We start from the raw sequence: 121,896 nt of genomic DNA, 5'->3' as shown, positions 1-121,896 counted from the left end.
GAATGCAACAACTGTAATTGGCTTGCAGGAGAAGACCAAACAGGCTCCAGGAAGAAGTTACTCAGCCTATTAGGCTGGTAGGATCATAAATACAACAACTGATTGGCCTGGAGGAAAAGACCAATCAGGCTCCGGAGGAAAGCAGAACCAGCCAATCAGATGGGACTCATTGTGTAAATAATGTATATAAAAGCCTGAGGTTTGGGGGGCATTTCATTCACTGTTTTACAAGCCGCAATAAAGAGCATGCAGTCACTACAGGACTCCGAGTATATTTCAGAAAGATTTGGGAGTGGCTATGTCACTTAGAAATTGATATATTTTGGCACATTGCCAAGGGACTTTTGTGCTCTAACGCATTAGAAGCATGAGAAAAGAACTGGAATGCTCATGGCATTGAAAGCGAACATGAATCCTTGATTGTTGTTGTTTTTGTTTGTCTTTATTGTATTTTTGTTATTTGTATTTTTGCCAGTGCGCATTTTTGATATTGTGTTTAATTTTTGAAAACGAATAAAAAGTATTTAAAAAGAAAGAAAGAAAGCGAACACGAATCCTTGCATAACCCCCTATCTCTGTGCTCACACTTTTTTCAACTCATGGTAATAACTTAAAGTTTTACAACCAAAATCATGATTACGGCAAAATATTTACACAGTGACTCAAAACAATAGTAAAAATTTCTCTGACTAAGCAAGTTTGATTCAAAATTTAAGCTATTTGGAAGATGACTGTCTGGGACTTAACTTCCAGAATCTTGTGAGTCATCTGGCTGGAGTAAGAGTTGTTTTAAAATACAAGGGGGGTTGTTGGCTTTTTTATTTAAAAAAATCGGCCTTGCATGTTCTTGTTTTTTTTTAAAGAGGAGGAGTCAAGCTGAAAGATAATAAGGAGGTGCTTGAAGTCATCATATCACAGTATTTAAACTTAGTTTCTCAGAGTGGAACAGCTGTTTCTACAGGATAAATCAAAGGGTAGCTTTTTTTTATAAAAATAAAGATGCTATTTAAGGTGCAGATTTTTGCAATGTTTTGGGGAGTTTATGGCTATCAGCTCATTCCCAGGATTGAAGATTGTGGACTGACATGTTCTCAGGTATGTTACAATTTGCTCTATATCTGTTGTCTCTGAATAAGTAAATTAAATGCTGATAACTAGAAGCACCTGATATACTCATGAAAAAACTTCTTACATGTACCAGTTTTCAGGTGGGGGCTGTGGATTTCAACAAAAAGAAATATATATTCCATTGACCTTTCCCTAAAAATGTAAAATGAAAACATAGGGCAATAGCCAATGTTAATTATACTCTGAGCAGACCCATTTGAATTAATAGTCTGTTCTGGATATGACCAGCATTCAGAGAGAAACCCATACAGTGTGCCAAAAATTCATAGATACATTTTTGTGGCTGCAAAAGAAAAATAACTGTATTTTGAAGTTAGTAATGCTGAACTCTTTCTGGTTATGTTTGATACTAAACACTTAGTAACACAAGCTTTCAGGAATTGTTATTTCCAAATAGTAAAAATATAAAAGAGGAAATGAGAGAGAAAAATCAGACAGATATAATTCAGTCCGTATTAGGATAGTGTGGTCATATTTGACACTTTGATGCTGGTCATATTTGACACTGATGAAATTAACAAAACACTTGTGCCTAAACAGAGCACATAATTGTTTTATATCCTCACCGACTATCTGCTTTCATATCAAGTGCTCGTGGATTTATATATGATCAATAAACTAATTTAGGTCAAAACTTTAAACGCATTTATTCATGTGGGCTTGTGCTGTGTATTGGATATAAATGAGATGTAAATAAACGGCACCACTACAACCCTGTCATTTTCAGATTGAATGACTGTTTTAAGAATACTGACTTTTAAAGGTATCTCCACTTGGGGGCAGTCCTGCAGATATGCTGAAATAGAATACAATTCGAGTAGTGAAACAAGGCTGAGCGGTTTATGAAAGCAAAGTTTTCAGCTGAGAGCCAGACAGTGTTAAGAAGGGCAGAGTTTGCTAACAGCAGGTAGCTGCAACAAAATGTTGCCATGCATCCTTTCTCATAACAGGATAGGGTTTCTGCTAACCAATTCTTCCAATAACTCCCTCCCCTTTTAAATGATTGATCCTCAGCACTGTAAGGCTATTCAGCATGGACAAAGGACTGGAACTCAGTTACAGATTTCCATGTCAAAGATGCCAAGTTCAGTACCTGTCATTTCTAGGACTGGGGAAGTCTGAAATCTTGAAGTGTTCAGGTAGATGGTGGGATTTGTGTCATCACATTTACAGGGGGAAAAGGCTAAACTCACTGGGTAGTTTTAAAAGTTTGGAACAAACTGATTTCCTTCTGGAAAACTGTCACGAATCTATTACGATTACTCTTGTTGGATAACAGGAGTCATTTCTCGAAGGGCTGATTCATCCTTCGTTTTGGGTGTCTTGCGGCATGTTGACTCCCTGCTGCTGAATGTGACTTGCTCTCATTGAAAGTTATTGCGAGGTGATGACATCTGGCGATATGTCGAAATCTCATTGCTATTAAGCTATATATAACGGCTCCTTCACACGTGCAATTCATCAAGTGACGCACACAGTTGTTAATTTCTTATACAATAACTAGGGTTTTTTTAAAAATAAAATAAAATAGAAAATGAAATGAAACATTTTCCAAAACTCAAACAGAGCGCACTGAGTTGAGTTCCAGCAAATATGTCATGTCGTAGTCAGATATTGTATACCTAAAGACTGCAGTGCCCAAATTCACCCTTAAAGATACCTTTCTTGAGCAACTTGTGTCATGTGGGAGTTTTGTTCATATGGGATAGAACATGGAAGAGAAATCAAAATTACATTGTAGCCAGTGAAGATTTTATACCTGTGTTAAAACAGAGGTAGCAAACATCAGGGCTTTTTAAAGTTTGGGAGGGCAGTGGTATACTGTGTGTTGGGACAGAGGAGCAATGGCCCCGGGTGCAAAAAAAGGCACCCCCACAACAGTCTCCTTTATGTGACTGAGTTCCTGCTGCCTTCTGGAGCAATGGAGAGGCAAGTCATGCCTGCACTGGTCCTTTGGGTCTGGGGTGGTGCCTCCTTTTCCTTGTGGTCAGCGAGAGGACACCCCAGGGCTGGTCAAGCCGGGAGAGCTGCCAAGCTGTGTGGCCACCACCACCAAGGGGGCACAACACTTGCCCCACCCCGGGCACTAGCAACCCATGCTATGCCACTGGCAGGGAGCAAACTATTTGGACTAGAAAGCAACCCCGCTCCATCATAAGCAAGCAATTCATTCATTCAGGAAGTGTCTACTGATGAGAATGCCCTTGGATACATGTTTGAAATGCAGAACAAGTCCAAATTGACAGAGGAGTATTGGAGGATAATCATCTTAGGTTTAAGCACCCAGCAGTAAGACATTGCACTCATTAAATCAGTGGTTAAATTATCCCCTCTGCCATAATTTCAAATGTTTTAAAAATACATTAATAGAAGGGCTCTTCCCCCCCCCCAAGCTGGAGATAACCTCCCAGGAGGGGGCCATCTGGCACCTCTTTCCCTAGAAAAATAGCACTGGTTTAAAGTATAGTCCGACCCAGGTGGCGCTGTGGTTAAACCACTGAGCCTAGGGCTTGCCGATCAGAAGGTCGGTGGTTCGAATCCCTGTGATGGGGTGAGCTCCCGTTGCTTGGTCCCAGCTCCTGCCAACCTAGCAGTTCGAAAGCATGTCAAAATGCAAGTAGATAAATAGGAACCGCTACAGCGGGAAGGTAAACGGTGTTTCCGTGCGCTGCTCTGGTTCGCCAGAAACGGCTTTGTCATGCTGGCCACATGACCTGGAAGCTATACGCCGGCTCCCTCGGCCAATAAAGCGAGATGAGCGCACAACCCCAGAGTCGGTCATGACTGGACCTAATGGTCAGGGGTCCCTTTACCTTTACCTTTAAAGTATAGTCCACTGATTTGGTTCTTCAGTTTCTGCAGAACAGGCATGAAATTCTGAAACTCCAAGGTGAATTGCTAAGAGATTTTTAAGTGGACTGCGTTTTCATTCAGTTTATTCTATGCGCTCAGTCTGCATATCAATTATTACAGGGTACCCCCACCCCACCCCACCAGGAAGACTGATCTTTTCCTGCTTTTTGCTTGTGTAGCTTTTGTTGTTTCTAAAAGCAATGCATGTGACTAATAATGAAACTACTGCAAAAACTGGCGGCAAGCCTATTTTAAAGGTGTTGTAGGTTAACTAACCAGGTCAGTTCTTTTGGACCCCTGATAATTTGGCAGAAAATGATACACTTAGTAGTGAGTAACACCTCTCTCCCCCCCCCAACACAATGGGACTTGCTTCTGATTAAACATATAGAGTATTATCTAGCGGAGTATTACAGGGAAAGTCCATGGTTTTAATTGTATCTTTATGTTGCTTACTCTTTTTTCGCAAGAATAAAAGTCCTAAAACGTGGACCTCTCTCTCTCTCTCTCTGAAAGAATATGTAGAGGAGGAAATAATCAAGGTAAGCTGGGATTTCCCTGTCAGAGGAAAGTTGGTTTAAAAAAGCAGCCAGTGAATCATGAGGGAGTTCCCTCCCTGTTGTGGCTTTGGCCTCTTAACCTTTGATAAGGCTCACCTAAGTAGCCTGCAACCTGTGTGTGTTGAAACCTGCTCAACATTAACACCCGGGGAAAGCTGTGTGATCATGATAATTTATGGGCAAATACTTTGCAGTGGTTCGGGCTTGCGGCTTACGGCTTTAGGGTATTATTTAGTTATTAAATTTCCATACCGCCCTTCCTCCGAGGCGGTTCACAGCATAAAAATACAAAATGAAAAAAACCAACCCAAAATAATGAAACAAGAACAAAAACAAGCGATAAACCCTCCCCGCCAAGCATTTAAAAAACCATAGGATGTTAATCAGCCAAAGGCCTGGTTACAGAGAAGCATATTCTCCCAGCACCTCAAGATATGCAGGGAAGGTGCCAGGTGAGCTTACCTGGGGACAGCATTCCACAGAAAGGGAGCCACCACAAAAAGGCCTGTTCTTATGCTGCCACTCTCCAGATCTTTCATGGAAGAGTCACACGATGAAGAACCTCAGGTGATGATTTCAGGGTCCAGGTCGGTTTACATGGGGAAGAGATGGTCGCTGAGGTACTGCGGTCCTGAGCTTTATAAGTCAAAACCGGCACTTTGAACTGTGCCAGGAAGCATAATGATTTCTCCAGCATCCTACCTGAAAAATTTGTTCTTCTTTCCTTTCCTGTGTTCTAAAAAGGTAAAGGGACCCCTGACCATTAGGTCCAGTCGTGACCGACTCTGGGGTTGCGCGCTCATCTCGCATTATTGGCCGAGGGAGCTTCCAGGTCATGTGGCCAGCATGACAAAGCCGCTTCTGGCAAACCAGAGCAGCACATGGAAACGCCGTTTACCTTCCCGCTGTAGCGGTTCCTATTTATCTACTTGCATTTTGATGTGCTTTCGAACTGCTAGGTTGGCAGGAGCTGGGACCAAGCAACGGGAGCTCACCCCGTCCCAGGGATTCGAACCGCCGACATTCTGATCAGCAAGCCCTAGGCTCAGTGGTTTAACCACACAGCACCACCTGGGTCCCTTCCTGTGCTCTAGAGGGCACCTAATCAGATCAAAGCTCTGCCTTGGTCATGCTTGACCTTTCAGACCAAGATATGCAGACCTACAGGGAGTGGGAGATGAGCGCAAGTTCCCATTGATCACTTGCGTTGGCAAAGAATCCCTTGAGGCTCCTTACGCATCTTTAGTTCCAGCATTCTTTGCTGATGACCTACAAGTGTCTAACAAACACGTTTGCTTTGTTTGTTCTGTGCTCTATTAAAAGACACAACTAGTCCTGGGAAAGAAAAGAGGACTACTTGGACTTGCCCACATACTTCCATGCTATTTGAATCAGCAGTGGAATTTTTAAGAGCGCGGGATTTTGTAGGTTAAGTCACATCAACACCATTCATTTAAAGCACTCGTACCGTTTTGAGGCTGAATAATGATAATAATAAATTTATTTGCTGCCCATCTGGCTGATCTACCCCAGCCACTCTAGGAGGCTCCCAACAAATTAAAACACAAAACACCAGACATTAAAAACTTCCCTATGCAGGGCTGCCTTCAGGTGTCTTCTAAAAGTCAGATAGCTGTTTCTTTCCTTGAAATCTGATGGGAGGGCGTCCCACAGGGCAGGCGCCACTACCGAGAAGGCCCTCTGCTTGCATGCACACCATACATTTAAAAGCACCGAGCTGGAATCCTGGAAACTGTAGTGTATAGAGCTCCAATTCCCAGCACGCTTAACAAACTACAGTTCCCAGCGAACTGTAGTTTGATAAGGTTGTAAGGAACCGTAGCTCTGCGAAGGGGATTCCAACAATTCTCAGCACTGCTAACACTGTAGAGATCCCAGGTTTCTCTGGTGCAAGCCAAGTGGGCATAAGAGTGTGGGTGACAATAGCGAGAGGCTATAGCACAGTGGTTACAGCAACCGCTTTACATGCAGAAGGTCTCGGGTTCAATCCCCAGCATCTCCACAGAGGGCTGGGAGAGTTTCCCTGCCTGAAATCCTGGGCAGCCACTGCGAGTTAGTGCAGGCAATGTAAGCTAGATGAGCCAACAGTCTGACTAAGTCTAAAGCACCTTCCTATAACATTCCTATAATTTCTGTTGCTCTGAACTGTGTCGAGGGACTGTGCTTGACATCCACTCAGGGCTTGAATTTCATCCCCTCTTTCGGACTTACCGTATCACCAAAGGTTCACCCGACCCCAGGCTTCCTCCTCGTTCTGGAATGGGCCTCCCCCCTAGCCAAACTATTTATAGACCACAAAAGAGAGATTTTCTTCCTCATGTGATTAAGTTAACTGCTGCAAATGGTTTGCAGGAGAAACGACATTGTTCTGCCACAGTTGCTGAAACAGAAACCGGGATCCTCTTTCTGCAGATAGAATTCCCCGGACTGCCCAATTAGCTACACTAGCGGCCCAAATGGTGGAAACCTTTTTGGGAAAAGCGTATTTCCGAGGTTTGATGGCTCAAAACACCCGATTGGCTCTCTAAATACTCGTGCTCATTGGCTACATTCAAATGAAGGGAAGCTACTGCATATCAACCTAAGCAAGTTGTGCTTCCTTTTTCTGGTTATTTAGCTATAACTTTGAATAGAATACAGATAATTGAACAAACCTTGTTGTATTAGATTCTTGATTAAATTATCTTTCCATTGATATATAATTTTATGGTATTGCTCCACAAAGAAAGTGGTGTTATAAGCTATCAAACCTCAGAAATACACTTTCCCCAAAAGGTTTCCACAGTTTTGGCCACTAGTGTAAAGCGCTTGCTTGCTGGCAGCAAGAGGATGATATTTGATTTTTGCTGTAGCGAGTCTGCTTCTCTTCTAGAAGCCCATGAGGAATGTCTGATTTGGCTGTACAGTATATGTTTTGATGGTTACCGTATTAGCTTCTGTTGAAGGTGACAGGGACAGATTTTTTATGACTTCTGGTCAAGACATTGAATTCCTCCAGTTACATACCACTCTGGCTACGTAACTTTCAAGTTATGAACGCGTGCGGAGAAGCGCTCTGCGCGCTGTGCACGTGCACAGAAGCAGTGCCTCTAGTTACATTTTTCCCGGGGTGTGCACAGACCCCCCGGAATGAATGACATTTGTATCTGGAGGGCCTACTGTATATCAGAACAGAGGTCAGTCCAAGGAGACTAAATCACTTCCCCAAAACATTTCCACAAAAGAGGAGGGTTCAGCATTGTCGCAACAAGCCGCATTGAGCACAGCCGACCAGTTTAGGTCCTAAACGTGATCCAAAAGCAAGACCAGGAAACAGTCCAGGGCCAATATTACAGGGAGGTCAGGAAACCTATAGACACAGGCCCAAGGAGTTGGAGATTCATATTGTTTCCATCTTCAGCTCTCAAAGATGGGTGGGTTGGTGGGTGTAGGCAGATTCACCTCCTCTGACAGTTCTAGGGGGTTCTTCGTCAGGTATCAACCCATTTGGTCCCTCCTTGGAAATGATTTTTATTTGATTTTACAAATTCATTCACATTCAAAATCACAAGTTATAAAAATTGCACAAGATTCCTCCGAATCTCAAGACTTCCCCCCTCCCCTCCATGGGTTCTTTAGTTAACTTTTTCAACTGCATTCTATAAATCCTCGTTTTCAATACTCCATTGTATCCAAAGTTGATGTAACATGACAAGAGTTATTCAAGTAACGGCCAAAGTGTTCAAGTGTTTACAGTGGTCTATCAAATATAGCCGCTGGAACAGATTATGGTGGTGAGTAGGGGTTTCACTGTATAGATTTCTCCCATTCTTTGTCGAAGCTTTGATCCTCCTGGTTTCTGATTTTCCCAGTCATTTTTGCCATCTCTGCATAATCCAATATTTTAGTCTGCCAGTCCACTCTGGCAGGGACCATGCCGTCTTTCCAAACTCGGGCAAGCAGCATCCTTGCAACTGTTGTAGCGTACATAAACAGTCTTTTCAGTTCTTTTGGTATCTCTGCACCTACAATTCCTAACAAAAAGGCTTCTGTTTTTTTTTAACAAACATTATTTTAAACATCCCCCCCCCCCAATTCATTGTATATCATTTCCCAGTATTTCAAGGGAATCCTCATCATTAGATTCAGGCTGCTTTTCAAGGTCTGTGATCTGTTAGAGTTGGAAGAGACCACAAGGGCCATCCAGTCCAACCCCCTCCCAAGCAGGAAACACCATCGAAGCATTCTTGACAGATGGCTGTCAAGCCTCTGCTTAAAGACCTCCAAAGAAGGAGACTCCACCACACTCCTTGGTAGCAAATTCCACTGCCGAACAGCTCTTACTGTCAGGAAGTTCTTCCTAATGTTTAGGTGGAATCTTCTTTCTTGAAGTTTGAATCCATTGCTCCGTGTCCGCTTCTCTGGAGCAGCAGAAAACAACCTTTCTCCCTCCTCCATATGACATCCTTTCATATATTTGAACATGGCTATCATATCACCCCTTAACCTTCTCTTCTCCAGGCTAAACATACCCAGCTCCCTAAGCCGTTCCTCATAAGGCATCGTTTCCAGGCCTCTGACCATTTTGGTTGCCCTCCTCTGGACACGTTCCAGCTTGTCAGTATCCTTCTTGAACTGTGGTGCCCAGAACTAGACACAGTACTCCAGGTGAGGTCTGACCAGAGCAGACTACAGTGGTACTATTACTTCCCTAGAAGGATCTGGCTTGTCCTTGTAGGACTCCATACTTGGCTCCAGGTCAGGGCTATGTATCACAACAATCGCTGCACAGTCATGCTCTTAAGACAGTTTGTGTACCCTTTCGGAAATGGGGAAGCTGTAATCAACATGTTTGTTTGAGATCATTTAAGCAATACAGTATTCCCTTTCCCTCGGAATGCTTTTATAGGTCTATTTTTTTTTTAAGAATTACTGTTAGCATTTTATTCATTACTTCCTTGTATAATTCCAGTACGGGCACTAAAGAACACTTGTCTTTTATTCTGTTTCCCTTTTAAACTTCTTCCTGGTTTTTGGATTGCTGTTTGCACCAAGCTTCTTTAATATGGCTTCCTCTTAGCTATATATATCTTGGCTAGTAGGGTGAGCCTAAGGGACAGTCCCTGGTAAAGGTGAAATTTGAGAAATCAAATCTTGCCCATGACCTTTGCAAAGGCTACAGTTCCTAAGTGATATTTCCTTGAAAAAGTTGTCTCAGTGGCATCGGTGTGTGTGCGTGTGTGTGTGTGCACGCGCGCACACACACACACACACATTCTGGTGTTGGGCAGAGCAGAAAATGCTTATTTTATTTTTGTACAGGGGGCAAGTCTCTAAGAACACTCACATGTCCCTCTCTGTCTCTATCCAGGCAAGCAGGAAGCATTTTCAGAGATCAAGGGCACCTGCTAGCCAGGTAAAAATATCCAGCGAGGGTGAAAACAGAACTGGTGAATCAGTGGTGTAGCGTGGGAAGGAGGGAGGGAGACAAGGGTGGTTGCCCCAGATGCAAAGGTATTAGGGGGCGCAACATTTCAATACCTGGTGCAGCTGTGCACTTCCGTAAGTGGGCTCTGTTGAAAACAGCTTCTCCATTCAAACCAGGAAATGACCTCTCCAGACAAAGGAACGACTCTTCTTATCTCTGCAGCTCCGCCCCCCCTGGGTGATGCAGATGCCGTTAAGCAGTTGAATGTGCATGTGTACTCCGTCTGTTTCTTTCCCTCTCATCCCCTCTGCCTTGCCCCGGGCACTGGCAACCCACGTTACGCCACTGCGGTGAATAGTCTGGTCTGGAGAGATGTGGCCTAGGAGGGTGTGCAGTCTGATTTTAACCAACAGGTGGGGCTGTTCCTTAGCTCAACCTATAGCTCTCACTTTGACTTACGGTAATACAATCCACAAGCCAGGAAGAAGCTTAAAACAAAACAAAGAACTTTATTGCTGATAACCGACTGAAAACAGTAAAGAAAAACGAGAACAGAAAGACAAGTCCCATACTCATCGCATTATAGCATTATAAGTTTGTGGGTGCCTTGACCTGCCTTCTAATTCCTGGACCACACTTCTAATTCCCGGGTGCTGGACACTGGATTTAGCATGTTAAAACCAAGCCAGGCATGTTCAGGGGATCACTTAGGATGGGCCATTAAGGAAGGCAAAAGGAAAGTGATAAGCCGTTAGGGATCTCGTGAGAGAGAGGGGTCTTTCCTTGAGTTGGGTAGAAGAACAAAGACCCTTAGTAGAGTTTCAGGTTTGCAATTTGCCCTGGTGTGTTCTAAAGGCAAATTGTGAGGCAATGGAAAAGCCATCTAGGGAGCTGCCTAGTGCAAAATTAGGAGTTATGGAAGGGGGAGAGCAAGGCAAGCTGCAGAGCAACGGGAGGGAGGCTGATGGCTGCTTGAAACCAGGACTGTGCCTATGAGACCCTCCTGAATGTAATGCTGTATACCCCTCTATCTGGGATTCAGGTTCTATATATGAAAATAATCCATATATGATAAAGACACCACATTCTTTGCTGTGCCTCATTTCCAAAGGAAACGCAAACCCCAGGCAAGCACCTAGAATCCCTGGAATCTCGCACGCCTGTGGCGATTGGGTTAGTGTGTAACAATAGCAATTTATCTTCGTACATTTATTTGCCTTGCCTTCCTCAAGATGCCACTAACCAAACAGCAAAAAAAAATGCTCAAGCAAATCCACACCCGAGAAGTGAGAGTTTGAGACTTCTGGTCCTGGCTCATTTTATGTGTGATGAGGAACACACTTTTAATATGCATGCAAATTATATTGTGCCCAGCTTTACTGATAAGCAGAGATTTCAGGTCCCTCTTTAATGTGTATAGAGAAGAATGACTCAGCAGTTTCCCTTGTACAAGGAAATGGAATCTGACTTTGCAAATCAGGCAGTACCGGTAAATATAACAGAGATCCAATTTCTTATCTTTTTGACACTGTTAGCAATCATGACCATATTCATGCGTGTGTGTGCACGCTTATATCCCTCAATTCCACCCCCCCCCAACAAATTCCATTGATGCAAATAGACAAAGAGCAAGAGAAATAAAAAAAAATGTGTTTGTTTTGTGTAAATCCTGTTTCTTCAGTCCAAAAGATCTCCCTGCGTTGAGTAGCTGGCCATTCATTGCATCCAATCAGTGGCATGCGGTCAGTGGACTAGGGGAACTTGTCTAGTTCCCTAAATGTTCCCGGTAAATTAGAGTATTAAAGTATCAAAGCCTGGTGCCACCTTCCCCAAGTGCAGGAAGCTTCTGTCTGGCTTAGGAAGGGAGGCAGGATGCACTGATGGGGTCTAAGAGCCCTCCCACCCAAAAATGGAAATCACTGGGTTAAAGCTGGCTGAAAGTCCAGAGGTAGCATTATCAATTTATGATGGGGTGGAAGCTTTGCAGGCTACGAAGGATTTGCTCACAAATTTATTGACAGCTGCACAGATTATGATAGCTAGGAAGTGGAAGGGGCTAGCAGAATATAAAATGGGAGAATGGTATAAAGAGGTGTGGCATATAGCCATTATTGATAAATTAACATGTGCCAGGAGGAATGATTTTGAGGAGACATGGAAGGTGTTTGTAGAATGTGTACTGTGAAAATGGAAAGGGGTTAGACCATCGCGAGAGGTGTTGAAATCTTGGGAGGTTGGATAGTTACAATGGAATGGTCTCGGGGGTGGGGCGCACATTTTCATTCTTATTTATTTATGTTTATTACTTTGTCAAGGACGCTGTGGCGCTGAACCACAGAGCCTAGGGCTTGCTGATCAGAAGGTCGGCGGTTCGAATCCCCGTGATGGAGTGAGCTCCCGTTGCTCAGTCCCAGCTCCTGCCCACCTAGCAGTTTGAAAGCATGTCAAGTGCAAGTAGATAAATAGGTACCGCTCGGCAGGAAGGTAAATGGCGTTTCCGTGCGCTGCTCTGGTTCACCAGAAGCCAGTGGTGGAGCTTCATGCTCCGGCATGGGGGTGGGCGGGCGGAGAGCAGGCAGGGGCAGGGCTGGAGTGTGTCCTGGGGGCATGGCATGGCGGGGGGCAGCTGCGATGGCACCCCGCCGGGATCGCGCTGCCGGGGGCGGTTCGCTCCCCCTGCACTCCTCTTCCTCTGCCAGTAGCAGAAGCGGCTTAGTCATGCTGGCCACATGACCTGGAAGCTGTACGCCGGCTCCCTCGGCCAGTAAAGCAAGATGAGCGCTGCAACCACAGAGTCGTCCGCGACTGGACCTAATGGTCAGGGGTACCTTTACTTTTACCTATTACTTTGTAAAAATAAAAGTAATAATATTTTTTTAAAATAATAATAAAAAAGAATGCTCCCACCACATTCCCAAAGTCCACCCAGCTTTGGGAAGGATGCAGCAGGGCTCCAGCATCCTGTGAGAGATCCGGCACTTCTTTCCCAAAGCCCAGGAAGCTTCTGCCTGGCTTCGGGTGGGAGGCGCAATGCTCACATGCACGATGTCTGGACATTGCCCCCCCCCGCATCATCCTCGCAAGCTGCTGCCTCTGTCCCTAACTGTTCCCCAATGAAAAGAAAATCACTGCGCCTCACTGATTCTCACCCCTGGTGGCCTGTTTGAACAGTGCCCCCCCTTTCTTCTTTTCCACGACACCCTTAAATATTACAACATGTGTGTACACAGTGCGATTGAGCAAATTCTACAGATGGGGGGGGAGTACTTCTTGGCTAATTTATGAGTCATGTTTTGCTGAATTCTTCTGCTGAATGTAGGTTAGTGGGTCACCACAAAGAATTCTCAGAAATGAATTTCCCCAAATATCCAGAGTTCTTAAACAAACAAACAAACAAACAAAAACAAACAAACAAACAAACAAAACAAAACAAAAGGAGTCAGCCATACCACCCTTGTCCTGCTTTGGACTGGAACAGTTTCACTGCTTGTACAGCTGCCATTGTTTTGCTTGCTTTTATAACTGAATAGTGTAATGTTGTAAGCTGACCTCTGGTGAAGGGCGGGTAGGAAAATTTAAAAATGAATGCATCATTTAATACTAACAGAAAATATACACATACAAATATATATAGTCAGAAACTAATACAGTGGTACCTCGGTTTAAGTACATAATTGGTTCTGGAAGTCCGTACTTAACCTGAAGCGTACTTAACCTGAAGCGTACTTAACCTGAAGCGAACTTTCCCACGGAAAGAAATGGAAAGTGGATTAATCCGTTCCAAACGGTCCATGGAGTACTTAAACTGAAGCGTACTTAACCTGAAGAGAACTTTCCCGTTGAAAGTAATGGAAAGTGAATTAATCCGTTCCAGACGGGTCCGCGGAGTACTCAACCTGAAGCGTACTTAACCTGAAGTATGAGTGTAATTGGTTCTGGAAGTCCGTACTTAACCTGAAGCGTACTTAACCGGAAGCGAACTTTCCCATTGAAAGTAATGGAAAGTGGATTAATCCATTCCAGATGGGTCTGCGGAGTACTTAAACTGAAAGTACTCAAACCGAAGCATACTTAAGCCGAGGTATGACTATATATATATATATACATACATACATACACATACCCTAAACATTTTGTAACTCTAAGTTTGGCCTCATTGAGGGCCGTATTTCAATATGAGTAGGAAAATGAGAGTACCCCTAAACATTTTTTTAAAAGAAAAAAAGCACTGTGTATATATATATATTTGTTTGTGAAATCGTATTCTGCCAGGGAGTTTCGGAATTTTCAGTCTGCCTATGTTTTTGCATAATTGAATGCAAATTTGTGTAAAATTTTATTTATGCTAACTGACGTTAACCTTGATACAGATCTGATTTCCCCCTTTGCTTGCCAAGCTTTTGCTCTGTGATGGTTGGATGCATAGATGCAAATAAACACATCTGAATCTTGTGGAGGAACTGAGGCAGAGCCCATCGTTTGGCCAGTTAAGGCAGCTGTTTTTTTTGGGTTGTATTTTTTATTTTGCAATGGGGGGTTGGTCATGAAAGGGCATCAAACAGTCAAGATCCGAAAAAGTACTGACTGTTCATTGTCCACCTCTCTCAAGAGAAAGGCTGTGCTCTTATTCCCACGAAGCGTAGTAGCTTTAAGCAGGTTTGCAGCCAAAAATCTTAACCTTCTGAGAGAAGGCAAGAGAGAACAGATCAGATCAAAGGAACTGCTCTAGTTGTTCCCGTCGGATCAAAGAACAATTCTGGATGTAGAATAGAAGTGGGAGATGTCTGGCACAGGTCCCAGTTTGACTTGCACAGCTGTATTATTCAGGGGACCCAAAGAGACCAGCCCACCCCCACCTCGAGTTGGTGCCCTTGTGCATTAAGAACTTTGACAGGTGAGCAGGGCAATGCAGCTGTCAATCATCTGATGTCATAAGGACAGAAAAGGTTCTGGACCAACATTTTCTCCCCACTGTCTTTAACCCAACGGAACCAGTAGTTTTCTGGACATCGAACTATATTTTGAACCCTGGTTCCAGGTTGTTTTGGTTGTAGCTCTGCAATGCAACTTAATTGCACTGAAACTGAATGGAAAACCTAAGCCAGGATGCAGAGACAGTCAACTTCATTGCTTCTATTATTTAAATAGCTCTAGTTTTGGTGTTGTGAAACATGTCTGTAGTTTTTTTAAAATATGGTCTTATATAAAATCACGTTGATGTGTCTGTCTTGCCAACAACTCTCTGGAGTTATCTGTGTTTTCTTAATGCTCTTTTGTTTTTACTACACATTTCTTAAGTAAAAGTTTGTAACCTGTTAAAATGATAGGCATCTTAAATTTCTGTTTAACAGGCAAATTTCTGTCTTAATTGCAAATTGATGAACAGTGTTATCTTACGTTTTTTTTAAAAAAGTATCTTAATCAATTGTTTTATTTTTGGTGTTAGCCGCCCTGAGCCTGGTCTTGGCTGGGGAGGGAGGGGTATAAATAAAATTTATTATTATTTATTATTATAAAGGGGTGGGAAAACTGTGGTTCTATAATGTTTGCCGGACTTCTCACCCACATCACCCCTGACCAATGGATATGCTGATAGGGGCTGATGGAAGCTGGGATAACAACATTTGGAAGGTCAAAGGTTTCCCATGATTATCCCAGAAGAAATAATTCCACCTTTTTTTTTTAAGGATTGGACTTTCAGAGTGCCCTTCTCTGCCGCTGGAAATGTGTGAACATACGCTTGTCATTGTCATACATAATAACTTGGTAAGAAGAGTGTCTTTTATTCCTTAGACAAACAGTTTAAATTAACGGCTTTTTTTTTTCATTTTTCTTCCTTCAGGGATTTCTTTGCAGAACACAAACTTCTAGTAAGTATAACCTTTTCATTGTTCTAGAAATTAAAGTATCCAAATTCCTAAGCGGGCTTCAAAGCTACTTCGGAGCTTGCCCCCTGAAATCGCCTGCTCAGCCGTAGACATCACCAGTGATTCTCAACGGCTGTCTTGCCGAAATATATGACAACACATGAAAGACTTTGAAAATCAGCCTTACTTCTAATATAAAAATGGGGCCTGGTTTTTAACACAGAGACACTATTAAGCAAAGGAACGCCAGCATGTGGAAACTAAGGCTTCTGCATAAAATCTTAGTTCAGCTCTTAGTGACTGATACATAGAAATTATCATTCCATCACCACTGAATATTTGTGCTTCCTACTTTCTTAATAGGGACGCGGGTGGTGCTGTGTAACAGCCAGGGGTCCTAGCAGCTTGGAGTGGCTTGGAGGGTAGCAGCAAGGCTTGTTACAAAGTAACAGCCAGCTGCTAACAGCCAGATGTAGCAGCAAAGGGTATAGCACCGAGGCTTATTACAAGTGGTGGGCTCTCGTGAAGGAAGACAGACAACTGATAGAATCAACCAACCGTGGGACGAGAGCCCCGAGTTCTCTCGTGACCACATATTTATTAGGTATAGTAAATGCATATGCAATAGCCATAAACCAATCATTACAATACACCTATATAGCAATAGCCAATAATATCAGCAGAACACTCTTATGCCCATATATGCTCAGACCCTATTGTTCTCCATAGTATGCATGTTTCCCATGGGAAGTTTGAGCTCCTGGGGAATGAATAATTAAAGATGGATGAAGACGTTCCCAGGACTGGCATGACCTCAGGAATGGATAACTTGTGATGTATGTGAGATGTTCCTCATGGCTGGCTTGGCTTCCTAGGACCATCTATCTTGTGGTATGGGGAGAAGTACAGACTCTACATCCGGCTCGTTATGCCTAGCCGATCTTGCCATGGTGCCTGCATACCACTTGGAGAGTGGAGCGCAGAAGCACCATTTCATGGCTTTAGGATGTGGCTGCATTATTCCCACATGTCCACTGTTTTTGTTTTTTCAAGGCTAAGAGATCTGGTCTGAGAGGTACCTTCCCATGGATTGAGAGCCAGAAGGTCCTCCACTGGGGAGGGAGGTGGAGCAATGGGGGTAATGTGTTGCTGGGCAAGGAGAAGCATAACTTGGGCAGCTGCTTTGCGTTCTGCAATTACTGACAGGCCATTGGTAATGGTTCTCATTAGAATAGGTAACACACAGGGAAGCAAAATACATCCAATGGCTATAAAACCAATGAGGGCCACAATGGCCTGTAACCCTGGGAGCTTTGGGAACCAGGATCCAAAAACATCATGCAAACTAAACCCTTTCCAAACTTGGTCTGGGTTGTGTGTCAATTGGCAAAGCTCTGTAGTGAGTGTCTGTACCACCTTACCAACCGGATTGATTTGGAGACAACAGTTGGTAAGATTGAATTTTCCAGAGGATGGAGGCAGAGGAATTTAGGAAGGGGAGAAGGGACACATTGTAATGGGGAGGGGCACTCAAATTACCGGGGGAGGTCCATGAGGTATAAGTATTGTCCCATAGGCCCAAACAAATGAGGTCACCAACAGGAGTTGAGCCATTGCGGGTGAAGCAATTATGACCGACCAGATTTGTGGTGAGGGACCAAATCAAGTCCTGATTGGATGTGTGGGCCGTAATGTTACCCGCTATGGACATATTGTTGAAGGTTTCAGGGGAGGCTTCAAGAGCCTCCCACGGCCACTGCTCACCCATGTTGGTCCCTCCACATACAAAACAATTTTTAATGCTGAGTTCTTTTGCAATGTCCTCTGCCATTTCCAAAAACAAATTAGTAGCCTTTTGGCTAAGTTGCAATGGGTTGGAGGACAATTGTTCTAGAGAGTCATAAACGGACCAATGAAATGAGCGCTGGGAGCCTTCAAACAGTTCGGAGACCGTGACAGTGATGTATGTGATGGGGTCGGAGCCGGGGCCATCGATATCGAACCCATAGCTGGCAACTGCTGGATGGTTGCGACTGAAAGTCAGGGAGACAATATTGGCGCGGTCCCGGTAAAAGGAAGTAACATAGGGGCAGCCAGTGTAGCCACCCCCCGTATAATCACAGACACACTGCCAGCCGCTGCAGCGGGTGGAGCCAGCACAAGGGAGCCAGGCCTCGGGGGAGCCATATTGCCACTGTGAATTAGCGGCACACAGGTACTTATGGTGGAATTATGCAGACAGGTGCGATGTAGGGGGCGACAGGCGCGGGGTTGCTGAGTATGGTAGACCAGCGTTGAGGTGACTGCTCCCCCTTTCCGTGCCTTAGTGATGCACTGATGACAATCATCGGCACCTGCAGAGGAATCAAGAGGGGGGAGGGGTAGAAGGAGGAGGAGGAGAAGGGGAAGGTGGGGGATGATAGGGCCGGACGGCCCGAGCAGGAACCCAGATGACTTCATCTTGGAACTGGACGGCGGCATAACCTCTGGCGTGTGTGATGAGTTCCCCAGGACCTTTCCACGTTGGATCCGGTAGATGACGGAAGAGAACCAACGGTTTGACAGGGCGGGCTGCTGGGGAAGTAGAGAAATGACGGGTGGCCGCAGAGGTCGGTGGCGAACCCGTGAGATTCAAAAAATTCAAAGTGAACAGACACAGGTTGAGGCGATTTTGGAATTCTGGCAGGGTAGGGGCACCCTTATGGGGCTCAAGGCGATCGAGGGCCGTTTTAAGGGTGCAATTTGCACGTTGCACAACGGCCTGGCCTTGAGAATTGTATGGAATGCCAAATTTATGGATTATGTTCCATTGATGACAAAATTGTGCAAAGGCCGAGCTAGCATAAGCAGGGCCATTATTGGTAAGATTGATGGGTTGCTTTGGGAACCGCTGGATGGCAAGGAGTTGGAACCCAGTTGGTGGGGAACTCTTTTAAACTGTCAAAACTGCCTTTTAGAGGAGGAAGGTTAATTGTGTCTGAGAGTGCACCAAGAAAAGGAGGGGGGCTAAAGGAGGAGACAGGTTCTGAGCGATAATAAAGTTACCTCAGGAAGGAGGCTAGCTTTACAGTAAGGGAGTATCTAGTGAAGTGAAACCCTTATCTGAGTACACATAGGAACAGTCTTATTTATAGCTCCAAGTCTATATAGGTACCTGGCCACGTTTAGGCTGGAAGAGGACTCTCTTTTATTTTTGAAAACCCACAAGTGCTAGAGGGTTTAAAAAAAGGCTAGAGGGATAAGTGGGAGGTTTGATTTACCTCAGAAATCCCTGTTAGTGCTTTTAATAATTGAGAGGTCAGAGTTATAAGACTGAAAGTGAGAGGACTTTCGTCTCAGGAACATTGCGTAGAAGTTGGAACCGGGGATCAGAGGGAGGATGGCAACTCACCCTGCCAGGCCAATCGGCAAGAGCGGCCTGCAGGGCCTCACAATTAATCAGAGAGCAAGGCACAAAAAGGGTTTCAGGTTCGCAACCAATGAGAGCTTTTGCACGGAGGCGGCCTCTGGCGCAAAGCTGGGCAAATTGAGAGGGTTTGGGATTGATGGTAGCGCGGGGGGTATGGGGGAGGTGCAACCATTCCAGGATCCGCACTGAATCAGAGGGGGGAGATTGAATAAGGGCGGCCGTGGGCAAGGAGGGGGTATTCAAGAGCACCAGAGAGATGGAAATGTTAGAAACGGCCCAGTCCACCCACCTGGTCTGCAGGGCCTCTTCGATCAGGTGAATAACCTGCCATTGGGCCGAGGTGAGCGTGATTGGATCAGAGGGTTTAAGGCCGCCACGCAAAGCCTTGAAAAGGGGAGTTAAGGCTGATGTGGACAATCCGAGGAAAGGACGAACCCAATTAACAGAGCCCAGATACTGTTGGAGGCGAACAAGGGTGATGGTGGGTCCGAAAGAGAAGCGGGGAAAAAAGAAGGGATAGCCGCTGATGCAAGGACTTTATGTCCCAGGTAAGAAATATTGAGTGGGTGTGAGGCACATACGTGCCAGATCTTTCCAGTCTTGCGGGATGAGGAAATAGGAGTGGGCCAGGGTATTAAAAAGTCCCTGCGTATACGGGCTTGTGACGCCATACTTCGTGCAGGTGGACTTAGCTTCCTTAACAAGGTCTAGGGGTATGGCTATCCAACTGGCAGTAGCGTCTCCGGTAGCTGGATCAGTGGCATATGCGAGGGGGAACGCGGCAAGTTGGGAGAGGTCTTCAGGGGTTAGGGCGTCGCTCTGGGCACCCTGGAGAAGAGCGCGGCGGATGTGACCGATTTGCTGCGGTCCCTCAGCCCGTGTGGTACATGTAGTACCGGCCGGAGTGGCCAGGGCTGAATCCTGCACGGAGACCGGTTCCGGGGTCAGGGGCATCGGCAGTGGGACCTGTGAGGGGGCACTAGGCGTTGGGGATTGATTGGGGGTAAGGGGGACCTGCAGCGGAGCAGAGGGGGGTGGAGAAACAATATCTAAAGCAAAAGTATCAGAGGGAGAAACCACCCAGACAGAAGAATTGTACGGTGGGGGATCTAAGAGGGGTTTCATGAGGGACTGGTCATGGGCTAAAAGGCATTCAAAGACCAGTTTCCATGCACTAAGAATCTTGGGCGGCGTGCGTGGGGAGGTATGAAGAAAGTTACCAACCTTCTGCCACGTTTCAAGTTTTAAAGAGCCACCCTCTGGGTACGCGGGGCAATTATCCCACACGTATTTTAGCAATGAGGCAAGTTCAGATTTAGAGATGGAGTTATGAAGAAACTTGCCATTAGAATGAAATAAATAGAGGTTGTGCTTGGTTAATTCACACAGCTCATATAAATGGCGCTGTTGGAGCTGTGAGAAACCACCCCCCATACTCACGAGAAGATCACGGCTGCCAGCAGCGAGATCGGGTGCACCGAGCCTGTTCCAGGCGATGAGCAGGGGAGGCCCAAGGACGTATCCGAAGATCCCGTCGGGGGTCACCAGATGTAACAGCCAGGGGTCCTAGCAGCTTGGAGTGGCTTGGACGGTAGCAGCAAGGCTTGTTACAAAGTAACAGCCAGCTGCTAACAGCCAGATGTAGCAGCAAAGGGTATAGCACCGAGGCTTATTACAAGTGGTGGGCTCTCGTGAAGGAAGACAGACAACTGATAGAATCAACCAACCGTGGGACGAGAGCCCCGAGCTCTCTCGTGACCACATATTTATTAGGTATAGTAAATGCATATGCAATAGCCATAAACCAATCATTACAATACACCTATATAGCAATAGCCAATAATATCAGCAGAACACTCTTATGCCCATATATGCTCAGACCCTATTGTTCTCCATAGTATGCATGTTTCCCATGGGAAGTTTGAGCTCCTGGGGAATGAATAATTAAAGATGGATGAAGACGTTCCCAGGACTGGCATGACCTCAGGAATGGATAACTTGTGATGTATGTGAGATGTTCCTCATGGCTGGCTTGGCTTCCTAGGACCATCTATCTTGTGTTATGGGGAGAAGTACAGACTCTACATCCGGCTCGTTATGCCTAGCCGATCTTGCCATGGTGCCTGCATACCACTTGGAGAGTGGAGCGCAGAAGCACCATTTCATGGCTTTAGGATGTGGCTGCATTATTCCCACAGTGCTGTGGGTTAAACCACAGAGCCTTGCTGATCAGAAGGTCGGGCTTGCTGATCAGAAGGTCGGTGGTTCGAATCCTGGCAACGGGGTGAGATCCCGTTGCTCCGTCCCAGCTCCTGCCAACCTAGCAGTTCGAAAGCACACCAAAGTGCAAGTAGATAAATAGGTACCGCTCCAAAAGGGAAGGTAAACGGTGTTTCCGTGTGCTGCTCTGGTTCGCCAGAAGCGGCTTTGTCATGCTGGCCACATGACCTGGAAGCTGTACGCCAGCTCCCTCGGCCAAAGCACGAGATGAGTGCCGCAACCCCAGAGTCAGTCACAACTGGACCTAATGGCCAGGGGTCCCTTTACCTTTTACCTTACTTTCTTAATGCCCAATGTCAGCAGCTTTCACAACTTTCTACCTTCATGGGCTGCTATCCACTTCTGCTTTTTTCTTCCTGTCTACCCCAGGGATCACAGAATCATAGAATTGTTGAGTTGGATGGGACCACAGGGATCATGCATTCCAACTTCCTGCAATCCAGGAATCTTTTGCCCAATGTGGGACATGACCTTGGAATTAAGAGGGATGGGTGGCCCAACCTATTTCCAGTCTATGACCGTTTCACAAGTGCTGAATCACAGGGCCATTCAAGTCCCAGTTTGGGGTGTGTGAATAAAACAAACATGCAAAATTTGCATGTAAACTGTATGCACTTTGTACATAGGGCAAACACATTCTTCCTCTAAAATACACATTTCTGTTTGTTTTTCAATGCCTCTCCCAGTAAAATATGTATATATATTTTTTTTAAAAAAACTGCAAAATTTTGAGAAGTGTGTACTCTGATGGATAGCTGTGTTCTGATTTGCATACATAAATCAGAAACCAGTAAATTAGATCAATTTGATTTAAAATGCACACCAAGTGATTTTATCCTCCACCCCTAGCCTATATCACGGAATCTTCTGTGCCACAGAGGACTCTTGAAAGAGGCGTATGTTCTAGGAAACCCACTCAATTTCATATAGAGAGTTGGTCAGACATGTTGGGTCTAATCATCTCAGGGATCGTATTGCACACTCTGGAACATACCAAACCCTTCTGTGCCACTGAGCTTGTCGTATTATTTATTTCATTTAGGAATCGCTTGCCCTAAACAACCCGAAGTGATTAAACCATAAAAAACATCAGCAATCAGAACATCTCTAAAACAATTTCAAGTCCAATATAGATACAGATCAAGTCAGAATATCAGGGACAGATTCCCGCTTGTTCATCTCTCAAGAAAGTTGTGATTGGCAAACTGCCTTTGGGAGAAAGGTGTCAGTCATTGCTGATCTTCCTTCTGAAGAATCCCTGATAAGCTTCCATATATCCTCAGGATTCCCCAGAACATGCTTCTATGAAAATTCCCATAATGCACTTGGAAAAGCCCTAAGAATGGCACATTGTGGCATTCCTCCACAGTGAGTAGCACGCATTTGCAAGAATATCCATTCAGTAGTTCTTGTACTGATCTGATGGTGGTGATGATTGTATTTCAACTTACTGGTTGCTTAGTACGAAAAGTTTCCAAGCAACTTTCATAAAGGTTAAAAGCCCAAAGATGCCCCAAACCTAGAAATAACCCATCAATTAACCCATCAGAAAAAACTCCAGCACCAAAAACATTTAATCCAATAGGCCCTCCATGAGATTGCCATACAGTCGTGTGAAATAAGATCAGTAGATGAGAAATCTTTGTGTCCGCGATAACAAAAATATTCAGACCAAATAGTTTGGAAGGCTATGGTGCCCTCTTGTGTAAAACTGCCATTTAGCCACAGCTTTGCAGGAGTCCTTCCACTTTGGAATTCGAATCCTGAATCCAATAATAATTCCCCAGAAATATTTAATGGGCTTGACACCACTAAGTGTGCTATTAATTTAGTTTCCCCACAAGATAATCAGAGCAGCTCAGGTCCTGTGGGCCAACGGCAAGGAAACTTTGGTTCGTCTGATATTGGACTCCAATTCCCACCATCCCTGAATTTGGCCAACTCTGCTGATGACAGTTGTAGTTCAGCAAGCTTCTGACGAGCCACAGCTTCACCACTCTAGGCCCACATGGAGCCAGTTCTGATATAATGCAGCAGAAAGGGCAAAAACAGAGTTGGCTTACAGAAGAGGCCAATGGGTATGTCAATACAGTACAAGAAGTGTATGAACATCCCTATTCTCTTGAATGCTTCCTAAATGCTTTGCAATCCAACCTGGCTATTGCACTTGCTTTTAAAAACATCTTCCTTCCTTCCTTCCTTCCTTCCTTCCTTCCTTCCTTCCTTCCTTCCTTCCTTCCTTCCTTTCATAATTTTTATTACTCTTCATGTAAATACAAGAACAACATATAACTTCTGTAACTAGTCCAGTGGTACATTCATATAAATTTTCATATGCAGCACACAGTACACAAGGAATCATAGCTGCCAAGTACCCCGTATTCCCTGGGAAACCCCCTTTTCCTCACTATTTCCCGGTGGGCTCCCGTTTGAGCTCATCTCCCGTAAATCTCTGGCACCAGAAATAGCTTCTACGCATGCCCGGCGGCCATCTTAAGGGTGGCCAAATGGCGGTGGCCATTTTGGAAGTGGCCGCATGGTCACCCCTAAGATGGCCGCCGGACAACTTCTGGTGCACCTTCTGGTGCCGCTGCTGCTGCTGATCCCGTATTTTTCTGCGGGAGACTTGGCAGGTATGCAAGGAATATGTTTATTTATGCATTATCAATTCCATAGTCTCCAACAGTTCTATGATGAAAATAGGTTCGTCCCATTCCATAAGGATAATTTACTATTTATACCCCACACATCTTACTGGGTTGCTCCAGCCACTCTGGGCAGCTTCCAACATATATAAAAACATAATTAAAACATTAAACATTTTTAAAACAACACACTTTTGTATACAGGATTGCCTTCAGATGGCTCAGTGGTTGGATAACTCCATACCCTCCAACATTTCTCCAATGAAAAAGGGACATCCTAAGGAAAGTGGGACTTTCCGGGATCAAGTCAGAAACTGGGACAGGGATGTCCCTGGAAAATAGGGACACTTGAAGGGTTTGCAATTCAAGTATCCTCTCCACAGAGATTCTTGTGTTGAGGGTGGAATAAAAGTACCTCCTGCCTCATTTATACAAGGAAAAGAATGGAAGCCAAGTTTCGCCAAAAGTGTGTATCTTTGAAGTGCCTTTAATTACCCTTCTGTGGCAAGGAAGGCATTCCAACAGAGCCACATTCCAAATATTATTTATCCAGATTTCAATGGGATTTCTATAGGTTGTTTCCAGTATTGGGCTATTGACAATCGGGCTGCTGATAATAGAAAAACAACCACAACTAAGTCTCTGCATTTAAATTTATTGTTTAAATTTGAGTCTAATGATAACAAGGCAAGGGCTGAATTGGGCGGAAGGCATTTCTGCGGAATTTTGGAAATTATGTGAAATACCTTTTTCCTAAAGGAGTATACCATCGTGCAACTCCACCATGTACAGCCTTTCCAGAATAAGGGAGAAAAGGTAGTGTTTATTTGGGCTAGACATGATGGAGTCCAGTGGCAGAGAATGAGCACTCACACTTTACATTGCGGGTGCCCTTTGCGAGATCTCGTACGGTGCTACAGTTCCCAGGGAACTTAATGGCAAATAGGGGCTGGCCTGTTATTATTTGGAGGTTCATGCCCAACCTCAATAGTAAAGTTTCATTGCTGGGAGGTGGAGCCAGCCGCATTCATATATAGGGGGTGGCGCCGACAGTAGCCAGGCAGTCAACTCAGGAGATTCACCCTCCCTACTCTCCCTTAGTTTAATGTTTTCTTGTTTGCAGGTTAACTTTTTCTTCCTGTTTAGCGGGCACTGCTACAGTCTTTGACTGGTTGCTGTTGAAGGGCCGGGAAGAAATTGTCCTGCATAGGCAGATTTTGTTTTCCCCATAGCAATTCGTCACAACTTTGGTGGTTTATGGCCTTGGGTGGAATCCTTTAGTCTTTTCTTGCCTATAATGGGGGGGGGCATGAAGTGGTGATTCACCCCCCTCCGAAGCAGCAATTCCAGGGTCCCCTCTTTAAAGGGGTTATATAATGGGTGTCACTGGCCATACACTGAAAAGTTGTCAGTGAGCTACCCTGCATGTGGGGATATGGGCTGGGCTGCCTGTGTACACTTACGTCTTGCAGTGCACCCCATTATCCCATTTACCCTGATGTGCCCCAATTCCCCCCGGCTGGGGGGCTGGCAGGGATACACGGCCAAGGCCTAAGCCAAGGTCTTCCTACATTTGGAAGTTTAATAAAGTTGTGGCCTAATTTTAATTCCATAACACGTTGTCAGAGTCTTTATTCCTTTCTTATGATCCCTGGGGACTGGGGCTGTCGCCGCCTGGTCACGCAAAGATAATTTTAAGAGAAGCCTCCTGCCAACCAGCAGCAATTGTTCATAGGGACAACACTTTTCAAACCATTTTCATGCACCTTTTAAATATATAGGTCTATTCACAGGTGGTATTCTTAGCAGCTTCTGCCATCCTGCTCCTGCCTCTCTCTCTCCTACCACCCTGAGAAGCATGAAGCTGTGGACTGCAATGAAGTGTGCAGGACAAAGGCAATGCTCTCTTCTCCTAAGTGTTAAGGGAACACTACATCTCGAGGGTAAGTAGGATTCAATGTGGAATCTCAGCAACAAACAGGGTGGGCGCCGTTGCAGGATGGCGACAATGCCTACTCTGGATCTGGCAGTTGTGCTGGAGGCAATGGGTTTTCTTGGACTTCGGTAAACCCTTTTGTCAGGGACCGTGCTGAGGAAGGCTGCACTGAGGAAGAATGGTGGGAGCCACCCCCTCCCCCTGACCCTGAATCTTCCCAGGAGCAGGAGGACAGTATAGATTTGGAACAGTGGTTCACAGAGGGGCAGAGTTCGGAAGTAGGAGCTGGGAAATACTGGATGGGGAACAGCTAGCAGAAGAAACACTAGAAGAGAGTTACGTAAATCTGCCACTGCGCAGAAAGCACAGAGGGTACAAGCTCAGATTACAAGACGTAGGAGTGATGTAGATTAATAGGGATGGAAGCGGGTGTGATCCTTAATTGGGAGCCCCGCCATTCTAGTACGATGCTTGCTGGTAAGATGTGTTTATTAAAGAAACTAACTGGTAAGAATTTCATATCGTTTGATCTGCTCATTTACGGCCATGGGGGAGGAAGCGGATTCCCCAAAGCCTGACACCTTTTTGGCTTCACCCAGGCTCAGAAAGTGGATCGCAGCCTGCCTATTTGGCCAATGACAGGTGGGCTGTGGTGCCAGCCCTGCCCCTTGGAGGATTGGATTGATCCAGCAGGCTCCACTCTGGTCTGCCCCATGGGTCTTTAATCCCAGGGCCTAGTCCACCTCCTTGTCCAGTTTTGAAAAACTGTGCATGTTTCACCTACGCTCCAACATTTCTGTGATGAAAATAGGGACGTCCTATTCAATGATAGGAGGGATGTGGGTGGCATTGTGGTTTAAATCACAGAGCCTAGGGCTTGCTGATTGGAAGGTTGGCGGTTCAAATCCCCGTGACGGGGTGAGCTCCCGTTGCTCAGTCCCTGCTCCTGCCCACCTAGCAGTTCGAAAGCACGTCAAAGTGCAAGTAGATAAATAGGTACCACTCCGGTGAGAAGGTAAACGGCGTTTCCGTGTGCTGCTTGCTCTGCTTCGCCAGAAGCGGCTTAGTCATGCTGGCCACATGACCCGGAAGCTGTCTGCCTATAGAGCAAGATCAGCATGCAACCCCAGAGTCGTCGGCGACTGGACCTAATGATCAGGGGTACCTTTACCTTTTTATTCAATAATAATAATCTCCTTGGCTCAGGGGCCACATAATGAGGCTTACTGATAAAACATAGAGTTAAAGCTGTAGTGATTGCTTTATTTTCCAAATAAACACACAAAATACAAGTTATAATTGATCAGTGGTCAAGTCCATCAACACTGCATCTTTCTGTTTGTTTGCTTAAAGAAGATAGATTTCCTGAGTAATATTTTTTTGGCCTATTTGGCAGGCCAAATAGGTTTGAGAAGAGAGCATGACTTACAAGTATTTCTAAATTTATTTTTAGAAAATATCCGTGGCATGGAAATTTGTTATCTCTCAATGGAAACGCAGAACTCTCAGTGTGTGAGAGTGAAGATCTCGAAGGACATAAATGTAAAATCTGCTGTAAGGAAGGTAAATGCTTCATTACACTATTGTCAAAACTTTGCTGTTTTGAGATGTTGAGAACAAGCTATTAAATGCAAGGCTGTGTATATATATCATGTATTTAAAGTACATTACTTCCCCCAAAGAATCCTCTGGAACCACAGTTTACCCCTCGCCATTCTAAAGTTCCCAGCACCCTTAACAGAGTACCGTTGTACCTTGGAAGTCAAACAGAATCCGTTCTGGAAGTCCTTTCAACTTCCGAAACGTTCAGAAAACAAAGCACAGCTTCCGGTTGGCTGCAGGAGCATTCTGCAGCCAATCAGAAGCTGCGAAAGCCATGCTGGACATTTGGCTTCCCAAAATCATTTGAAAACCGGAACACTCACTTCCGGGTTTCAATCGTTCGGGAGCTGATTTTTTTTCAGGAGCCAAGGCATTCAGGATCCAAGGTACGACTGTACAGTTCCCAGAATTATTTTGCAAACGTGATGTGCTTTGAATCACCTCCTGGCAAATAGAAGGGGAAGAAATGGAGGCAGTGAGAGATTTTACTTTCTTGGGTTCCATGATCACTGCAGATGTTGACAGCAGTCACGAAATTAAAAGACGCCTGTTTCTTGGGAGAAAAGCAATGACAAACCTAGACAGCATCTTAAAAAGCAGAGACATCACCTTGCCAACAAAGGTCTGTATAGTTAAAGCTATGGTTTTTCCAGTAGTGATTTTTGGAAGTGAGAGCTGGACCGTAAAGAAGGCTGATCGACAGAGAATTGATGCTTTTGAATTATGGTGCTGGAGGAGACTCTTGAGAGTCCCATGGACTGCAAGAAGATCAAACCTATCCATTCTGAAGGAAATCAGCCCCGAGTGCTCACTGGAAGGACAGATTGTGAAGCTGAGGCTCCAATACTTTGGCCACCTCATGAGAAGAGAAGACTCCCTGGAAAAGACCCTGATGTTGGGAAAGATTGAGGGCACTAGGAGACGGGGACGACAGAGGATGAGATGGTTGGACAGTGTTCTCGAAGCTACAAACATGAGTTTGATGAAGCTGCGGGAGGCAGTGGAAGACAGGAGTGCCTGGCGTGCTCTGGTCCATGGGGTCACGAAGAGTCGGACACGACGAAATGACTAAACAACAACAACAACACAGCTGAGACAGCAGTAGCCTATGCTTAGCAATGCCCCCCTGCCCCCATTAATATAAACCAGAAAACAAGTGGTTTTTGGAAGGTAGGATGTTGAGGAGAACTGGGAATGAACATCTGCCCAGGAACTTATTTCTGACCTACAGTGCTATTGGGCCACCCCAGGCCATTCCCACTTCTTGGCTCCTTGCCTTAGTAATAATTGAACCAGGGAAGAGCTGCAGGCACAGAGTGTGACTGAAGCTATTTGAACAGGATCTGCAGCTCTCATAAAAGAGGAGCAAGCGTTTGATTGTAATTGCTACCACATTTGCAGACTGGTTCGTGTCTGTCTGAAGAAGACATTGTGGTTTATGTTTGCATTGATATTATGAAAGCACCATAATGGCCGTATGTGTGTTGTGTGGGCTTAGGGTATTTCGGGCCATTGTTCCCAGATGTCATATATATATATATATATATATATATATATATATATATATATATATACATACTCCACAGTTCATGAAAAATAAATGGTGCCCCATGCTGTTAGCTTCACATGTCTGCCGGTCATCACGAAAACCCTTTGCAGCGGTACCTCGAGTTACAAACGTCTCAGGTTACAAACGCTTCAGGTTACAAACTCCGCTAACCTGGAAGAGCTTCCTCGAGTTGAGAACTTTGCCCCAGGATGAGAACGGAAATTGTGTTCCGGCGGCACAGCGGCAGCAGCAAAAGGCCCCATTAGCGAAAGCACACCTCAAGTTAAGAACAGTTTCAGGTTAAGAACGGACCTCCAGAATGAATTTAGTTCATAACTAGAGGTACTAATGTATTTCAAAACCATCAGTTCCAACACGCCCCCTCACTTTCTTGAGTCATTTCCAGACTGCCTGCTTTTTTGGGGGTGCGGCTGTGGGGTGATTCAATGGGCAAAACTCAAATAAAAGTGGATTTGACTTTTTGCACAGCAAACCTGCTTCCAACCTACCCTTTTACTTTTGGGGGTACGGAAAGTGATGGGGAAATGCACCTAAGAAACATTTAAGATCAATCACAGTTGCTAATTTCAAGGTTGCCATGACTAGTATCTATCAACTTGGGTATTTAAATTCCCAGAGTATTCTGGGCAAACGAATTCTCAACCACATCAAGAGGCGGGTTTGACACATATGAGAATGTGCATTCATAGTCAGAAGAGCTGCTGCTAACCACAGCGTCTTCCCTGCAAGCAGAGCTGAATCAGGGTCAGTGCTCATAAGCATTGATGGAAGTGTGCAGTGGGAATTTCTGCTAGGTCCCAATGCATAGGATTGCAGCCTAAATTTCAGAGACCATGAGCATTAAAAACCTGCACAGTCTCATTCGCTGCAATACCGACGAGTAATTCACTGCTGATTTCAGCGAATGATTCCTGTTTAACATAATGCAAATCTTTGAGCATGCTGTGATGTATATGAAGGCGGTTCATAAAAAAAACTTTGTTTTGAAAATGCTTTCTCCAAAGGTCTTATTTTACTACACTAGGGATTATATAGCAATATGTGAAATTTCATGCCTATCAGTTAATATCTTGACCCTCCTCCATGAAAATAGCTGTTTACTTGGCCGTTTTCCTAGGTCGTGAAGGCTGAAATTTCAATTCAGTGGAGCAGGGTCAAGATATTAACTGATAGGCATGAAATTTCAGATATAGCTATATAATCCCTAGTGTAGTAAGATAAGACCTTTGGAGCTGGCATTTTCAAAACAAAGTTTTTTTACGAACCACCCTAATGTATACATGTGAGAGTTCTCCTCAGCTTTCTCCCATGGAACATTTCAATATAAGATTTTATTGATGGAAAAGTGCTGTGAATGAATGTTTGAAATTGCCGCATTCTTAAGGGATCATTGGATCTGAGCAATTGCCAGAACGCCAAGTTTGCTATAGTTTGCATTTTAGCAATGAGCTTGGAATGTGAGGACCTCAGAAAATTGTTTCCTTGGAAATTCCTCCTGGACGTCTGCCAGTAAGCCATGCCTCTTCATTATTTAAATTGTGGCGAGAAAATAGAAAATATACTGCGTTCAAAAACAGGTTTGAACACATCAACCCAGTAGAATCAACAAGACCATAATCTAACCTTGTTCTGGAATCTTTCCAACATGATCCGGAAATTGCCTATAATTCCCTTGATTTTTTGTTGTTATGTAATCCAAATAGGTGAAAGTGCAGTTTAACTGCTTTGAAGTCAGTGCAGGACAACATCTCCATGTGACCATGAGGACAATTCCAAATTACTGCGGAGTTAAAAAGGATCAAGAATATTATGTTGAAGGTTGGAATCCATCTGTAGAAATAAATGATGATCTTGGAGGTTGGGAGGGTGTAATGAATGAGAAAACGGAGATTCATACTGGCCAGGAAATTAGAACTCTAATCCCAACTCTTGTCAGAACTGTAATGCCTTCTCTCCTTGACCTTGGCTGAAGATTTACAGTATATAGCTGCAAGTATAAATATACTTACAGTGGTACCTTGGTTCTCAAACTTCATCCGTTCCGGAAGTCTGTTAAAAAACCAAAGCGTTCCAAAACAAGGCGCGCTTTCCCATAGAAAGTAATGCAAAGCGGATTAATCCGTTCCAGACTTTTGAAAATCACCCTTAAAACAGCAATTTAACATGGATCTTACTATCTAAAGAGACCATTGATCCATAAAATGAAAGCAATAATGTACTGCAGTCACACAATCAATCAATCAATAGCTGAACTGGGTTCCACACAATCACAAAAACAAAACAAAAAGAGCCGCAAAAACAAAACCGCAAAATAAATAGCAAAAACAGACAGACCTCAGAGAAACATTAAAAACAGAAGTGTGGCACTCAAAATGGAAGCATAGCACTCAAAACGGAGCACGTTTGGCTTCCAAAAAAAGCTCGCAAATCGGAACACTTACTTCCGGGTTTGCAGTGTTTGGGTTCCAAGATGTTTGAGTACCAAGGCGTTTGAGAACTAAGGTACCACTGTATTAACAAATATGAACCAGGTTGGTTAGAGTGGTGATATTTAGTTGTGTGTAAAGTAGTGTTGGGGAAGGAACTCAAAACTGCATTTCACAGATGTGCTTGGATGGGCAAAACATGTGCATATTGGGAGAAATTCTCACTGCAAATGCTGACGAGTTTTCACGAGGACTTTTAAAAATAAAAACGGTGAACTGATCTAGAAATGTGGAGAACTGAACTTAAGATTTTTTTCGGGGGGGGGGGGATATCAGGAATTGAGAGACTCTGTGATTGACAGATTTGTCTACCCCTAGTATAAGGGACCTATAGGGCGGCCTGTCTCCTGCCATGTTCTGATACTTCCACCACAAATGGCTAAAACGAATAGCAGCACAAAAGGGGTGATTTTCATTGGTATCATAGCTAGGGACGAAATAATTAAACCTCCTCTCCCTGTTCACTCTAGTCCGGGTGAAAATCAGCTCAGCTATTTTTTAAAAACAAATCTTGATGTAGTTTCTAACGATGCATTGAGCATCAAATCTCATTTGACCCTAATCTGCTTCCCAGTAAGACACAATCAGAAAGCAGAACTTATTGTGAAACTCCATTTAGCATTTCCATCCAAGCCAAGTAACTGATTCACTCACGGATTTCTTTTTAGGAAGTGTGTTCTGCCTGACTTCCCTTATTTACAGCATTTGGTAAATAAAAGAACAGAAAACTCTTTCCAGCTGCTGTGTAGTTCGACCTCTAACGCGTAACACTAAAAGGCTTAGCATTTCAGTCAACCGTTAGGTTGCTTTTCATTTCGTCGCATAAGAAAAAAACAACCCCAAATAAGTTGTAAGTAGGCTTTTAAGAAGTATCTTTAAAAGAGGGAACAAAATCAAATAAACATGTGGCAAAAGAGCTTCTATCCCACTATGGGAGACCGTGAAACAAACAATAGTTAGAAGGGGTCGAGCTGGGCATGAGAAGAGAGGAACTGGATTAGACCAAAGGCCTATCTGGTCCAACATTCTGTTTCCCGTAGAATAGTATTATTAATTTTTACATTTGCTATTTTTATTTAAGGGGTGAAAGGTGGGGTGCATGATTGTCCCTTCCCCATTTACCAGCACAACAGCTGTGTGAGGCAAGAAGACAGATGTCTCAGAAAAATAAACGATCTGTTTTGAATTTTGCAGATTGCAGAAACAGTGTTGTGGAGGAAAATATTCCAGTCTGTTTTGGTAAGCTGAGGTCCAGGAGGTCTAAATGACATGCACTATATCATGTAGAACACTTCCATTGTTTCTGAATTCTACTAATCATAGTTCGAAACTAATCTGAAACAGAAATGCATGCTTTGGTAAACTATTATTATTATTATTATTATTATTATTATTATTATTATTATTTGGCTAGGATGCCTGTATTCTCACTGGAGAAATGTGGGGTTTGCTCCTAGGTAAATATGGACAGGAATGTAGCCTTGGTGATCTTAATACTGATTGAAACCAAATGTCAAAGCCAAATAGCAATCAAATCAGTCATGGAATTTCGGATCTTATATTGACTCACACCAACAGTCAAATTAAAGCACAAACGTTTGTTAATATCATTCTCTCTCTCCCCCCTTCAAGCTTCAGGCATCAGAATAATTTATGATGTGGACAGAGCAAGAAAAACCATATCGGTGGATATTTCAGAGGCTGCTCAAGGCACAGATTATTACGTTCGCCTTTGCCACCAGTGGTTTCTTTGTGAAGATGTGGGTCCAGTCACCTTGGTAAGTGTTTGTAGGAAACTGAAAATGGTTCACTTAGCACATGGGCAGGCAACTAAGGCCCAAGGGCCGGATCTGGCCCAATCACCTTCTAAAACCGGCCCGCTGACAGTCCAGGAATCAGTATGTTTTTACATGAAATGTGTCCTTTTATTTGAAATGCATCTCTGGGTTATTTGTGGGGCCTGCCTGGAGTTTTTACATGAGTAGAATGTGTGCTTTTATTTAAAATGCATCTCTGGGTTATTTGTGGGGCATAGGAATTCGTTCATTCCCCCCTTCAAAATATAGTCTGGCCCCCCACAAGGTCTGAGGGACAGTGGACTGGCCCCCTGCTGAAAAGGTTTGCCGACTCAGCAGAAAAAAATGGAATTTTCTATGTTACTAAAGACATCCAAAGGCCTACTATCATTTTGCACCGTGTTCCTGATGAAGAGGCCATATTTGGCAGGATGGATGCATGCATTGTTTTGTCCTTTGTTGCCCTCTGTTTTCCTATCCTCTTCTCTTCTCTTTCTTCCATGTTTCTCTTTGATCTTTTTCTTCCCCCAATGGTGCCATCATCTTGGGACATCTCACAGTGGAGGCTGGTGTGCCTTGAGACTATTAGAGGGGAAGGCAGAGAAGGCCAAAGGAAGAAAACCAGAGCCAATGATAGGCAGAGCTAAGTCGTTCCAGTTTTTGCTCCCATCATCGCCCCTGCTTTCTACAAAGGCAACACTGAGATTAAGAAGGGGCTGGTGGTGGCTGACAGCCAGTGTCATCCCTGAACTGGACAGATGACGGTTAACTGAGGACAGAGTGAGGTTGGTGGGACACCCTAATGGACCAGCCTCCACTAATTTATAGTCCTGAGCTTCACACTCTAAAACAGAGATGGAGAATTGGTGGTCTTCCAGATATTGCTGAGCTCCAAGTCCCATCACCCTCCACCAACTTGGCCAATGTCCAGGGCTGATAGGAGCTGTAGTCTGAAAAAACATCTGGAGGGCCCTAGGTTCCCTACCACTGCTCTAGAGCAGGCAAACCCAAACTGCGGCCCTCCAGATGTTTTGGCCTGCAACTCCCATGATCCCTAGCTAACAGGACCAGTGGTCAGGGATGATGGGAACTGTAGTCCAAAACATCTGGAGGGCCGAAGTTTGGGGATGCCTGCTCTAGAGGGACAAACTTCTAAATGCAAATAAGAGTATGGCTACTTACATGAGCAGGCTCTCCACTTCCAATGGTCATCTCTCCCTTCATAAAGGGCAGTGCTGATGGGGAGAAGGAATAATGATGATGATGATGATAATTTATTATTTATACCCCCGTCCATCTGGCTGGGTTTCCCCAGCCACTCTGGGCAGCACCCAACAGAATATTAAAAACACGATAAAAGATCAAACATTAAAAACCTCCCTAAACAGGGCTGCCTTCAGATGTCTTCTAAAAGTCAGACAGTTGTTTATTTCCTTGACATTTGATGGGAGGGCGTTCCACAGGGCGGGCACCACTACCGAGAAGGCCCTCTGCCTGGATCCCTGTAACCTTGCTTCTCGCAGTGAGGGAACCACCAGAAGGCCCTCAGAGCTGGACCTCAGTGTTCGGGCTGAACGATGGGGCGGAGACGCTCCTTCAGGTATACTGGGCCGAGGCCGTTTAGGGCTTTAAAGGTCAGCACCAACACTTTGAATTGTGCTTGGAAACTTACTGGAAGTAGTACATTCATTTCCATGCCCCCGTGTGTTAGTTTATCCAGTTTTCTGAACGTCTGGAGGGCTTAAGCAGCACTAAAATTGTTGAGCCATGCTTCTGTGCTAAAAGTCTAAGTACACAAGAAGAGCTTTGCTAGTTCAGGCCAGTGTCCCATCTAGTCCAGCATCCTGTGCTCGCAGTGGCCAACACTGAGTGCAACAGCCCTCTCCTCACTTGTGTTTCCCGGCAACTGTTAACCAGAGGTGTATTGCCTCCCCATGGGACACAGGTGGCGCTGTGGTCTAAACCACTGAGCCTCTTGGCCTTGCCGATCAGAAGGATTTGAATCCCCGTGACAGGATGAGCTCCCGTTGCTCTATCCCAGCTGTTGCCAAGCTAGCAGTTTGAAAGCACAACGGTGCAAGTAAACAGTGTTTCTGTGCACTCCGGTTTCTGTCCTGGTGTTCCGTTGCGCCAGAAGCAGTTTAGTCCTGCTGGCCCCATGACCTGGAAAGCTGTCTGTGGACAAACACTGGTTCCCTTGGCCTGAAAAGCGAGATGAGTGCCGCACCCCATAGTCACCTTTGACTGGACTTAACCATCCGGGGTCCTTTACCTATATTGCCTTTGATATTGGAAGGAGAACAGCACCTTGAGGCTTGATTACTGCAATGCGTTCTATGTGGAGCTGCCCTGGACCTGGTCTGAAGCTCCAATAGGTGCAGAATGCAACAGCCGGACTGATAATGGGGGTGCGTGGCTGAGAACTTGGGCCACCATTGTTAAAACATCTGCACCGGCTGCCCATCTGTTGCTGAGCCAGGTTCAAGGGCCTTGCGTTAATTTACAAGGCCCTGAACTATTTATATCCAGAGTACATTAAGGTCTGGGTAAACGCTTATATCCCTGCTCAATCACCGAGATCATCTGCCGACGTATCACTGGTTGTCTCCCAAATTGGCAAGGCTCATTGGCATCAACACAAAACACAGTCTTTAGTATTTTTGGCCCAGGTCTGTTCAATGATTCTCTTGTCAGTAGAGATTCAGCAGGCGCCTTCTGTTTCAAACTTTAAAAGCCTCCTGGAAACTCTTCTCTTCCATCAGGCTTATACAGGCCATTAAGAATAGCACTTTCCATAACTGTTGATGGCCCCCAATTTTGATTTTTTTATGTGTTTTTATTATATATAAACAGTATTGTAAAATGCTTTTGTATTTTTTCTTAAAACAAACAGAGTCAGCATTGATAACATTATTCTCCATAATAAGAATACATGGGGAATTTTCTGAAAGGTTATTTACTGTGAAGAAATGCTTGACTTATTGCAGGGTATTTTACAATTTCAGGTACAAGGGAAGGACTTGGTGAAACCGGTTTCTTTACAGTACACTCAGTTGTTGCCTTGTCTATGCATCGAGGTAAGTATTTTCAACATGGTTGGACATGTAATCTGGTTAGAAAATGCTGTTCCTAACTGAAGGAGCATTATTTCCGAGAGAGGGGCAAAATCCTTGAACAGGAACACAACCAACTACATGAATGCATTTAGTAAAGAGGGGCTTTGTGGATAAGCATTCATTCAAAAATAGATTTTAAACTAGCTGGTTATTTGAAGTAACGGATCTTTCTGTTTGGATTGCAGGTATGGCCAGCAATTTCTGATGCACAGAGAACCCAGTTATGCCCGTTTAAAAATGGCAAGTAAAATATGTTTTCTCTCTCTTTTGAATGGACGCTATGCTGTTAAAGAAATGATTGTTAAGGGGAAGGTGAAATCACAGGGAGCATGATACTAGGCTATCGGATCTGTTTTTAGTCTGAATTTTCTGCAGATGTGTATCCAGATTTTTGAACTTTGATGCCAGGGATGCTGGTGGATACCCTCGATTAACGACGCTCCACACTGTCATGTCTTTAAGACTTTTATTGGTGCATACTTATTTACAGTGCAAGAGATAAGAGAAACACGACTGTTCAGTCTTCATCAGAATCTCGCTCTTTCCGGCTACGCGCCCAGCACAGTAGTTTGGGGACCCCAAAGCGCCGCCCCTTGCTCCTATGGGAGCTGGCACGCCTCAAATCAGGCGTTGGGGAAAAGGGCGCCTGTCCGATGCTCCTCCGCTGGCCATTTCCTGTATAGGAGCTCTAGGCTGCAGTCGCGGCTCTTGGACGCTGCCAGAGCCCTGTACCATAGAATCATAGAGTTGGAAGAGACTACAAGGGCCATCCAGTCCAACCCCCTGCCAAGCAGGAAACACCATCAAAGCATTCTTGACATATGCCTGTCAAGCCTCTGCTTAAAGACCTCCAAAGAAGGAGACTCCACCACACTCCTTGGTAGCAAATTCCACTGTCGAACAGCTCTTACTGCCAGGAAGTTCTTCCTAATGTTTAGGTGGAATCTTCTTTCTTGAAGTTTGAATCCATTGCTCCGTGTCCGCTTCTCTGGAGCAGCAGAAAACAATCTTTCTCCCTCCTCCATATGACATCCTTTCATATATTTGAACATGGCTATCATATCACCCCTTAACCTTCTCTTCTCCAGGCTAAACATACCCAGCTCCCTAAGCCGTTCCTCATAAGGCATCGTTTCCAGGCCTTTGACCATTTTGGTTGCCCTCTTCTGGACACTTTCCAGCTTGTCAGTATCCTTCAGTATCCGACCTGCTCACTTCCTCCTGCCCTTCACTGGACCCGCTGCTGGAGCTCTGACTGGTTGAGGAGCTGGACTTTATGATGGGGGGCTGTTCTCTGTAACTCTGCCCCCTTACATTTACATAAAATACTTGTCCAGCATATCAAAAATCCTTTAAAAAATTGCAGTAACGGATCATAGCCCTGTGTCTGTACTCTCATGGTAGATAGCAACAGAGCCATGTCTCACTCCTAGCCGACAAAATGGTAGGTGCTTATAGCTAGTTACCACTGGGGAGGAGGAGTTGAGTTCAGCATCCCGGACACTTGAGTTATATAATGTGCTTTTACTCAGCCTTCATTTCCCTCCTGTGTTGCTTTTTAGATACCAAGGCCCTGTGGGACAACGTTATTTATAATCCCAACACACAGACACTGGCATGGGAAGCAGCCTGTCCTGTCCATGTTACTGTCAGCCTTTGTCAGCTCATGAAGACTAATGATCGGTGCGTTGATCTAGAGAACACGGCAAATATTGCTGCAGAGAAAGTAAGCACCGAAAGCAAATATATGCACTGGGTCTAGTATTTCTGCAAGTAGCCATTGAGTGGGAGGGCAAACTTGGTTTCACCTGAAGAAGCACTGTGAAACATTAATTGGCCAAAAAGCGTTGGTCTCCTTTGAAAACAAATTTCTTTATCCTTTCCCCACAAAATAGAATTTTTTATTGCTAATTTTAGTAACACATTATTTCATTCTGAAATAGGCATTCTGAATGCGTTTGGATACAAGATATGTGACTGGATGTGCATTTTGGTACATATTTTTTATTTAAAAATAAATAAATTAATTTCCAAATTATTACAAATCAAACCAAATTAATTTAATACAATTTCTTAAAATCAGGTTTCCTGCTCCTGTTGCTAACATATGTTGATCATTTCCTCTCATAGCCACATCGTCTCTTATTTAATGTCCGATTGTCATCCTTCATTTGTCGTTAGTCCATTCTCACAGCTGGCAACATTTTTTTCCTCCTTACAAACAGGGCCTCTGTTACATTTTATAATTATAATATCCATTTCACGTGTGTAGTCCTTCATATACATTGTTGTTTTAGATCTGGTATGCTGGGAGAATTAATTACTCTCTTTCATTGTTCAATTAGCAACGTTTATCTTTGGACATATTTTGTAAGTGGAGGACGGTATTGCAAAATGTTAAGAGACAGGGGGGGGGGGATTGAAGGATAAATCTGTTTGGACATTCCTACCCCTGTGTCCACAAGCTGTATGCAGATACACATCAGTCTGAATGCGCCTAGGATGTGTTCAAGTGGTCGGGTGAACAAAGGTTCAGAGTAGGACCAGTGGCGGAGCTTCATGCTCTGGCACCGGGGAGGCGGAGAGCAGGCAGGGCCATGGCTTTTGCACATCCCGGGGGCGTGGTGCGCATCCTGGGGGCATGGTGCCCAGCACTGGTGGGTGGGGGCATCCACGATGGCACCCCACTAGGACCGCGCTGCCGGTGGCAGTGCGCTCCCCCTGTCCTCCTCTTCCTCCGCCAGTGAGTAGGGTACCACCTCTGCACTCCATGCATTCACTAAAAATTCCATCCACCCGAGGCTTTTGATGTACACCAAGTCAACTTTTAGTAAGTCAGGTTTACACCCAGTTAGGCTTAGCTTTCAGTTCAGCAAAGAACATCTTTGCAATGTTTATGAATGAATAATCTTTCCAATGCATCTAAAAAGCTAGCTATGCCAATGCCTGTTTTTCTCAGACAATGCCAATAACTCTCTGATCATTCTTTTTTCAATCAGGTAAAATATTCTCGAGTTGATGCGCAGCCAAACCTTTGCATGAAGGTATATATTTTTTCCCCTTGTACATTATTTCCTTATGAATCATCCCTTGGCTCTACTTATTAAAAGAAATATTGTGGCTGGGTTCTGTGGAAAAGCTACCCTGTCCCCTCTGTAGACGGCCATCATTAGAAATGTATTGACAGTTTGAGAAGCAGTTCAGAGAGCACTGGTTTTGTGAAGGCTGTATTATTCCATTGGAATTATTTAGCTTGTTGGGAAGAAGCACCCAAATCTAATCTCCCCCTAACCACCAATTCAGTATTACAGGGGTTCCCAAACTGTGGTGCAAGTACCACTGGTGGTCTTCAAGTTTCCTTCATGTGGTCCGAGGTGTGTTTGTGGACGGAACACAACAAGTCCATTGCATTCAATATCCATGTTGATTTTTGACTGTATTTTTGATAGCAATAGAAATGACATCCAAAACCATACAGCATCTAGCACAGAACATTGCAATTGCCACAACCATAGCTGCCAAGTTATCCCTTTTTTTAAGGGATTTTCCCTTATGCTGAATAGGCTTCCTCGCGAGAAAAGGGAAAGCTTGGCAGCTATGGCCACAACAGGCGGAAAAAATCATTAAGTGATCTGCCAAGACCCTCAACAGTTTTCAAGTGGTCCATGGTCCAGGGCAAATATTAGGGAACCACTCTGCTAGCTTCTGCACAGCAGAATCCTATGGATATTGACTTGGAACCAATTCCCAATGTCTTTAAGATAAAAGCCATCGCTCCTCTATTCATCACTACATTCCATTTAGAAATTCAGATTAGGCTAAAAAAAAAAAAAAACCCACCCCAGTGTAACTAATCACTTCTTTTTAAAAAACCTTTTTTTAGTTTGCAACTAAACACGGTTCTTGGATTCGATGCCCATTTGCTCGTGGAAATCCCCAAGGTAAGATCACAAACATCTTTCTACATTTGTAATGGCTCAATGGCAGTCATAGTGGAATGAGCTGCCTAGTCATAATGCAGGGTGGTTTTTTTTTTTTCTTTCCTAAGACTAGATCTGAAGGACCGTGGTTGATGAGGAACTGTATCCTTTGAATTACGGTGTTTTCCTTGGTGTCGGTTGGGTGGCGTCTTGTACGCCTCCTCCCGCCAACTCCTGCAGCCAAGCTGGTGCCAAATTCATCGCTCTGCTTTCCTTTGCACCACATCAGCAAGACCGAGAGGGGTTGGGTCTTGTTGTCTGGGCAGCCCTGGACCTCCATACACCAGCGGTGGACTTTGGGCTCTCAAATTTCAGTGTGTGACGCTAAAATTCAGTGCCCCCACCTCTAACGCTCCATTCCACAGCATTGCTGTGGCATCCCCAGCACCATGGTACCCAGTGCCACCACACTGGTCATGCCACCCTAAAACTGCCTTTGCATACACACTGCCCAGGTCACTCCGGTGGTGCTAATGCAGCGAAAACAACACAGCGGTTATGAGTTACTGGTCTTTGCAGCCACAGCAGGCGCTGTGATTCTCCAGCAGTTTGCCTTCTTCACCACCAGAGGCACACTCCATTGTCTCTCGAGACAGATGAATGCAAACAAGTCTCATTCCAATAAAACATTTGCCAAGGGCAGTTTATTAAAATCAACATACTAATTGGTATAGTATCTAAGCATTGGTGCGGTGTTCGATGCTGCTGGACACAAGGTGCACGGACCTCATAATGTGATAGATTAAATAAAGGGCGGACATTTTGCGGTCGCCTCTAAGCTTCAGTGATGAAGCTGGCTGAAAAATGAAGCAAGTATTAAACGGCAAAAACAAAAGTGTCACTAATTAGGATCGCTTCTCGGTAACATAGATTGCTTTTCTACTTCTGTTTCAGCTTGGGAAATGAATCTTGCTGTGATGGACAAATGGATAGAAGTTTCCTTCATGTCGCAAGCTGCCGAGGCAGAATTTTCCGTTCAAGTATGCAACAAAACAGAGGCATCTTTATGCAACTCTACTGGAATCCACCAGCCCATCTCAGTGGTTTGTGCCATTTTTTATTTCTCCTTTCTTACAAGTGAATCCTGAATGCTTGATCTGCGTCTGTCAGATCCTTTTAAAGCAAACAGTTTGAGAAGTGTGGCATGCAGGAGAATACCCATTTCAGTCAGTGGGAAACAAAAGACCCAAGTTAAAAAAAGAACAACTAACTACTTTTGTGAGGTGGGATATCATTTCCCCCCCCAATCAACCCTCAAGTACCATTATGGAATTGATACGTTCTGCACAGCTACGTTATGTTGTGAAATCATGTAGATTTCGAGTCACAGAGTTCCTGTATTTTGTTTTTGAATGGTTGCTACCACATCCTCTCAGTGACTTTACAATGAACAATTATTTGCACAGAGCACTTAGCAGAAATATCCTTCCAAATAAAGTATGACCCATAGGATCCCTTCCAATTCTACAATTCTAGATTCTACCCATTCTTGTCCATGGACAGAACACATGGCTTACAACACAGCTGGGGAAGCTGTGTGTCCTTCACATGTTATAGTTACCCCTGACCATTAATTAGGTCCAGTTGTGAACGACTCTGGGGTTGCGGCACTCATCTCGCTTTACTAGCCAAGGTAGCCGGCGTACAGCTTCCGGGTCATGTAGCCAGCATGACTAAGCTGCTTCTGGCGAACCAGAGCAGCACATGGGACTCCAAATCCCATCACCCTTGACCATTAACCATACTGGCTGCAGCTAATGGGATTTGGAGTCCAATAACATCTGGAGGGGCACAGGTTCCCCACACTTAGAACTGGCACAGGATTAGCATGCTCCATGGACACACCAAAAAGGGTGAGTGTCTTCATCAACGACCGCTCCCCACATTAAATGGGGGGGGCGCCTTTTGTGTGGTCGCGCGCAGCCCCCCAGATCCCAGTGTAGCTCCCGGTAGTACGGGCTGGCTTCGCCCTCCCCAGGCTGGATACCTGGAGGTCTCTGCCTACCTCAGCCAATCAGCCAATCCTGCCTGGGGAGGCATTGCCAGGGGATCAGACAGGTAGGGGGAGGGACCACCCTGCTCACACAACAGAAGGTGAATCTTACCTGCGAAGCGTCAGTTGGTGCCAGAGCTTCTCCCACCCTGCCCTCCCCCAGTTAAGCCTTTTTTTTTGCAAGTTAACCTTTTCTCCACAGGTACGCAGGCACTGCTATGGCAGGGTCGCTGTTGAAGGGCCAGAAAGGAATTTTCCTGCATTGGCAGGTTTCACCTTCCCCATAGCAAAACATCACAACTTTGATGGTTTCTGGCCTTGGCCTTTAGTCCATCTTCCCTAAATGGGGGGGGGGGCGTGAAGTGGTGACCCACACCCCCTTGCGGCGGTGATCCCAGGGTTCCCAGTTAAAGGGGTCTTGAGGGGAGGCATTGGCCATATGCTGAGAGGTTGTCATTGCTCTCCCCGCGACAGCGGCGAAACGGGGGGCGGGCTCTCTGCTTGAACATATGTTCTCCAGAGCCAGCACAATCCCCACACATTCTGGATAACCCTGATGTCTCCCTGATCCCTGGCTGGAAACTGGGTAGAATAAACGGCCAATGCCTGAGCCAAGGTCTCCCTACATCTGAGATTTAATAACGTTGTGGCCAATTTTAATCCCATAGCACGTTGTCTTGGGTCATTATTTTACTTGGGAGTTGCCTGGGGTTGGGGGAACTCCGCCTGTCAATGCAATGCAAACCATTGTGTTTTGTGGCACAGTCAAATAAGTATCATGGCCGAATAGGAAAAGGAGGCATCTCTGTTGCCTTTGGGCTAATGTGGTTTTTTTTGTTTTTTGTTTGCTTCTGCCTCTTTCACAGGCTGGCTTGAGTTCAACGTATGTCAACATTTCAGGCAAAACATGTGGCTCAGACATCTGCATTCAGGTTTGCCTTTTGTTTTGAAGGATCTTTTCTGTGCTAGCATGCAAATGATAATTAGCGGGGGAAGTAGCACATCAGTTCTTTATCATCTTATTGCAGCAGCAATGGCAAGGCATCTGGGGGGGGGGATGCATTTACCTCCTTGGAAAAATGTTAAGACTGTAGCTGAGGGAGAAACTGGGGAAGCTAGATCACAAAGACAACATCCCTCAGGAAATGGAATAGATGGATCAGAACAGTTGTGTGTGGTGATTTTTTTTTTGTAGGGGAAAAGTTAAGGACAAAGGCACCAGCAGCCTCCCTAAGCCAGGCAGAAGATTCCTGGGCTTTGGGAAGGACGTGCCAGACCATCTGCTTATATACATTATTTACACAATGGGCTTTGTGTGATTGGCTACTTCAGGGCTACACCTGTGGGCCAATCAGTTTGTGGATTGACTTCTGCCAGTAGCCTGATTGGCTGCTCCTGCAGGCCAATCAGGTTGCAGATTCACTTCTGCCAGCCGCCCGATTGGCTGCTCCTGCAGGCCAATCAGGTTGCGGATTCACTTCCACCTGGAGTTGGATTGGGTGGCTCCTGCGGACCAATCAGACTGCTGATTCTGGATCCTATTGTTCTATGATTCAGCTCAGTACATAACAAATACTTTATTTTATTGGGAACATTTAGGGGACTAGCCTTAGTCCACTGACCGCATGCCATTGGATCAGAAGTGGCTTGCTGGGTGGGTGAAGATGCTATGCTAGGTTGCTGGCAGGTGGGTCACTTTTGTTTATGGGAGCGGAAAATAGAGGCGTCACAGAGACTGACAGTGTGCAAATCTCAATTTGGCGTTCCTGCTGGTGCATTTGCACCATGCCAGCCTCCCCACTGCTTCGCCCCTCTCCCTTCTGATAAACAATAGCGACTCACCTGCCCGGAAGCTACGGTAATGACTTTGCCCCACCCAGGGAGCTGCTTCTGGTATGGGCAGTGGCTAAACGTTATGTCGTCAACGCCTAGATAGCAGATCTATCACTGCAAGAAAATAGAGGAGTTACATTCAACTCACCAACAAAACAAAACAAAACAAAAACCTGAGCTAAGGTAATAACCTTCCTCCCTTTTTCTTTTTCTTTTAAAAGGGACGGAGGACAGATGTAGACTATTCTATCCCTTCACACATCTGTGATTTGCCCTGTAGTAAGTATTGATAACAGTATTATATTGGCCACTATAGCCCACAGCCAAGTAAAATAATGTGTGGTCTGCAGCCACAGTTGTCCCATGTGCTCGGCCCTGGGCTTGTCTTGGTGGTGGAACCTACCGTGATCCTGGAGGCTGTGAGAGGCAGGATCAAATGCAGTCCTTGCTGATTGACAATGTTCTCTTCAGCTATTGATTTGGCACCGCCGAGAACAAGGCGTAGCAAATGTTCTAACAGAGACAACCCTCATATGAAAGGACTACGTATTCTCGAAACGTATCTATCGACTACAACGCGAGGACATTTTTTTCTTTCCAGTTTCTGCTACTCGGAGTCAGGAACGTGACGAAAATTCCTTAAGCATCCTATCTCTAATAGCATTGCTTGTGTTGACTGTGACCATGATGGGCCTCCTGGGACATAAAGTTTTATCAGGTACGAATCCATGTAAATAAAGCATGTAACCTAAGTATGTCATGAATTCACACAGCAGGGTCTCTATATTGTGGCAGAGGGATCTGTTTCTTCTAAGTCTTAAAAAGTAATTTATTTATTTATTTTAGAAAGGTTCAATGTAGCAGTGGAATCTAGCTTCCGGGTTGGGGTGTTCTGGTTATGCAAGCCCTGGGGATATGGCAGCATGCTGGCTCAGAGTGGCTTGGGGGATAGTTAGAAGTATCAGCTCTTTGCTGGACCAGTACCTTGAGATTCTGGCTTTTGAGTTTCTATGGTAACAGCATAGAATAATTTGCATAGGGGAAGATGCACAAGCTTTCTGAAAACCGGTAGCAAGTTTCCTCCTGGACGTGTGAATGATTGCATAAAGGGCTTGTGCATGCATTAGCTGGAGCTTCTAATAACATCCAAAGCTGTTCCCTGTTCAGAGTCTTCCTCACCCTGATTGTTCATTACAATGGTTGCCATGTCCTGGTTTCGGCGTCAGGGGGGAATTTTGCCAAATTGCAAAATGTCAGGAAAAACCCGGATGCATGGCAAGACGACGGAAACAGCAGCGGAAATATGGCAACCCTAATCTGTGCTAGGATGCAGGTGCTTGTCTGATGTTGCGTGGAGCTTGAGTGTTGCAATTTTAGACATTTGTGAAGAAGAACAAATTGGCTTGGCCATTGTTCCATGTATGAAAGCAGCTCTGGGTACATTGAAATAGTTAATTAAGCTGAATATTCAGTGTATGCAGTTAATTTTTCCTCCCTTGGAGTTAATAGGAAACTTTGAAGGATAGGAAGATTCACAACTTATTAATACGTTCCCTTCTGAACTTCTTTTCAAGCGAGAAATGTACATGGTGTTGATCGAACTCACTCACAGTTTCAATGTTCTACCAAATCTCCCATCTCCTGCAGCTTGTATTAATCTTATTAAGACCAACTTGAACACCTAAGCTCATCTGTTTTCCACAGACTGTAAAATCTTGGCTTGGTGATGCAACCTCCAGAACATAGAATGTTAATTAGACCAAGGCCTGGTTGAAAAAGAACGTTTTCCCCTGGCACTGATGTATGATGAAGGTGTCAGGCGATCCTCCTTGGGGGTGCCAATGCAGAAAAGGGCTGTTCTCATGTTGCCATCCTCTGGACCTCTTGTGGAGGAGGCACACTATGAAGGGCCTCAGATTATGATCACAGGGTTCGGACTCTGTCACATGGGGAGAAGTGGCCCTTGAATTATTGCAGCCCTGAGCTGTTTAAGGCTTGATAGATCAAAACCAGCACTTTGAATTGGACCCAGAAACTAATTGGCAGCCAGTGTAGTTGGGCCAGGATTTGTGCAATACGCTCAAACTGTCTTGCACCAGCGGAAGTTTCCGAACTGTTTTCAGAGGCAGCTCCATGTACACATAACACATTACAATCATCTCACCTAGAGCGTTAGCAGAGCATAGACAACAGATGTTAGCCTATCCCTATCCAGGTAGGAGCAAGGGTGGGGCACCAGCCAAAGCTGATGGAAGGCACTCTGTGCCATCGAGGCCACCTGAGCCTCAAGTGACAGCAATGGATCTTGAAATACCCCTGAGCTATGTACCTGCTCCTTCAGAGAGAGTGTAACCCCATCAAGAGCGGGCAAGCTCCCACCCATCTGGTCTAACTGTAGCTTCTTGCACAAAGCTAAGAATTTCATCTGTTGCTCCACCCACTTTTTTCTGCAGCTCTGATCCTCTTTGGCAAGCAGCCACATGGCTATCTATCGGGAAATGTGGTCCTAAAGGAGATGCCCCACCCCTTCTATAACCATTTTTACTAGTCCAAAATGGTCTGCTTAGGTCAAGGGTGTAGAGTGTCTGAACTCTTATATCCAATATAATCCAGGTCCATACTCCTATCTGTTTCCTCATTTCCTTCTCTATCTGTTGCTCACCCAACAGAGCCCCAACAACAAGGCATTCTCTGACAGATGGATATATTCTAGAAGACTTCAGCTCACCATGGCTTATGCCCAGCAGGGGTAACCTTACATGTTAGAAGGTACCCAAGTGGTTTTCATTTATATAACCCATGCCAGTTGTAGCTATACAAATGGACAGTATTGCAGTCTGCCCATTTGTTACTTATTTGAGTCAGGTGGTCTGGCCTCTTCAAAGGCAATGTTTCCATATGCACTCTGGACAGAAAAGTTGTTGAGCTTTTTTTTTTTTGGCAAATTCACGAAACAGAACATGGGTTGACATACATCCAGACACTGCTTCCGACTGCAGTATTCCAGATACATCAGGGAAATTCAGGACACATGGCAACCCTACACTCAGACAATTGCCAGCTACATTTCCATATGAGGTCCAGTAGAATACCAGGGGCAGATTTGCATGTTTCAAGGAACTGCAGAATTGATTCCGGTATCTATTTTTGTTTCTCTCATCCATTTCTGGTAAGAAGATGTGCAAGCTGTAACCTCTCCTTGTAAGGAAGGGATGCAAATAAAATACCCTCCTTGCACAAACGAAAGCCACAAAAAGACGCATGAGTCACTTGCGCATCCTCTTTTCAACACATAATGTAATGTGCAAAGCAACCTTCAAGGTGCCATCTTCAGAAAACACATTCCTTAAAATGCCAGGGTGTTCCAGGCATCCTGCTGGATTTCTGCCTTGGATTGTCATTCAGGAAACAAAAATATGTATCCAGTCATACTTAGGAATGGTGGGCTGATTCAAATATGTGAGGCTTGCTTCTGGTAAAATTATTGTTTGATGGAACATGTGACTCTCCAATGAGCTGCAAGCTTCATTGTTTGAATAAGTGATGAATAGTGATATATAAACTTTGTCCTTATTGTTTGATCTGCAAGGACTGTTTTGTAACTGCAACCCATCACTTGATGTTGCCGCTGTTGAGTGATGTACAAGGTTGGCTGAAATGTCTCTGTTTTTACAACACAATGAGCAATGACACCATTATGACCTAAGTCTGGCGGATCTCAGGGCTCGGCTCCATCAAGTGGCCCCTGAAGACATGTTTATACAAAACTGCCTTTGCTGCTTCTTGGCAAACTGTTTCTTACCTGGGTCAGATAGGAGGCAAGATGAAGTGTGATGTGTTTAGCATGTAGGTCTAGAACTGGGGAGACCCAGGTCCATATCACCACTCAGTCGTGAAGCTTACTAGGTGACCTTTGGCCAGTCACCATTCTTCAGCCTCACCTACCGCACCGAGCTGCTTTGAGGATCAAATTGGCAGAGGGGAAACTACGGGCATTGCCCTGGCAGGAAGACCAGGGTATCAATATTGTTACAAAGTTTGCGCACCACATCCAATCTCTGCTGAGCGAAAACAAGATTCCAGGGGGTTCCACGCACTCAACCAGGGTTGTGTTTCCACTGGGAAAATCTGGTACCTTAGATCTGTGACGAGGTAACTGAATAATTTGAGGTGGAAGATTAACTGCTACCATTTGTTTCCCCTCTCAGTTTTTCACAAGGAGAGTCACAAAGAGAAAAGCACAGCACAAACCAAAATGCAGAGGTGAGTCCACATTTTTTTGGTATGGCTTCTTGTCATTTGGAAGACATTTTGCTTGCAAGCCGCCCCAAATTGACCTAGAAGTTAATGCAACGCCATGTCTTAGAACTGGGGAAGAAAATCTCACTCTTACATAGTTTTAAACCCTCTTTTGCTCAGATAAGCAAAAATTATTGGAATAATAATATATATATGATAAGAATAATATTGGAGAAAACTGGGTATGGAAACTTGCTTAACCTAAATCATAGATCCCAGTTTTACAGCGGCCCTTTAAAGTACGCTTCACGCAGAGTATACGCAGTCAGAAGTTGACCTGGCTAAGAAAGCACCACCAAGAGCGTAGGGAATTATCTCCCTTATATGAAACCCCTTACTACGGTAGCTGCACACTTGTAAAAGTATGCAGATGAAAATACAAACGGTTGGGTTTCTTTAACTGCAAAACAAACTGACTCTAAAGAGACTTTAAACTAAAGATAAATGCTTTCTCTCTTAGCAATGTTATCTACCCACTTTCCAAAACCTCCCACAAACCTCCCATTAAACTGCCCAAGAATTAACAGCATTCTAGCATTATAACTAAGCAATCATACTAAGATTCAACTGAGGAATCTCTTAAACTGAGAACAACTGAGAGAGTGATCTACTTAGAGATGAATCAAACTGAAAGGATCTAACTAAGAGATACAGAAGGCTTTCTGGCAGAGCCTTATATACAAGAAGCAGAGCCCACGCCTGTGGGCAATTAACAGAAACACAGACACCTGTTTCTCTTAAACAGACAGTATTTACATTAGACCGGCTCTAAAGTAACTTGACTATTCAAAAAATCCAACAAAAATACAGGCAATACATGAATATATCTGTCACAGATTTGAAATCCTGCTCTGAGTCAACTTGCTGAATTGGCCAATGGCAGGCTGGTGTGGAGGGCTGGACTCTCCAGGGGCGGGCTTGAGGGAACAATCAGGCTTGCCTCAGGTCCACTCCTGGGTGATTTAAAACAGCCCACACCAGCCCCAGAAGCCCATCTCTTCTTCGTTGGATCAAACTCCGGTAATTTTGCATTTACTCATTGAATTGACCTTGCTATGACTGCAGTGGTCGCCATATTTGTGGGGCCGGGTAGGAATTAGCTATGACCTGGAAGTTTTGCTTACCCCGTAGAATCATCACAACTTTGGCAGTTTAGGCATTGGGAAACCTTAGACTTGGTTGGAGGGGGGTGGTGGCATCGTCTAAAACAGGGAAAGGGAACATGTGGCTCTGCAGATGTTGCACTCCAAATCCCATAAGCCCCAAGCAGCATGAGGGATGATGTGAGTTGGAGTCCAACAAAAGCTGGAGGGCCATAAGTTTCTCACCTCAGGTCGGAAAAATAAATCATGATTAATACTATCTGCTAATTTTGGCAGATCATGTTAAGTTCCTGAATATGGACTGATAAAAAAAAAGTTGTCAACAAAGCCTGAAACAAACTGTCACTTTTTTAAAAATGGTAAAAATTCTCCACATCTGACACCTCTTTCTCTTTCCTTCTCCAGTATGAAGAGCACCTGTTCTTTGCATTTATGAAGAAAAGCAATCAATTTAGAGGAACAATTTCAACAGCCTTCTCAATATCTGTGTTACTTCTCTTGGGGCGAGTTGCTCTTACTTTGGTGAATAGTTGCCACGTGCCAGTAATTCTCATTGATTTCAAGGACTATTCACGAGGTCAAGTTTTTTTGAGGGCAAGCCCTTACTTACAAAGGGAGAGAGAAGAGTGAAAAACATTCTACGGTCAGTTTTGATCTCCTTTGGAATCGACAGATGTGCTCATTAGATGTTGCAGTACATGCTGTGGGAGCTGCTTTGCCATAGATTCATCCCACAGTGTTCTTGCAAACATTCAAAGGTCCACAGCCACCAGGGTAGGGCCCTGGCTAGCTTGGATCTCTCCTACAGGATAATTGTCCTCCCTCTTGGTGGGTTGGTAGTTCCAGAAACGCCTGGTGGGCTTTTAAATATTTGTGGCAGCTTTGTGGGATAAGCCAATGGAAAAGTGTTTCCACGGTGCACTTTAAAACAGTATCATACCACTTTAGACCCAGTGAACTGTAGTTTGTAAAGGGTGCTGAGAGTTGTTAGGAGTCCCAGTGCTCTCCTTACAGAGCTATAGTTCTCAGAGTGGTTCAAGGGTCAAGCCCACTTCCCAGGGCAATTGTACTCTGGGAATTGTGCTCTGGGAAGGGAAGAGGGGTTTTCCAACAATGCCTAGCCCTCTTAACAAACTACAGTTCCGATGATACTGTTCTTGGCTGTTTAAAGTGATGTGATATTACCGGTACCTTAAATGTCTTCTTCTTTGGCGATCACTCGTAGCTGAGTAAGATTGTCCTCCATAAACACGGTCTTAACAGTGAGTCCGTAAGTGACTGTGGAGGCCAATTCTGGATCCACATGTCCTTCCACAGTGGAGACATAGGTTTCCGGGTGGGAGTTGATCACGGTGTGGATTTGCCAAGCGTGCCTTCCTCTTAGCACGTTTCTCCCTTTCGTTCTGAGTTTGAGCGTCTTCAAAGTCCATGACACCTTTGGTGCCTAAGTTTTGTTATTTGAGGGGTATCCCATTTATAATATGTTACTTTGTCAAATCCAAGCACATCCCAGAAGTTATTGAATGGAAGAGATTTTGTTTGGATATTTGTTATCTATTTTATTGTTTGTGTCCCCCTCCTCCTTTGAGCTGTTACTTTTTATTACCGAGGAATAAAAAGTTCCCGTCTTGCCATGGACAGAAACCTAACCCTTAGACAATTCTCAGGTTTTATCGCATAGTTGGATTTTTCTACCTGGAGATAGCATGCATTGTTTCTGTGGTTGAAGTACTCGGCAAAGTTATTATGAAGCAAGCTCAACTGCATTTTGTGGGACTCGCTTCTGTTGAAATGCTTTCAGCATCCGGTTTTAATTCCTATCCACAGAGTTTGTGAGAGCCTGTTACAGATTAGTAGACTGTTTCTTCGATAGCTTTGGGTTTATTTTCTATCATCTTAACTAGTGGTAAGTTGTTGTTGTTTTGGCCAGCACTTTTAAATGCTCAGAGACACTGTGTGCCACAGAGTGAGCTGGTCAGTAAATCACACAGTTCAAAAACACGACCTTCACAGAGGTGGCCTAATAAACACAGCAGCTTGTTCCCTGTAGGTCTTATTCCAGAAAATCAGTTGCTGAGACTAAAGGTCCCTGTCTCCCCAAACCTGTCTGTGCCTCCTCCTCTCCGGGGCTTCTTCCAAGCAATCGGACGAGCAATTGGAGACTGAGCCTGCATGCAGCCAGCCTCTCCTCCACCCTTTTCATGTCTCTTCTGGTTCTGGGAGACAAGCAGCGAGGGGAGCTTATCTCAGCAGGAGAGGGAGATACCTGTGACTCTTCATCTTCTAACTCATCTCTGCCTCCTGATCTCCCTTCTCCCACTCCCCTGCTTTAGCTTCTTCCTCTGATTCTTGACTGCTCTCTGCCACAGACTCCCCCAGCTCACTAAGTCCTATTGCCTCTTCAGCTTCCAACACCTCCTCTTCCCTGTCTTCTCTCTCTGACCACTCATTGTTGTCCCATCACCACTTCTCCTGTGGGTGCAATTGAAAAAGAATGAGAAAGGACACTGCGCCAGGATGTTCACTTCTAGAGGAAGGTGCAGAATCACCTATATTCTTCTTTCCTAGGTATACTTGAGGAAACCCCTTCATTGTTTTCATCCACATGGGGAAATTGGGTCTGTGGTCTGCTCGCCATTTAGAATTCCTAATGTTACTTAGAAATCTGAAAGATATAATGACGTGTTCTTGTTATGTACCAACCCCATTATTTATACTTACAAATGAGAATAATACCATGAACGCTACAAAATGCCAACTGTTTGTCGTTTATTTCTTCCACTGAAGTCCAAATTCCTGCCAGGCGTGCCTCATTTCTGAGGCGTAACAAGGAGTGAAGTTAACATATGTGAAAATGGTGGAGCTTAAAAACCTGTGTGGGATTCTGCAGGGGACTGTTTATTTAGGCCCCCGGGAAACATGAAAGGTGGCGAGGAGAATGAGAAGTCTTTCCCATCTGTATGAAATTTTGTCTTTGTATTCTCAGAGGGTGCATTTTGGAGAAGCATGTAAATTAAAGACATCTTGTTGCTGATGAAATGCAGGAAAGTGCTAGGATGTTAGAATCTGTGTGTCCTAAGAGGAAGAAGACAGTCCCGGCTCTAGCTACATGAAGGCAGAGGACAGCGCAAGTGGAGAAAAGATGCCAGGGATTGCTTTTCAAGAATTTTTAAAATATATAATAGGCCTGAATCCATAATGTGCTGCGGGACCCTCCAGAAACTGATGGACTCCAGCTCCCATCAGCCCAAGTCAATCATAGCTGCCAAGTCTCCCGTTTTCCCCGGGAAATCCCTGTTTTTCCAGCTGTTCCTAGCTGAAAAAACGGATTTTTTTTGTTTTTCCCCGGTTTATTCTGGTGCGGTGGCCATTTTGGAACTGGGCGGAGCATGCTCAGAAGCGACTTTTGATGCTGCTCTGCCCAGTTCCAAAATGGCTGCAGTGCAACTTCTGGCGCAGTGGCCATTTTGGAACTGGGCAAAGCAGCATCAAAAGTCACTTCCGAGCATGCTCCGCCCAGTTCCAAAATGGCCGCAGCACTACTTCCGGTCTGCTATTTCCGGCCCGGTCCCTTATTTCTCTGACAGCAACTTGGCAGGTATGAGTCAATACATCTGATGGTCTCAGGGATGATAGAAGCCATAGAACAACAATGTCTGGAGAGTCACAGGTTCCCTGTTGCTAAATAGAGAGAAGGGGGACATGTTGAACAGCAAGCAGAAATAGGAAAACGACACAAAGCTAAGGAATAAAATAATAATAATTCGGTGATTCCAAGAGATCCCATCTTCAGACTCTGGCCCACCCACAAAACAGATTTTATAGTGTGTTTTGCACATCACATTTCTCCCCACAAAGGGTGGTAAGGGTGAGAACCATTGGGCATCTGATAAAATAGTTGAAAGCAGCAATCTGGCAAAAGTTATTGTCAAAACCTGCTGTTGAATATACCTTGGGTAACATGAAAGGAAGATACCCGAACAAGGGATCCTGGTTTGTTTTGTTTGAACAAACCATGATTGGTAAGCCAAGAGCAGACCTTTGCTTAGCCTCATGTTTGGTGTGATTGGGCTGATTTGATTGGGCTGGTTTTTATTGATTTTTATTGATTGGGGGGGCAGCTGCCCCTCCCTGCCCCCTCTGACTACACCCTTGGGTGCCATGAAGACACACTCCGCCGGTACTCTTGTCCCATTAGCAGCATCTTGAACTGCAACAGCCTAAAGCAGGCATAGGCAAACTCTGCCCTCCAGATGTTTTGGGACTGACCACTGGTCCTGTTAGCTAGGGATGATGGGAGTTGTAGTACCAAAACATCTGGAGGGCCGGGTTTGCCTATGTATGCCTGGCCTAAAGAACAGGAATGATATGCTGGGAGTACCCAGAAACCCAGCGGACCACATAATCCCTTCTTTAAGGGCTGCAACTGAGCACTGAACTCATACAAGTGAAGCAAGCAAATGGAAAGGAGTTTCCATCCAAGGGCTAGGGATGGACACAAACCTGTCAATTTCAGATTCTCTCAGTTTCCTATTTTTAAACAGTTTCTTATTTTTTAATCTTCAATTCAGTTTGCCCCATTACCCCATCAGCTTGCGATTATTACTGTTTTAAACAAAAAATCCGTCAGTGTTTCGGCACACCTTTCTCTTAATAAATACATTTTTGCAAGCCATTTCCCTATACATAGTGCATTTTTTTTTTGGTATGGCATTTTCACGGATACACACTTCCACACATTTCGCTACGTATTTTCAGATTGGGGAACGGCACCACAAAATTCAGAGAACTGCGAATTTTGAAGAATCTGTGATGCTTCCAGGAAGTTAGGTAAGTCTGTGTTACAATCCAAACCAAACTGAATTTCTACCCTATTCCTACCTGGGGCAATGGCAACTCCAGGACGGGCAATATTCATTGGAACAATGTGGAGATCAAGGGTTAATCCTCTATTTCGCCATTGTGCAGATCGCTTCCCTGTGGCTCCTCCTCCTCCACCACCTTCCTCTTCGCCAAATGAAAGCCATGCGTTTAACATGGTTTCACTTGGTAATGCTGCCCTGAACATTATTTCCTCACTGCTTCATGGTTACACAGCAATCTGTGTTAGTGGATGACCGGACCTGTGTGTTTATTGCCCATCATTGCATCAATAAACCCATCAGATGTTCGTCTTGGGGGCATGTCTGCAAACGGCCAGAACGGTTAACGAAGTCCAGAAGCTCCGCTATGTCAAATGGTCCTGAGCTACAGTCTTAATGACAATGTGCTTATTTATGTCATCCTCTGCTGCCATCGCACTGGGGATTTGCGTGCGTGTCGAGATGAAGCATGTGGCTTGCTTTTGCTCATAATTCGCAACAGAACCAAAGGACTCGCCAGGGTGAAATACCCTAACATAACGTGCTTTTCAAGAAACCTAGGCATAGGATGGTGTAAAGCAATAGCAGAACGCATGTATGTTTTCTCCAGCATGGATAAACAAGAGAAGGGAAGATGGAGGAAGAGAGTTTAGGCAATATGGATGGAGCAGTGGCAGACCTGGAGGTGCAGGTCAATTCTGTGTCCAGGGCAGCTGTCTGCCAGCTCCATCTGGTATGCCGACTGAGACTCTACCTGCCCACAAACTGTTTCGTCAAAATGGTGCATGCTGTAGTTGTCTCCCGCTTGGACCACTGCAATGCACTCTACATGGGGCTACCTTTGAAGGTGACCCGGAAACTACAACTAATCCAGAATGCGGCAGTGAGACCGGTGACTGGGAGTGGCTGCCGGGACCATATAACACCAGTCCTGAAAGACCTACATTGGCTCCCAGTACTTTTCCGAGCACAATTCAAAGTGTTGGTGCTGACCTTTAAAGCCCTAAACGGCCTCGGCCCAGGATACCTGAAGGAGCGTCTCCACCCCCATCATTCAGCCCGGACACTGAGGTCCAGAGCCGAGGGCCTTCTGGCGGTTCCCTAACTGTGAAAAGTGGGGTTACAGGGAGCCAGGCAGAGGGCCTTCTCGGTAGTGGCACCTGCCCTGTGGAATGCCTCCCCCCAATAAGATGTCAAGGAAATAAACAACTATCTGACTTTTAGAAGACACCTGAAGGCAGCCCTGTTTAGGGAAGTTTTTAATGTTTGATCGTGTTTTTTAATATTCTGTTGGTAGCCAACCAGAGTGACTGGGAAAACCCAGTTAGATGGGCAGGACATTATTATTATTATTATTATTATTATTATTATTATTATTATTATTATTATTATTATCAACAACAACAGCAGCAGCAGCAGCAGCAACAACAACAACAACAACATGGTGCCCTCTGTGATGCCCCTCTCCAGCCCTTGTGCTGCTTTCCCAAAGTGAGGTAAGAGAGGCATGGGCGTTTGGGAGGGAGGCGTGAAACTTTGGCATGGTCCTAGAGCCCTCCAACCTCCTACCCAAAGCTGGGAAAGCACTAACCTGGCTTTGAGAAGGAGGAGGGAGGACTCTAGAACCCGGTCAGAGCCTTGGGCCGCCTTCCTAAAATCTTGTGCCTTACTTACTGACTTTGAGAAGGTGCTCCGCAGTGCGACTGCAGTGCCCATGGATGGAGAGATGTGTGTCAAGAAGCTTCATACTCCTACATGGCTGGAATTTTACCACTTTTAGGCAGGTGTTACAAAGGTTGGGTGCCCCCACCTCTTTCTGCTGAGTGGTGGTAAGAGCCCATGGGTTTATTTGCCTATTTACACCTTCAGTCTGCATGGAGGGAGTCCAGATCTTACAGCATGGTCATTTCCAGAGGAGCTTGTCTCCCACAGCATTCGCAGCCATGGAGTCCAGGGCATCCCTCCCAGCCTGCCTTCAGCCAGCCTGTCCAAGATGGACCCTAGTCTTCCTTCCTTCCTTCCTCCTCCTCCTCCTCCTCCTCCTCCTCCTCCTCCTCCTCCTCCTCCTCCTCCTCCTCCTCCTCCTCCTCCTCTTCTTCTTCTTCTTCTTCTTCTTCTTCTTCTTCTTCTTCTTCTTCTTCTTCTTCTTCTTCTTCTTCTTCTTCTTCTTCTTCCCTGCAACCCTTCCTCAGGACTCCCTTCTCCTGTCACCTCAAACACATGCCCCATCACCTTGGGAACATCTGTCTCCTCAGACCCAAATATTCCTCTCAGATGGCCCATCAACCCCTTTTGTCATGTTTTCATAAGCCAGCCTGGGGGTTCCTTGTCTGGGACAGTTCTGCAGCAAACAGCAGGTAAGAATCATGTCCATTGCATTACCCACTTTGGGCCTCTGGCTCCATCTACCACTGACATGTGGTTGTCCTCTGCTGACCTCTGGCACTTCCTGGGCCTGCTGCTCATCTTCCTTGTAGCTGCTGCCTGTTCACGTGCCCTCTCCAAGGGAGTAAGCAATGAGAGAAAGCAAAGATACGTAGTGAGCACCTCACAACTTGCCCTTGGCGGTTGTGCAGGAATGGGACTAGAGGGGAAGGTAAATGAATGGGCAGAAGGAAGAGTGTCAAGGAGAAAATCAATACTCTTACTTGTCCTGTCTGAACTCATAACACCATGGCTGCTCCTGGCCTAAGTGAATGTTTCCTGAAGGCCTCACAGGTTCTTCAGGATAAACAAAACCAAGGAAGGTCCGTGTCTTGGTGGCTGCTCAGAAGGTCCTGGGTTGCCATATTTCAAAAAGTAAAAACCAGGACACCCCAAAGTTGTTGATCATTTTTTACGAAAACACCAAAAAACGTTTGACAGCTGTTTTCAGGCAGTGGTACTAAGCTAGGTGGACTGACTTGGGCAGCTTCTGCTGTTCCCAAACCCCTAACACACAATTTGCTTCAGTGTCCTGTAAAAAATACTTTTTCCTGGCAGAAAGAAGTACAGGAGGAAAAAAAGTAGAGCCCCTCCAGTCATCCCTTGGCAACAGATGCCTCTTCTTTTGTCCCCATGCTGCTGGATTTCCCTAATTTATGCAACACGCTGTTTGGCTTGGAATGAGTCATCTCTTTGCCCTTTCAGTGTCTACTTTGTTTCTAAGAACAGCGTGAGCTGAAGACATTTTGCTGCCTGAGGTCAAGGCAATTGGACTGGAAGCTAGTCCTTACTCCAACACGGACAAGGGGACAGTCTTGTTCAGTATACCCAAAGGCAGTAGGGTAGCAAAAGGGCAGGAGAGCAGGCAGTGTGACAACAGAAGGAAACGGTTGATGCCTTCCCCACCACATCTGCCACCCGAGGCCATCGCTTCACTCTGCCAAATGCCAGGGCTGACTTTAACAGAGACCCGGAGGCCAGAAGTGAATTGGCATTATTGCGGTTCAAGTTTGAACTTTTAGCAATGGAAAACAGCAAGCACGTCACTATCTGAGGGCTGTAGTGAGAGGTTCTTGATAATCAGGCACATTTTAGACCACAGTCTCCATCCGGAACCGGCCTATTTGCCAAATCCAAATATTATTCCTATTACTTTTTAAATGGGGACAGCAAAGTGATGGTGTGAATCTGGAAATTGTAACTCCGGGCCAACTTAAGCCGTTGATCTTTCAAGCCCGCAAAAGTTACTGTACAATCGCTAAAATCGCAAACCGCTATTCAATTACTACAATTCCACAGGCACTCACACCTGTAAATGGCAAATGAGCAGTCTCAAGCTCGCAAATCAGCAATAAAACATTTTTTGTTCCCTTTTATCATATGCCTGGCTTAAGGAACATCAAGCTATGGACAGCTGGACTCATTCAGAACCAAGGTGGGGCTTTTTAGTCAGACACAAAAAAAATAGAGTTGAAAAGTTTTTTTCAGTTTTAAAAATGAGTGTGGGTTCAAATAGACACCTTAGGCATTTGTGCCTCTTAAACACTTATATGACAGACCACGTTAGGGACAGCACATGCACAAATTACATACGGGTAGAATGCGCTCAGCTTCCATGCTTAAAACAAACTGCCCAAACCATACTAAAACATCTTCTTTTTTGGACAGAACTTTGTCTTCTGCACCTTTATCTTCAGATAATGCTTTGGCAGCTTGCAAACTAACAAATCCATTCTCAGGGGTTTTTAAGCAGAGGTTGGCCATCTGTCATGAATGCTTTATCTGAGATTCCTGCATTGCAGGCGGTTGGACTAGATGACCCTTGGGGTCCCTTCCCGCTCTACACTTCCATGATTCTATGAAAACTATGGCATAAACTCTAGTGGACTAGAATCCACTTCATCTTATGGACAAGTGTTAGCAACAGTTGAAGAAGAAGAAGAAGAAGAAGAAGAAGAAGAAGAAGAAGAAGAAGAAGAAGAAGAAGAAGAAGAGGAGGAGGAGGAGGAGGAGGAGGAGGGGGAGGAGGAGGAGGAGGAGGAGGAATCTACCTGAAGGAGTCTCAAAGCGGCTAACATTCTCCTTTCCCTTCCTCCCCCACAACTAACACTCTGTGAGGTGAGTGAGGCTGAGAGACTTCAAAGAAGTGTGACTAGCCCAAGGTCACCCAGCAGCTGCATGTGGAGGAGCGGGGAAGCGAACCCGGTTCACCAGATTTCGAGTCTACCGCTCTTAACCACTACACCACACTTGCTCTCACACTGGAAGGCATATACACATTCTTTTTTTAAAGGTTTTGTGTGTGTGTGTGTGTGGCAGCGAAATGTTGTAAGTGCCGAGGAACCCAGAGAAATGAAATGCAGAAAGGACAGACTGTTATAATTACGATGAAGTCGGCATGTATGTTAAATCATAGTTGCCGCAACCATTTGTAAAGCTGTGTTGATGACAACACAAACACCCCGGGGGCCATAATCCAGTTGATGAGCTGCTAAGACGCCTCCTTTCATCCCCTCCCAAAGCCTAGGCAACGACTCTCTCCAAGACATTTTCATGGCTGTGACAGGCACCTCAGGAATTATTGGCACTTGGATTGAGGCGGCCTAGTTTCCCTGTATGATTGGGCTGGCTCTGTGCTCCTGCATTCCAGCATTTGATTTTTGTGTGTGTGTGTGTGTGTGTGTGTGTGTGCGCGCGCGCGCGCCAGGAACTTCTGCTGCTGATAGGAGCAGGAGAGAAACTGGTGGGAAAGCGGATGGTGGCAATCTCAGCTGGGGACTGGGGTGTCATTGCCTCCACCCAAGGGTCAGATCCATATCTGCTCAAGAGTTGCTTTATACCTCCCCAGACCCTCCAAGTGCCCGTATTTTCCAGGGACAGTCCCAGATTTACAGAAGCCGTCCCGGTTTCTGATTTGATCCTGGAATGTCCTGCTTTCCCCAGGAGGTCCCTATTTTCGTCATATAAATGTTGAAGGGGACGTCTCTATTTTCATCAGAGAAATGCTGGAGGATATATCTTCAGTGGATGCAGTGAGGAAGGTGAGGGAAGTGACTCATGTTTCTTCCTCATCCCAATCCTCCGCTTTTGGGTTGCAGGAAAAGTATGTAGGTGAAATATACTCGGAGTTGAGAGTGAATTTCATGCTCTTTATTCAGCTTGTGGCAGCAACAGAAGAAGAAGAGAAGAATGGCGCTTTCCCCAAAACGTCTGCTTATATGCATTATTTACACAATGGGCCTTGCGTGATTGGCTACTTCATGGCTGTGCCTGTAGGCCAATCAGGTTGCGGTTTCACTTCTGCCAGCAGCCTGATTGGCTGATCCTGCAGGCCAATCAGGTTGCTGATTCACTTCCACCTGGAGCTGGATTGGGTGGCTCCTGTGGACCGATCAGACTGCTGCATTCTGGATCCTATTGTTCTAGGATTCAGCTCAGTACATAACAGTAGGGTAGGCTCTACATCTTTATTTATTTATTTCAGTGGGTGTCCTTGGACAACTCGGCCTAGAAATGCCTCTTCACTGCTTGGAAGTGGGTAAAAATTGGAGGGATGCATTGCTATATTTCGGTTCTTTTACTCTGTTTTGTATTTGGACACATTTAAAGCAGTATCACACCACGTTCCCCAAAGCATCTTGGGAACTGTAGTTTGTTAAGAAACCTGAGGCTTCTTAATTTACAGCATGTTGTACATTGAAGGAAAATTATATGAAAATGATGTATCGTTGGTACCTAACTCCGACTAAATTAGCAAAAATGTATAGAACAAAAATGTATAGAACAATTAGCAAAAATGTTTGGACCCAGGTGGCGCTGTGGGTTAAACCACAGAGCCTAGGGCTTGCTGATCAGAAGGTCGGCGGTTCGAATCCCTGCAACGGGGTGAGCTCCCGTTGCTCGGTCCCAGCTCCTGCCCACCTAGCAGTTCGAAAGCACATCAAAGTGCAAGTAGATAAATAGGGACCGCTCTGGCGGGAAGGTAAACAGCGTTTCCGTGCGCTGCTCTGGTTCGCCAGAAGCAGCTTTGTCATGCTGGCCATATGACCCGGAAGCTGTCTGCGGACAAACGCCGGCTCCCTCGGCCTATAGAGCGAGATGAGCACCGCAACCCCAGAGTCGGACACGGCTGGACCTGATGGTCAGGGGCCCCCTTTACCCTTATAGAACAGCTACAAATATTTGTTGGAAATGCAAAGAGAAAGAAGGCACATTCTACCATATGTGGTGGATGTGCAAGACAATGAAAGCATATTGGGAAATGATTTATAATGAGTTGGAAAAAATGCTTAAAATAACTTTTGTGGAAAAGAAACCAGAAGCTTTTTCATTAGGAGTTTTAGGTCCAGAAATACCAAAGAAGCAGGAAAGACTGTTCATGTACACAACAACGGCTGCAAGGATACTTCTGGCCCAGAGATGGAAGGAAGACGAAGTCCATAACAGAGAAGAATGGTTAACAAGGATGATGGATTATGCCAAAATGGCAAAAATGACTGGGAAGATCAGAAACCAAGAAGACAATATATTTAATAAAGACTGGGGAAAATTTGTATGTTATTTAGAGGAACACTGTAAACGATTAAAAACATTGGCAGGATTTAAAGAACACTCGCAATGTAACAAGAACTATGGTAACAATTGAGTTTTAAGGAAATATAGAGAACACTATACGATGCAGTTGAAAAAAAAGAGTAACTATGAAACCCATGGAGGGAAATCTAGGGATTCAAAGATTAGCAGTATTTAGTTACAGATTTGGAAGCAAAAGGAGATTGGAGAAGAATGTTAGTTAAGTGTATTGTGGATTAAGATTTAGATAAGTGATATTATGGATTTGAATTTTTAAGATTTAATTAGAATTGATTTATATTTTAAGATAAGTATGAACGATTTATTGTATAGATAAGGAATTAAGAGTGTTAATAGGTTTAAATAATTATGAAAAAGATTGGAATCAAGATTTGGAAAGCATTAAGGAAGTGATATTTAGATACGTAGTTGGAAGGGAATGGAGGAGGTCGACAGAGATATGAGATATAAGATTAATTGGATTTTTTTTTGGTATTGTGGATATTTTGTTATGTTGTGTATGTATGTATTGTTTTTCTGGTTTTGTTTTTATGTTGTTTGTTGAAAAAAAATCCAATAAATATATTATTTAAAAAAAGGAAATCAGAGAATCCTATTTGTATATGATTATGAGTTATATATGAATGCAAATGTTAAAATGTAAAACCAAATAATATTTTTTTTTTAAAAAAACCCTGAGGTTTCTTAGGAGACTCTTATTCTTCTCACAGAGCTACAGTTCCCAGGGTGATTTAACAATGGATCCCTCTTCCCAGGGAACTACGGTATTATCATGTACCACAGAAATAAATAAAAAAAGTTTTGAGTATCTCTTGCCCTAAAGGAAGAATAATTGACTTCTTGTCACTCAGACAAATGACACAGTGGATCTTGTGAGATCAAAAATCCCATAAACAAATCATTCCTAAGGCCAGCTTTCTATCTGCACCCACTCATTTCCCTCAGAGTATTGACATCTGTGCGCGATTTACGTCACCCTGCCCGAAATTAGCCCTTGTAAATTTAGATTACCAAAGAAGGGCAGATAATCTTGGCACATAGTGGGTATTCGCCCAGCCACATGGGAGCATTAAAGTGATAACAGCATGGCGAAGGCAAACCCCAGTGCCCAAGCAAATGCCACGGCTGTCAATTATCTCCCATGTGGGATATGTGAGGAAGAGTCACTTCCTTTTCCAAGCTGATCATATGGCGTCCCTCTGGGAATCCCCAGGATTGCTGGCGAGAAAAGCCCTTTGAGAGATGGAAAGCAAACACTGAACATACGGCGGCTTTCATCTTTGCTTTATTGGTTTTTTTGACCCCCGATGCTCCCAATGAACAGATGAGGTGTGATTTCTTCCTTGATGTTTGTTTTGCAGGAGTCAGAATTCTGTAAACCTGCAGCTCTTCAGATTCAGGATGGGAGAGACTGTTTGATTGTTCCTTGCATTTTAATGAGCAACTGCCTAACTCACACTTAGAATCATAGAATCATAGAGTTGGAAGAGACCACAAGGGCCATCCAGTCCAATCCCCTGCCAAGCAGGAAACACCATCAAAGCATTCCTGACAGATGGCTGTCAAGCCTCCGCTTAAAGACCTCCAAAGAAGGAGACTCCACCACACTCCTTAGTAGCAAATTCCACTGCCGAACAGCTCTTACTGTCAGGAAGTTCTTCCTAATGTTTAGGTGGAATCTTCTTTCTTGTAGTTTGAATCCATTGCTCCGTGTCCGCTTCTCTGGAGCAGCAGAAAAAAACCTTTCACCCTCTTCTATATGACATCCTTTTAGAAGTTTTAGAACTTCTTGAATTGATAGAGGAACTGAAGCACACCTATCATTTGCAATTTGCTCTTCCGCAAATTTTGTGATGCACTCCTCTAACCAAAACAGTGTGTACAAAATCCACGTTAGGGGGAAACAATGCATACATTAGTGAAAACGTGTGTATATTAGTCAAAATTGCATACAAAAATGTCCTTGTTGGGATAAATTTGTACTAAAATACTGATAATTGCACATACTCACTCACACACCACACACACACACACACACACACACACACACACACACACAGACACACACACATGTTGCTGCAGAAATGTAGAAATGTGGAGAACTGAATTTAAGATTGGAAAATGAAGTAACTGAGAGAAACTAAAACTAGGATATCTGTCCATTTCCATCTGAGATGTTGCTGGACTCCAACTCCCATCAGCCTCAGTCAACATGTCCAATGTTCAGGGATGATGGCAGCTGTAGTCCATGGACATCTGGGAAGCCACAGATTGCACATCCTAGATATATAAAAAGGCAAAGATAAAGGTAGAATCCGTGTTTCTCTCCGGATTGATTTTCTCTGATTTAGAGCAGGTTTTTCCTTGGAAAGGAGAAGGGCAAAGGGGGGAAAGACCTCAGACCTGTGCCTAGGAAGCATGGGTCAAGCAGAAAACTTTTTGGACCTGTGCTTTCTAGGACAGGACAAAAAGGAAGTGTGGGCAACCCCTTAGCTTTAGTACAGACTCCTTGCGCCGTTCCAGTTCATGTGAGGCTACTGAGTAATTCTGAGCTGACCCAAGTCATGCTTCCTGCTCCTTCTCTCTGTCTTCTTTTCAGGCAATGACCAAGCATAAAATAACCAAAGCAATCTAAACCACAACTTCCTCCATCAAACCCACACCCCACAATTTTGACCTGTTGGTTAGCGTACTGAGAGCTGATTTTCTAGAGGCATGTGAAGCGCCCCCTCCAAAAAACCCACACCCACCCACCAGAAACTCCCCCATTTTCTGCCCTCCCCAACTTGTTTCTGTCAGGGGAGGGGTTGGAAAAACAGAGTGGCCCCTAGGGGTTGGCTCCTGTACATATAGCACATAGTTAAAACTATGGAAGTTTAACAAAAGGCAGTGACAGTCACTAACTAGGATGATACCTTACGACGAGAGGAAATGCCCATGTGGCTCTGGGCAGCAGGAAACAACGGATCATGCCCTTCTTCATTGCCAGTATTATATAGACATTCGAACTGGGTTTATCCAACCCATTTTATATAAGTTTCCTGGGCGTTCAGAACAACACAACATCTCCCTATTATTACAGGACGAGAGCCCAGAAGTCACATATTCAGTCACCAGATTTTGCACTGCCATGCTAGATATTTGATGAAGAATGGTCTATGCTACGTTTCCGAGCACAATTCAAAGTGTTGGTGTTGACCTTTAAAGCCCTAAACGGCCTCGGCTCAGTATACCTGAAGGAGCATCTCCACCCCCATTGTTCAGCCCGGACACTGAGGTCCAGCTCCGAGGGCCTTCTGGCGGTTCCCTCGCTACGAGAAGCCAAGTTACAGGGAACCAGGCAGAGGGCCTTCTCGGTAGTGGCACCCACCCTGTGGAATGCCCTCCCACCAGATGTCAAAGAGAACAACAATTACCAGACCTTTAGAAGGCATCTCAAGGCAGCCCTGTTTAGGGAAGCTTTTAATGTTTGATTTCTGTATTTTAATGTTTTGTTGGAAGCCGCCCAGAGTGGCTGGGGGAACCCGGCCAGATGGGCGGGGTATAAATAATAAATTATTATTATTATTATTATTATTATTATTATTATTATTATTATTATACAATTCAACCCTAAACTGAGGGCCCATACTGTTAGATCCGCGCTTCTGAAGCCCCACCCCATATAGCTGTGTTAACTGATCTTTTAACTTTTCTTATAAATTTTTACTCACCCATTATCTATGCTTAACTAAGTATTCCATGTATATGTTTAAACCTACGTTTGGTTCTTGCTCCTATTTATTTAATAATTATTGGCTTAGATTCATACTGTTATGCTATTTATTTAGATGTTTTGCTAATGCTGGTGTATGACCATAATAAAGTACTTGACTGACTTGACTGACACTAACAAGGATGGTTTTAAAAGAGGATTAGACAACTTCGTGGAGGAGAAGGCTCACAATAGTTACTAGACATGATGCCTATGTGTGCCTCAATAGTCGGAGGCAAGCAATGTTTATGAATACCATTTGCTGGAAAATGCAGAAGGGGAGAGTCCTCTTGTCCTTTGGTCCTGCTTGTTGGTTTCTTGCATGTGAGAGGTGAAAAAGGTAAAGGACGCCTAGACAGTTAAGTCCAGTCAAAGGCGACTGTGGGGTTGCATCGCTCTTCTCGCTTCAGGCCAAGGGAGCCGGCGTTTGTCCACAGACAGCTTTCCGGCTCATGTGGCCAGCAGGACTAAACTGCTTCTGGTGCAACGGAAAACCGTGAGCACATGGAAACACCATTTACCTTCCCGCCACGACAGTACCTATTTATCTACTTGCACTGGTGTGCTTTCGGAGTGCTAGATTGGCAGGGGCTGGGACAGAGCAACGGGAGCTCACCCCATCGCGGGGATTCAAACCGCCAACCTTCTGAACGGCAAGTCCAAGCACCACAGTGGTTTAGACCACAGCGCCAACCGCAACCCTGTGAGAACCAGATGTTGGACCAGATGGGCCATTGGTATAACCCAACAGGCTGTTCTTATGTTCGTATGTTTACTGCCAGCACAGAAATACATGGTAAAAAATAGTAATTAAGAAATGGGTCGCAAGTACATGTTTGGATTAAAGGTGAGGCCCAGGTCTGAGAACACTGAAGGAAACTGGTGCATATGGTACCGAGTTTGCTGAAGCAAAGGTCTGAGGTAACTATGAGGCAGCTTCGCGGAAAACAGCGTGCCAAACTACAATTTCTGCAAAAGTGTGTGTAACTGAACCCAGATGATGTTTATTTTGTGGCTTGAAACAAGTCCCTTATTTGGGATGGGTGGTTTTAAATCACCCTTCAGCTGCTACGCTGAGAACATCAGACACGGACAGGCTGTATTTCTAACAAATACCCGGTAGTCATTCCTTTATTGCATAAAGGGAGCCATTAATAGAACAGCTTCGGGAAGCAAAGGGAAGTGCTCAGTTTTTTGTTTTTGTTTTGTGTGTGTACGCAAAGACTTTGCCCACACCTCTTCCTCTCTAACACTATGTTCTGCAGTATTTCCTCCTTTTATAAATTCATATACCTTAGAACAATTTTTGATGGGGGGGTATTTTGCCCTCCCCACAATTAATATCCAGTTAAAAAATAGGAGCAGCTGAATTCCATACCACACAGTGATGAACACCTAAGTCCCAGCATGCATTAGGCACAATATGCAGTTACAGTGGAAGCTCGGTTTATGAACACCTCGGTTTATGAATTTTCGGTTTATGAACACCGCGGACCCATCTGGAACGGATTAATTCATTTTCCATTACTTTCAATGGGAAAGTTCGCTTCAGTTTATGAACGCTTCAGTTTATGAACAGACTTCCGGAACCAATTACACCCATGCTTCAGTTTATGAACGCTTCAGTTTAAGTACTCCGCAGACCCATCTGGAACGGATTAATCCACTTTCCATTACTTTCAATGGGAAAGTTCGCTTCAGTTTATGAACGCTTCAGTTTATGAACAGACTTCCGGAACCAATTGTGTTCATAAACCGAGGTAGCATTGTACCTTGTTGAAGCAAGGCAGGTCTAGGTTTGGCCAATGTCTGGATGGAAGACCACCTGGGAATCTACCTGGTGTTCCTTCATAGAAAGGAAATATGCATGCAGTAATCAATATCAATCGTATGTCCTTGGAACTTCTCATCCCGTCACAGCATTCCTGCCTCCACTGGAGTGTGGTGGAGTCTCCTTCTTTGGAGGTCTTTAAGCAGAGGCTTGACAGGCATATGTCAATAATGCTTTGATGGTGTTTCCTGCTCGGCAGGGGGTTGGACTGGATGGCCCTTGTGGTCTCTTCCAACTCTATGATTCTATGATTCTATGACTCTGGTCATTATTGCACTGCAGGGGTAGTCAATGTGATATCTTCCACATGTTCTCGGACTACAACTGCCATCACCTTTGGCTGTTGGCCGTGCTGGCTAGGGCTGATGGGAGCTGGAGTCTAACAATATCTGTGGAGCACCATGTTGGATAACTGTGATGTAATGCTTGGGCTATTTAAGCAAAATAACAAAGAGAGCCCGAAGAGTCATGCTGGTTTGTTGCCTTCGCCTGCCCCTCCTCAGTAAGGGTATCCTGTTAAAGGGATCTGGGGTGTGAATCCTTTCCGAAGCCTGGATGTGGGCTAGGGCCATGTCACAACCCCTATGGGGACCCCTACGGGTGCCCCTATATTTGATGTAAGTCATAGGGCACCCCCTATTGGTGATTTACCTGTAAGTGGAATTGCTGCAGACGGGCAGGAGCCAAGCTCTAGCCTGACTTCACCCCAATGCCTAAGCCAAACCACTCACATCGTAACCAATAAAGTTGTGGCCTATTTGAACCCATAAAGCAAAATACTTTGTGTCAGTGTGTTTTATTGTTCTCCTGGGAACTTTGTGGTCCGGGTGCCTTGGCAAGCAAATAACAAAGAGAGCCTGAAGAGTCATGCTTGCTTATTGCTCAGCCTTAGGTGGGCACACCGTTCACTTTCAGATTTACGAACTCAAAATTAGACGCATCCGCAGTTGACAACCAGAACAATTTTATGCTGCCTCCACCCGTCCAAAAGGGATTCAAACCACCGACCTTCTGATTGGCAAGCCCAAGAGGCTCAGTGGAGATCTACATGACATGTCTCTCCTGCCATAGGGGCACATGAAGCTGCCTTATAATGGGTCTGTCTAGCTCAGCATTGTCAACCCTCGACTGGCAGAAGCTCTCCGTGTTTCAGGCAGGGTTTTCTCCCAGCCCAAACCTGAAGATGCCTGGGATTGAACCTGGAACCTTCTTCATGCAAAAGCAATGCTCTATCACTGAGCTACAGTCTCTCTCTCTCTCCCCCCCCCCTCCCAACCCTTCCTCAGGCAAATGGAATGTTTGGCCTGAAAAACCATTTGTGGGGGACATCCAACTGGGGAACTGGTTAGCAGGTATTTTCTGAGGGTGTTAACAGATCATTTGACTGCACGTGTTTTGGAAGGCAGCCATCCAACATGGTTGGCATGCAAATATCATATTTCAGGGGGGAAACTGGGATGATACTTGGCATCAAGGGGCAACGATTGCTAGAAGGGTAATGCAAATGATTGCATTCTAGGAAAGGACCCAAGTAACATTGCCTTAAATTACGCAAGCAGGTTCTTGGTAGAGAAACTGGGGCACTGCCCCATCAAATTCAGTCCGCCCGCAGCCCTACTTCACCCCTACGCTTTAAAAAAATTTCTTCTCGTGTGTGGCTCCCCACCCCCCATAAAATTTTTTATTTGGTTTTACAAATACTACTTTATAACAATCCAAATTACATATCCATATTTAGAGATTTCTCCAAATCTCTGGACTTCCCACCTTTCCCTCCATGGGTCCTATTGTACACCCTCTTAACTGCATATTTTTTTCACAGTCCATATTTTGAATCTTTTCATCTTGTCCATGATATTTGCTACATTACAAGTGTTACTAAAATCCTGCTAGTCTTTTCATCTGTTTACAGTGGTCTCCTACATAAATTTTAAATTTCCCCCATTCTTTGTTGAAGTTTTGGTCTTCTTGGTTCCTGAGCCTTCCAATCAGTTTTGCCATTTCGGCATAGTCCAACAGCTTGGTTTGCCATTTCTCTCTGGTCGGGACCTTGTCTTCTTTCCATCTCTGGGCTAGTAGCATCCAGTAGGCTGTTGTTGCATACATAAAAAGTCTTTTCTGCTCCTTTGGAATGTTGGTACCTACAATTCCTAATAGGAAAGCTTCTGGTTGTTGTTGTTTTTTAAAAAGGTTATTTTAAACATTTTTTTCCAATTCACTATATATCATTTCCCAAAATGCTTTTTGCACGGTCAGGCGGAGTCCCCCCAAACCCCAGGCAGCTCCCGAGCGGAATAATGACACCAGACAATGTTCTATGGGATTAAAATTGGCCACAACTTTATTAAGATTCAGATGTAGGGAGACCTTGGCACAGGCATTGGGCGTTTATCCTCCCAGCCCCCCCAGCTGGGTAATTTTCGGGTTCTCCAGCATATGTGGGGGTTGGGCTAGCTCTGGAGAACATATGTTCAAGCAGATAGCCCACTCCCCTTTTCGTCACCGCTGGAGGGGGAGGGCAATGACGACCTCTGGGCATATGGTCAATGCCTCCCCCCTAGACCCCGTTTACTGGAACCCCATTGTATTGCCGCCGCAATGGGGGCGGGGGGTCACCTCCCCCACTCCCCCCCCATTCTGGTAAATGACTAAAGGATTCCACCCAAGGCCTACACCTGCCAAAGTTGTGATGAATTGCTACGGGAAAGGCGAAACCTGCCAATGCAGGGAAATTCCTTTCTGGCCCTTCAACAGCGGCCTTGTCGTAGCAGCGCCTGCGTGCATGTTCGCCTGCGGAAGAAAAAGGGGTTAACCTGTTATGTAAGCATTAATTTTGGGAGTGGAGGGTGGGAAAGCTCTGGAGCCGTTGGCTGCTACCCAGGTATGTCTCACCTTCTGCTGTGTGCACTGGATGGTTACCTCCTCCTCCCTGGCCAATCCCCCCTGGCCACACCTCTCCCAGCTGGATTGGACGGCTGGCTGTGTGGGCGGAGACCACAGGTATCCAGCCTGGGAAGGTGGTGCCAGCCTCCGAACTGCTAAGGGCTGTCCAGGGGTTCCCAGGGGCTGCGCGCGACTGCGCAAAATGTGCACCCCTTTTTATATGGGGAACAGTCATTATAACCTTACATGCCCACCACATATGATAAAAGGTACCTTATTTTTCTTTGCATTTCCAGCAGATATTTGTACTTGTCTTGTACATTTTTGCTAACTTACTAGGATTCAAATACAGTGGTACCTCTGGTTAAGAACTTTATTCGTTCCAAAGGTCCATTCTTAACCTGAAACTGTTCTTAACCTGAAGCACCACTTTAGCTAATGGGGCCTCCTGCTGCCGCCGTGCCACCAGAACACGATTTCTGTTCTCATCCTGAAGCTTAGTTCTTAACCTGAGGTCCTATTTCTGGGTTAGGGGAGTTTGTCACCTGAAGCGTTTGTAACCTGAAGTGTTTGTAACCCGAGGTACCACTGTACCACCGGTACATTATTCACACACGCATACCCCTTTTTGGTGGGGGCAGAGTTTATGGAATTGAGAGTTCAGGTGTTCTACTCATGTGCCAGTGTGTTGTAGGGGTTAGTGTTGGACTAGGAGTAGGGCCTGGAAGACGAGGGTTTCAGATTCTCACTCAGCCATAAACAGGGCAGTCTCGAGCAGGTCGGCCGCCCTGGCGCTGAGGGGCGGAGATCGCTCCGGCGCCCCCTCCCTACCGGCCCGGCGCCCTGGCGCACCGCGTCACCGGGGGTCTACCTAGAGCCGGCCCTGGCCATAAAGCTGATCTCTATCACCATCTCTAAGCATAACCAACCTCACAGAATTGTCCTGCGGGTTAACAGAAGAGGAGAACTATGTGTGGCCACCATGAAATTCTGGGAAGAAAAGTAGAATATGAACTTGGTAATGATGATGATGTGTCAAACCTGCACACAAGCAAGGGGAGCAGGGACAAGTGCACTCAGCTCCTCTTCCCATGAAGGTTTCCCATGTGATTTAGAGCACCTGTTTTGGAGGGCAAAGGGAGCTCCCTTCTCCTGTCTTCACCTTCCAATTCGTAGCTCAACACCGTCATCCCTGCTCATATGATGGACTGGCACATGAGCAGCACCCCGCGCTTGTAGCGACATGGAAACCTGCGATGTGGATTTCCCGCGTGTGATGAAGCCTTTCTGGGAAAAGGGAAGTAGTTTTATAGAACAGAATTGCCAAATAATACTGAAGGACAGGAGGGAACCTTTGCCACAAATCCATCATTGCTGACTGATGGTTCGAACAAAGCTCTGGGATGTGTGGGCAAGCGAGCCCAAACGGTGTTGGAGGGCATGAAGTATTTTTATCGTGGCAAAGGGGGAGTGTTATTTATTATGTTTTAATTAGCTACTACAGTTCAATTAGCTCAGAAAATTATCTTCCGAGGAGCGGTATCAGTCATACCTCATTAGTGGCTGGGTAAACGATCTCGGCTGCTAATGTTTCCCCTACCACTTCATCTGCTGTTAAACTGGGAGGTGTTTAATTCTAATAACCTGACAGTGTTGTTATAGTCGGAGAACAAGGGGAGAAATCTGGGGTTTTCCCTTTCAGTCAAACCTATGCAACACAGTTCCAGGCACGTACGTGGTGATGATGATTTTTTGAACAGTCTAATTAGAAAGTGATGAGCAGGGACATGAATGGAGCGTAAGAGTCTTGAGACATCAGGTTATCGTGACATGCTGCTGGCTCCTCCACTGCGTCAACACAGAAGTGCCCTACACATGTAAGGTAAAGGTAAAGGGACCCCTGGCCATTAGGTCCAGTCGTGACCGACTCTGGGGTTGTGGCGCTCATCTCGCGTTATTGGCCGAGGGAGCCGGCGTATAGCTTCCAGGTCATGTGGCCAGCATGACAAAGCCGCTTCTGGCAAACCAGAGCAGCACATGGAAACGCCGTTTACCTTCCCGCTGTAGCGGTTCCTATTTATCTACTTGCATTTTGACGTGCTTTCGAACTGCTAGGTTGGCAGGAGCTGGGACCAAGCAACGGGAGCTCACCCCGTCACAGGGATTCAAACCGCCGACCTTCTGATCAGCAAGCCCTAGGCTCAGTGGTTTAACCACAGCTCCACCTGGGGCTGTGGTAAATAAATAAGGCTATTCTCAATAGTGCATCTGGCAGGCCCAAACACATTTGCACCATGCTCTGCTCCCTTGGAATATCAGCACCTATAATTCCTAATCAAAAGCCTTTGCTTTTTTAAACAAAAGTTAATTTAAACTATTTTTTCATCTTATTATGTATCATTTCCCAGAATGCTTTTATTACCTCACAATACCATCACATATGATTAAAAGGTGCCTTTCTTTTCTCTACATTTCCAACAGATATTTGTACCTGTCTTATACATTTTTGCTAACTTACTGGGAATGAAAAGTGAAGCTCAAGAAAATATGGAGGACCACTTTTCCTCCACCCCTGCTTTAAAGAAAGAGGAAAAAGGTAAAGGAAAGGGGACCCCTGACAGTTAAGTCCAGTCGCGAATGACTCTGGGGTTGTGGCGCTCATCTCGCTTTACAGGCCGAGGGAGCTGGCGCTTGTCCGCAGACAGTTTTCCCGGGTCATGTGGCCAGCATGACTAAATCGCTTCTGGCGCAATGGAACACCAACACCAGAGCACGCACGGAAACACTGTTTACCTTGCTGCCGGAGTGGTACCTATTAATCTACTTGCACTTTTGGGCGTGTTTAACTGCTAGGTTGGCAGGAGCTGGGACTGAGCAACGGGAGCTCACCCTGTCGTGGGGATTCGGACTGCCGACCTTTTGATAAGAAAGCCCAAGGCTCAGTGGGTTAGACCACAGCGCTACCCACGTCCCAGAAAGGGGATAATATCCCCTAAATCGCTGCTGCAGGGGTTTATTTGTTGGCTGTTAAAAGTACAGGAAAAGGACTAGTCATGTAGCAAGCAACTGTTGAGCAGGTGACACTTTTCCTGGCATGGAGGTAACGGATAAGAGGAAATTTACCTAAAAAGATCTGTTTCAGGTTTATGTCAAATGGCCGATCAAAGGGCAACAACATTAAAATTGCTCCATAAAGAAGTTCAGCTGGTACTGCTTTTTATTCCAAAGCGGTGAAGTAGCCCCCCCCCCCATTTGACTTCTTTCCACATTCTTCATTGGTTAGGTCAGTCTGTTGCCAAACAAAAAAAACCAGGGCCCTTTAACAGAAGTGCATAGAATTGCTTCTGTTGTCTTTTGCATCAAACCCACCTATTCACAGGTAATGTTTAGGACAGCCAGTTTGTTTCTTGCGCGGCAAAAAAGTAAGAAGCAGCTGTTTGGCTGGTTGATGTAACATGTCGCTACATCCCCAGGCGAAGGTGAACTCTGCGGAGTTGAGTCATTTTCAGGAGAAAGGCATGTCAAGGTTGCACATGAAGAGTGAGATAAGAGTTCAAATGGGATCATTCAGCACCTCGTGGGAATCACGCGCGGCCTGTGATTTCCCCAGTTCCTCCCTGACAAACCTCCAGCTAAAGAGAACCCGGCACTTTCCCCAGAAAACCCCCACCTACACAAAGAGAGAAAGTGCCAGCAGGAAATTCCCAAAGCTATAGATCAGAGGTGCGAAAGTGGTGGCCCGTGAGTCTGACTCTCATCAGCTGCAGACAGTGTGTACCAATGGTTAGGGGTGATGAGAGTTAGAGCCCAGTGGGATCTGAAGAGCCACAGGTGAGCTATTCTTGTTTTTGATACATTTGAGACTGAACCAGAAATGCCCCACTTTTGCACATGCGCACGTAAGCGGCAATCGAATCTGCAGCACTAGTTAAAACTGAGTCACTGTGCTGCCACCGTTCCCTTAAGAGGAGGACAAACCAGTCACTGACCTTCGAGCAGGTTCACCTTTTCTTAGAACAGGGGGTCACTTTCCTAGCCACAATACTGCAGAATATATCCTTCAGGGTGTCTCGTTTAGGCAAAGCAGCAATTTACAACGCAGTTTGCCAGCCAGAGAACCCCGTGCTCCTTGATGCTGTTAGTTCATCAAGGCCAGGCATCCCCAAACTGCTGCCCTCCAGATGTTTCGGCCTACAACTCCCATGATCCCTAGCTAACAGGACCAGTGGTCGGGGAAGATGGGAATTGTGGTCCAAAACATCTGGAGGGCCGAAGTTTGGGGATGCCTGATCAAGGCGGCCATCCTATACCTCCCGGCCAAAGCCAACTGAATTCAGCGGGACTTGCTCTTGAGTAGTCTTTTTCAGGATTGCAATCCTGTGCCCACTTTCTAGGGAACCGCAATGTGATCCTATCCATGTCTGTTCAACATGTAGTGATGATAGGAGCTGTAATCCAACAACATCTGGCAGGCTGCTGCTTCCCTGTTCCTAATTTACATTTAATTTAAATGAAGTCAATATTTAAACACCACTTAAGGCAACTTAAGAAAATGATCAATGTAAACAACCAAAATAAAAGCACATCGCAATAAAGAAGAAGAAGGAGAGTTTGGATTTGATATCCCGCATTATCACTACCCGAATGAGTCTTAAAGCGGCTAACATTCTCCTTTCCCTTCCTCCCCCACAACAGACACTCTGTGAGGTGAGGGGGGCTGAGAGACTTCAGAGAAGTGTGACTAGCCCAAGGTCACCCAGCAGCTGCATGTGGAGGAGCGGAGATGCGAACCCGGTTCCCCAGATTACGAGTCTACCGCTCTTAACCACTACACCACACTGACTCTTCAGAAATAGACTGAAATACAAACAAGAGCTACAGCATTTTTGTTAAAAAAAGAATTGGGTGGGTTGTTTTTTTTTTAGATACCATGAATGAAAAAAACACCACAACGCTTCTAAGCAGTAGCCTGGCAATCTCTCAAGGCTTTATGTTAGCAAGCAACAAAAGTCAAAAGTCTTTGGGGATCAGATGTAAGGATCACCGTATCTGTCAATTTTGGTTTCGTTTTGCTCTTTTTCCAGTCTGAAATTCTGTTCTATGCATTTCTACAGAAATTTGCATTAAAAAACAAAACAAAAGCCCTCATGGGAACCCACCAGCATTTCTCCCAATGGATCTGTTATTGCATGCAGTTCTAACCAATACACACTTTTTTTTTGCAATCAATTTCCTCTAATATAATGTACCTTTGTGTGCTATTTTCACTAACGTGTACATCTGAACACCTCTTTCGTATGCACCTTTTCGTATGCAATGTTGGGCCGGAGAACTGTGCCGCACAATTTTGAGAAGTGTGATGGTCCAAGGATGGCTTTGTTGTTTCAGTTTTCATCTTGGTTTGAGAAGTGAGGATCAGGTAGTTGCTAATTAAGATGAAAACAAGCTTGCATTTCTCTCCCAGCCCTGGCCAGATGTCTAGCAACCCTGATTCATCATCGCCTTGCAACTGGACGTCCTCTACAAATCACCCACCCATTTAGCAACAGAACCTCCTGCCCAACCCTGTCACAAATACAACTGCCCTTTTACTAATGGCACTTTGTGAGGTAAATTGAGGAGTGACTTCCTTCACTTTGTTTACTCTGAAAGGCGGCTGCGTAGGAGTTTATTAGATACCATGCCCAGGAGGGATTTCCTCATGGTAAGCTTTCGATCTTCATTTATAATGACTTTGAGAACTTAATACAGTTTTATGACTATCTTACTTTAAAATCCCCCAGGCTGGGCTTTTGTGGGCAAGAGGAACCTACATTGTAATTATATAGTGAGGTCAGGTAGGAAATGAAAACAAATCTCTCTCTCTCTCTCTCTCTCTCTCTCTCTCTCTCTCTCTCTCTCTCTCTCTCTCTGCTAATGGCAAATAAGCATCATTTTGGACAGATGCTGCTCACTTTTCTTCATGCAAGTCTGCTTTGTCTAGGCCAGGGTGGAATCTAGACACATATTTAAAAAATGCTGTGAAAATGCTTTAAAAAACCAACTCTTTGAAAAAGGCATCAAATTTGCATTAAGCTCATCATCGCCATCTAGTGTCACATTTGTGTAATGCACTCAAAAAAAAAAACACTTAAAACGTTATATTTGGAGCTGTATAGCTGAGTTCCAGGTGTGAGGAACTGTTGGCCCTCAGGATGTTGCTGAACTACAACATACCTGTAACATACCCTCCAAGTTTCCCAATTTTCCAGGGACAGACCTGGAATTACAAAAGCTGTCCCAGTTTCTGATTTGATCCCAGAATGTCCTGGCTTTTCCTTTTCCTTTCCTTCCACGTCTCCGAGAACAATTAAAAGTTGTGTTTGTGCATGTGTGTGGTGTGCGTGTGTAGGTGCAAAAATGGAGTCCTGTTTATATGGAAAATAAAATCCCTGCACCCAATGAAGGCGGCATACAAAGCTTATAATTATTTTTATTTAAGATTACTTGGTTTACAAAAGTATGTGCAATGTCTCTTTTTTCAAGTTACATTTTCTACAGATCAGTTTCATTTGTTGAGACATTAGGAAAGTGTGACCAATCCACTTCAAATTCTTTAACAGCCCAGTTTGGTTTGAGATCTAGACTTCAGCTGGCTCTGGTGCATAGCCCTAGTTTAGAATAGAAGCAATTGCTATAATTTAAACAGAAATACAATACATCTCACCATAGTGGGCAACAAGACTGTGACCAGGAGACTTCAGTCTGCTGACCAGGTGGATGGCAACTTCTAAGCACCTGCTGCTCTTCTTTCTTATGGTCAGTGTGGTGTAGTGGTTATGTGCGGTAGACTCGTAATCTGGGGAACCGGGTTCACATCTCCGCTCCTCCACATGCAGCTGCTGGGTGACCTTGGCCTAGTCATACTTCTTTGAAGTATCTCAGCCTCACTCACCTCACAGAGTGTTTGTTGTGGAGGAGGAAGGGAAAGGAGAATGTTAGCCACTTTGAGACTCCTTACGGGGAGTGATAAAGCGGGATATCAGATCCAAACTCCTCCTCCTCCTCCTCCTCCTCCTCCTCCTCCTCCTCCTCCTCCTCCTCCTCCTCCTCCTCCTCCTCCTCCTCTTCTTCTTCTTCTTCTTCCTCCTACTTTAAAGCAGACTGGACAACCCTTCAAATAGAGGACTGCCTCTACAAAGTAGGGAACACGGCTGCCCTATCCAGCCTCAGAAAACCGTGAATGGGTTCAACTCACTGCATGGGAGATGCTCACAATTTTTATAATTTTTTTTAAAAAATGTTTTATGCTCTTGTACATTGTTGTATCTTTATCAGTAAATCAGCACACAACTTTTAAAGAGGATCCCCCCTTAATTTTTTACTTGGTCTACTTGACCGTTGTGACAACAGGATCTGATGGACCTTTGGTTTAATCCAGCAGGGCTCTCCTTATGCTCTTGAGCATACTGTATTGTGAATTAAATTGACGCTGCTTGTGTAGCAATACGCAGACTGGTCAACAGGAATTAAAGCAAAAGCTGAGCTCCTAATTGTCACCGGCCTTTTCAACCCTAAAGGTAAAATGTTTCATTTCTTGTAAGATCTTTTAAACTGGTAGGCAGAAGTAAGGAGAGTGCTGCGAGATTCCTGGATGCTTAAAATGAAAGTTGGTGTTATAGCACCCTCATGTGTCCATGTAGAAAAATTGCAAGAGTTGTATAAAGGGCAGAAAGCAGGCGGTTAAAATGAGCTGATCTTATTTGCAAAGCTGGGCTAATGCAAGAGGGACCCATCAGTCAGGTTTTTTTTTTTAATAGATTTAATTCAGGTTCCAAAAAAAATTATTAGAAATAAGACCAGTGTTATGTGGTTTCCTGACAGGACCAGAACAGAACTCCTGACAGGCAGGAATTGTCCAGACCACTAGACATTCATACCTTCCAGCACGAACATAGGGATGTCCTATTCAATAATTGTCTCCATGTTTATTTAACTTATATGCAGAATTCATCATGTGAAAGGCTGGACTGGATGAATCCCAAACCGGAATTAAGATTGCCGGAATAAATATCAACCTCAGATATGCTGATGACACAACCTTGATGGCAGAAAGTGAGGAGGAATTAAAGAACCTTTTAATGAGGGTGAAAGAGGAGAGTGCAAAATATGGTCTGAAGCTCAACATCAAAAAACTAAGATCATGGCCACTGGTCCCATCACCTCCTGGCAAATAGAAGGGGAAGAAATGGAGGCAGTGGGTTCCATGATCACGGCAAATGGTGACAGCAGTCACAAAATTAAAAGACGCCTGCTTCTTGGAACAAAAGCAATGACGAACCTAGACAGCATCTTAAAAAGCAGAAACATCACCTTGCCAACAAAGGTCCATATAGTTAAAGCTATGGTTTCCCCAGTAGTGATGTATGGAAGTGAGAGCTGGACCATAAAGAAGGCTGATCGCCGAAGAATTGATGCTTTTGAATTATGGTGCTGGAGGAGACTATTGAGAGTCCCATGGACTGCAAGAAGATCAAACCTATCCATTCGGAAGGAAATCAGCCCTGAGTGCTCACTGGAAGGACAGATTCTGAAGCTGAGGCTCCAATACTTTAGGCACCTCATGAGAAGAGAAGAATCCTTGGAAAAGACCCTGATGTTGGGAAAGACTGAGGGCACTAGGAGAAGGGGACGGCAGAGGATGAGATGGTTGGACAGTGTTCTCGAAGCTACGAACATGAGTCTGACCAAACTGTCAGAGGCAGTGGAAGACAGGAGTGCCTGGCGTGCTCTGGTCCATTGGGTCATGAAGAGTCGGACACGACTAAACGACTAAACAACAACAACATTCAATAAGAATCTCCTTGGCTCAGGGGCTGCCTAACTCCATACCCTCCCATTTTTTCTCTGATGAAAATAGGGACGTCCTATGGAAAAGCGGGACAGTCCAGGATCAAATCAGAAACCAGGACAGCTTCTGTAAATCCAGGACTGTCCCTGGAAAATAGGAACACTTGGAGGTTCTGGACATTATGTTGTAGGGCCTATGGCTGACCTTAGCACTTATGGAGCTCCAACATCTTGACTCCCCAAGCCAGGACGTATGTCTTCCTTCCTGTGCTCCCGCATGAGTCACGAGACACACACACGATCACTGAGTCCTAAAGACACACCTTTTGGAGCCATGCTTGCCTGGCATCCAACAACACATGTTTTTGCGGCCCCGAAAAAGCTCTTTCTGCGTGAGATCTTGGCACAAAATCACATGAGATCACTGTACCCAAAATGGTTGCCGTGCTTTTATGAGAGAAAAAGGGATGTCCCTTGTTTCTGGGACACCCTGGGTATGGTGGATGTCAAAAGCCTTCCTGAGACCATCACCTTGAAAGACACTTCACTTGTGGAGACTGAAGGTTTGGGATAACACGTGAACCCTGAACTGGTCTTTTCTCTCCACTTTAGACCCATCACAGGACCTCAGGAGCAGAGGCGTAGGAAGGTCAGGTGGGACCCGGTGCAGAAAATTTCTTGTCACCCCCACATTGATTTTTTTCTTTTTTTCTTTGCCTGCAAAAATGGTTTTACATTATTTCATATTTTCTTACAAAGCAATGTGGATTCTGGGCCTCTGATAACAAGCAGGCAACTATGGACAGGATGGATTGTGTTTTGGTTTGTGTTATTTTATTTATATTTATTGTTTATTTATTTAATAAAATTTATTTTTAAAAAACCTGCAAAGTGGTTTAGCAAAAACAAACAAACAAACAAACAAAACCCCACAACAGTAAAATCAAGAAAAATTAACAACTGTACCTTAAAACATACAAAAGCTAAAATATTAAAATTAAAATTACTTCAACTTCCCAAGCATCTAGGTATACTTGCCTAAAGAAGAATGCTTCTAGCAGGTGCCGAAAAGAGTCTAGCAAAGGCACGTGCTTTGTTGCAATAGGCGGGGAGTTCCAAAGTGCAGGTGCTGTCGCAGTAAACAATGCAGTACAGATATTATGTGGAACCTGTAGTAGTGCTTGAAACTACTGAAGGGGAGGTTTTATTTATTGTGATTTCACCATGCTCTGTATTATCTGAAACGGAAAACATTTATTTAAAAAAACAGGACTGCACAGCAGCAATCTAGTCTCATCATGATCAGTGGGACTTATTTCCGAGCCGACGGTGCATAAGATGGGCTGCAATCCTATGCACCCCTTGCACCCAACTTGTACCTAAAACTCCGCACAAGCCTGCACCACAGAATTGTAGAGGTGGAAGGGACCCCTGAGGGTCTCAACTAGACCGTCCATGACCGATGGCCATCCGTCTTCTGTTTTCCCCCTCAGCCAGGACACACAACGGATAAAGACACAACAACGGAGACTGGAGGTGGGGGAGGGAAGCCCAGCGGAGGATAGGGCAGTAGGGCGGTTCATAAAATGCCTGCTTCAAAAGTCTTATCCTACTCAATTAGGGATTATATAGCTATATCTGAAATTCCATGCATATCAGTTAGTATCTTGACCCTGCTCCACTGAATTGAAATTTCAGCCTTCACAACACAGGAAGTAAACAGCTATTTTCGTGGAGGAGGGTCAAGCTTTTAACGGATATGCATGAAATTTCAGATATCGCTATATAATCCCTAGTTTGGTAAGATAAGACCTTTGGAGCAGGTATTTTCAAAAAAAGTTTTTTATGAACTGCCCTAGCAGGGCAGTAATGGTTCCTTAATAATTTGTCACCCCCCTCCATCATGGCACCTGGGGTGAACCTTCCCCTGCCCCCCATTCCTACGCCCCTGCTCAGGAGTTGGCAACGTGTCTGAACAGAAGCCCCAGAACATATTGCCAGCTATTCCTGAGTCCTGCTTATTTGTAAAGTTGGGAAAATGTCATGAGCACCAGCACAAAATGGCTACCATGGGGGTGTGGTTCATCACAAGCTGTGGGGCAATGGTCATTGTGCGAAAAGCCATGTTGCTTCATTAGTTTGTAACCCACATACCCTTCAACATTTCTCCTATGAAAATAGGGGCGTGCTATTCCATAATGGCAATAATTTTATTATTTATACCCAGCCCATCTGACTGAGTTGCCCCAGCCACTCGGGGCAGCTTCCAACATATATGAAAACATAATTAAACATTTAAAAAACCCCCAGACAGGGCTGCCTTCAGATGTCTTCTAAAGGTTGTATAGTTCCTTATTTCCTTGGCTCAGGGGGTCACATAACTCCATACCCTCCGACGTTTCTCTGATGAAAATAGGAATGTCCTAAGGAAAAGTGAGACATTCTGGGATCAAATCAGAAACCAGGATGGCTTCTGTAAATCTGGGACTGTCCCTGGAAAACAGGGACACTTGGAGGGTCTGTGTGATTTAAGAGAAAAGTCAGCCTAGAAAATAAATCGATGTAACTCAGAAATTGGTATGAGGTTCAGTATTTAGCTTCCTGTAAATAACATTTCGCTAAAAACAACCATCACAGCACAGCTTTCGATGGCTAACCAAGTTCCTCTGTTGAGATGACGCAGTGAGTCTGGGAACTTTGGCCTGAAGCAGAGAGGATACTAGGTTTGACCTAGAGGGCAACTGCATACCTGCCAAGTTCCGGCCTGAGAAATAAGGGACTGGACCGGAAGTAGCAGACCGGAAGTAGCGCTGCCGCCATTTTGGAACTGGGTGGAGCATGCTCAGAAGTGACTTTTGATGCTGCTCTGCCCTGTTTCAAAATGGCCGCCGCACCAGAAGTCGCGCTGCAGCCATTTTGGAACTGGACAAAGCAGCATCAAAAGTCGCTTCTGAGCATGCTCCGCCCAATTCCAAAATGGCTGCCACACCAGAATAAACCGGGGAAAAACAAAACAAAAAATCCGTTTTTTTGGCTGGGGACAGCTGGAAAAACGGGGTTTTCCCGGGGAATACAGGAGACTTGGCAGCTATGTAAGTGAGCAGGCCAGACGGAAGTTGATTTTCCAGCCGTTGCCTGGAAATCAGGAACATGCTTGGGTTCCTACCCAGAACCAGAAGTATGGAAGCACCCACCTCCACATCTGTGTCTGAGTTGCTGGTTGCACCCAATACGTTTATTTTACTGGGCCCGTCATGAAGTTGAGTGGAAAGCTATTCTGCCGCCATTGCAGTTGGTGCAATGACTGGCATGCTTGTGGTCGTGGACAAGGTGATACCAGAATGCGGTGGCTAGACTGGTGACTGGGAGTGGCCGCTGAGACCACATAACACCGGTCCTGAAAGACCTACATTGGCTCCCAGTATGTTAGCACAATTCAAAGTGTTGGTGCTAACCTTTAAAGCCCTAAACGGCCTTGGCCCAGTATACTCGAAGGAGCGTCTCCACCCCCATTGTTCAGCCCGGACACTGAGGTCCAGCTCCGAGGGCTTTCTGGCAGTTCCCTCCCTGCGAGAAGTGAGGTGACAGGGAACCAGGCAGAGGGCCTTTTTGGTTGTGGCGCCTGCCCTGTGGAACGCCCTCCCCTCAGATGTCAAGGAAATAAACAACTATCTGACTTTTAGAAGACATCTGAAGGCATCCCTGTTTAGGGAAGTTTTTAATGTTTGATGTTTTATCATGTTTTTTATATTCTGTTGGGAGCCACCCAGAGTGGCTGGGGAAACCCAGCTAGATAGGTGGGGTATAAATAATAAATTGTTATTATTATTAATCATGATTCAAAGAAACACTCACATACCCACTGGACGAGATGTTGTAGTGGCTGTTGCCCTGGGACTTGGTGGATTGGATGGTAGGTGAGTAAAAAGAAAAAGAAAAAAAAGGTAAAGGACCTCTGACAGTTAAGTCCAGTTGCAGATGACTCTGGGGTTGCGGTGCTCATCTCGCTTTACAGACCGAGGGAGACGGCATTTGTCCGCAGACAGTTTTTCCGGGTCATGACTAAGCCGCTTCAGAACAACGAATTCAGAGCAGCACACTGAAACACTGTTTACCTTCCTGCCAGAGCAGTACCTATTTATATATAGTACTGGCACTTTTTTGGCGTGCTTTCGAACTGCTAGGTTGGCAGGAGCTGGGACAGAGCAATGGGAGCTCACTCCATCGTGGGGATTTGAACCGCCGACCTTCTGATTGGCAAGCCCAAGAGGCTCAGTGGTTTAGACCACATCGCCACCTGTGCCTTGGTAGGTGAGTAGAGGTAAAGGTAAAGGGACTCCTGACCATTAGGTCCAGTCGCAGATGACTCTGGGGTTGCGGCGCTCATCTCGTGTTATTGGCCGAGGGAGCCAGTGTACAACTTCCAGGTCATGTGGCCAGCATGACTAAGCCACTTCTGGCGAACCAGAGCAGTGCACGGAAACGCCGTTTACCTTCTCGCTGGAGCGGTACCTATTTATCTACTTGCACTTTGTGCTTTTGAACTGCTAGGTAGGTGAGTAGGTGAGTCCAAAGAGGTCATAGAGGCAGCACCATCTTATTCTGTCCGCACATTTCTCTCTTTCATGAAGAAACTGTGCTGAATGCATTCCTTGGGCTGCCAGATTGCTGCTCCCTACTTTGGTAACTCTGTCATTTATCCGAAGTTGTGTGCATGGATAAATCCCATTGCAAATCCCATCACACTGAAGTGGTTCTGATCCTTTCATCATGGGGCCAGGGAGATAGTCATCAAAACTGTGGCAGCAGACAGGATGAACTCACATTCTTATCCAATGTTTCAGTCCCAATTCTCTTCCTTAATGTGGCACCTATTTATAACAGTTTTTTTGGGGGGGTGGTGGTGGTTGGGGGGGAGTGAGACGTAAACCTGAGAACATTGCATTCATGGTCACATGTAGTTTGGCTCATATAAGAAAGCACTACATTCCTATCTTGTGTTTTGGACATAATGCCAACAGTCTAAAGCAGCAGATTCTGAAAACGGAGTTATCTCTGTTCAGACAAAAAAATCAATTCGGCGGTGACAGTTTTATTAAATAACTTCCTGAAATATCCACTATATTTGCTTATCTCACAATAGGTTCTGTAGTTTTCATTGTTGCTATGGAAGTTCTTCCCCCTTGGAAGCCGCGCGAAATTATCATTGTTATTATTATTGATTGTTGTACTATTAGACTTAGGAATTCAAGGTGTCATGCGAAATGAATATTTGCATATAGGATCTTTCCCTCCACACACATTATCCACCTACCTGCTATTAGAAGCACATTACTAGATTAGAAAATTGATTTTGCTGTCTTTTGTGTGGGCTGCATTTTGATGCTTGCAAGCATTTTTTATGCCAGGGAAAAACCCTGTCGCTTATTGTTGAAAGGGCAGATATAATGTACGCTTGTTATTTATTTCATTTATGAATCTCTTCCCGTGAGGCACCCCAAAGCAATCTGCAATTGAATTACAGGTATGGAACTGTGACATGTATGAAAAAGTTGAAAAGATTGCATACTTCAAAAAAAAACCAGTTAAAGAATCATAAATATAAAAAGAGTTTAAAACAACAGCACATACATAAAGCCAAATCCATTATAAGACATGAAACCAACCAGTGCTTTTTTTTCTGGAGGGGAAGCAGGGGTACGCATACCCCTAAACATTTTGTGAATCTAAGTTTGGCCTCATTGAGGGACAGCATTTCAATATAAGTAGGAAAATGAGAGTGCCCCTAAACAATTTTTTAAAGAAAAAAAGCACTGAAACCAACTAGGATAAAGATTTTAGAATGCTTGTTGAAAGAGGAAAGGCTTTTGCAGGCCAAAAAGACAAGACACAATGCACCTGTCTGATATGCAGTAGGAGTGAGTTCCAAAGGATAGGCTCAGCCATCTTAATGGCTCGATTTTGACAAATGCAGAAAAAATAACTGGCAAACAGGCAAATGTGCTTGAGGGATAGGTGCGTGAGTGAGAGAAGGAGGCACCTTCCAAAACTACGATTTTGTTGAATAAGTTTTCCCAAGCACAAAGGTCTCAACCCAAATGTGTGCACATGTGTAAACGCCTTCTCTCGATTCTTCCTTGGAGGTTTTTTAAGCAGAGGTTGGGTGGCCATCTGTCATGGGTGCTTTAGCTGAGATTCCTGCATTACAGGCGGTTGGACAAGATGACCTTTGGGGTCCCTTCGAACTCTACAACTCTAGGATCGGACGGTCTTTGCCACTGCCAGTTTTCTAATATGCACCTGTTCATGTGCAAGAATTCCTTATCCAGCCTCTGGCAAATTGTTCAAGAGCTCCGTAGCTGGATCAGGGCAATTGGAACACACCTCATTGCGAAATCCCAGAAACAGGAAGCACCTGTCCAAAATATTTTATGCCACAAAAGAAATGTTTTAAGCGCCCTTATCTCTTGCCCATAAACTGTGAGCATAATGAATGGGTGTTAAAACCATGTGCGCGTTTTAGAAGCGGCGCTTAAATATCCTATAAATATACGAATTTATCGTTCCGGCGCTTGAGGCCAATATTTTAAACCTGTACCTTCAAACCGTTGGGTGTCAGAAACCAGTTCATTGGTTTTAAATCACAGGCAATGTGAATAGGGATCCCATTCCAGAGTCAGCAGTATTATCTTTGGGCTGTCTGTTTTGCATGTCACTTTCCACGGCTGTGATTTATTAGAGACAGGCATCGACAAAAAAAACATGGGCTGCGTTGAAATGATAGTGAAAAGCATTCTAGTCCACTAGATGTCCTTCTAGGCTTTCCCAGAGCACAAGATACCTTAGCTTCACAATCCTCAGACATCATTTAAAGAACATTCCACTTCTGTCCTCTTTGACTCTTGTGCACGCCAGTGCTCTCCGAGTCCCAAGGAAAGATACTGACATTTTAATTAGAACAGAAGAGGGAAAGTTACTTAAATCTCAGCAGGTGCAGCCGTGTGCATATATTTTTGGCAGGGCGGATCTCTATTATGTTATATCTTCCCCAGTTATTTCATTTGCATGGCTATTGTGCTCGTATAATAGAGATACTTTATTCATTTAAATGAAAAAATTATACTGGCTCCGATGGTTATCGTAGAGATAAGAAGACCTGAATTCCTTCTGCAGCGATCATTTCTGGGTGTGGAAAGGTAAACATTCCATGAATGTGAACACAACAAATGTCTACGCTTTGGGTGATCTCCAACTAAATTGCACTAAGAGTAGACCTATTGAAATAAATGGTTTCTGATTTCAATGGAAATCACTGTTAGGCTGCAACCCTAAACACACTTAAAAGGTAAAGGTAAAGGGACCCCTGACTGTTAGGTCCAGTTGTGGACAACTCTGGGGTTGCGGCGCTCATCTTGCTTTACTGGCCGAGGGAGCCGGCATTTGTCCGCAGACAGCTTCCGGGTCATGTGACCAGCATGACAAAGCCGCTTCTGGTGAACCAGAGCAGCGCATGGAAATGCCGTTTACCTTCCCGCTGGAGTGGTACCTGTTTATCCACTTGCACTTGTCGTGCTTTCGAACTGCTAGGGTTGGCAGGAGCTGGGACCAAACAACGGGAGCTCACCCTGTTGTGGAGATTCGAACCACCAACCTTCTGATTGGCAAGCCCTAGGCTCAGTGGTTTAGACCACAGTGCCACCTGCGTCCCTCTAAACACACTTACTAGGGAGTAAATCCCATAGAACACAATGGAACCTACTTCCAAGTACGCACACAGGAATATCACCCCCGTTAGGGACTTCCTGTAGGATCCATTTTTGTGCACAATAAATGTTTTGCCTTGCATGTTTCCTGTGCTTCTGAGGAAAGTTTGCACTTTGAGAAATTGCCCTGCAGAGTTTATGTTCATCTCACTATAACCTTTGCTCTTTGGACTCTAGCCATGGGATTCACATTGACACCTTTCGGATATTCTCTGTGGTGTTACTGGAGATGAGCAATCCAAGAAGTCCTCAATAGCAGAACAGGCGGAAGATAACAAGCAGTATGTAACAGCGGCTGTGAAGGCCGATGAAGGCTGCAGCAGATAAGAATCTACCGGTCGTCATGATACTCATGTCATCAGAACAGAGCCTTACTGCGAAAACTTGCATTGGTCAGCGTACACTGATCTCCACACATAATACAAATTTACACACAGGCATCTTCCAAAAACCCCATGGAAGACAATCTTACTCGGCTATGAGTGATTGCCAAAGAAGAATTTGTTGGAAGCTGCCCAGAGTGGCTGGGACCACCCAGTCGGATGGGTGGCATATAAACAAATGATGATGTTGATGAATTGGCTGGAATGCAGCTTACTGTACAGAGCTAAAGCACATCATTGCCCCACCCACTTTGGCCCTGCCCACCGTTGACATGTGCCTCACGAGACGATGCAGCTCTTGGGCTGGGAAAATGTTCCTCAGCCCTGGTGGAGACAATGCTGAGCCAGAGGAGTCCATGGTCTGACTTTGTATAAAGCAGCTTCTTCCAACTGAGTCATGCTTCTTCCGTCACCAGTGTCGAGAAAGGAAGGAGAACATATCAGATTGATCCTCTGCAAAAGAGATTTAGAGAGCACAGCTCATTAAATCCTCTGTTGTTGCGACCTCTGACGATGCGTAGTCAAGTTCTAATAATGTCAACTGGTGTCTGCCTGGAAATAGAGGTTGGGCTTGAGTCACAAATGAGGTGAGCCAATTGTCTAATGTGTACAACGCCAGGAACAGGACACATTATTTACCACATTCAGTAATGCCAGTAGACAATCTTGTGATGCACTGAGAGGTCTCTCTGTCATCCCAGATGATCAAAGGCAAGTTACTTACCTTTGTACAGAGAAAATCCGAGGACAGCTGTTTACATGGGTAGATGGTGACCATTCATCACCTACAAAGAACACAATGTTCTGGTGTCCTTTGCCCTATTCTCCTGGATGCTTCACCAAGAACATAAATTATTTTGGCATTTTTGTGTATGTTGACGAAACCTCCATCTTTTATGTGCTTGCAATCAGTCCTGGTTTTTGATGTGATTCTTTTTGGAGAGAGAGAGGGATACCAGGGAAAATCTGCAGAGATGTGAAAACAAGATGAAATTGGGAGGTTGAAAAGCCATAGAATCACAACATGTGGGGCTTGCCTTGGGTTTACCCTGGAAGCCACAGCTGGTGGAGAATGCAGCTCTAAACAACTTGGGACCAGGATCTCTAAGGGTATGCAGTTTGTCCAAATAATCTATTGTGGTTAGTAGAAACACTGCAGCTTCCTAAACAACCATTTGAAGTTGGCCTGTTTCCAGTAGCCATAGTTAAGATCAAGCACAGTCAGCTGGGATGACATGGCAAACTGAAGTCAATAAAAAAATGAAAATGAAAGCTTCTGGACACTTCTCTGTGTCCATGCTGGAGGAAGAGAATGGAGAGTGGAGTTGATGAGGCTGAGGCTCACCACAGTTTACTCTTATAATGCTAAACTATAGTGTACCATTAGATCTTTACCAGTGGTTCCCAAACAGTGGTTCCATGGGCCACTTAGAAATTGCCAAAGGTCTTGGTGGACCACTTAACCATTGTTCAGCTTGCAACATACTATGCTGGGTGATTTTAATAGCCTTCGATTGCATCTTTTATTTCTCAGATATTGTATTTTATTTATCACACTCTGAATTCCATAGAATTCAAACTGAGAAATAAAAAATGCAATTAAAATTCAGTACAAGTATGTAATGCAGATCTTCCATCTTCGGCCACAAAAACTCAAAAGCCTGCTGAGGACCACCTGGATGAAGCTTGTGGATCACTGGTGGTCCACAGACCAAAGTCTGGGAATCTGATCTATACTAAACCACGCAGAACTATTTTTAAATGTTACATCTGAGCCCACTCTCCCACTATCTGCAGACATCCTTATTCTTTTGGTGTATTATTATTTTTAATAAACTCCTACATTCATTCATTCATTCATTCATTCAGTTATTGTCGACGTGTTTGCGCCACGTTCCCAAGTGATCTTAGGGTTTATTTTGCTTGTTGAGTGCACTCGTTTCACTTGGATAATTGATAGGCCTGACTCTACGCTTTGTTTTTTCCACCTTGACTTTGCCTTGTTGTTCCTGCCCTGCTTTTCCATTTGTACGTCAGCGGAGATCTCTTGTTACAAACAGCGTCACATTTCTTGGAAGTCCTGCGTTGCAAGGGGAAATTCACCCCCCGGTGTAACATAGGATGCAGAGGTGCCTTTATCCCAGGGATGAATAATTCCAGGGCAGCTTAACCTAATTACATTAATATCCATCTTTTGGGTAGTGGGGGTAGCCATTGCAGTGATGTCTTAATGAGGCTGTAATCCACATTTAAAGTAACGTAATTGCAGCTCAGATCTGTTTGGCATTTTAGCTGTGACAAAAGGCTACAACAGTACATTCTGTGAGTTTCAGGTCTGAGCTGTTACATTTCATAGCTTAGCAACTTTGGAATATTTTGTGCTGTCCAGACCCAGCTAAGAATTTGAGTATGCAGGACATAGGAGACAGGAAGTTGTTGAGACTGGGGAACTTCATAGGATTATAGAATTGTAGGGCATGGTGACGTCACATGGTCCCAGGCCCCCTCAGCCTGCTCCAAGCTCAGATGGATTTGAAACCTGTGTGGCCACAGACTCCTATGTATGTGTTGTTAAAAGGAAGCAGCATAGAATTTAAAATTGACTCGGGCCAGGACACCTAGGTTTCATCTTCAGTATTGTTTATTGGCAATAGATCTCTAGGGTTTCAGACCAAAGTCTTTCCTAGCTGTACTTGGGGATTGTATTCTTTGGCAATCCCTCGTAGCCGAGTAAGATTGTCTTCCATAAACATGGTTTGAACAGTGAGTCCGTAAGTAATTGTGGAGGCCAATTCTGGATCCCCACTTCCTTCCACAGTGGGATCATAGGTTTCTGGGCGGGAGTTGATCACGGTGATCAAGCGTGCCTTCCTCCTAGCACGTTTCGCCCTTTCGTCCTGAATTTGAGCCTCTTCAAAGCCCATGACACCTTTGGTAAATGCTGTTCTCCAATTGCAGTGCTCACAGGCCAGTGTTTCCCAGTTGTCGGTGTTTAAACTACATTTTTTAAGATTTGCCTTGAGGGAGTCTTTAAACCTCTCTTGTTGACCAGCAGCATTACATTTTTCATTTTAAAATTTGAAATAGAATAGTTGCTTTGCAAGACGATAGTCAGGCATCCACACAACATGACCAGTACAATGAAGTTGATATTGAAGAATCATTGCTTCATCACTGGTGATCTTTGCTTCTTCCAGTACACTGGCATTAGTTCGCCTGTCTTCCAAGTGATATGTAATTTTTTTGGGAGACACTGTTGATGGAAAATTTTGAGGAGTTGGAGATGACTTATAAGTGGTCCATGTTTCACAAGCATACAGTAAGGTTGGTAGTACAATAGCTTTGTAAATAAGCATTTTGGTTTCCCTGCGAATGTCCCGGTCCTCATACACTCTGCACTTCAATCGGGAGAAAGCTGTACTTGCAGAGCTCAGGCGATGCTGGATTTCAGCATCAATCATCCAGCATCCAGTTCTTGGGGGTACCACAAGCTGGCACCTGGGGCATTTGCATGTCATGAGGGTGGGGCATGCCATGGGCAGGGCACACCACCGGAATGACTGCATTCTTCTTGGGCACCCTCCAGCTGAAGGGCAGTTGAGGGGTGTGTGACAGTTGTGCACTGGCCCCATGCTGCTCTTTTGGGGGCAATGCTGGGCCTGCAGGGCACCCGGGCTGCCGCGTCCCTCCTGGGCACCGTCAAAGGTAAGTGCTGCAGATGGCAATCTGCTTCTTCTGCACCCCCTATCTATGAGAGCCAGTGTGGTGTAGTGGTTAAGAGCAGTAGACTCATAATCTGGGGAACCGGGTTCGCGTCTCCGCTCCTCCACATGCAGCTGCTGGGTGACCTTGGGCTAGTCACACTTCTTTGAAGTCTCTCAGCCTCACTCACTTCACAGAGTGTTTGTTGTGGGAGAGGAAGGGAAAGGAGAATGATAGCTGCTTTGAGACTCCTTAGGGTAGTGATAAAGCGGGATATCAAATCCAAACACCTCCCCCCTCCTCCCCCTCCTCCCCTCCCCCCCCTCCTCCTCCTCCTCCTCCTCCTCCTCCTTCTTCTTCTTCTTCTTCTTCTTCTTCTTCTTCTTCTTCTTCTTCTTCTTCTTCTTCTTCTTCTTCTTCACCACTGGGTTGCCAAGAATTGAACTTGTGGGCTTTTGCATGCACTTTACCACTAACCAATTGCTCTTCAACCTTTCAAAATGGCCCTGGGTCTCTCAAATGTCCCTTCAGCCTCAGGAACTGTGCTGGAGGATTTTGTCGTTTTAGGGAACCAACCATCTCCGTCATCTCAGACCTTTTTGCATGCCTACCGGTAGCAACCAAAAGGGGGGACAGGGGAGAGAGGAAAGTTAAGCTCTGGGAGCAAGGAGCCATTAATGAATGTTGCATCCAACAGTGAACAGCAGTCAGTACTCAGTACTCAGCCGTATGCAGAGGTATCTATGCTACAAGAGGTACTTATTCATGGATAATATTGCCCACTGCCTCTCATTCCCTAGGCTGTGAAAACCATAAAGTATATGTCAAGCACCTTCATTTCTTCATCTCAGGACCTGTTGTGGAAAAGAACTCAATTTGCCCCCTCAACATCAGCATGCTTCCCCCACGAGTACTTGAGGTGCAATGCAACGAAGAATTCAATGAAATGTAAGCAATTGGAAGTGGCAGGCTCCGCTCAGCAACACCCACTGTAGGATGTATGTCCTGCAGTGTGAAGATTCCCCCCCCTCTAATATCCAAGTTGCAATAAAAGGAAATTGGGTTGGATGGGGAAGCCAGGTAGTTTTCGGGAGACGAGTTCTTTGAATTATTAACCACTCTCATGTTTGCATGCAATATTCAAGCCTATGAAAGAAGGCTTGCTGTTGGTTGTACAATATTGCTGTTTGTGACATCGTTCACCCCCCCCCCCTTTTCATTATGAACTGAACAGAAAGCAGGAGAATGGAAGGAAAGTTCCCTCACACCCTGGCTTCACCTTGCTATTTTAGGAAATGAAGTTGAAATTAGTTTAACACCTTCATTCTCTTTGTCAGAACAATATGAAGCTTGTATCTAATTAAGTTGTCCCATCCTTGTGAAAAATTCATTGGCATGTTAGTATTGATTTTTCCTATTGTGCACTTTTTGTGTGCAATTTTGTATAATACACACTTTTTTTTTGCAAAGCCATTTCCCTTAATATTATGAATTTTTGGACCTGATTTTCAAACACACCTGCATTTTTATGCATGCTTTACCCTGGTGGCGCTGTGGTCTAAACCACTGAGCCTAGGGCTTGCCAATCAGAAGGTTGGCGGTTCGAATCCCCACGATGGGGTGAGCTCCTGTTGCTCGGTCCCTGCTCCTGCCAACCTAGCAGTTCAAAAGCACGTCAAAGTGTAAGTAAATAAATAGGCCAGTAAAGCAAGATGAGCGCTGTAACCCCAGAGTCGTCCGTGATCGGACCTAATGGACAGGGGTACCTTTACCTTTACCTTTTCCCCTAGTATAGGCTTCTTCCTTTTTTTGTATACATTACTAGGCTGGAGAACAGCATTGGAAAATTCAGAGAAGTGCAAATTTTGATGGATAGCATTCAGTCTTGGGAGCTAGAGGACAACCACAAGCCTTTGGAATTCTGGATGGGGATATGACTGGAGACCCCCCCCCCCCCAGGATTCCTGTGTAAAGGTGAGCAGGAGGCTAGGGAATAAAAAGAGTTTTAATGTTTTAATGGACCGTGATTGCCCTAAAGTACTTGGTGGGGCATCTCTTAATTACTTTTTAGACCACTCTTGTTATTTGCAAACTGCACTCTAATAGCTCAGTCTGTAGAGCATGAAACTCTTAATCTCAGTCGTGGGTTCGAGCCCCACGTTGGGCAAAAGATTCCTGTACTGCAGGGAGCTAGACTAGATGATCTTCGTGGTCCCTTCCTACAGTACAATTTTATGATTCCTCTCATGTTCCTTGCTGCCTCATGTAAGTTGAGGTTACTTCACCCCATGGAACTGATGGTGGAGAGTTGATACCTTCAAGTGCCAATGAATCCTCCAGCAGAAAAAGTAAACTAGTTAAAAATGTACCTTTGGGAGGTTCAAGATAGTTGGTCACACCAGGATTAGACGCTCTTTCCCAATGCCATCGGGCATCTTTAGTTGGGTTTGGCTCCAGATTTGAGTGGTCTTCAGCAAAATCTGGGCCTTCTGTATATGTAGGGCCCTGCAATCAGTAGTGGGCAGCAGAGCCAAGTGGCTTGGAATGACTGTTGACATTTCCCACAATGCCTTGGAGCAATGCTACACTGGGGGATTATGGGAAATTAAAATGGTGCCTCCCAGATCTAGCATGGGGGTCCAAGCCAGGTAGGTGCCCAATGGTGGATCACCAGTGAGGGAGCTGGGGCCTTGGCAGCTTCCAAAAAGTGCTGACACCAGCCAGACTCTGTGTTCAGAATTTTGTCCTGAACCAAAGTGCATTCCCACATCAAATGACTTAATAGGCAGCTGTTTAGTAAGCATTTTTTAAAAGACTTCCCATGTGTATTGCTTACAGTATGCCATTAAAACATACAAGTCACGTTGCTTTAGAAATTGCTTTAGAAAATGTACTTGCACTACCACATCAACATTGCATTTTTTTCCAAATGATATTTTGTAAGTTGAGGTATTTTTTTTATTTTCTATTTAAAAAAATAATAGGGCTGGAATTCATTTCTAAAAATTAGCCTACTTCCCTCTGCCTGACATCCTGCGAGGCTTTCCCCCTCCGGATGACTGATTCCATCCATATTGCCTCCCCTAATGGAACCTATTCCATTTGCTATGAATTATCTGCCTAGCACGCAGCTAGTGAACAAAGGTGCACTTTGAGCAAGAATTTCCTGTCATAAAAATCTTTCATCAGTCAAAAAGCCAAAGCAAATGTATGCATCTTCTCAACAGAAATGTCAAGGGAATTGGCCAGGCTTTAAGATGATGCTTCTAAGTGCATGCCACACAGAGCCCTGCGTTAGTTAGAATGCCTTTGTTCGAATTTACTGCGTTATTATGTTGCTTTCCCGTAATGCAATTACAGGAGAGAATAGCTGTTGAGGCAGAACATCCTGCTTTTAAATATGTTAGGAGGGAGCACCACCCATGCTCCTTCACCCTCCACCCCCCAGGATGCATTGTGGGCCTAAAGTCTTCCTTCTTGTCATCAGGGGGAAAGAAGCCTGCAGGACACAGAGATATTACTCTTAGCTGTCAAGGATAATTCAAATGTTAAATCCACAGAGGGGTGTGTGTCTGTGTTTAGTTGCAGTTCTGCCGCTGATTCTGTTTAATGATTGCTGTCAAGATCTTTACGTCAAGGTGTGATGCTTCTGCTAGGATCGTCCTACTTGCATGTAGGACCCTGGCAAAGACACATGCTCGACGGGCAAGTTCTCCTCCTGGTCTGTCCTTCGGGAGCTTCGAAAGCCAGGGCGCTGGCCCGATAGGGGGGCGCTGCACGGCAGAGCCGCGTGGAAACCATGCTGTGCGCTGCGCCTGCCCACCAGCCGCGGCAAGAAACGGAGCGGGGCGGGGGCGCCGGAGTGATCTCCACACCACGGCGCCAGGGTGCCCGATGTGCTTGAGACGGCCCTGCTTCAGCCCGAACATCACAGCGACTTATCCCAAGAAGCATCAGCACACTTAGGAACCTGCAGAGTATTGGCGTTTCGCGTAACAGACTCAATAGCTCAGCATCTTGGCTAATCTACTTTATTTCCATATAATACACTCAGAGCATTCTGACTTAGCTCCTTCCTATTTCTCATCAGACAGCAAAGAGAGAGAAACAAAGGACAATAGTCTTACATTCTGGAACACAGTAGTACAAAACATCCTGTCTCTATCACTTCCCACACTGTGGAATGAAAACACACACCGCCGTGTGATAGACAACAATCCCATGACTGAAAACACAGAGCAAGAATCCTAACAGTTTCTTTCTCAAGGCCCCACCCTCCTCCTCTTCATTCTTTGTGCTTCTTCTATTTGTTTGCAAACAGCCACGTTTCAGCCCCTCGAGGGCTGCTCTTGGACTATACGACTCTCAAAGTCCCTTCTATCTATCTATCTATCTATCTATCTATCTATCTATCTATCTATCTATCATCTATCACCTCTATCCATCCATCTATTCATCTATCCACCTCTCTCTCTATAACTATATCAAAAGTTTACAGTTTTAATACACAATACATATCTTCCAATTAACATTTCTCCATATTTTCTATCAGTGCTGCATATTATAATTACTCTATATCCTTTCCACTTGTTCCAGATACATGTTTTTTACTGTTGTTCTTCATTCAAATCCTACTTGTGTTTTTACATGTTGACAATCGCTCTTTAGGTACCCTACAAAAGGTTTCCAGTCCTCCTTAAAAACGGCCTCTTCTTAATCTCTAATTTCCATGCTTAAATTTGCCATTTCGGCATATTCCATCAATTTTAGCTGCCACACATTTTTTGTAGGTACCGCCTCATCTCGCCATTTCTGCGCATGTAGTACCCTCGACCCTCAAAATCCCTTCCAATTTCTGCAGGGAGAGGTAACAGCTGTGTACACCACAAATACATTCAACAGGGAATGTTAAGGATGCTCGGAATTCTAGCTCAGTGAGAGGTAAACTACAGTTCCCAGAATTCTTTTTTTTGGGGGGGGGGAGCCATGCACTATAAACCTATGGTGTCCACACACTCAATGTTCATGCATCAATCAGGTGTGTAAGAAAGTAGAGAGGAATAAGAAATAATGAATTCTTTCCCATGCAGACCACCTCGTCTCAGATGGGATTTGCCTAATCTGTCTAACAGTTGGGCTGCTGTCCATTTTTTTAAAAAATGACATACCTAGCCACCTAATTTTCTTGATGTTTTGCATATCCTCCACTTGATTCAAAAGCATGCGTTCTTTTCTCATAGAAAACATGAAGCATGAATTGCGTATACCAGTGAAACAACAATATCTGCAATGGAAACTGAATTGGGTCGATTACGAATATAGCACCGGGTATTTTAGAAACAAAATAACCATCATCATCTAAAGAGATCCTAAATCTTGGCCTGTCAAGGTATACCCTTTCTTGTTGCTAAATCGTGGCGCACCATGTGTTGTTTTGCGCTCGCGGTGTAAGTGCTTTCATTTTTCTAAACACAAGGATACTTGAGTTTTGCTTGAAGCTGCCATTATAAGCTTCCTGTCTTTCTTCCCTTAAATAAAATTCAAGGGCATATGGCTTTTGCCTATTAAAGTGCTAGTCAATAGTGGAGTTCAATTTCCCAGCTTGTCATCCCCGGGTGCCATAAAGGACAGATGTCGAGCACTTGGAGCAATGACTCCTCAGAACTCATGTATTGTCAAAGAAGAAGCGCTGTCTCTCTTCCACTTCGGTCTTATGGCTTGTCAGGCTGTTATAAAAGATGGATTCTAGTCAACTTTTTGAAGTACATTTGAGCTGTGGCAGCTAACTTAGTGTGGAGAAAGTGTCACATGCCTCAAAGGATCTGAGGCATTAACCCATGAAATGATTGGGTTTTCCATGCCACCACAGAGAAATAGAACTATTTCTGGAGTGTACCTTAATAATTTAATCTAATAATATGCTTTTGCACACAGAGAACTCTTGTTGTTAAGACTTTCCTGCTCATCCCTATGGAAGATGAAGCATAGATCTCTGTTCCACATGCAAAAATATACACACCAAGATCTCTGCCACATTGCGGTGAATGGGAAACCATAAATCTATAGGTTGCATAACATACAACTGGATTGTAGAGGGCGAGGCAGATATTTTCCTTGCTTATGGCAAAAAGCCTCTGCTCTGATGGCCAGCATGTAGAGCAAAATTATATACAGTACTGTACTAAACTAGCGTACAAATGGCACTATTTATATCACATGGAGCATCTCAGTTCTGGATGAAAACCATTGGATGCATTTCTATAAGTCGCATTGTGCATCCATATAGCATCTATTTGTTTGTCTTTATTTCTTTAATGGATTTTTTGCACTGCTCTTAAAGGAACATTTCCAGGCCTGCACAAGCTCATTGTGAACTCTGTGGTAAGCTGCCTGCCGTTGTATAACAAGAATCAGAAGATTAATGGTGCAATTAGAACGTAAGTAAGCCACATTCAGTCCAATGGGACATTCTCCCTGGGAAGTTTGCAACTATTCTTGCAATTCTGTGCATACTTACTTGCACCCAACCCTAACTGCACACAGTGTGACTTGCTTCTGCTTACTTAAATTGGCAGTGGGAAACTGAGGACTCTCCATCTGTTGCAGGATTCCACCTCTCATCAGGCCTGGAGAGCATGGTCATTGCTTGGGGTGGTATAAGTTATAGTCCCATAACATTGTAGAGACCTCAGGTTACCAGCCCCGTATATTTGTAGGAAAGCCCATCCTTTCTCATTTTGGGATATATGGAAATACTGGTGTATGGCTGCTTGGATTCATGTGACTCTGCAGACCTCATCTGAACCCTTTCAACCTTCTACCTGCCTACTGTGTCCTGTCTACTGAACCACAAGCCTGTCCTCTCCAGACAGTGAAGATGGAAGATCATATCTCAGCTTATTAAACCAAGTTTTCCCGCTGTGCACACAACCCATTACTTCTTTCCTTCCTTTGTGGCAAATGGATTATAATTTTCCCTTTTGTCCAAATCAGGAAACTACGGTCACAATCTTTAGAACAAACCAAGATAATAAACTGGCATCTTTTTTGAACCTCTTAACCATTGTTTCTTGGTTCAGATGGAACAGGAAACTAGGCTTAATGAAATAATAATAATAATAATAATACCCCGTCCATCTGGCTGGGTTTCCCCAGCCACTCTGGGCGGCGTCCAACAGAAAAATGAAATAAAATAATCTATTAAACATTAAAAGCCTCCCTAAACAGGGCTGCCCTCAGATGTCTTCTAAAAATCTGCTAGCTGTTTTCCTCTTTGACATCTGATGGGAGGGCATTCCACAGGGCGGGCGCCACCAACGTGAAGGCCCTATGCCTGGTTCCCTGCAACTTGGCTTCTCACAACGAGGGAACCGCCAGAAGGCCCTCGGTGCTGGCCCTCAGTGTCCGGGCAGAACGATGGGAGTGGAGACGCTCCTTCAGGTATACTGGACCGAGACCGTTTTAGGGCTTTAAAGACTTCCAGAGGAGAGAAGGGGCTGTAAGCGTCTGGGCAAAAGCTTAATGAGCTGAGATATGATTATCCAAACCACTCCACCAAAGGTTAAAGATCTTTATATTTCCTAGCGTGTAATCTAATGTTTTGAAATTCCCTTGGCTTTGCTCTCAGGTTTTTTGCCACATCCTGGAAACAAACTCCTCAACACTTGTTTTCAGTTATATATTTTATTCATTTATATTACATTTATATTCCACCTTTTAAACAAAGAACTCAAGGAGCATACAGGCCTCTCTCTCCTTTCCCATTTCATCTTCACAACACACAAGGTAGGTTAGGCTAAGAGGTTAGTCCAAGGTCACCAAGTGAATTTTATGGCTGAATTCTATGACTTGACACCTTGTCTCCAACACACCCTGACAGTACATCACTCTGACTCTATGGTGTATCAAGATTTATCTACCGAAAAAAATAGGTTTTAATAGTGATTCCCTTCCCCGGGGGTTCTCAAAGGTGCTGGCACCTTTTTGTTGTTAAAAAGTGTGCCACATACTGTAAAAACTTCATGTTGAGTACTGGCACCTATTTTCCTAGAAAAAAAAAACTACTGGGTTTAAAAACATTATGTATATATTAGCTTCATCATTATGCTAAATGCTGTGTCTCCCACTGAACTGGTTAAATGTTAATATAAATGGTATTTAACTCTGAGTAGACTTGCTAAGATGTATAATACTGAATCAGATAAGTGCTGGAGATGCAATGAGGTTGAGGGAACATTCTTTCGAATGTGGTGGACTTGTAAAAGGGTAGAAGAGTATTGGGAAATAATTTATAATGAATTGGGAAAAAATGTTTAAAAGCACCTTTCCAAAAAACAAAAACAAAAAAACACCCAAAAAACAGAGTCCTTTTTGTTGGGGATAATTCAGACAGAAATTCCCAGGTGTCAAAAAAGGTTATTTATGTATGCCACTACGGTGGCCTGTGTTTTGTTAGCCCCAAAATGGAAAACGAGCGAGGTCTCAAACAAATAAGAATGGCAACTTAAACTGATTGAATATGTGCAGCTTACAGACCTAGCATATAGAATAAGAGAAGCAGGTGGAAATCCATGCATCTTTTATCTTGGGGCTTGTATATTGGGGGATTCCTCCCAGTATGGTGTAAACTCCTTCCCCAGCATGTGTTTTTTATGGGATGTGCAACAACATTACCCCGTATTCCTCGGAAACTCTCACTGGAGCCAATATCTGAGCTCTCTTTTCCATGGGATTATCATTTTGGGACTGTGCTACTGCAGCAAGCTTTTTCAACAATCTGGCCGGCATCTCCCTGTCTCGAAATCCACTGATGAAAACTGAAAAATCTAGGTTGGCAGGATACATATGACCCACTGACAGACTATGCATATATTTCATTCTCTTCCAGAAGGGAGGCATCAAATAAATTCTCCAGGGTTTATGAGGAATTGCAGTAAATGTCAATGGCATAACGAACAAAAAAAGACAATTGGGGAAGAACTCGTTGGCCAATGCGACTTCTGTCTTCTTAAATAAGACGTAGATGTTTCAGTATATTATTAATCACCCGAGTGGAGCCAAGAGTGGAGATGGGGAAATAAGAAGCCCTGGCAGGCTGTGACTGACACTGTAGGCATTTCTTGGAAGAAATCTTGAGCGTTAGCGTTACATTTCAGCAGGTTGCTCACTAATTGAAATTTCTTTTGATCTGCATTATGTGTCAGTTCAGGACGATGCCTTGCTTTAAGAAAAAGAAAACAAGCACGCAACCTGTGTGCTTTCATACTTGCATCTTTCAGGCACAACCACACTTTCTGAATGGTTTTTTTTAAAAAAAAAACACTTTTATTTGGTTTTTACAATACAATTTTATACAAAAAAATCAATTCCATATCCATATACAGTGGTACCTCAGTTTACAAACACAATTGGTTCCGGAAGTCTGTACTTAACCTGAAGCGTACGTAACCTGAAGCGAACTTTCCCATTGAAAGTAATGGAAAGTGGATTAATCCGTTCCAGACGGTCCGCGGAGTACTCAACCTGAAGCGTACTTAACCTGAAGCGAACTTTCCCATTGAAAGTAATGGAAAGTGGATTAATCCGTTCCAGACGGTCCGCGGAGTACTCAACCTGAAGCGTACTTAACCTGAGGTCTGAGTGTAATTGGTTGCGGAAGTCCGTACTTAACCTGAAGCGTACTTAACCTGAAGCGTACTTAACCTGAAGCGAACTTTCCCATTGAAAGTACCGGTAATGGAAAGTGGATTAATCAGTTCCAGACAGGTCTGCGGAGTACCTAAACTGAAAATACTCAAACCGAGGCGTACTTAATCCAAGGTATGACTGTAAAGAGATTCCTCGAAATCTCAGGACTCCCCCCCCCTTCCCTGGAGTCCCATTTTAATCATTTAAAGACTTCTTCAAACTCCAGTTATTATATGAATCCGTATTTTCCATGATAATTGTTACACTTCAAGTGATTCAAAATCCTGCCAATGTTTCCATCTGCTTTCAGTGGTCTCTTATAATTTATCATTATAAGACTTATAATTTTTCCCATTCTAATACAGTGGTACCTTGGTTCTCAAACTTTATCCATTCCGGAAGTCCATTCCAAAACCAAAGCATTCCAAAACCAAAACCAAGGTGCACTTTCACATAGGAAGTAATGCAAAACAGATTAATCCATTCCAGACTTATAAAAACAACCCCTAAAACAGCAATTTAACATGAATTTTACTATCTAATAAGACCATTGATCCATAAAATGAAAGCAATAATCAATGTACTGTACTATAAAATAGACAGTATTGTAGATGATAACAATTAAAATTCTTACCTGCACTGATGATAGTCATTGTTTGGAGGGGGGGGGGGCTTTTTATCCATTTCCGCAGTCACACAATCAATCAATCAATCAATCAATCAATCCGTAGCTGAACTGGGTTCCACACAGTCACAAAAACAAACTAACTGAAAAAGCCTCAAAAACAAAAACGCAAAATAAATAGCAAAAACAAAAGTGCCAAACTCAATGCATTCTGGAAGTCCGTTTGACTTCTAAAAATGTTCAAAAACCAAGGCTCAGCTTCTGCTTCTGGTAACAATAGCAGACAGCCACATTGGACATTCGGCTTCCAAAAAAAGGTCTGAAAACCGCAACACTTACTTCCGGGTTTTCAGCATTTGGGAACCAAGGTGTCACTGTATAAAGCTTTTGTCCGCTTGATTCCTGAGTTTTCCAGTCAACTTTGCCATTTCAGCATAGTCCATCAGCTTGGTTTGCCATTCTTCTCTGGTCGGAACTTTCTTTCTGAAGTTTTAAGGCTGCCCAATATACATTGGTTGCCCAATATACATTGAATTATGGTGCTGGAGGAGACTCTTGAGAGTCCCATGGACTGCTAGAAGATCAAACCTATCCATTCTGAAGGAAATCAGCCCTGAGTGCTCACTGGAAGGACAGATCGTGAAGCTGAGGCTCCAATACTTTGGCCACCTCACGAGAAGAGAAGACTCCCTGGAAAAGACCCTGATGTTGGGAAAGATTGAGGGCACTAGGAGAAGGGGACGACAGAGGACGAGATGGTTGGACAGTGTTCTCGAAGCTACAAACATGAGTTTGATGAAACTGCGGGAGGCAGTGGAAGACAGGAGTGCCTGGCGTGCTCTGGTCCATGGGGTCACAAAGAGTCGGACACGACTAAATGACTAAACAACAACAATATACATTTAGGTACTATTCTCCCTCTCCTTTTGTGGGGGGTGAGGAATTATTGAAATTTTCACAATACAATAAAATAAACAAACTAATTTACAGGAAATAAAGAGAAGAAAGAAACTAAAGATAGAAGAAACAGAAAGGGAAATGACAAGACCCTCATTACAGTAATCACTATATCTTATCTTTCATCCCCTACAGAGGAAGGTGTACCCTTCCAGCTGTCCCCTTGGTTCATCCCTCTCTTCTCACACTGTGAGATCTCCCCTTACCTGCCTCTCATACGGGGTCCAAACTGTCCTTCTCTTTGACACCTGGTGTCAAAAACGGTTATTGATGTATGCTACTACTGCGACCCGCAATTTGTTAGCCCCAAAATGGAAAACGAGCAAGGTCCCAACCAAAGAAGAATGGCAACTTAAGTTGACAGACTATGCACTGCTTGCAGACTTAACATATAGAATAAGAGAACAAGAAAAGCATACGTTTAAAGAAGGCTGGAAAACATTTATTTAATATACGGGAAATTATTGTGTACAGCTGAAAACCCTGGCAGCATTAAGATAAATTCAACAGTGTAAATAAGTTTTGATGGATGCAATAATGGAATACTGATTGGTATAAAGGTAAAGGGACCCCTGACCATTAGGTCCAGTCGTGACCGACTCGGGGTTGCGGCACTCATCTCACGTTAATGGCTGAGGGAGCCGGCGTACAGCTTCCAGGTCATGTGGCCAGCATGACTAAGCCGCTTCTGGCAAACCAGAACAGCACATGGAAATGCCATTTACCTTCCTGCTTGGAGCGGTACCTATTTATCTACTTGCACTTTGACATGTTTCCTTTGTGGGTAATGTCATGTGCTTTAAATGTATTTTGTGGCCATGGATGATATCCAACTAAGGTGGAGTAGGCCCATTAAAATCAATGGTCGTCCACTGATTTCAGGGGATCTTCTCTGAATATGACTAATGTTGGATGTCATCCAATCAATATCATCAAGCCAAAATTAAGAACTCTTATAAAGTCAACTGGAGGGACTTAAGAATGTGGCTTTCTTTCCAGTTGAAATCAAGCTCTCATTAGTCCTTAACCTTGGTTGGATTGTGCCCTAAGTGATTGCCTTGCTCGTGGTATTGGACTTGCATCTTCATCTTCTCTGGCCAACAGTCTCTTTTTAGAGTGTCAAACTACTGAAGGAGCTTGTGATGACCCTGTTTCTTTCACTCTATAAGATTGCGCTTCAGCTGAAAGTCCCAGCTGGAGAACCCTTTGTTTGTTGTTTAGTCGTTAAGTCATGTCCGACTCTTCATGACCCCATGGACCAGAGCATGCCAGGCACTCCTGTCTTCCACTTCCTCCAGCAGTTTGGTCGAACTCATGTCAGTAGCTTCAAGAACACTGTCCAACCATCTCATCCTCTGTCGTTTCCTTCTCCTTGTGCCCTCAATCTTTCCCAGCATCAGGGTCTTTTCTAGGGAGTATTCTCTTCTCATGAGGTGGCCAAAGTATTGAAGCCTCAGCTTCAGGATCTGTCCTTCCAGGGCTGATTTCCTTCAGAATGGATAGGTTTGATCTTCTTGCAGTCTGTGGGTCTCCTCCAGCACCATAATTCAAAAGCATCAATTCTTCGGCGACCAGTCTTCTTTAAACAACCTTTATCTTTATGCCCCTTTAGAGCATTTAGAGCCACTGTTTTGGAATGTGGTGTTTGAAACCCTAGCTAAGAATTCCAGCCTGCTTAAGGCAATAGTGTGTCCTGTTGTATGCATTTGCTAACATTATCCAGGCATGCTTGCTTCACTTATAACAGAAGCCTTGTCTGATATATAATCAGCAAAATTGGTAGCCCAAATGAATTTTTTTTAAAAAAACGAAGCAGGACACATGAAACTCTTGATTTTTCAAAGATCAAGTGATAGCAATCTCAACATGTCCTGCACAATTTCAAAAAAACAGCATCACTGGAAAGCCTCAGAATTAATGTACATATGGCTTCTGTGCTAAATGTGAAGACTCAGCAGAATCAATTGTCCCCACTTCTGTTGGCAACCTGTGCTAGTAAACTACACAACCTTAATGGTTTGATTGAAATCAAGTGATCACGCTGCTCTAAATTATCTTATAGTGCCTATTGCCTTGTCCTGATTTTCAGGCGTGAACTAACTGTGCTGTTTTATAGCATTTCTAATGTATGCTGGCATAGAGCTGGATAGGATGTTAGTGAGATTGCTCTGAAATAAGTGGTATCTGGACGGCAGCCAGGAGCTGTTCAAAAGAGTCTACTATGAGTGGTAAATGAAACATATTCCACCGAATAAAATGTCAGCTTGTTCATTGTCCCCGGCTCACCCATTTTGAAATAATACATTATTCACTTAGTTTCACATCCAGCGACTTCCTTGTGGCCTCAAAAACTCTCTGTGTTCCTGAAATTCCACACACTAGATTCCTAATGAGAGCTTGATGAGTTGGAAGCCATTCCAAGGAGATCTCCAGAATATACTACCTTCTTCTTCTTTTGCGATCACTTGTAGCCAAGTATGATTGTCTTCCAAAACAGGGTTTTGGCAGTGAGTCCATATGTAACTGTGGAGGTCAATTCTGGATCCACACAGAATATTGTGTGCTGTCCAGACCCAGTTAAGAATTTGAGTATGCAGGACCTAGGAGACAGGAATTGTAGGGCCGTCATAGGATTATAGAATTGTAGGGCATGGTGACGTCACACGGCCCCCGGCCCCCTCAGCCTGCTCTGCACTCAGATGCATTTGACACCTGTGTGGCTACAGACTCCTATGTATGTGTTATTAAAAAGAAGCAGCATAGAATTTAAAATTGACCCGGGCGAGGACACCTTGGTTTCATCTTCAGTAATGTTTATTGGCAATAGATCTCTAGGGTTTCAGACCAAAGTCTTTCCTAGCTGTACTTGGGGATCGTCTTCTTTGGCAATCCCTCGTAGCTGAGTAAGATTGTCTTCCATAATTGTGGATGCCAATTCTGGATCCACACGTCCTTCCACAGTGGGGACATAGGTTTCTGGGCAGGAGTTGATCATGGTGAGGGTTTGCCAAGTGTGCCTTCCTCTTAGCACTAATCTCCCTTTCATCCTGAGTTTGAGTGTCTTCAAAGCCCATGACACCTTTGGTAAAGGCTGTTCTCCAATTGGACCGCTCCCAGGCCAGTGTTTCCCATTTGTCAGTGTTTTTACTACATTTTTTAAGACTTGCCTTGAGAGAGTCTTTAAACCTCTTTTGCTGACCACCACCATTACGCTTTCCATTTTTAAGTTCAGAATAGAGTAGTTGCTTTGGAAGACGATAATCAGGCATCCGCACAACATGACCAGTCCACTGAAGTTGATGTTGAAGAATCATTGCTTCGACACTGCAGAGCGGTTGTTTTGTGCTTGTTGGTGCAGCACTTTGTTGTTGTTTTTGTGATGTTGAACAATAGGCCAAGCTTTCTGTAAGCTCCGAAATATACCATATGGTGCATGCCAGATATTTGCATGCTTAATCTATGGGGATGTTACAAGCATCAACTCTGGATGATATGTAAGGCCCTGGTTCAGATCTAAAGCACTGGTGATCAGTGATAACTGAGATGGGCACTGGACTACCTGAGTTTACATCAGGGGTGGCCAATGTGGTGTCTTCCAAATGTTTTGGAGTACTACGCCCATCATCCTCGGCTAGCATGGCAAATGGCAAAAGATGATGGGAGTACTGTATAGTCCAAAACAATCAGAGGGCTCCACATTACCTATCCCTGGCTTAGATCATTGCTTCGAGACTACGTAAACTAGGTGACCTTAAGGCAGTGTCTGTCCCTTAGCTTATCAGCTGTCAGGGACTGGGCAGAGGAGGAATGGTGGAAACCGCCTCCCCATCCAAGGATGAGGAAGAGGAAACAGTATAGATTTACAACAGGGATTTGCAGGAGGTCACAGCTCAGAGGCAGATGAGGGGGGAAGTTGGGAAATAATGGGAAAGGAGGGGGAGGAGGAGGAGGAGGAGGAGGAGGCAGAACTGGAGCAGCAGCTGGCTGACGCGTTTTCACTAGAAAGCATTCCATACCCTCCATCTCCCATAACCCAGCGAGCCTTAAAAGTAGGAGAGCAAAGAGCTCAAAGACAGGGGGCACGTAGCAGCACCCGTAGAGGAGACAATGAGAATGGCGAATGAGGAAGTGGGAGAGACAGGAGGTGGAGATTCACTCGGGATGACGCCATTACCCAAGAGGTTGGGTTCTATAACCTCTCTCTGTAAATATTGAAATAAAAAAGGACGGCAATAAACTTTTCTTTGCCTTTATATTTTGCTGGGCAACCAGCTGGGAGCCACTGAAAGCATCCTGACATCAGCTTTGTTGTGCGGATATTGCTTCTTACAGTGGCTAACCAGATACCCACTAGCAGAACATGAGTGGAATAGCCCTCTCCTGCCGTTGCTCTCCTGTGAATGGTATTCGTAGGCATGGTGTCTCTGATCCTGAATGTAATATATTAGGGATGGGTGAATCTGTTGATTTCAGTTTCTCCCAGTTTCTTCTTTTTCCAGTCTTCAGTTCCACTTTTCCACTTCAGTTTGCATTTTATTTTATTTTATTTTTTAAATGGAAGACTCCTTGTGAAAATTCACCAGCACTTTAGAGTGAATTTCTCCTACTAGGGACATTTTTAATGTAATTTTTTTCATATACTTTTTTTTTTGCAAAACAATTCCATGTATCAGAATGCATATTTGTTGCCACTTTGCATCCTCCATAATGACCTAGAGCGAAATTGAGGAATTTTCTTAGGGAAAGCAATGCTTTCCCAGAAATGTAAGCTCGGTTCCAGTCTTATGCTGACAAATTCTGCAAAAAATCAACACCCCACCAAACTTTTGCATTTTGCCAACTTGACAGAATATATTTTTGATTTCAAAATTCTAAAAACTTAGAATGCTAAACCATTTTCCAGCGCATTGGCTAGATCTGTCCTCAAGAAAGGTAGGAAAGAAAACTTGAAGCTCAAAACATGGTACAGTATTTTGATTTGCTGGCAAATTCCTCGTATTGATTTGTTTCTAATTAAGACTGAGTGGAGAACCAGATCCTTTGTTTGAAACCACACACACACACACACACACACACACACACACACACACACACACACACTTTGTGCTACAGCAGATATTGCTGAGTTTCTTAATAACAAAGGAAATATGGCCAAGGACTATAATAATTTGTGATCTCATTGAACACCTCATTAAGAGTAGCTCCATTCCCCACATTGCTCTTAGGGGAGATACGAAGGTGTGCATTAATCTTTTAATTAATAATTTAAAGGAAAAATCATTTCCTCCATGTATATGAGCTTTCTTTCAAAACACAATCAAGATGAAATGCAAGGAATCAGGAAGCTGGCACAGCATGCTAGATCTGTACTTGGAATTTGATGCACATTTGCAATGCAATTAAAATTAATTGCACCCTTGTCCAGGAGCTGATTTAAGAAGAGCTTCTTTAGTCCGACCGTAAGGGGATTTCCCAGCATGATGTACTTTGCCGCATTTTTGTAAATGCTCAGAATCTGGATAGTGTTGAAGGCTAACATCTTTTGTCAGAGGTTAGCATCCCCTGAAAAAAACAGTCTCTTACATAGTTTGCCATGCCTTGCAGAAAACAAAACAGGATGGTGTCTGACTGCAAATTCCCATGTCGTTTCCAGTGATGCCCTTTCGCCAACTGAACTGTAACAAAACTTAACAAAAATATGTTTATGGGTGGCTTTTCTGCCACCCATAAATGAAAGGCAGGAATACAGGATGGGAGACACCTGGCTTGAGAGCAGTACATGTGAAAAGGATCTAGGAGTCTTGGTAGACCACAAACTTGACATGAGTTAGCAGTGTGATGCAGCAGCTAAAAAAGCCAATGCAATTCTGGGCTGCATCAATAGGAGTATAGCATCTAGATCAAGGGAAGTAATAGTACCACTGTATTCTGCTCTGGTCAGACCTCACCTGGAGTACTGTGCCCAGTTCTGGGCACCACAGTTCAAGAAGGATACTGACAAGCGTATCCAGAGGAGGGCAACCAAAATGGTCAGAGGCCTGTAAATGATGCCTTATGAGGAATGGCTTAGGGAGCTGGGTATGTTTAGCCTGGAGAAGAGAAGGTTAAGAGGTGATATGATAGCCATGTTCAAATATATTAAAGGATGCCATATAGAGGAGGGTGAAAGGTTGTTTTCTGCTGCTCCAGAGAAGCGGACACAGAGCAATGGATTCAAACTACAAGAAAGAAGATTCTACCTAAACATTAGGAAGAACTTCCTGACAGTAAGAGCTGTTCGGCAGTGGAATTTGCTACCAAGGAGTGTGGTGGAGTCTCCTTCTTTGGAAGTCTTTAAGCAGAGGCTTGATAGGCATATGTCAAGAATGCTTTGATGGTGTTTCCTGCTTGGCAGGGGGTTGGACTGGATGGCCCTTGTGGTCTCTTCCAACTCTATGATTCTGGAGAACTTGCACTTACAGAAGTGCCACATAATGTTTGTTCAGTGTGGAAGTATCTACACTGGAAGTCCCTGCCCATTGATATTAGGCAAGGGCTTTTGTTATGTTGTTTTTACCGCCTGCTAAAAACATATTCGTTTAGGCAAATATGTGACCTATATTTTTTAATAGGCATTTTTAATATAAAAACTCCTGTTGATTTTATTTATACTTTGAATTTTGCTTCGGCCAACTTGCTTTTAACACCTGTTATTAGCAGTGTTTCTAAAGCGCATTTCCTCTTTATTTTATGCAAACCACTTTTGATGACTAAAGTGCATATGAATCCTGTTTCAAAATGACCAATAAATAAAGCTGCTGCATTCCATTACAAAATTCAGAGGAGTGCAAATTTCAAAGGACGGCCATGTTTCGGTTTGCATATTATTTCGGAAAGTCCAAATTAGGTAAGATCACCTTTAAATGCAAACTGGGTCCAATTTCTCCCCCATCCTTTATGCTGATGTCTAATTGCTCTTAGCTCTGCTTTAATTTACATCCCCATCTATGGAAAATAATAATAATAATAATAATAATAATAATAATAATAATAATAATAATAATTCATTTATACACCTCCCATTTGGCTGGGTTTCCTTCCCCAATTTGTACAAATTTCCTTTCCGATGGACGCTGTAGATTCAGAGACCTGGTTGGTTTTCTTCCAGATAGCTCTTAGTGGTGGATCTGGGTCCCCATTTCGACCAGAACAAGATTAACTTGCTTTTGTTCTTCGTAAGCTCATTAGCATGCCATAAAGCAGAGGTGCACCGCTGATCACTGCCGGAATACGCACACGTGCCTGAGAAAACTTTGTGGCCTAAGAGCAGCTGTTGTTGCGGGGATTCTTTGTCTGGAGAAGCTGTGCTATGAAAGTAACAGCTGTGTTTCCTATGGGGAACAAGGGCAAAAGAAAACATGTTTGCCTTTCTGCCTCATTCTGCTGAGTGCAGCGGTGCCCCAGGTGGTTCATAAAAAGACCTTCCGGTGACCTAAAATGCAACTCCTTTCTGAGACTGCCCTGCTGCTGTTTTGCACTTGTTTAAAAGATGCCCAGTATGGTAAAGGGAGTGAATTGTTTTGAGGGATGTAATAGATAAAGCGGGTGGCGCTGTGGTCTAAACCACTGAGCCTAGGGCTCGCTGATCAGAAGGTCGGTGGTTCGAATCCCCGCGACGGGGTGAGCTCTCGTTGCTCGAAAGCACGTCAAACTGCAAGTAGATAAATAGGTACCACTCCGGTGGGAAGGTAAATAGTGTTTCCGTGCGCTGCTCTGGTTTCGCCAGAAGTGTTAGTCATGCTGGCCACATGACCTGGAAAAACTGTCTGCGGACAAACGTCAGCTCCCTCGGCCAGTAAAGCGAGATGAGCACCACAACCCCAGAGTCGTTCACGACTGGACTTAACTGTCAGGGGTCCTTTACCTTTTCTTTGTTTTTAAAGATAAAGCAGCAAGTCTTAACCATAGCTGCCAATCTCCCGTATTCTCCGGGAAACCCCCGTTTTTTCAGCCGTTCCCAGCTGGAAAAACAGATTTTTTTTGTTTCCCCCCCGGTTTACTTACCGGCCGGGGGAGGCTCCTTCTGCGCATGTCTGGAGTCTCTGGACATGCGCAGAAGCGATTTCTGGCATGGTGGCCATTTTGGAACCGGGCGGAGCATGCTCAGAAGCGACTTCCGATGCTGCTCTGCCCAGTTCCAAAATGACTGCAGCGCGACTTCCAGCGTGGCGGCCATTTTGGAACTGGGCAGAGCATGCTCAGAAGCGACTTCCGATGCTGCTCTGCCCAGTTCCAAAATGGCTGCAGCGCGACATCCGGTCTGCTGATCCCTTCTTTTTCTGGCATGAACTTGGCAGGTATGGTCTTAACTGACCAAGGAAGAACATTGTGTTCGTGTTTTTGATGTTTCAGTGTCTGCTGTAATTTAAGGTGAACGAGATGGCAATGCCCTGCAAGTGATGCCCTACCAGTTTGGGTAACATTTACAAATTATTTATGGAAGGCATCCTGAATGCCTTGCCTACCGCGTTCTTAAAATACTACTCCACTATTCTTTGTCTGAGCAGTAGGAGGGAGATGGTCTTCCCTCTAAATGATCTATTGCAATTCATGGAACCAAGGATGAAAAAGGAGAGGCAGAAAAAGGACAGTCTAAAATGATTCTTTAACTAGTTCTTTCAAATTGCACTATATGGATGCCCTTTTAGGGCTCCCCGGGGGGTGGCCTGTAAGCACATGCCAGAAATAAACGGCTGACCTCAAGAAGGAAATTCTTCCCCGTGAACTTACTTGGGTTATGGGTTTATGACTGTAACGAGTTGTGGAAATCAATCTTCTGTAATCTCTGCCCTTTCTACTTTTACTCAAAGGGCTATCTTCATGCCTATAAATAATCCATTGCTGGTTCTGATTGAAGATAAAAGGAGTTGGCATGCAAAAGGGGAGGGGGGAAAAGAAAATGGTTGTTAGAGGTGAGAGGGTGGTTTTGTACCGTGTTCTCCGGTTATTTATACAGGAGTAAATGTACAAGCCCCAGAACAATTTGGATTCATCTTATTGACTGACTTTCTGTTGACTCTTTCCGAAAGCCTGCTAAAGTTGATAGTGCTTGCAAGACAGGACTTTTGGCAGAATCAGGAATCCCAAGCTATATCGATTTCTTCAATCTAGTGGAAGAGGCATATGCCAGAAGGCAATGAACCAGTTACTGAGACTGCACGAAAGAATAAAGAGAAACCCATAGGAACATTCAGTTCGAACTTCTAAGGGTGTATAGTTAAGCAAACTGCAACAGCACATGAATCTTTTAACTCACACCAAGTCCACACCCACACCTTACATTTAAAGCACTATTAGCGTATTGGCCTGAATATAAGCCACATCCCCCCCCCCGCAAAAAAAAATTCTGTGAAAAGTTAAAGTGCGGCTCAAATTCACGACCTTACAAAAATTGCCTATTACAATATTGCTGCTGGAACAGACATACAATAAAATGGAACGGGTGTGAATGCCTGCAGAATTTTAAAGGAACGGCTTATATTCGGGTATTGTCTCTCTCCAAGCTGTTATGTTGGGCGCGAAACAGAAAGAAGCCATTGCGAGGTTCTGACTCAGACTAAGCAGACATGTTTTCCAGACACTTTGCACTGTAAATAGAAAGCACAACAAAAAACACCTTAAAGACAAGCAGGTGTGGAGCGTCGTTACTCAAGAGTAGCCACAAGAACCTCTGACAACTTCCCTCAAGGAATCCTGGGAACGGTTGTTCGTGAAGGGGGCTCTGAGGTGTTAAGAAACCCCTCTTCCCCTCACAAAGTGATTGAACAACCAATCCCTCCTGCCAGGGAACCTTTGGAATTGTAGCTCTGTGAGGGGAACAACTCTTAGCACCCTTCCCAAACTACAGTTCCCAGCAGGGGCGATGACTTGGGACCCAGATTATGGGTGCCCAGCGGTGCGCAATTTAACATGACATCATGACATCATGTTGCACCGTGATGTCATGCTGTGATGTCGCACGTGCCGCAGCGGTGGCTGGGGACCCTGGAAGTCACGTCCGAGGCCCCGCGATGCTTCAAACACCAATGTTGTGGCCCTGCAAGGCATCAGACAGGGCACCCACTGCTTCGGGAGGCACCGAAAGCCGCATCGGAGGCCTCACAATGGGTGCTCGGGCCCCCAGGGCCACCTATGGTTGGCAGCAGCGGTTCCCAAGAGTGTTTGGGGGAAGCTATGGCAGTTAAAGTGATATGTGACTAACTGTGAAGTGTGGATATGAGCCAAGTTTTCACCCTTCAAATGTTCACACCAAGAAGGGATCCCGGGGCACAGGTGAGGCACATGTGTTTGCATCTCTCTTAAGCAGCTCATTTATCTCCTTGATAGCACAATGTCCACCATGGCTCTGAATGTTTTCGCGTTGAAGAAGAAGTTACGAACTCTGCTTTCTGGGCGTAATGTATCTCTCTTCTCCCACACACACACACCCTCCCCCCACTGGTAGTTCTACCCAGCGAAGGTCAAGGCAATCTATAAAAAATGGAATGCTTATTTGACTTGTAGTTCAGCAGGCCCAAACAAATCAGTTTTGACAGCATGGCTTGCATCATTTCAGGATCGTTGCCTCCCAAATGGAGAAGGAGCCCTGAGATATACGTGGGGTGGGAAAGAAGGGGAGGAGAAATAAAAATCATATTTTTTATTTTAAAAATGTAGAGCTTCACAGCAAAGGAGCCTGAAAGAAAACGTAACATTGAATTGTTTGCAACATTATTGCTATAAGGGAAGGCCCAAATCTCCATAGTGTGACTACTAAGAAAATGAACATAAACTGTGTTCTGAGCTTTGTTAAGAAGTACACATACCACCACCACCGACAACAAATCCCGAGCACCCTTAAACACGAAGAGTGAAGATAACAATGGTTCTCAGTTTTCCCCTGAGGCGCTAATGAGGCTTCCTGCAAAATATATAATTGGATATGTCATCTTTTTAGGGTGGTAGTACTAGTGCCACCTTTTGAATGCTATTGTGTTTGGTCAGCCATGGGTGGTAAGTCCCATGTTACGAGGGTGGTCTTTCTTTACCAATAGCATTCCTTAGCTTGGACAGCTTGAAAAGTGTCAGGGTTCCCTGGCTCATTATTTCTATGAAACTGGCATGGCAGCCGCGTCCTCGGAGCTGAATAAAGCATTCCTGGGAGAATCCAACATCGTTTCCCACCTAAATTTAGAGCATTTGGGAGCCAGCCTCTGTCTGTTCTCAGAGCCCTCAACGAAAGCTAGGGGTGCATTCCTGTGACATTTCAAACAGTAGTTAGATAACACTTCTAAGATGCCTTATACCTAGCCGGGCCAGTGGATTTCTATAGAATATCGGGCTGTTAATTGAAATTCCAGTCAATCCTGATTATAAGTCTCTTCATTTAATGTTAGCAGCGCCTTGCTTTATGTAACAGGCTTGGGCGTCCTGATGATTGTTGCGTTGTTGTTTATTAGTTGTCTCATAATACAGCCTCTCCTGTGACATACAATGACTTAATAAAGACACCTTTTGGGGGAAAGTGATTGAGGGGGTTATGCCACAAGAACTGCAAGTACTCTCAGATGAAACCGATTATCTTGGCCCATACTGATCTGGTTTCAAGCCTGCCTATGGGACGGAACCGCGTTTTAAAGCATTTCATTTCCCCCCTCAATTTTATTGTTTTGTTGCAAACTGCTTTGAGGAGGGTGTTGTTTTACAAACAAGCATAGCTGCCAAGTCTCCCGTATTCCCCGGGAAACCCCCGTTTTTCCAGCCATTTCCCGCTGGCAGCCCAGATTTTTTAAAACCCCCGTAAATCTCCCGGATTCTTAACGGCCCGGGAAGGCTCCTTCTGCACATGTCTGGAGTCTCTGGACATGCGCAGAAGCGATTTCTGGAGCTGCAGACATTTTGGAAATGGGCAGAGCATGCGTAGAAGCAACTTCCGGTGCTGCTCTGCCCAGTTCCAAAATGGCCGCAGTGTGACTTTCGGTGCCGTTCCCGGATTTTTCAATCTGGGAGTTGGCACCTATGCAAACAAGCAGCAAATAAATTCACCTCAGCGTTAACTAGAAATAAAATATGAGTAAATCACATTGTCCCAGTTTCATTATTTTCCTGTGTCTGTCCCCCCCCCCCCGGCACTTTAACCACATTGGATGTTTAAAAGAGCAATAGATTGTAACAGCAATAGGGCCTTGGAGAGTGATCTTGTTCTGAAGTTTTTGTAAAATCACATCACCGTCTATTATAATGATAGTTAAAACCAGAGAGAACGCTCTAATAAATCTCTTCTCGTGCATCTGGGATTGTGGTTAATGCTTAATGAGGGGGAGATAGAGAGGCAGGATTTAGTGTTTCTGAAGGAATGTTCCGAGAATTGCAACCATATAAATGCAGAGGGAGGAATAGCCAGGCAGTTAATTCCCATATTGCATCACACGTTTAAAATAAAATAAAATACTGACAAGATGAGGAACAGTAAAAGAAAAGAAAAGACAAGTGTAACGTCCTCTGGCAGCCTTAAAATATTGCAGGGCATTTCAAGGTTATTAAAACAAATTCCATTCACGTCACTAAAGCTGTTTCAAAATATTCAAGTCAGCAAGAAGCTTCTTCAATGTTTTACAACCCTGGTTGTCTTTCCCCAGTTATTCCTGCGCTTCAGTACTTAGTTTAGTAGATTGGGGGGGGGAGCATTTTCATCTGTGGCTAATCTGAATGTGTTAATCAAGAATAAAACAAAAAGAGAGTAAGACAAAAGGCAATCTATCATATCATATCATATCATATCATATCATATCATATCATTATATCGAACAATGAGATTATGATGCAACAAAAACATTCAAAGCTTCAAGTGGCATTATATATGTCAGGCAGGAAAGACAAGGCAAAGTAATCATGATTTAGGTTCATCCCCTCTCTCCTTGGCATTTGGTCCTAGGAATGTTTTATTACTCACATAACTCCACTTTAGGCAGAGTTATCGATTGATTAAGAATTTTTAGCTCATTAACCGTGACCTTTTAAGCCAGGCACCCCCAAACTTTGGCCCTCCAGATGTTTTGGACTACAATTCCCATCATCCCTGACCACTGTTCCTGTTAGCTAGGGATCATGGGAGTTGTAGGCCAAAAGATCTGGAGGGCCGCAGTTTGGGGATGCCTGTTTTAAGCAATACAAAGAGCACACTCCTGTTCTGGGCGATGGTCTACAGAAACTTTTTTTTTTTAGTATAAAGGTAAAGGGACCTCTGACCATTAGGTCCAGTCATGACTGACTCTGGGGTTGCGGCGCTCATCTCGCGTTAATGGCCGAGGGAGCCAGCGTATAGCTTCCAGGTCATGTGGCCAGCATGACAAAGCCGCTTCTGGTGAACCAGAGCAGCACACGGAAACGCCGTTTTTTAAGTATACTTTCATCCAAAACCAAAATGAAACAATTTTGTAGTATGGTGGCTGTCGAGGCTCATTGCATGGCAGCCCAAAACACACCCAGAGCCCAGCAGGGAAGAGGGCACCTTTATCCATGAGTGCCAAACTGTGTTTTGAAGTCTTTAAAAATACCAGACTCCCAAATACTGACATGCCCATGTAATCAGTGCAAATCGAATTGTGGTAAGATTGTCAAACTGTTCGCAAGAAAAGGAAATTCATAAATACCGTTGGTTGGTGAGAGTCACTTTTTAAAAAAAATTGTTTTAGCTGCAAAAATAAAGAAGAAGAAAAAAGAAGTAAAAAAGAAAAGAAAAGGGAGAGAAAAAGAAAGTAAAAAAGTGTGAAAATGCAATGCAATGATATAATACAATAAGTACACAGTTACATTTCTATACAGGTTGTTGCTTTTGTTGCTGCTGCTGCTGCTGTTTAATTTCGAATACAGTGGTACCTCCAGTTGCGGACACGATTTGTTCCGGGGTGCCGTTCACACCCCGAAAAGTCCGTAACCAGAGTGGCGCTTCTGCCCACGTGTGAAGCGCGATAGAGCGCTTCTGTGCATGCGCGAACCACACAGAATGCTTCTGCGCACGCACGTGGCGAAACCCGGAAGTACAGTGGTGCTTCGCTTAACGAATGCCCTGCTTAACGAAAGGTTTTTTTCTAGTGGAGGTTGCCTCGCTAGACAAATTCGTTTTACGAAAAATTCGTCTAGCGAATCGCGGTTTCCCATAGGAATGCATTGAAATTCAATTAATGCGTTCCTATGGGAAAAAAATTCAATGCATTCCTATGGGATTCGCTAGATGAATTTATAAGAAAAGACCTGTGGAACGAATTAAATTCGTCTAGCGAGGCACCACTGTAAACGCTTCCGGGTTTGCCGCATTCTTAACCCGAAAAAATGCAACATGAAGCATTCGCAAGAAGAGGTATGACTGTACCACCCTATACCCGCAGGTCTCAGGGTGGTTATGACATAAAATCACAATATAAAAACACATAAAAGTAATAAAAACAAAAACAACCTAATAACCCCCCAAAAGATAATATTATTGTTCTAATACATATGATTATTAATAACCTACTGTATTCTGTATAGACTAGTTCCAAATATCCATATATTTATCCAAGGAAAGTCTACATCTATAAGTAAAACGTTCATATGTTGCTAGTGTTGTCATGTCAATTATGCTGTAAACCGCTTTGATTTTTTTTAAAAAAATATAAAGCAATATAGAAATGAAATAATAATAATAATAATAATAATAATAATAATAACAACAACAACAACACTGATTAAAGGGGATCCTATCTTTATTTAATATCAGTCTTTTGGCTACAGTTAGGGAACATAGAATCCATTTTCGTTGTCAACTTCCATACAAAAGGTATAAAATTGAAAATAATATTTTGAAAATCCAGCTTTTCCTGCACAATCTTATTTATATAGCCCAGCACTTTCTCCCAAAACTTAGTGAGTAAAGGGCACCGCAAAGACATTTCCTAAAAAGAGAGCTCATCTTTTGGAAATACGTTCCAGGCATAAAAAGGGTGAGAGTCATTTATTAGGATCAAAAAATGTTGCATATCAACTGTTAGGAGGATATCACTGCTGTTGGGCCTGAATGGTACAAAGCAGATGATCAGATTAAGAAGGATATTTATTTGTCCCTGAAAGGTTATGCGAGGACAAATGGATGGCTTTGTTTTCTTCTGTAAGTAAATAAGTCCTGGTTTCATAGACATCAGATAAAAATCTCTCAATCTTCCTACCAGGGGTGGTTTATTTTTTTCAAAATAATAATAATAAAACCGACAGCTGACAAACAAACCTATTTGCCACTTTGGGTCTCCCTGCATTTTTTGTTGTGTTGAAATGCTGATTTGGGCTATCATTGATTTTTGGCCATGCATAATATTTATTTATTGACTTTATATTCCTCCCTATACCCTGAGGTCTCAGGGTGGCTCACAGAACAAAACCAGAACACAAAACCACAAAATATATAACCAAAATAGAAGCAGCAACCCAATAACCCCCCTCCAAACCCCCACATTTTAAAAGGGCATAGGATGTCAATCAAATCAACCAAAGGCCTGGTTAAAAAGGTACGTTTTTGCATGGTGCCTAAAGGTATATATTGAAAGTGCCAGGCGAACTCCCCTGGGGAGAGCGTTCCACAGATGGGGAGCCACTGCAGAGAAGGCCCTGTTCTCGTGGTGCCACCCTCCGAACCCCTCTAGGAGGGGGCACACAAAGGAGGGTCTCAGAAGATGATCTCAGGGTCCGGGTAGGTTCATATGGAAAGAGGCGGTCCTTGAGCCATTTAAGGTTTCGTAGGTCAAAGGCGGTCCTTGAGCCATTTAAGGTTTCGTAGGTCTTTGAATTGGGCCTGGAAACTAATTGGTAGCCAGTGCAGTTGGACCAGGATCAGTGCAATATGCTCAAACCGTCTTTCTGGTGAGCAACCTGGCCGCTGAATTCTACACTCGCTGAAGTTTCCAAACCGTCTTCAGAGGCAGCCCTACATATAACACATTGCACTAATCCAGGCACGTCCAACAGGTAGATCGTGATCTACCGGTAGATCACTGGACGTCTGCGGTAGATCACTGATAGATCATTGGCTCCCCCCAACGAAGCTGAACAAATGTGGCTCCCCTAAAAAAAGCTCAACATTTTACCTCCTCCCTGAAAAAACTCAACAACTTTGACCCCCAACTCCCCCCCCATGGGCCTTCCTCCTTCCTAAAAAAGGGGGGTAGATCACTGCCAGTTTTTAACTCCGTGAGTAGATCGCAGTCTCTTGGGAGTTGGCCACCCCTGCTAATCTAACCTTGAGGTTACCAGAGCATAGACAACGGTAGTTAGGCTATCCTTGTCCAGATTAGGGGGCAGCTGGGCCACCAGCCAAAGCTGATGGAAGGTACTCTGGGGCACTGAGACCCCCTGAGCCTTGAGCGACAACAGGAGTACCCCCAAGCTATGAACCTGCTCCTTCCAAGGAAGTGTAACCCCACCAAGAGCAGGTGATCTCCTACCCATCTGGTCTAGGGAACCACCCACTAACAGTGCCTCCATCTTATCTGATACTGAGATAAGACTTGGATTTGGGGAAAATAAATGAACCATACACCCCACTATTTTTGTACGGGTTTTCTCATTCCACTCGGGCAGGCTTCCTCAACCTCGGCCCTCCAGATGTTTCTGGCCTACAACTCCCATGATCCCTAGCTAGTAGGACCAGTGGTCAGGGATGATGGGAATTGTAGTCTCAAAACATCTGGAGGGCCGAGGTTGAGGAAGCCTGCACTAGGGGATATGTGTGCAAAAACCTGATCCTAGGCACTTGGTGCCTTTCCTGTAACTGGATGTGGCAAGGAATTATCAGAATGGAGGAGAGCTTTTGTCTTTTTTTTTAAAAAAAAATAAACTTTATTGAGATTCAGATTAAAATAAACACACACATAAACACATGCCCACACTTGAAATAATAATGAAAACATACAAAATCATATATAATAAGAAATCAAATACAGTATTAACAATATTAACAATAAAAATGTAACTTGAAAATTAAATTCATACATTCAACTTAAATCCAACTCAAATTGTAATACTCGTAACCCTAAAAGAATTACGAGTAAAAGCAAAACAGAAAAAAGAAAGAAAAAAAAAGAAAGAAAAAAGGAAAAAGGAAAAAGAAAATACAGACAAAAATTCTTCAGTTATTCAAACCCAAAATTATTATAATCATAATATTCCAAGTACACTCGAACTATAATCTCCTTTAATTATTTCCCTTTATCTCCTCCCCTCCTATTTGACTTCCACTCTTCTCTCTCTCAGGTTCATCAAATACTATATTACAGTGCTGCTTCCCCATATTTCAACTATTATATATCCTTAAATATCCTATATGTAGAAATTCATCATCTATCGACTTTCTCAACTTAAAATAAATCTAAGCTGTTCAATACGAGATCTAAAAATAAACCCAGGATTTTATCGTGGGGCACTGTCTTTTCATGTACTCTCCAAACTTATCCCAATTAAGCTGGAATTTCGTATTAGAATGCCCTCTAATTGAAGGAGAGCTTTTGACCCCTGACCCCCTCCCCAAAGTACTGGGAAACTGCCACTCTGTTTTCAGCTGCCCCCATGTGGCGAGCCATTAGAACTGCAGCTTGGTGCATCTTCCTGGCTAGGTGAAATTTCAGGCTCCAAGCAGCTATGCTCACCAAGGCTGGTCATTGGGACCTTCCCCCCCCAGAGCCCCTGAGGGAGAAAGGGTTATAAAACACTTCCTGTAGGGGCTGTGACTTTGCCTGACCCTACAGTTCTGATTCTCTGCCTCCTGCCGCCGTGCTGGGACCGTGGCCCAGCCCTAACGCAAAACGACCCCGTGCATGTAACCCATTCTGCACAATTTGGCATAGGATTCACATTATTGGTATACAGCTGGAACGATCCTGGCAGAGACAGCGCCGGATAAGAATGCCAACAGCATCTGAGCTTATGCCGTTGTCTGTGACGCAGGAAACGCCCGTCTCCTGTCCTTAGAGCTGATTTTTCAACATTTTTCATTAAATGTGCTCAAATCTTTCTTCTCCCCGCCCCGAGAGACTCGACTCGTCGTTATAGCCGTTTCCATCAATGACGAACTCACAAAGCATTTTTAATCTTAAACTGGATAGAAAGGTAGAGATTACTGTTTAAAGGGTGAGACCATTAGTATTTCCGAGTGTTCCCACGTATTAATCACAACTCTGATACAGATCAGTATTAATAATGGGAGCAGCCAGACACAATCCATTTGCTCGATGTTCTTTCTCCCTCCTTCTCTCTGCTCCGACTGCCTTCTCTCTTCTCTCTCTCTCTCCCCCCCCCCCCACTGCTCCCCGCCTCCAGACATTGCCTGCTCTGGTCTCCAGACAGAAAAGCCAGACAAGGCCATTCATCAATGCAGCAATAATCTGTCTGATTTTATTAGCTTTTGAATTTTATCACCAAAACGTATGCGGGATGGGGGTGGGGAGGGGACGATGACCTAAAAGCAGGCATCGTACAATACTTCCATACCTATGTATCCTCCTCTGTGTCGCAGCCCGGAATGAGGCCAAAATAGCACGAGAAACAACAAGCGGCAAATTTCCATGATATTTCCTCCGCTTCTGTCTGATTTATGTGCTCCATGCTCATCTGTGATGTATCCTGTGGAAAAGTGAAAAACTGCTGTTAGCATGCTACTGGCATGCATTTTGATTTTCAATTCCATCACTTTTTTAAAAATGTGGGTTTCTTGCCTTTCCTTTAGCAGGAAACAAAATCCAACTCATTTTCTTTTGTTTCAAGCGGTAAAATAGTTTATTTTAAGGAGTGTGTGTGTGTGTGTGTGTGTGTGTAGGTTTCTTCGGAAGTAAAAAGCCACTGTTTTTCCACTGTAAACTCATGTCTACTCATTAAGAAGCAGGCATGTCAGAGAATTCTGCCGTAATTGGGTGCAAATATGGAAATTCTCACTGTTTCAGTGTGTGGGGATGAAATTCCTCGAAGTGAATGCAATCCACATTTGTTCATAGTGGGTTATTTAAAAATGAAATAAAAAAACCCTGCAAGATTATACATAATTAATGTTGGATTTTTTGACATGACACTTTGTTTGACGTTCTGTTATCGTGATGCTCAATAGAGGTTTAGAACCCTGCAGGGAGCTGGCTAATTGATAGGCCATTAGTTGCTTCGTTTACTTTGAAAGAAAACACATAGGGATGTGAATAATGCAAGGTATTTGTTTTTAGGGCTGGGCACAGCCCTCCCCCCCCACCTGATGCGGACCCCCAGATGACCCCTGAATTCTGACTCAGGCCAACCCAGGAAACACCTGATTCATATCCACCACTGAATCAATTTGAGGGTTGCGGCTAATGTTTAACCCTAGCTAAATGTATGGTGAGAGCAGGGTTGGAGAAGGAGATGTTGTATCTCCCTGCCCAAGTTTTCTGCAGAGAGCAGGAGGGCCAATCCTGATGGGTGTTGTTTTGCCAGCACATCCCCTATGGGGCAAGGCAGAAACCTGCACCCTGCAGGACTGAATCCCCTACTCACCAATCCTACTAGGGCAGGGCTGACCCACCCATGAGGAGCACATAAAACACTTTGCATTTGTACGAAATCTGTCTTTTCGTGTGGCACCACCCAGACTGTGGAACTCCCAGCCTATTGCATACCCTGCAAGTGTCCTGGAAAAAACCCAGGGACAACCCTTTT

At 44.4% G+C, this 121,896-nt stretch overlaps 1 protein-coding gene across 1 annotated transcript; it reads left to right on the top strand.

Annotated features, from left to right (window-relative positions):
* The first annotated feature begins 988 nt into the window (after positions 1-988).
* IL17REL (interleukin 17 receptor E like) lies at positions 989-52,634 on the top strand. The gene is made up of 18 exons (XM_060279419.1): positions 989-1,095; positions 15,812-15,839; positions 25,964-26,113; positions 27,560-27,669; positions 30,982-31,209; positions 32,868-33,003; positions 33,397-33,542; positions 36,566-36,637; positions 36,862-36,920; positions 38,186-38,402; positions 39,676-39,720; positions 40,560-40,617; positions 41,551-41,699; positions 43,516-43,581; positions 44,704-44,761; positions 45,084-45,200; positions 48,691-48,745; positions 50,290-52,634. The coding sequence occupies exons 1-18, from the start codon at positions 1,000-1,002 to the stop codon at positions 50,318-50,320; spliced, it is 1,821 nt and encodes a 606-aa protein (XP_060135402.1). The 5' UTR covers positions 989-999; the 3' UTR covers positions 50,321-52,634.
* The last annotated feature ends 69,262 nt before the right edge of the window (positions 52,635-121,896 follow it).

This window comes from Zootoca vivipara, chromosome 10 (genome assembly GCF_963506605.1).
Source record: "Zootoca vivipara chromosome 10, rZooViv1.1, whole genome shotgun sequence".
NCBI lineage: Eukaryota > Metazoa > Chordata > Lepidosauria > Squamata > Lacertidae > Zootoca > Zootoca vivipara.
This window is presented reverse-complemented; position numbering and strand designations above follow the sequence as displayed.

Bases quoted from the DNA above. Each gene is read 5' to 3' on its own strand.
- IL17REL (XM_060279419.1), top strand. From the start codon at position 1,000: ATGCTATTTAAGGTGCAGATTTTTGCAATGTTTTGGGGAGTTTATGGC. The intron at 1,096-15,811 runs GTATGTTACAAT...TTCTTCCTTCAG, and splicing joins GTGGACTGACATGTTCTCAG to GGATTTCTTTGCAGAACACA. The intron at 26,114-27,559 runs GTAAGTAGGATT...ATTTATTTTTAG, and splicing joins GGGAACACTACATCTCGAGG to AAAATATCCGTGGCATGGAA.